The 144,179-nt window shown below is 38.9% G+C and overlaps 1 long non-coding RNA gene across 1 annotated transcript; it reads left to right on the top strand.

Moving 5' to 3' along the window:
* Positions 1–39,719: 39,719 nt before the first annotated feature.
* Positions 39,720–70,109, top strand: LOC137468808 (uncharacterized). Its single transcript, XR_010996188.1, has 2 exons — positions 39,720–40,069; positions 69,152–70,109. It is a non-coding gene; the product is annotated as an uncharacterized lncRNA (long non-coding RNA).
* Positions 70,110–144,179: the final 74,070 nt, after the last annotated feature.

Genomic DNA, 144,179 nt, shown 5'->3' with positions numbered 1-144,179 from the left:
AGAATTTGTGTGGCTGTTTGGCCTTTCTTCCAGAATAATCTATTGATCAGATTTCACAAAGAAGTTGGGGGTATTTACTTCCTGCAGCTTGCCAGGCAATGAGTAGATGGAAAGTCTCAGACGGAGCTCAACCCTAATTAGACTCCAGGGAGTGAACAGACCAGGGGAAGAAGCAGAAATAAAGATTAGAAGTGTCACAAATGTGGGAAAAGCTTCAACTGGAGTTCCTGTGATTTTGGGTCTGCAGGAGCCCTGGCTTTGTTAATTCAGCAGCTCAGCTGTTTGTGTGCTTACTATTCAAATGAGCATCAGTTTCCGAGCTTTTTCTTATAAAAGTTTGGTCCAGAATGATGCTTTTTTGTTTTTATTTTTAAATATTTTTTTTACTCAGAGATTAGCTAGTCTTTCTTAATCATGGAAAGCCTAAAGAAAATAAAGAAGAGAGTCACAACACAAATATGCAAAGTGATATCTCTGACAAAGATAAGGAAAGGACAAATTTTTCTGCAGGCTGCCTCAGTGGGACCCTCTCAAATTTGCTCTTCCCACATCAAGTAGAATATCAATAATTAAACATCTTCCCTAGGAGGCCAGGAATAATTTCAAATGAGTAAAAAGTTTGCAATCTACCTCTCTGCCAACAGAGGCAATTTTCTAACATGTGTTTGTTTGGGGGCTCAAATTAAGTCAAGCAAGACTGCTGTGGACAGCTGCTGCTTCTGGCTCCTTGAGGTAGATGCAGCCCTTAGTGCTCACCTTGTCTACACACCTGGACAATTATTATTGTTGATATTATTGTTCATACATTTCACAGATTCCAGACATTGGAAGATAACTCGTCAGATTTCACAGCAGTAGGAGGTCCATGATTCAATGGACTTAACAGCAAAGCTATGGACAAGCATTGGACATGGTTCATGTCTGATTGATTGTAATGGAAAATATGTGAGAACACTTCTGATTGAGATTATGAGAAGCTGAGAGAAAAACTAGGGACATTGAGTCAAATTGTTGCCAGAAAAAAAAGTGCAGTAAGAACTGGAAGGGACAATCATAAAAACTTGCAACTAACCATCTTAAACTTCTAAGACAGGTAGGGAAATGCATCAGAAGGTGCTGAAGTTTTTTTATTGCTTTTATCAGGAGTAAAAAGAGGGAACATTTTTACTCTGTCATACTCATAGCTGGCTCAACTCACAGCACCTAAGGCAATTCTTTTTTACTTTTCAGTTGTGTTGTACAGATCACATGCTCATGAAAAGTGAACTGTCAAAGTAGGTATTGAACAAAAGCACAGCTCCTTGGGTAAACTGGCCTTGAACCTTTGTCATAGACAAAATAGGTACAGCTGAAGTATTTGGGATATGAAGCCCCTGTTGGGACACAGGTAGACTACAGCAGAATGACAAAAATCTGAGGAACTTAAATGGTTTCTGAAGAAGTCTGTGGCTGAGCTACCTGCACTACAGGTAAATGGCAATGCATCTGTGAGATACATTTATTTAATTGAGACAGATCTTGAATTCTTAATCCTAAATTATTTGCACAGAGCTCTTACCTCCCTCTCTCAGAGAGAGATAGGTTAAACCAACTTGAAAAAGAAGATACATGCTGTTTCTGATGTGAGAATTAATTAAATTATTTTGAACACAATATGAGGAAATTTTGGTGTTTGTTTTCTCTGATTAAATGTAGTGCCTTAGGAATCCTAGATGAACATGCAGTCAGAATGCCAGGGGAGTAAATAGTGAGTGCGTGTTTTTAAGCTTATATCCAAATGCACTGCTGTGACTTGATTTACAGTAGGCATTTTGTCCATTGTGCAGCACTGCACTGCAAGCCATGGAGTTTACAGGTGTTAACTTAGTCGTGGTAGGATACGTCCTTATTTCTCAGTTTTGAAAGAAGCACGTTGAACGTGATGGGGAGAAATTTTGTTGCAAAACTGTGTAAAAGGAGGCCACAGAGTTCAAAGAAATTGTCTTCCCCTTTTCCTGTTGGATTTTGCAGGCATGCTGGGTCACTAGCAGATCTCAGTTCATCTGCTGCTTGCTTTTGCTGCTCAAAGAACAAAAACTCGCCCGTGTGTCAGCTCACAGCTGCTCCTGCAAACAGACCTCAGGCTGGATGGTAATTCTATGTGTGTGTATGCACAGAATCGTGTAAACTGAGTTTAGACAGTAATGGTGGGTCTTGTCAGGAGGGCCTCAGTCCAGTGCTACTCTTTTACAGAATGTGACCATTTCTTATCTTTATACATAACTGTCTGTGAGGCACCTTCCCACACTTGCAATAGTAAGTATCTGCTGAGGGTTGTGATTTGGTAAGTGTTTAATGCCCATTTTTCTCCTTATTTCTGCAAAATCCAAGGGATCCTCTGGCTATTTTTACTATTCCAAAAAGTATGTCTTGCTAGGTCAGCTGGATTAAGCTGGCATGCATCTGGACCAGACTGAATTAAAGCAATTATTCCTCCTCTCATTACCTGAACTCATTCATTCACAGCTTGGTACTGAGAGTGCTGTTCTGAATACACATGGGTCATCTTCCCCACAGCCCTCTGAGGTACAGAGTGAAAAGCTTTAAATTTATAATTCAACATTAGATTTATCATTCCGCAAAGTCAGAAATAAAATTCAGGGGAGAATAAATGGCTAACTTAAGTGCCACACATAAAGACAAAGAAAACAAATAAATCCCTTAATTTGGGGAAACAATTTTACCTATTCCCCCTCTACAGCTCCATGCATCCTGCCTCTTTCCTTTTCACTGTCCATGAAGAAAATATTTTTTGTCTCCACAGCCCAATAGGAAGGGTTCCTCAAATTTATTTACACTGAAAAGGGCAATTGTTGCACTGGTTACCTTTATAGGAACAGCCAGTTCTGCAAGGACCAAAATTATGCAAACTGCATGTGACATCCACAGCTTCATTGCTAATGAGCTAGCAACATATCCAAGTTAAATCCACAGTATGTCTATTTTACAAAGGCACAAAATTCAGAGCATTTAATAATAAATAAGGGCCTCACACATGTTGGGGGGTGGCTTTTAAACTATAGTAAATATTGATAACCAATTCAATCAATGAAACACACATGCCCTAAGGTAAAATGTATTAGCAAATTAATTCATTGTAATGAAGTAAAATTCCTTATGAAAAGACAAATAAAAATGAGAATGATCTTATTCTTTTTGCATGTGGATGCTCCCTGTATTTATATTTGGTGTTTTAGAATGCATGCAGATTATGGAAAAAAGGTTACGTGGCAGCAGTGTACAAAGTGGCTGTTGACCCTGCAGCTCTGAGAGGCTCATCTTCCCAGACAAAAAGGTCTCGTAGGCTTCTTAATGTGCCTTGGCACCTGCTCAACATCTGGAAGTGATAAAAGAGAAAACTCAAAAGCGAGCTCTTTTGAACCCCACAGGAAAGTTCCAGGCTCTCAAGTCTGTTGACTGTCCCTGGCACAAAGGAGAGCTCACGTGAAAATATTTGAGAGCTTTGTAGCACTGTGTCTACATCCTGAGCTGGCTCCTGAGAAAAATAGAGAGATAATGAAGATTTTGGAGGGCTAATGAAGTACGCTCTCCACAGCTCCTGCCTCCTGGGAGGGAAGTGCTTGCTGCACCTGCTGGAGCTGTCTGAAATTGCTGCTGCACATGAGCTCTACTACAGCACCACTGCTGATGGCATTGTGTGAATAACCACCTGCAGCATGCACTCCTCTGCTACACACAACAGCAGTGGTGCCACTGGCTGTACATCCTTGCGCTGTACTGAAGGAATGAGGTGGCACAACTAGGCAAGGATACTGGTGGAGGCCCTTCTAGTCAGCTTAGTAGACAGCTGAAATATAATAAAAAGATTGTCTTGGTATGTTGTTTGTTTTCTGCAATTTCCTTTTGCTCCTTTTGTAGAAGTCTTAGAGAAACTTTAGCTGTTTCTGCACAGTGAAGAAGATCATGCTTTAGCTAAAAGGTCTTTGCAGTTAGTGGTTGTTTTTTTAGGAAGAAAAAAGCATCCCCTGCTGGGAATTAATAACACTGGCTACTGCAGGAACATATGGTCACTTCTAACGGCTGTATTTGTTATTAATGAAGTGACAAAGAGCTGACTTCACTGATTTGCTTTAGAAGAATCATTAAGTCCAACAAGATTTAAGATTGACTGGTTAGCTCTGTTAGAGACTAATATGTAGTCAATTTTAGGAGAAAATGTGTTTTAATCATACGGGAGCAGAAATCACTTATATTATAAAGCTACTGGAGATTAATTTTCTGGTCTGTAGATACAGAGTTCCTTGAAGCAAGGCATTATATTGATGCACTGCAGGTCAAGAATTAAATTTTTTAGATCGGGATATGAAATTTAGCAGGGTACTGTCTCATGAAATATTGTTTCAGTCCATGTTTTTGCACAGGTATCCAGGTGTGTGGAAATACAGATACAGTAGAATAGATAGAACATTTTTGAAAGCCTTGATTTAAATGTGAAATATTCGTGTCTTTTAGTTTGTCCTTGAATTGTCTTCTGTGCAAAATTTTTTTGTCATTGAGTCATTCAAAGGCAACAAGCAAGGACTGTTTACAGTCTGACTTGAGTTCCCATTTTCAACCTCACTGGAGAGTGGGTTAAGCAGAATTACGGTCCTGAGTTGCTACAATGCTCTAAATCAGAAGGTAGTACCACTTGATAGCTGGAGAAAGAGACAACATCTTTTGACATTTGCAATGGGCTTGGCTAGTAAGTGTTTTGATACTGGTTGATATCTTTGGAGGTCTGGTGTACTTGCTTGTGTGTGGTGGCCACATGCCTGCAGAAGTGCTTAATGTGTTAAGCAAGACTTGGAACAGTCCATAGCAGCTGGCTGAGATCTGCTTGTTAATGCTACTGTACTAAAAGCTGGTGAAGAGGAGCTGTTGGTGGAGTTGGAGGAGTTTCTGCAGTAAGTCACTGAGTTGGGGGAGAAAAAGTGTCTGAACTTCATGCATGGTACAGTTGGATTAAAGGAAAACAACAGATTGACCACAGCTTTACCCAGTGCAGACCGAGGCAGTGCTGGCACTCAGGAATGAAACCCCTGTGCTGTGAGGCAGGTGGAGGTTTTTCTGCTATGGTCAAAGTGAATGCTGAGGCACTAATGTAGGGTGGGGGTTGCTGCCACCCTGGGAGAGACACAGCCCTGGAAGAGGAAGGTACAGCTCTGGGAGAGTACAGGCAATGGGTGTAGCCAGCAGCAGGCACTGCAGGTGAGGCTGGAGCTGCACCTCTTGGCTCAGCTCTTCGGGACTCTCCGATGGCCAGCAGGGAAACCGAGGCACCAATCCAGCCATCTCTGCTGCAGGCTTCCTTAGCTCTGGTGCTCATGTGCCTCCTGGTGGTGGGGATGAAGGTATGGGCCATCAGCTGGCGCTTTGAGTCTCCTGGATTTCACTTCTCCCTGTCAAATGATCCATTTTCTAAATGCAGGCAGACTTGGGCCAACCCACTCTCTCTTCTTGGGCAATTTATTCCCCAGGAGAGGAGATAAGTTCCAGCTTTTCAGATATCTCAGCTTTGGCTTACCTGGAAAGGGAGAGGTGATGGCACCTTTCCCAGCAGAGTACCACTTGGTTGCTGGCCCTTTAGGATCTCCACTTGACATGGAGATAAGTGTCTCCACGACAAGACATGTGCTATCTTGTTAGCAACCTGCTTCTTTCTGCTTTGTGGCCAGAGCAAAAGAGGAGAAGATAGCAATTCAATGCTGATTGTGGTCATGGCTCTTGCTGTGTCCTTGATGCCAAGCATAAGAAGGTAGAGACCTGGTTGTCATTGGTAGCTTGAGATACAGGTAGTTTCTGGCCCTTTTGTAGCCAGCATGTTGTGGCATGGTGTGGATCAAGATTTTCTGTTAATTTGATGGTGGGCCTCCTGTCCTATCTGACACATTTGCTAGAAGTACGGAGATGGACAGAATATTGTCTTTCCCTGAGCTATGTCTCACCACAGGTTTCACCCCCCTTTCCTACAGGGAGTTTTGTAGGAAGAGCAAGGGAGTGCAGCTTGGGGGCCCACAAAGGCTTTTGCACTGAGCAGGAGCAGAATCTTACAGCAAAGTGCTCCTTGACACGATGACACTCTGTACCTGGAAATATTCACCAGAAGACTGGTGCAGTATAAAACATATTAATCCCAACAGGTCACTGTGATCTCTCTGATTTAAACAGCTCTCTTCCCTAGCACTCTGGGAAATTTAAGGCAACCTGTAAAAAGCAGAGGGCAATCAAAGTACCCATTCTTTACTGTAACGTGGACAAAAATATCCTCTCTATTGCTGCATCTGCTCTAAGGAATTTGTCAGTAACTTTTGTGCTCTGTACAATGTTTTTCTATTTCCATCATGTTATCAGCTCTCACCCCGGCCATTGCACTTTACTGTGTAGCAAAAAGCAACATGGCTACAATTTTTTTTGGCATCAGTAACACTCTTGCTGTAAACTGAAGCAGTGAACTAACAGGGTTTCATTGACTATGCTGGATTTTCACAGCAGACGCCCTGGGGCATACCAGCTTTGCTCCTGATGGCAACCTTTTGTGCCATTGATTTTAAGTATAAGAGGGTGGGACAGCATACAGAATATTGGAACAGCATTGTCAGAGTTAATTTACTCTCTGGTTGGTCTTGATCTCCTGCAAGCAAAGGGTAATATTATGAGGCTATGGATGCATATATGTGGGCCTATGCTTGTGAGCAATGATATTTGAGCCAGCAGTATCCCACGAGTCTTTTAAATAAACAGGTGGGCCTCAGGTTGCAATTAGAAAGAACTAGGCTTATAAAAACACTTGATATGTTATATTTCATTAGGAAAGGTAAAACTTTCCTCTCTCTGCTTGTACAAATCTAAAATATCTCCTGTGCCTGGGAAGGATATACCCTTGCATTACAGCTCAGACTGAAAACTGATGTGAGCATTTGTACCTTAGAGAAAGCATAAAAGAGGGGGACAAAACTGCTGTTTTGGAGTACTGGGTGAAAAGTGGCAGCATCAGTGCCTGTAGATAGTACCAGGTGAATTTTTTATAACTTTGTTATGGGATACTGTTTTGTCTGTGCCAGGTTTTATGTGCTATATGAGCAGCCTGTAGCTTCTTTTGGCTGTGCTGTAACTGGCCCTGCTCTAGCAGTGCCTTGAGGGTTTTTTGTGCACCTCTGTTTGCTCCAGAAGTCTCTACTGTGATGTCCATCCCATGGTCTCTCATCTGCCCCATGTCAGGGTGCAGCTGAGAAGCCCTGTGAGTTTCCTGCCAGTTAATGTGTGCTGCTTCACACAGATGCACAGAGCCTTGACCCGAGAGGTGGCTTCTCCCCAGGTTTTGAGTAGGTTGTATCTGCATTCCCTGGCAGCAGTACAGAGGGAGCAGACTGAACCACCTGCAGCACAGACCTCCCAATGCATTCTGAGAGAAAGGCAAGCAAGCAGTGAAGCAGGGAAAAGAGGATAAATGAAGAAAATAGGCACCTCAAGACAAATATGATATGATGGGCAAGATTAACTTACCTAAAGGGACTAAGGTAAAAGATCAGGAGAAAAACAAGAGGTTTTTAATGTGGTGCACAACCCTATTAATCAGCCTAAACTGTTGTTTTTGTAGCATTCTGTGCCCTACACAGTATGCAAGGTCTATAAATCTGTCCTGTATATATGGAAAATTTGTGGGTCAGGACAAGCAGAGAATACATCATCAAATAGAAGAAAGCAGCTGCCAGCAAAGTCAGTGATAAAGAAGTATTCAAACAAACACAGGCGACTGGAAATGACAGCTTTAAAATGCTTGAACAGTGGGCCTCTTCTTGAGGCACCCAGTTATTAAATATGTTTCCTTATGAAAGACTTGGAGATGAGCAATTCGATAGTATGGATTGCAAGTTATTGTCTGCTTCTTGAGCTTGCTTCTTATTGTTAGTTACAGAAGACCTTGAGTTACAGGATAATTAAATGAAAGAACCATTTCAAGGAATTATCAGGATAATTAGTTATGATAAATATGATTTTGCTTTAGAGCACTGAAATAATAGAAACCACTGAGTTGAGACAAGAAATCATATGGGATGCCTTTCATGTGAACATATTTATTATCTGTTTTAATTAGCAAACCAAGTCCTAAATGCCTAATGTAAAGTATTTGTCTGGAGTTTCTGTTCATTAAATGACTTTCTAAAAGTCCACTATGCTGCAATTTATAGGCATATCTTTCAAGGGCTACATTAGTGGCAGGGTTTTACAAAAGGACAACAAAGTTAATTATGGAGAGATATGAACATTTTGAACTAAGTTGGAATTTTTTGTCTGTTGAGTCCTTAATTTGAAAGTTTTTGTGTATATAACTTATTTCTAGTGGCTGAAACCCTTAGACTATTAAAGTCTAAAAAAGCTACTACAAACAATGTTAATTCTATGATTGAAACTCACCAAAGCAAGAAAAGTCTGACTGAGATTGAAATGCTTTGTTTAACTTTCTCTCTTATGCCCGTCCCTGGATGCACATCCAGGCGAGAACTCAAGCTCTTCTCTGGCACCAAAATGTTTCTCATAATAGGAATTTCTGAAGACTCCATGATCAAGAATACCCAAGGAAGCTGATCAATGCTGGCCTTTCGTACTAGAATTTAACAAGTTTTGCACTTTCTCCAGGTCTCAGTTTATAGTTTTTAGAGATCAAATGGTACACAGAACAAATTCTTGGAGTAAAATATCCAAACCCACAGAGTTCCATTTGCACCTGGAAATCAGTCCTATGAAACTTGCTGTCCCTGTCTGCATTCTGGATATATAAAACATGCATTATTTATTACTGATGGAGAGGATTTTTGGAGGCATTGTACTCTTGTAATCAAGATTACATGGGAAATCAGGATCTCAGGGACGTTGGCTAATGGAAAAACCCTCTCTAAGAGTTGTAAGGCAGTTCCTTAATGTAACATCCACCTTGCTTGCTTTTAATGTTATCCTGATTGTTGGAAAACCTGACCTGGAAACAGAAAACCAAAGATCCTTGTTATCCCTTCCATGGCACTGAGAGCTGGGCCTGTCACGGTGCTAATGGAGCTCCAGTTGGTGCAATGAAGGCACCTCCCTTCTGACTGGTAGGGGCAGAGTAACTGATTGCACCTGGTTTCCCCTGTTAGAGACATGCTCCAGATTCCTGCCTCAGTCCTGTAAATAAAAGGTTTCAAATTTCTTTTCCTTGTGTGCTTGCTGTTAACACACCGGAGAATGATAGTCTGATAGCTTAATTTGCTTTTCTCTTTTTTTATGATCGCATTTAAAGGAAACAACATGCTGTTGACAAGTGCTATAATGTTAAAGCTCCCTTAAATCCAGAGTCCTACCACTGGCCTGTCAAGATTGGTTTTTTTTTCCCTATGTGAGTGGCAATAAAAAACTACATTAAAAATATTAGGGCTATCATCTGCTGTGGATATAATGTTAATTATAAGCCATAAATTCAAACGAGGCTTCCTGATACTTTGGGATATTGCAGTAGTCCAGAAAGAGGTCTCAAATACACCTGAGATAATTTCAGCAGAAAGCTGCTTTCTGTCTGCTGACTCCTTTCTGAACCCCAAGCAGGACTTGGCTGGATGTCATGGAGAGCTCACCCCAGTCTGGTGGGACCCCACAGCAGCACATGGGGTGCACTGTGCAAACCTTTACAGGAAGAGTCTCCTCCCCATGGCAGGCAGGCAGGGGAAAGATCCCTTCCCACTTAAGTCCTACTTAGGTTGCATTTTGATAAATTAAGCGATTCAATGACCTTGCATCACCCTTCTGACCTGCAGTAAATTTTACCTCTTAATGCAAGACTTGTCTAGGATTCTTGTAATTCATGAACCCCTGCAGAAATCTGTTATGCAGTCATGATTTTCATTGCAAATCTGGGGGCTTACTTAAGTTCTGTCTCAAAGTTAAATTTAATTCCTCAGCATTTAGCATTATCATAACCAGGCCCGTCAGTCTTTGGAAAATGAAGCTTGTTCACAGCAACAGGACCTTTCAAGAGCTACATAGTTTTGCAAAGTATATCGTATATAGCACTTTTTTTCTTAGAAAAAATATTTTACTGTTTTCCATATATTTGCATGAATACTTTCTGAAATAAATTATTTGGTATAAAGAGATGGGATTTGAAGTTTAGATACTTGAGGTCTGGTACTTTATTAATGCATTGTCTTCCCTTTAATCAAATTATTTTCCTTTCCCTATGTTCCCTTTTGTAATGTAGTACAGGATTCAAAGTTATTCTCCTTGGAAAAGTGCTGGGTATAAAATGTGTGTCAGTCATTTCTAAATTCTCACAAAAACATATTTTGTTGTCAAAAAAAAAAAAACAACTATTAACTCTTAGGAAATTTATTACTTCATTAGAAGGGTTTCTCAAACATTTTATTGCGAATTTAATGGAATATTTAATAAAAATTTATGAAAACTATTTAAATAAAAATAGTTGATAAAGAGTTTTTAAAAATAATTGAAAATTCTTACAATATTTAATAGATATTTAGCCAGAAACTTTCATAATATTTAATTTCATTTTAAGCAAAGTCTTCCATGAAGTAGTTTTGATGCCTTGAGAGGCAACCTAGAACAGAGGCTAGACAGTGCTAAAGGAATAAAGTAGGTATTTATTAAAAGGCCTTCAAAGGATACACCTTGGGCAGTACAAGAGCCTGGCTGAGGCTACACCCAAGATGGACGACATGTTTTCACACTTTTATAAGTTTTGGCCCATTTACATATTGGGGTTAATTGGCCAGTTACAGCTTCAGGTTATGTAGTCCAATCCTCCCAGTTTGCTCTCCTCAATTCACTGTTGTTTATACTTTTTGGGCCTGAAGCTGCAATGGTGTCCTTGGTTCTCGGGCTGGAAAAGGATTGTTTTGTCTAACTAAACTGAGGAGAACTTGCGAACACTTTATATGAAGTTTAGAGTTATATACTAATGCAGTAGAGAATCTGGAAAATATGAAAGCTAAAATTTAAGGCATCAATTTGAGAAATGAAAAGGGGGAAAACCCACAACTTAAAAGTAATACAGAATTGTAGAATCATTTCCGAATGGGTTTGATTTTTAGATTTGTTCAGTTCTAATTTCTGTAAAGTATGTTTATGTATGCTGTGACTTTCTCTGGAATGCGAGAGAGAATTTTGAAGCTTTTCTTGGTAGTAGCCACGGAATAGGAATGGCAGGGTCCTATTACATGTTGTCCTGCAGGACCCATCACAATGGTGGTTTGTGCCCTGCACTGTGCATGACAGAAGATATGCTTCTGTGATGAGAACGGCTGATTTATACCAACACATTCAGCCTCAGGAAGGACGTCTCTATTTTTATGGCATACAGGATTGAAAGGATTTCTTTGTCTCACTGAATTAAATCCTCCTGTAGTCCCAGGCAGTCACCTTACCATGGTGCCTCCCTAAACCAATAAAGTTCCACTTTAAAATACCAGAATTTGGTGCTCCTTAATGCTTCTCCAGAATTCCCTTCCTCTGATGGTTAGAAAACATGCTCCCAGCCTAACCTTATTTATGTCCGGCTTCTACCTTTTTGTTCTTGTGCCAATAGTGGCCTTCAGCTTAAACAGCTCTTCTCCTTCCCTGGCATTTACCTCTTTGATATGGTTATAGAGATCAATTATATTCCCTCTAAGCCTTCATTTGTTAAACAGTTTCTTTTTTTAGCAAAAGTTTCTATTTCCCTGATCATTCTAGAAACTGTTCTTTTCACCTGCTCCAGTTTAAATAGCTTAATTTTATCATTTTTGAGAATGTGGATCACCGCAGTGCCCACAGGGCTCCACAGGACATTTCAGTAGTTCTCCGTGCAGTGTCTTGTGCAATTACCTTTGCTCAGTATCACTTGGGATAAAATAGCTCACTCCTGTCTTCCTTCTCGTCAAATTGATGCCCTTCTACCTGAATTTCCCATCCATCCCTTACTACTGCTGTCCTCCTCTGCAGTATTTCATCCCTTTTCTTCAAAATGCTTTTAATTATTATGTTCTATTGTATGGTGATGTTCACAAGCTTTGTCTTATCAGCATATTACTTAACTGCCTTCAAATTCTTTTTGCTGAGTTCTCTAAAATAAATATTGCTGAATAAGACTGGCTATGAAATGAGTCTTTGAGAAAACCCTTATTTACCTCCTTTCAGTACATTGCTAAGTAGCTGCTCCTATGAAGTCCTATTGTCTAGGTCATTTTCCATACAGATTTATATATAACAGATGTTTTTCTCAGGTCCAAATACACTGTAAAAAGAAAGTTAGATTAGGCCAACCTGTATCAGATTAAACTATTTTGAGTTTTATTTTACCATGTCCCCTTATTTCTGTAACTTTGATTATTGCTTCTTTGCAAATTGATTTGGATATGTCACTGAAATTTATGACTGGTATTTTTGATGTGCAGGTAGTATTTTTCCTATTACTATCACAGTATATTTCCATATGATAGTTTTCCTAGAGATTTTTTGATATTTATCATTTGGACACATCAATTGCATGAGTACTTTTTGTTCCACCTCATTTTAGCCCCTGTTTTATAGTGATCCTAATTTTTTTATAGTGATCCTAATTTTCTGCCTTTATTCTACATATCTGAGTATTCTGTACTGTCACCTTTAGTGAAACGATGCTAAAGTGAGTGAACCTATGCTAAAATGCTTGTTTAGCTTATGGGTTTATGAAGATTATGTTCATTGATCCGATCTTCAATGTATCATGACGTTGCTCTTTTCTTCACTATTTATGTATCAAGGTAAGAAAAGGCTTACTATGCATTTACTTTTCCTTTGAACACTTTCCACTTGTGCTATGACAGTTCCTGATTTATCCTTTATATAACCCTCCAATAACTGTCATCTGTCCATCTCTTTTTCTTTTTGTTGTTGTTCCTTCACTCTTTCTGAGTATATCAGATATTTTAAGTCTCTCCCAATCCAGCTGTTGTTTCTCCTTAGATTCTGGTCTAAAGTAATCAAAGTAAACACAGTACTAAAGCAAAGATCTTACACAATGCTGAGTGAATAATTGATAGTTCATATATTTCACAGGCTATCTTTCTACTTTTATATTGTGGTTTTGTTTCTTTATGTCATTTGTATTAGCCCCATATTGCTGAACTGCACTTATTTTGTAATCCCCTATAATCCGCATACCCTTTTATGCTGAATTGCTACTTAACCAGTTGTTCCCTATTTGTGCAAACTGATTATTCCTGCCTAAGAGTTGTGTCCCATGTTTGTCCTCCCGCTTGTATTGAATCTCATTTTTGCAAGCTATTTATCCAATTTGCCAGTGCAATTTGAATTTCAGTCCCGTTCTCCTTTGTTCTCACAGCTTTAGCCATTGTAAATTTCATAAGCATATGCAGCATCCCATCATCCCCCCACCATTAATGATCATTTTGAATGGTCTTGGACTGGGGACAAAGTTGCAGGACAGCAGTAAGTACGTTCTTTCTTTTTTATAGCAGTGTATTGAGTACTGTTGTCTAAGGATAAAGTTAAGTCGTTTTAATTACTTGTCAGTCTTCACCTCTTTCTCGTGGGCATCTTCACTATAATTTTTAATGTGGATTTCCATCCAACATGCTCTAGAAAGTTTTTCCTTTCTCCAAACTTAGAATGCATATACCAGATTAGATTTTATCCATTTGACTTAGAGGGTTTTTTATGCCTTCTCATTTAGTTCTCTGCAATCTTTGGTTCAACTGACTTCAAAAAGCAGGTCTTAAAGCTCACTTGCTCAAAATAAAAAGACTATAATTCTAAGCCAGGATTGTCCCATCTTTAATCCAAGCTGATTTGAATTATAAACTCCTTTTCTACTATTTGTTGTTTTATAATGTACTTATCATTAACTGTCTACATTGTCTTCTGTTGGCTCAATGATTGATCAATGAAGATTTTTTCTTCTACCAGCCTAGAGGGTCTATACCCTTTTGTTGACAATAGGCCTTGCTTTTTGGCCTGTTCTCAGGATTTTCTTTGTTTGTTTTGCATAAGACTCTGCTGCCATAACACATGTTTAGCTAATTGCTGTTTTGTAACACCGTCTCTGACATTCCCCAGTAGAAACAGCAATGTCGTTGGCTTGGTAGTTGGGTTACTTTTTGCTTTGCCTGGATGTAAGGGAGTCCTGAGGATGTGTAGGTCTGGCTTCAGAATCTGAGTTGGGTGTGCTGAGGCACTCCAGGGACTGGAGAATAAAGCAGGGATTGAGACCCTGTTTACAGTCACGTGCTTGCCCTTGAAGCCCAAACAGATCTAAAAGCAATGACGTTATTTTGGCATTTAGCAGTCACTTTGGAGTCACCTGTAAATGCTGGAGGTTGTTGCCCTGCCCGGGCCTAGAAAGAGATGCAAATCTCAAGCAAGACAGTAAACTATCAGGTCTTTACTCATCAAATTGGGCTATAGTTTATATTAGAAATATTGCATCTTTTCCAAGTTAGAACATTTCTCTCTCCTCCCCCATTAAGTATCGTCACTGTATAAACAAGTAATGATGATCAGCATTCTTGATAACACAGCCAACTTTTTGTACAGCTTTGCAGATGTCACAAGGAGACACTAAAACTGTGAAATAGGACTTTGTTACAAGAGATATACTTATCCATTGAGTTAATTTCTCTTCTTTTTTTTTTTTTTTAATCAGATATAAGGATACCCAGCTATCTGAAGTCACCTTTTACTGAGGAATTGATGTTTACCACTTTGATTTTTGCTTGGACTCCTACTGAATGAAAACTTGCTGGGTTGTGTTAACATTAATTGGATAACTTTGGAAAATGAAAGCTCAGCTTTTGTCTTTTGTGTGCATATGATCTGATTCTTTGCTTTCTTTTTTCAGCTCTTTGAGCACTGAAGATTTACATGTACCCGCTATGTATCTGAAAACTAGCCAGAGATCCTGCTAGATTTTCATGTAGGCTTTGTGCTGCTTGCAAGAATTTTTTGGAAGCAATCAGAGATATTGCATTTCTTCATTACATTTTGATATATATTCTTTCAGTATCCCCAGAAATATTTCTCTGCTTTTGGAGATATGAGGCCATTCTCATTCCATTACAAATTTCTAAATATGAATGGTTCCAAAGGTTTTAGAACAAAGCATTCACAGCTGTAACACTTGGACCAGTGAGCCACAGTATTGAAATGTTGTACGAAAAGTTATATATTTTAAGTTTATTTTCTTTTACGTGTCACTAGAAAATTTGATAACATTTTTTGTACTAAAATATTTCTTCTTTAGTAGGTCAAATTATGGACTACGAATGTTTAGGAGGAGGGGGAGGCTTATATAAAGCAAAACCAAGATGAAATAGACCTTGATCCAGGGTGTTTTCTGGAATGCTGTTTGGTGCTTGTGAATTATGACTCTCCTTCTGGCTGTAATGTGATGCTCCTTTGTAGTGTGACAGCTTTAGCTTTCTGCCTGAATGATCTCATCACAAACACACACTAAGTCAAAAATGAAAAAATGAAAACTCTCATATTGCTTATTTGCCCATCTTCTTGGTGAGGAGAAATTCATAATGTCTGTGCAGAACTTCAGACATAAAAATGCTCTATAAATGCTTAGTGTCATTTCGATGAAGAGAGAGAAGGCTGAGAATGGTATATGATTGCTATCTATAAATGCATTATGGAGGTAAACTCTTGTAAGAGCCCGTCTGAAGCCCCTTGTTCTCCATTCTGCCTTCCGATTGCCACGAGAAAGAATCCCTTCCCCCACTGCAGTTCTGGCTTAGAACAGGACACAGTGCAGGTGGAACCACTGAACCATCATGCTAGCTGTTCCGAACAAGGCCTGGCAAGAACTTGGCAAGGAGTTGGCAAGGACTTGGCAAAGACCTGACATGGACCCAGCACGGGACTGCCTGATGTGCGGCCTGCTTCTAATCTCTGTTCTTAAGCCGAATGAACTTTTGGGGTGACTCCCATGGTCCTTCATTGAAGACCCCTCATCTAGCATGTTACCACTGTGACAAACAAAGAATGAGAACCCTCCTCCCAAGGACTGAGACTGAGACCCCTACTATAGGGAGGAGGGGAAATTGGTGGTCAGACCACTAATGACATGACCTGTTTTCCTTCAGTAATTTCAATGGACTTATTCTTTATTTTATTCGCCTTGCTTTGGTGGTTTCTGTGGACTCACCTGTTCCCTCGTGGCGATTACAATGGACTTTCATTGTTACACTTGTTCCCCCCTCTTTCCTCTGTGGACTATAACTGGACCCCCGAGTCGACCAGAACTTCGAAGACTTCCCCGACACGACAAGATGGATCCCCATCGTCCGGACCACTGAGGATCTCGCCTGTGTTGGTAGCTATTCCCATCCCCCTCTTCACTCTCTCTCTCTCTATCCTTTGATCTCCTTTCTGATCCCCACTATCACATTTACTGTTTTGGCCCCTAATAAAGGTGCATTTGTTGTGATTAACTGATAGTCCCTTGTTGTTTGCCTTTTTGCACTTTTGGGATCGGTGAAAAGAACCATCACGACACCCCGCAATAAGTGGATCATGACAACTCTATGAAGGAAAAGAGAGATTTAAAGTAGAGGACAGTGCTGGCACAAGAAGAAACAGATGTAAGAGGCCCATGAATAAATACAGGCTGGAAATAGGAAGGTTTCTATTAGAGGGATGCAGTAGTTTTCAAAACACAGTCACAAGTCAAAATCTTTCCTGCTTTTAAGGTGGAGTTTCAAGTCTTAGAGTCATATGCTGTGGTTGCTTGTGCAGAGGGAAACTGAAATTTTGGGAAATCCTTTCCATTGCTCACTGGGCTGACCAGTGAAATCTTTGGTTACAACCATATGTCCTTCAGAAGGTCTCACCCCTCACAGCATGGTCACAGCCTGAACTTTTTATTCCTCTGAAGGAAAGCAGAGACATGGTGTGAACTGGTTTTGTTTCCCCAAAGTAAACATCTTCATCCTTTCTTTAACTGACTTGTACCTTATATCGAAGGTACTCTTTGCATCATTTATCCATAAATATCCTTCAAGAGCAAAGTATATCTTCCAGGAAGTAGGGTACAGAAGCTTTAGAGAAGTTTAATTTACACAGCAGTACAGTTTTTTTTTTGCTAGAGCATTCATTCCTGTGATCCTAAAATTTTCTTCTGCTGTCAGGGAAATAGAAGAGCAGGGCTATGCAAAGAGTGGACAAATGTAGGTGCAGTTAAGCTCAATATATAAGTGCAAGTAGTCATCTGCCTCCAAGTGCAAAAAGTGAGGATGTTATTTCCTATTGAATCAGCTCAGATAACTTGGATTTTTGCATGGGAACTTCAGCTTCTCAAGACCTTCAGGAACAATATAATACAGTGAACAAAAGGAGTCACATAGCAGTCAACAGGATATTCCAGTTGGTTGAGTTATCTAGTGCAAGTAGCTGAGTGGAGGGGCTTTTCTTTCATGAATGCTACTCCAGAGGCAGTTCACAGCAAGGACACAATTCAAACTTTCATTGCTATAAAAATAGCGCTGTAGGACTACCTAGCCAGGCTGGGAATATAATAGGGAACAGACAAAAAGCCTAAAAATTTACCATTTGGAAATGTACTACTTGATGGAATCCAAGTGAAAATAGCTTCAGTGTGTGGAATTCTTTGTTGTTTAGCCTTAGGAAGGGTCATGAACTTTAACATTTGGAGTCATCTGCTACAACCTTCACAGGTAAGAACAATTCTGGACTGTTGGATTAGGGTTATGTGATGTGTAATATGTCTGCACAAAGGAACCAGAATTGCTATTTGTGGAAACATAAGCTTACTGATAATTGTACTCATTCCATGCCATTAATTAGAGGCTAAACAATGATATCGCTGTTGCCATTTGCAACTGAGTCTATAACCTTGGGTTTTTTGGATATTAGCATTAGGAAACAAAAATCTGTTCCCCATTTGCCACGGCATAGAAAAGGAAGAAAGGCTCAGACTTGCAGCTTAAAAAAAAAGTGATTTGAAAAGAGCCTGTTTGCCTCTAAATTCAAGTTGGTCTCCAAATTTATATTAATTAACAAAGAAGGCCCTGGTGGATAATTTGTCTCCAAGTGGCAGACAGACTGTCTTCTTGAGAGAGAAGAGAAGCTATATGAGAGAGAGACACCAATATTACACTGTAGTGATCCATAGTGACTGTAGGATAGTGCTCAGAGCTTGGTTTTGAGGTGAGAATAATTCCAGGATTCCAGTTCCAGGTTGATGAATTTCAGCTGTTCTTGTGAGACTTGTGCCATAACCCAAAGGAAATATTTCTGACTGTGATCCTAATTTTTTGCCCATGAAAACTGCAGGCTATATTTGTTTCTTGGGTGATAAACCCTGTGTGATAAACCCTGTGTTGGCTTTGTGTTGCTAATGTGATGCAAAACAGCTGGAATGCTCTGTGGATTGGGGCTAACTCTTCTTGATGGGAATGGGGCTACCTGGGGGAAACCTGGGCTCTCACACATTGTTTAAAAACCAGACAGCAGATGTCTCATCTACAGCTTGCTTTCCTGTGTTCTGACTTTTCCCTACAGAAAGCATCTGCTAAAGTTATTTTGAAGTAAAATGCATGGGTCAGGGAAAAGTAGATTTTTTTGGCAATAAAGGAGAAACTTCATGGTGTGAGGTCAGAAAGTCACTGAATGTTGTCATCCTGTATGAGTTTGATCTCTGTCAAACCACAAACTATCCCCCACAAAATTGTTTAATGCTGAAAATATTGGTGCTCTATCAGCTCTTATATTCCAAGCTGATACTGGAAGCTTAATCATTTTCATTTATGGCCCTTCTATTTTACATTTTTACATTTTACTATTAAATCACAGATGATTTAGTGCTGCCTGCATCAATAACAGTGATGACATCTGTGGAACAATACTTTCCAAATCTGTTAAATCTCCCTGAAGTACATTTCCTGAAATGCTTTTCTCTGTTTATATAACTTGTTGGGTCATTAAAGAATTGAGAGAGGATTAAAAAAGAGTAGGGGGAAAAAAACCTCACTCTTTCTGTATCTACAATTACAGTGATGCTTTGATTGGAAAGCATTTGAGGGCTGCCTCAACTGGGAAATCTCCTATCAGTGTATTATAAACAGAATTTGGGTAATATAGTGCTCCTACTGGTTTTATATATCTGAATAATGCAGACCATCAGTGGGCTGAGAAAGACCCCAATAAACTGGACAAAAGTAATGAAATGTGCCTATATTAGGATATAGAACCCCACAGAGGCTAGATCTCACCTCCCCACCTGTTTTCATACAGTATCAAATACACATTAAACCACAATGTATTTCTAGATGTGGAATCCTCTGGGTAGTAAAGATTATTAGCTTTGCAGGATATGTCTACATTAAAAATGACAGCGTGGGAAGCACACTTTGCTGGTGTTGATTAAACTGGAGCACACATACCCCAGTCTCTGGCAGGATTGCAGCAGTCCCACTGAAGCCTGTGCTGTACAGCATCTCACTTCCTGTGAATTACACTGGATTAAATCTACCATGGGACACGTTCCTAGTCGGCACTTCAAGCCTGCTTTTGTCAGCTGCATAGAGATGCTGTGAAAGTAAAACAGGAAGAAACCTCTTACCAGAGTCAAATACATGTCGACCCACACTGGTGCACTCAGAGACTCTTTCCTTCCTTGCGGGTTCAAGGGTTTCTGTGCCAAGGTGGGTGACAGCAACAGGTCACAGACATCTACTGCCCATCCTTTGCACTGGTCGTGCAGAGGGTGACCACTGCAAAGAGAAAGCCAAGATTGGCAGGTTAAATTTTTTTTGGCTAAAAAATCCACAAACTTCCAGAGAAGAAGCCTCTGCTCTGCAGGAATTTGTCCTCTAGCTGCTCTGTTTAAGTGGCAAAGTTGGATTACTGCTTCTGTTAAAGGTAACATACAGGACTGGGAAGGAGACTTCAGAGTTAACTGAGTGCCATTCCTGACTAGTGCAAGCACTGTATTACATCTCCTTTACTGTAAGACTGTATATTAAAACAGGGTTTTTTGTCCCTCTTCTGTCCTTCCAAAATCTAATCTAATTCCTGAGTCTATATTTTTCAAGTTCAAGAAATCCAATTTAAAGCTTGTACTCATTTTTCCTTGCATGAACTCTGATTTTAGCCTAAATAATTTAGTGCATAACAATCATGTTCCTTTCAGTCTCTCTGTCTCAACTTTCTTATTGACTTTTCACCAAAATTAAGTTCTTCAGTCCTATGATTATACCTATAATTCTTCCTTCTACCTCTCCCATTTAAAATTTTATTTCTTCTAATAGCAAGTATCCTTCCTCACCTCTACAGAAACAGCTCACGGTTTTGTGTGCTTGGATTTGCTTTTTTAATGTTTGCTTTCCCTCATATTAGTGGCCTACAGCCCTCCTACAAATCAACATGCAGAAATGAATCCTTCTTTTTCTTATCCATTTCCAATGGTGGAGCATTCAGCCTACAGGAGAATTTCTCGCTGTTAGTCCCAAAGATTGTTATCTTTCAGTTTGCACTTTAAGATTTCTTTCAATTTTACTATCCTAGTCTTCAGTGGTATCCATTTCTTTGGGTACTGTAGCCCAGTTCTTCTTTTCAGTGAAAAAATATTCACTTTCTGAGGTATTTTTCTTTATTGGTGTTTCTGGATGTTTCTTCCCTGATTGCCAGGGACATTTATGAAGTTATATAAACTGAGGTCAAAGCTGGTTCTTGAGGAACCTCATTTCCTAATTTCCTTTCAGCCATAAGCCTTCCCTTTCAAAAAGTACACTCTATGTCTGACTTCAGACAGCTTCTCATACTCACAATTTCTCTGCTAATCCCCATCTCTTCCTGTTTTATTATTAATACAGTTTGTTATCATAGGCTTTGCTAAAGTTAAGACAGATGGGATCCATCACATCCTTTGTCTTGAGTGTAGGTTATCTTTTCAAATAAATGTATAAGGTTAATCTGGTACAATCTACTTTTGTTAAGCCCATGCTGTATTTTATGCCATTTTCATTTGACCTCTGTGTCTTTAATTATCTTTTTCCTTAAAAGCTGTCCTGAAGCTTTACACCACTGAAGTCAAAATTCAAGGACTATGGTTATCCACATGCCTTCTCTCCAGCTAAGTACAGGCACTACATTTTCTTGTAATTTGTCTTACAGTATCCTACTTGGTAGATTTATTACAAAGTATTAGTAGATGAACAAGTATTTTCACATTACAGTAGTGTACTTCTGGTTCAAACTCTTTATACATTCATCTTAGCAGGTGCTAATGTTTATTGGGAGTTCTTGGCCAAACAAAAACAACCCATGGAATTAAGGGTGGCATACACAAAAGTGTAGTGAACAGAAGACCCTAAGTATAACAATTTTCATGGCAGTTCAACTATGAAAGATGGGGAGAAAAGTGGAATTTGTCCCTGGAAAGTGACTTAGGCTGATGTACCTCAACTAGGTCAGGTCTCACTTTGTTGTTACCTGTCATGAGGGGAATTACCTGACTGCCCCAGTGAAGGGAGAAACTAAACCAGTGTAAGCTTCAATCTGTGACACTTGAGAGAAGGCTCTTCAACAGTGGGTTGCTGGGCTGCTGTCTCTGGTAATTAAAGTCACAGAAGAATATTTAAACCAGAATCTGGGAAAGATCCCACAGGTATGGGAGTAATACAACCCCCAGTGCATCTCCAAAAAGGATAGGAAAGGCAAATCCATCTGGTCAGACCTCAGCTGGCTGACATGAGCATGAGCAGTGATATCTCCAAACCTGCAGATGATATTAAGAATGTTTACTGGTATGTCAAGTATTGTGCTGATAGTGAGTAACTTCAGAAAGTGTTGTCCACAAAACTCAGCAGATGAAAAAAGTGTAGAATTATAGAGAAATAACCTAAATTGTTCTAGTATTACACTGAGCATTTAGATGGTAGTTGCAGTTCAGGAAAGAGACCTTGAAATTGTCCTTGACAGTCCTCCAAAATCGTTGCTTGGATATCACACCAGCCAAAAAGTCAGCACAATGTGAAATATCAATATCAATGTACTGAGAGCAAACCAGAAAACACTATTTTGCTCTTATCTAAAACTTTGATGCACTTTTTGAGTACTTTGTGTGATTCAGAACTTCACATTTTAGAAAGGACATCATGGATATAGAAAAGATAGTGGAAAGGGCAACCTCCTAAGAGGGCGAAGAATTTTCCTTATGAAGAAAAACTAATAAGGCTGTGATTTCTCTGGATGGAGTGGAGGCTAAGGGGAGTAAGATGGTAGTTCATGACATCATCAATTTGCAAGTAAGGTAGCATAAATCCACACGTAAGATGTCTAGTCTGAGGTCTAGGACTCTTAATTTGCTAACATTGAGCAGTCTTTTTCTAGTGCAAGACTAGAACAAGAAATATGCATTAAAACTAGCAGAAATTGGTTTGAAATAGACACAAAGAACAACTTTTTTACATCACAGAGAATTGATACCTGAATCTTTTGAAACACGGAGGCTGTGAAGGCAGATTGTATCAGTGGGGTTAGAAGGGAAATGCACAAATTAATGGACATTTATTTAGATCCATAAAACTCAGGTAATGGAATAATCAGGGATGTACACCAAAAAAGGCTTCAACCCAGGAGCTGTGGAACCTGCAGGAGTATTAGGAAGATGAACAGTTAAGTTACTGCTTTGCTGATGTAGAATACTGGACTAGAAGGTCTGATCCAGCAAGGCTTCCCTATGCTTTTTGTTTTGCAGGTTCCCCTGACAGCATGGGATTTGTTGCTGTAAGTGGATTCCTGAATGGGAAAAGGCTGTCTCTCAAAAGGGTCCACAGCTGTTTTCCACAAGACTAATTCCTATTCCAGTGGGAACTGCTGTGTATTGCCCAGTCCTTTACCAACAGGTCTGTCCTGACCTCAGCTAAGACTGTGTATTTGATTCTGGCTGGTGAGCTGAGATGTACCTTATCCAGCTTTTCAGCCTGCATGGGCTATCTCTCTGATTAAGAAGAAAAATTAAAATAAATGTGCACATATGTGCACACATAAGGAAGGGTAGAAGTATGGTTGTTCAAATTCAATATTTTTGTTTAACTTTGGCTGGGGGTTTGTAGAGAGGCAGTTATTTACTTTACTGAAATCCTTATTAGCTTATAAACTCTCCCTCTTAGTCAGTTCCTCACCTTATACATTCCATTAGCTTTGTGTGTTTTGGGTAGTGTAGCATGTTTGCCGAGAAAGAGAAATCATAGATTGTTTTCTGTTTCTTTCAGTTTGTTTTTACCTGAGTGAGGAATCTACCATTATGTGGCCGAGTAAGAAAAGATGTAGCTGTACCATTCAAGCCTTTTTCAAGATAAGAAGGTATTTTGTTTTTCTGACTTTTCTCTGACCTCACAACTGGCCTTTTCTTGTTTGTCCTTTAAAAACACCTGTGCATATGAAGGCTGAGGGATGATACAATGCCTATCAAAATAGGGTCCTCCAGAGATTGCAACCTTGCACACAGAAGCATTGTTCCTGAACAAGGTTCTGCTGGGGGGAACAGAGAGATTGGGCATGCTGATGCAATTGGATGGCAAGACTGTAGGATGAGGGACCACAATTGCCCTCCTGAACTTATCAAGAAAAAAAGAAGTTCAGAAGTATGTGGTCTTGGGAGAAAGTGGATGCTTTATGGAAAAACAAAACCCAGCTTAAATGAACAAGGAGGGAGAAAAATACCTCTCAATTAGTGAGGAAACAGAACAGGAATGCTAACAGACCTAGATAAATAAGGTTTGGATCCAATTTAAATAATACAAACCATTAAATACGAGCTAAGACATTCATAGGGGTAAGAAGCAGAAGGATGCAAATGTACTAAATTGAGGACGACAGTGAGGGACATTATCCCACTCCCACATGGTACAAGTCTACATCTGCTTTTCCAGGAGGACGGTTGCTTGCAGTGGAAGGTCCTGCTGAGCTGTGTGCTCCTGCCCAAATGGGAGCTTGCAGCAGCCACTGAGCCCCCTGCAGGCTTCATTGGCAGCCTAACGTGCTGAGAGAGTGGAGGTGAGAGACAGCATACTCCTCTCTGGAAGACAATAATTGTGAATATTTAAAAACTGTTTAAAATAACTGTTTAAAATCAAATCATGAGCCTCAGAGTATGGAAAACTGGCAAAGAGAATTGAGAAGGAGTGACTTCGGCTCAGCTGATGACTGAATCTTGCCTTTGCTATCAAAAAATGCGCAACGAAATGGCCCTGCTCTGTCCTGCAAGTGATGGCATAGAACTGATTGCCTCTCTGGCCTTTATTCAGTGACCTGGCTAACAGAGCCTGGAAAGTACCAAGTACTTAAGATTCAGGCAATCATACTCATAAGCATTTTTGAGTTGCATGCAGTATCTCTTTTTAAATTAAATACTTAGGAAGAAGACACTTTTTTCACCCCTTTGTAATGTAAAAGTATCCCTGACATCTCTAATACAAAGTAAGCAGTACACCTTGTAATTTAAGATCAAAACTTTTATAGAAATGAGATTATTATTTTACAATAACAACTCCAAACTACCCAGATTCAATATACTGTAAACTTCAGTACTTGGCAGCATTACTTCAGTGATGTGTTAAAACAAGGAAAGGCTTAGAAAATCAGACCATGGTGATTGATACAGAATTCAGTTTATCTGCCTTAGGAAGATGTGATGAACTAAGGATTTGTGTGTGTACAACTTATGACTTATCTTTGAAACTGGAGGCATGTGACCCTCCAATTCTGTGTATGAGTTATGTGACAGACTGGATTGAAAGCTGCATTCTAAATTGCACTGTTGCTCCAATTGACTTCTTTGTCTGTGTTGAATTAGACTGCAAAAAATTGTGTGTGTATGTGTGTGTATGTGTGTGTATGTGTGTGTAAGTCTGCCAGTGAAAGAGATTTACTCCATTTTCAACTGGGAAATAGACTTCTCAGTTTCCTTTATACCCTCTGAGAAATTAGTTAGTAGATTCCTAAGAATATTGCTGAATAATATAGACTCACAGTAGGGATCTGTGTTCCCATGGTTTCCAGTTAGTATGTCTTTGAGAAAGGGGACTGTGGAAGATCTTTAAAAAGGTTATGTTGTCCTAAGAATTTTTTCTCTTTATTTTGGGGCAAGAAGATTTTGTAGTTGGTAGTGAGGCAGACAGGAATATGAATACAGTTCTGTGCACTCCAAAAAGAGAAGCAATAAGTGTTTTCAAGTCTCCCAGAGGTCTAAAGCCTTGCACAAAGTACAGCTGGAGTGGTGGTTTTATTACAGCCCTTTTGCAACCTTTTCAAATTCTCTCTGTGTTCCACTTTTGACGTGCCTTTGGAATATTAGGTTCTAATTCATAATATCCATACAATGACAGATCTGGAAAAGAGGTAATTTGCAGGTTAGCACTGGTTCAAGGGAAGAGAAGGGGGATGGACACAGTGGATAGCTCTTTCCTGCTGAAGTTGCAGGGAATGCCTCCTATGGCATTCTCTCTATCAGGGACAGGTCAGTCAGATCTGAGATACAAAGCCTCGCTTGAACCCTCAGGACTTGAAGGTAGTTTTCCAGGATTTTATGACCTTCCATTTACAGTTAAATGCATAGAATCAATTGATCAAATTTACATCTATATTCAATGCATGGATAAAGGGACACATGAAGCTCTGCCTGCTTCAAAGGGAAGCACAGGGCAACAGGATGTGTAGAGTCAAGCAGCTGCTGCTGGATGCCCAGGGTCTGCGCTGCCTGCCTGTTAGTGTCTTTAACATCAGATTAGGTCTGGGTGCCACACAGGTAGATCATGCCAGGTGCACCCTGGGGGGCATCTTTTGGCTTGGCCTCATCTGAAGGGCATCCACTTTGCAGTATGGAGACTTCCCCAATATGAACTCAAATGCAGGAAAGAGAAATATTATGTAACTTCCAAGCTGCTTTTCTGAGCTGAACTAAAATCTATCACTGGGTTCACTTTGAGTAGAAAGCCCAGTAGCCTGAGCACCATTTTTCTCTAGAGAGTGTGCATAGTCTTTGCACTGTGCAGTACAGCCAGAAAATTTCAGGAGAAGTGGGGTGTGGACCAGAGGCAAAGAACTGGTAATTAAATGATTTTCATAAATAAAACATAAGAAGAAGCTACTATATTTGAATCTAGACTATTATTTTTCTGCTTGTTAGGAATCTGGAATGAACTTTGCCAAAATATTAGGATTTCTGACTGACTTGTCACTCCCTCTCAGCCATCTTTCAAATGGGTCAAAATGTAAATGCAGTATCTTGTACATAAAGTGAAGTCTTCCAGCAGCTGATTCACTGACAGAAGAAGTCTATTGCCTAGATACAGCTCAAAGAATATTATTCTGAACTTCCAAGGTGGAAATATATGCTTTTTGGTGCTGAAGATCCTGAGTTTGACTCTCAGTGTTTATGACATTGCAAGAATGGAAGCTGCAAAGTCAAATTTTCTGCAGCATAACGTGGTGTCACTGTACCAGCTGACACCAGTTTGTGTTATAGGCTGCCATCCTGTTTTGGCAGAAGTAGGGGTGTAGGAACAGCCTCTGAGGCAGTGGTGAGGAGCAGCTGTTCTCATAGTTCATCTAGCAGTGCTGCCACTTTGTCTTGCTTCTCTCTGAGGAAGATACCTGCAGTGATTATGAATTTGGGTCAGTCACTTAGGAAAGCCCTCAGCTACTTGTGACTCTTGCTCTTCTGGCATTTCAGAGGAAACTATTCTGGCCACAAGGCTGTGGCTGGGGGGTAGAAGAAACAGGAAGCTGGCTTTGGAGAGCTCAGTATGTTCAGTCATATGCCTCAGCACAGTCCGAGTGCTGGATTTACTCCCAAACTGGTTTTGCTCCTGAGCAGTTGAAGAATTTTAGGGTTTTAGAAAAAAGCTTGCAATTGAAAGGCTTTTGAAATTTTATCTTTGAAGACATGTCTTTGGTGAGTATCAGCTAATGCAGCACTACTGAATTAAACAGAAATATCTCTAAGTATCATCAAGGGGGTCATTCTTTATATCAGCTGAAGCAAATGCCTCAAATGTAGCTGGAAATGTACGGCTTCATGCTAAATAATTTTTTAGGTATTTATACTTTGTTTTGTACAGTAGTGTTTTACCCAAGCTTCTAAAAATCTGAATAAACTTAAGCATCTTCTAGAAACTGAGACTTCTGATTTTTAGCTATAGGGAACCAAGATGGCTTCTCTAACATGCAAAAGACAGATTCTCCTTCCTCCCTCTTTTCTGTTTTGGGTCTTAGCACATTAGGAAGAATTTCTGTCCCATGCAGTCCCTCCAGCACAGCTGGCGACTTTCCTCCAAAGAGTCCAAGCTCTTTTCAGCAGGTTTAAGATTATGAGGCCACACCTCTGATTTAATAAGGATTATAGAGTGCAATATAATTGGGGGGACTTGGGGCTAGTATCTATCCTACTTCGCCTTCAAAATCAATTGAAAAAGCACATCACTGGTAGCTCAGTTACTACCTGAGAACACACAGACCAAATTAAAAGAACCTGATTTCCATTTTGGATAGCATCTATCCATAGCTTCCATAAAATTTATGGACATTAGTCTCAAAGACAGTTTTCCTGAACCTGTACCTCAACACAATTTAAGCACATCTCTCTTTCTCTCTTTGTGTCATTCTCTCAGAATATGTTCACACTCTGATGTTAGCTGACACACTGATGACAATTTTTCTGTATAAACAAGGGCCAATAATAGCTTTTGAGAAAGTATTATTGAAAAATATGTTAAAAATTGCACAGAAGGCAGTCACCTTATTTAAGTCTAGGTGAAACGTGAACAGCCAGTTCATGTTCTGAAGATGATAAATAGTCTGTTTGGATCATTTAAAAATATTTGCTAAGCAATGGCTTCTTTTCATAAATGCTAAAACCCAAAATGTCATCTGAATAAAATATTGTATATGGCTACCCTATTAGGTTAGCTATGGTCTTTAAGGAAGCCACATACCTAATGGATCTAATTGCTCAAAGAGCACTATAAAATTCCAATTTTTTTGCAAAATATATTAGATCATGTCCATGCAAAAATAGTTTAGTGATCAATATTCTTTCTCATTCTAGAGTGGAATCTGAAGTAAGCATTGAAATGATCTGCTGAAATCGTAAATAGCATGCATGTGGGGAAAAGATAGCAAGTTTGTACTAAATGGTACTTATAAAATATTACAAAAATAATGTTCTGAGCATAATTGTATTGCATTAGAATGGATAGGTGCCTGGAAACAAAGCTGAACAAATGTATACATACCAAAGAAAATAATATCTTGATGGAAAAGATTCTTGTTAAGCTTAAGCTGTATATACGCAGATTTTACTGATGCACACAATAGGAGATATTGAAAATGAAAAAAAAATTAAACTATTTTACAAGAACTGCATTTACAGGACATGGGAACAAGACTCTTGCCTTTTTGGAAGGTCCTGGAAGATTTATTTCTCAGTTTAGGCAACCCTCCCTTCAGCAAGAACAGCTGAACATATGTACATAAGAGAGCATTATATGAAACCCACAAAATTAAAAAAATTATAATTTGATATTTTGATGCCCACTAGAAAATATTAAAACATTCTCAATATTGAGTTTGGGAAGTGTAGGGTATTGATTAATTTTTGAGGAGTTTTAGGTATTAATTTCCTCTTCCTCCAAAGCATGGACTGAATCTGATGGCGCTCAATGTACATAAAAAAGCAGGGCACATGACGTTTCATTTTGGGATCTGAAAAAGTGGAAGCAGTCTTAAAATAGTTATTATGATATAAAATGTCACCTACTGTGGCATGGTCCTGGCTATTTTAATACACATCACTTAAAAACAGGTGAGGATAAAGCTGTGATCCGTGTTTGAGCAGGCCAAGTGGCAGCTCAACACGAGTAGGTTCCTGGATGTGTGCTTGGTGATGCCAAGGTCAAGGTTTATGCTCTAGGAGGAACCATTGCTCTGTGCAGTAAGTTACAGCTATCAGCTGCCAGTCAGTGTCTGGTCAACCTGTTGGGAGCTTTAATACTGACAGGGAACAAAGCTGTGATGAAATGCTCCTTTTGAAATGTAAGCACTTCACACTGCAGCCCCAAACAAAGGTCACGTGTCCTCAGGCATGAAAAGAGGTAAGTTGTTAAATATCATAGAATTATAGAATGGTTTGGATTGGAAGGAACATTAAAGCTCATCTAATTCTAATCCCCCTGCCACGGGCAGGACCTTCCACTCAACCAGGTTGCTTAGGCTCCATCCAGCCTGGCCTTGAACATCTCCAAGGAGGGGTGTCCAGAGCTTCTCTGGGCAACCTTTTCCAGTGCCTCAGTACTCTCACAGTCAAACATTTCTTCTTAATATCTAGACTAAATCTCACCTCTTTCAATTCAAAGCCATTCACCCTGTCTGTTACTCCATGCCCTTGTAAAATGTCCATCTCTTGCTCTCTTGTAGACTCCCTTCAGGCCCTGGGAGGCTGCTATAAGGTGTGCATAAACACATCCCCATTGTGTGAGACATACAGTGTGAAGCACTCAGGATGGCTGGGGGTAACACTCAGAGATTACATTTCCTACAAAAAGGTATTTGCCATGGGGATCATCATTGTGGGTCCCAGCTTTGCAGTACAGCTGGAGAAGCAGTGGTGGGATGGCAATAGATTCCCCTGGGGACAGTTCTGTTGTCCTTTTACTTTAGGGAAATGACTAACAATGTTAATTTCATGCCATGTATGTACTTAATATTGTGCTTCAGTAGGAGCTTAAAACCACAGCTCTCTGCCTGCTGCTTTTTTTGTGCACATGGAGCATCTTTCTTAGCTATTTAACTTGTGGTAGCTGTGGCACACCAGCCTGAACAACTTGGTGATACTTTTGGGGCTATTGGAGGGATGTGCCTGGGCTTAGATGCACACTTCCCTGCAGCACACAAATATATAGTCATGTGGAGAAGCCTATAGCTGTTTTCCAGGCATCACTTCTTCAATACTAAGACTCTGAATTTTTGTAAATACCTTAAGATTTGGATGTGAGGGAGCAGAATGCTTGAAAACATTGGTTACATTTCCTTTGAGAGGGGTATTTGTGTCTGCACTGAGTAAAGGTACGGTGTCGTCAATAAAAAGTGTGGAATTTCCTCTCATGATTATACAGCATATTTCTTCCTCAGGGGCTTTTCTGCTTATGCTTGAAAAATCATTTTACCTACCATTGCCACATGTTACCTTGGGATCAAAAGGAAATGCACAACTGAAGCACAGCTTGCTGCTGAACATCAGCCTCTTTTCATGTAATTACGATTTTGTTGTCACTGGATGGTAGAAGCCAGAGAGGAGTAATTCAATCAAGTCACCTTTTTCTGAGGTTGACCAGAGGAAAAAGGAAAAAAATTCCAAATCCCAGTCTTCTGGCAGCAGGAAGCCAACAGAATTTAGGTTGAACTGAGTTGCAAATGCTGTTGATAAGCAAATTTTTGTAACCAACACAGAAACTTAACATATTGTACAATGATTCAAAGATATCAGCTCTGGCTTGGTAACCTCCTGAAATATTCCTTTTCTGTTTTTCATGAGATGTTCACAGCTGCCCATTGCCACCTTCACAGATGTACACTGGTTTGTTTTTTTTTTTTTTTTTATATATTTTTGGCGAGGAGCTGCAGACAAACAGGGAAGTGTGGGACTGAACATTCCATACGGCACTGCTGTGACTGTGCCAGATGCAGAGCCCTGTGTTTCAGGAGTACAAACAGGGTCAGGGAGGTAATGGCCTTGATACTTCTGCTTAAAAATGATGGCAAGAGGAACAATTCAAGAAGGAAAAAATAAGATAGTGAGGTCAAGTGTGGGGTATTTTATGCAGAGTTCCAAACTGCTTGCACATTTTTGTTTATCCCTCAAATATTTATGACCCTCCACCCAGGTTTTGTTTTATAGGAATGGCTGAGGAATTGCTCTGCTTCCAAGCAAAATGACTGCTGGATTAATTCAGTGTTTCTAATATCTATTCTGGGACAGGTCCCTCACCAAGAAGACCAAATGTCACATATTCAAAGCAAAGAGGTAGCAAATGTTTCAAACACTGGAATAAGTTTATGTGGAAATGTCTGCAAATAAGATACAGAGTCACAGTGTTTGGATTGGTTTACAAATGATTTACAAAGAAGGAGAAAAAAAAAGGGATGAATATCATCACATATTTTATTTGCAAAATAAATAAATAAATGAATGAAATAAATAATTTGACCGGCTCTGTTTTTTAACATAAGAGCTCAATTGAAATGAAAGAGGACTCTGTAGTTCTTATTACTGAATTACATTTTTTTGAGACTGACTGCAAAAGGAAGAAGTGAAGATATTCACTTAGATATTATTCACTTAGATATTGTTTGACCAGAAGCTGATGAATGCACTCTTTAGAATGTAGATATGCTTTTTCCAACAACCAGAAATATGTAAAATGTGAATAGACTTTATTTGCAAACTGATTAGACTCCTTTTTGGTCTCATAGGGTGTGAGGAAATGCAATTAAACTCATATAGTAATTGGGTTTCCCCCCCTGCATATCCCTTATAGCTCACATAAGGCCTATTTCATAGTTATACCTTTTGAAACTACAAAGTCGAGAGAGAAATCATATTTGCTCATAAAGTAGTTGATGATGATCTGAAAGACCACACAGGCAGCAATAAAAAGTCCCCTAGGTCTACAAGAAATATGCAGTCAGTCAAGATTTTCAGCTCCCCAGGAAAGTAGACATTTTAAAAATAATTTCCTTTATATATTAAAAAACCCATTTTTATAACAAATATAATCTGAAATAAAGGTCAACTATAGACAAAATATCATGGAAAGATATGACCATTTGATAACTCTCTAGCATGCCTTGTCTAGCACTCATTGATTGTGAGCATTAGCCAGAGGTATATAAACACTTATAAATATTGTATGTGTAAGCCAAGCTGCACTTAGATTGATGATTAATAGGTCTGTTGTTGGTAATCTGTGGCATCTCTTTTGCATGGAGAAAGCAATTAGAAACACATAGACAGACCTTAGATGATACACAGCATAAAACTGAAATCCTGAAATACAGCAGTCTGAATTAAATGTACAGATTCGACCCTAGTATTCCCTGTTGTAGTTAATAGGAAAGTGTCAAAGCTCTTAGGCTGAAAACACAATTTACTTTGCTCTTATCTTTTTGCATGATCCTTTGTATTATGTGGGTTTTGTTCCTATTTTTATTTAATTTTTTATATATTAACCAGTGATTAAAAAGTAGAATAAAATCTATGGCACCTGACCAGCATTTTTAAGTAACAATGCATTTATAAACTAGATATTGTGTGGAATTGATAAGAACAGCATTGGTTTGGAAATGAACAAGGGCTAAAGCACCATTCTTTGCAGGGGTGCCACCCATCACTTAGTGATTTTTCCCTGTGTCCTCACTGTTGTGGTCTGTGGCAGCAGGCAGCTTTCCCCAGGCTCACCCTGAGGGGTATTTCTTCATCTGGGGGATGAAGTTTATCACCCACATGAGTGTGGGGTAGCAGCAGGGCTGGGCAGGATATCAGCGCCCCAGATGTGAAGGTGCCTTGGGAGGGAAGCAACATGAAGCTGATTAAGTCTGGATCTGTTGTTAGGTGATGATTTCCTCTTTTAGAAGCCTTCTTAAATATCTGCAGGTTACTTACAGATCAGCAGATTACTGTCTGTGAGCACATCAGTCAGCCATCCTCCCATTCTCAAGATGTCACCTGCAGCTTAGTTTCAGTCGAATTTATCAGATAGGTAAAGGATAGCAAAGAACCACAAGTTGCACAATCTGGGGGTTGTGTGGAGTCTGTGGGACACTCAGGTTGCCCGGCCAAAAAGTGATCCCTGAAGCTCCCACGAGATGTGTGCACTCATCCCTCCACACTCTCCCTTGGGAGGTGCATGGGGAAGGGTGTGGAAGGGAGAGCTGGGAGCAGCATGGAAGGGGCTCAGGCTGTGTTGATGGACTGAGATCCAGATGCTTATGGTGAAGGCAATCAAAGGGTAAGGAAAATGTGTGAATACGCATCTGAAGGGAAAAAGCCTTCCACAAGCAAAGCTTCCTGACTGTGTGAGAAATTTCTTTGCTATCCTGTGTTACTCTGCATTTATTTTTATTTTGGGAAATAGGTGTTCAGGGTTTTTTATTGGATTTAAATTTCTGTTTGCATATCTGTAATTTTGTAGAAGAAATGATGAATGCTCTGCAGCAGCTTATTCAGAGATAGCATTTGCTATTACAGCTTCACCTGAGGGAGAGTAAATGTTAATGTGGGTGGAATTTTTTTAATTAATGAATTAACCCCTTCCTAACTCCCCCAAGGAAGTTTCAGGAAGGAAAACATACTAATTATTAGTTTCTCCATTTAGTTCATTAGAGAATAATGGAGTGCTTGATTAAACCATAATTTTACATTAATCCCCAGTTTTGGATTTCTTTTTAAAGTATGAAGAAAAAATCTATTCCTGAAATTTCTCCTGCTGATTCTCGGGCAAGGAGAAACTTTTTCAGCCTTCATACAGTTTGGTTGTAAAGACTTCATATTTTTGCATTAACCACCACAGCAGGCTGTCGATAAGGGGGTCTTTCTTTGCTTTGTCTTGATACCTTTAAAACACAGGAACATTTGAACTCAAAACACTCTCCAAGCTTCGCTAAAGATCTAAATTCAACCTTAAAGCACCAAGTAATTCAATGTCCAGTTTAAAGTCCTGTCCGTAAGCTATTGTACCTACAAATTGAAAGGGTCACCAAACCACCAGGAGATGGTTCATAGCTACAGTAGGTGCCACAAGCCTTCAATGCAAACAGTAGGTTAAAGTCTGATGTTAGACACAGAGAGAGGTTCAAACTTTCCTCTGAATTTCCTTACTTTTTGTGCATCCAAGGTCAGAACCTTAATGTTATCTGAATGCATCGTGTTTTGTGATTTAATAAAGCAATGTTAGAGGCTAAAGGTCTAACTTCTGAGTGAGTTATTTTTAAAATGTCCTTCAACATTGTGGGACTCTTGAGGGTAAAATAACTTTTTTTCATATTAGTTAAGTCATCAGGGATAGTACTGGTCAGGGAATGATAAAACTTATGATAGCAGCTGCTCACCAAATTTAATTTTGCTGGTGTTTACAACTGGGTAGCTTCCTACATAGCTGTATGTAAATTAAACTTTTGAACTACTTTAAACTACTATGTTTGTGTGACTTGGCAGCTGGATCTTTCTAGAGCCTTCAAAAGGCAATGCTCCCTTCTTTCCCTTTTCCCTTTCCAGAGCTACCATTAAAAATCACATCAATTAATGATTTCCCTTAATTTAACACAGGATTTAGACCACACCTCATTATTAATGTCATCCAGGTATACTCTCTAAGTCCCAGGGCTGTAATAGGGGCATAGGAATCTTCCAGGAAAGGAAATGTCTCCTGAGTCAGTGCATCACTGTTTGTGAGACTGTAAGCCCATTTATTCTAGTTCTGTCCTATCTTGGGAACTGAATTTCCAGTTTCAGGTGTCCCCTCCTGTAAGAAGACTGACCACATTCTCTTTGTATCCATTTTATATTGCACTACTGTACTTTATTGCACAATGTATTGCAAGCCTCCCTTATTCCTTTTGATCTAGCTGGAGTAGCAAGCTCTAACATCTGCTGCTGTGGCATGCCTAGTTATGACCCCACTCATCTCTTGGTTCCATGGCTTGTCCTTCTGGAGGGGTCCCATGCACAACTCCCTGTGGAACAGAAGCTGAGACAAGCTGGTACGTGGTGATCTGTGTCCTCTGGTACCATCCTGCAACTCATTAGTGCTAAACAGAGGTCAGAATCTCAATCTGCAGCTCCTATTTAACACATTGCTTCAGCATTTTAATGTGATTTTCCAGGTATCTAATGATAAGAGGAGAGGTAAAGGGGAAAGGGACAAGTGTTATCTTTCAACTTATGCGGCACTGAAAACTGCTCAAACCCCTGCCCATTAAACTGCAGCACATGATCAGTGATTACTTTCCCAGGCACAACAAGTGGGAGTTTTCCCTATCTAATTTGAGACACATAAAAATGAAGCACCTCATCAAAGGTAAATGTTTAAACTCTCTCTGTAGTCAATAGACATAAAATGAAGATCAATGGCTCCAGAGAGCAATTAGTGCTACTACCTTAGATAACTATCCTAGAATGACATAAAAATGATGAATCCTCTCAAAGTACTTCCCTTACTGGAGAGTGAACCTAAGTAACTAGCTAAGGCCAGGTGCTCATTTTACGATGCTAAAAATTAAATTACATGAACTCCACTACTGGGTTAAATGAAAATAGAAGCTGGCAAGTGACTCTTTATTTGTAGAATGTTGTAGAGGAGCTGAATTGGAAATGAGAAGTATTGTATAGGACAATAATTTTTGTCTTTTTCAAGCAGTGTCTGCTTTGCTCCAGAACATCAGTTATAACCCTGCTGCCATGAAGGATTCAATTGGTTGACCTTGCAAAACACCCTGTTCCATGTCTCTCTTTTTGGAAGGTTAGCATCTCTGTTACTCGAATTTGATTTTTTGATCAGAATATGATTCTAATATTGGTAATATTTTTTCTGTAAGTACCTCTGGCTTTGGGACAGGATTTGGGAGCTAATACTCCTTTTAAAATTGAACTGAAAGAAAAGAAATGGTCACTGACTTGTACTGCAGGTTTAAACCTAGCTCTATAGATTTTTATCAAAGGTGAAGTATTTGAGCCTCTATTAATTTTTTTAAAGTTAGCATGACTTTTATAACTCATACATTACAACTGGAAAAAATCATGTTCCTATTTTAGGGAAGTAGGCTGTTTGCCAAGCCCATTTTGATAAAGATGTTAAATTGTTTATGGTTGTTTCAGCTCATCTGAGCTTTATGTAATAATAAAATTTTACACACGTGGACAAAGTTCCACTCACTGTCTCTACTTAAATATAGGACGTCAGTGGTCTCAGGATTTGACCTCATCATTTTAGGAGAACTGTGACACGTCCTTGCTTGAACACATTTGCAGGAAACTTATCTATATGTTTCCAGGCTTATGGGACTTGAGATTTACTATTTTGTGAGAATATTCTGTGGAGCTCTTTGTGCCAAGTTTCTGAATTTGTACTTTGAGTCATTCACATCTTTCTGTTTCTGTCATTTTTAATTCTCTGTAGTGGCTTTAGAGTCCAATATTCCCCAGCATCAGCCTGAAGTAAAAAATGCCTAGTTCAAGATATTAACATTTTTCTTTATTTCTTTCTGGTTGTTTTTATTGTTTTAAATTACATGTTAATCCCAAGGTTCTAGTAATCTCTTTCTCTGGGTGTTTTCTCCCAGTTGTAATCACCATCTGGTCTCAATTACCATATTTGTTAACTGCAATTGCAAGATTAGCTCTTTAACCTTAAATCAGTACCAAATTCATCTGGATTTTCACCTTCTGTTTGTTTAAAACTTCTCTCTGAACTATTTAACTTTTATGAATAGTAACATCCTTTCCAAATTAGCCTCATTTGCCTGAGTTAACTGATAATTATTACCACCATTTTTCTTCTAGCTGTTGTTTTTTTCACTGAGTTACTCCAGCTGCATGTAGAGAGGGAGTAGTGAATTCATAAATTCCTATAACTCATAAAGATATTAAATTGTTTTTTACCAAGTGCAAGCCAACATTTTCCATGTATTGCTTAGAGAAGCCTTATGACACACAGGGAGGACTGAGAGCTGTTTTGAAGCAGTCTCTCCACAGTCTTGTAGCCTTTTCCCTGACAACTGAACGAGATTGATTTTTCACACTGCAAGAAGAGGCAGCTCCTAGATGATCAGTTTCACTGTTGCATGCATGATAAGCATAGAACTTTTACTTCCTTAGATAATGGGGAGGTGGTGTGTTGCCCAAAGGCAAAAACCCACAAAACAACCCAAACCTGCTACCCAAAATCCAAATATGAAACCAATCATCTGGCTTTGATATCAGGTACACTGCATGCATACACATTTCCTCTCTTTTATGTGCTAAGAGGCTCGTTTCTGTCTGTCCTTTCTTTTTTTAATTGGCCTTGGTGTCTTAACCTTGCTTCTTGGGCACACAGCAACTAATCAGTGCAATTAGACTCTGCCTCACAACACTAATTGCTAATACTGGCCAGCTAATTTCCTCAGAAATACCTGAGGAACCTGCACAAGAAAAAAATAAAATAAAAATCAAAACCCACAGTGACATTGGGCTAGAAAAAATGGGACCGCTGAAAGGGTGAGATATTTGTCACTACCTGATTTTCCACGTATATGTGTACAACATGTAATTCCTTTCTACAAACAATGGAGCAATCTGGCACAGAGCAAGCAGGGAACTGAAAGCTTTAGCTGTGTTAGGGTGGGCTCAAAATCCTGGTGAAGGATATATTATTACTTTATCAACTTTAAGTGATATAATAGCACAGAGGTTTCTCTGAGGTTTTTCATTATTTTCAATAGCATAGGTTTCATTAGCATATCTACTTTCTATGAAATAAAAAATATGAGATGTATGGTGAAACATTACATGCCTCTGAGAGATAAAATATAAGAATATGTTACTTCAGCTTAGTCCTCAACCAAACTGAACTCTTACACTTTGAGGACCTTAGGCATGCAAGCTGTAAGCAGAGAGTAGATTTACCGTTACATTGATGGCTATACAATTGCTTTCCTTGAAAGTAATAATTACCGTGAATATAGCCAGCCAAACCCTTTCAATACCAATTAGACTGAGTCTAGGTGAAAAAAACCCTAAAGGGATTAATTCAACTACAGAATGACTACCCACCAAAAAAAAAAAAAAACCCAAAAAACAAAACATACAAATTTTCTAAGGAAAGCATAATTGTCAAGCATTTATTTGCTTAATTCATATGCATCCTATTCCAGAAATTCTTCAGTAGTATTTATATTTGAAACATTTGTATTGCTTCTTACTTGTTTCCTCTACATCTGTTTTGCCCATGGAAGTGACAATATTTTCTTTGTCAAGCTTGAAGTAAAATATCTTTGCATCTGCTTGGAGAAAAGTTACCTCAAGGTACAGCAATTCTTTCAAGAGTAAACACAAGTTTTCTATTTTCTGTAGTTGATTTATTATCCTTGTTGCTTATAAAATTTTAATATAGACTGAAAAAATTCTGCAATAATTCAGAACAAATATCAAACAGGTTGCCAAGTTTCTACATCACAATCCCTCCTTGAGCTTTGACATCTGGTTGTTACCTTCTATATCTCTTCCTTCCTTCCTACCTCTCAAAGGTAGTAAAGTAGTGTGTCTCAGGGAGGCATCCAAGGGCTAGAGCTCCTGGAGAAGGGTCAAGCAGCAGAGCTACATGGTTTAAGGGCCTGGCACAAAGCATTGAATAAGGTAATTTAGTGCTTGGTACGTTCAATGGAAGAAGTAGGAACACAAGAGGATGCACAGCTGGCTCTGTTGGTATTTTGTGAGAGCAGGGCAAATTTCCTGTCTTGGATTTCTACTCAGATCTGATAGGAAAGTCAAGACCTAAACTCCTTAAAGGATGAAATGAATAGAAAATAAATACTGCAGTGTCTGATGCAAGCAAACCATTCAGTATGGTGTGTGCATTGCTAGGGGCAGTATTTGTGTAATTATTTTGCTAAAGTCTCCCAGAAGGGGAACAAAATCATTAAGTCTCCAAAAGGATGCATTGGAATAAAAAGAAAACAAGTGGCTGCTTTTTCTCATCTCTCATGCACAGGTTGTGAGTGGTACAGGTCTTTCTGGGACTGAGGATAGCTGAGGAAGAACACAACCATCTCAGAGAGTGAACAGGAATCCATGGCAACATTTCAATCACACACTCTCTGTTATTGCACCCTGGCAGTAGGTACATGTTGTCAAGGTCCTGAGGGCACTTATAAGCCTTAGTGACCCTAAAGAGACTCACCTGAGGCCTTCATCCACACCTTATATTTAAACCAGCTCTGGGCTCTTGGTCCCTGGTTGAGCTTTGTGGAAGGAATGTTCCTCTTCAGTGTTGTATGTGCTGGTGTAGTTTCCTGATCTTGATCTCAGTCTCTGGACTGACCTCCTGGCTTTACTTTGTCTACCATTAAGGCCCAGCTTTGTAATTACTAGACCTGATCCTAATGCTGGCCTGTGGACTGGTTTCCTACCTGGCATCAGACATGCTTTATTGCCCGGAGATTTCCTTATGATCTAGACTTTTGTCTGAACTTGGCTGCTGCTGGACCTTCTCCTCTTGAATATCCTTGAAGCTAGGCCTTGACCAGTGAGGACTCTTCTCTTCTTGCCATGGGATACCTTTGGTGGCCAAGCCTGATTTTGCTACAACATGATGCATGGAGATTCCTGCAAGGCTTCCCAGCGGCCTTACTGTGGGTGAGCCTATGCTGTGATGCCAGAGGAGCAACAAGAGGCTGAGTAAGGATATGTTGTTCTTCCTCACAGATTGCCCCATCTAGTGAGAACACCTGGGCTCTCCTATAGGTTTTTCATGTATTTACTTTCAGCAAAAAAATCTTTCTGCTCATCTCATGAACCAAGCCCTACACCGCTTTGAGGCACAGAAGAGCTGGAACAGCTGGGGATAAGCATGTTCTGTTCCAGGAGCTGCTGCCCTGGAGTACTGCTACAAAAGCCCCACCACCAGGTGAGGCATGTGGGGTTGCTGTGTCCTACTCTCTGCCATACGTGTGACTGGATTTGAAAGTGCTGCTTGAGCTCAAAAGTTTCAGATCCAGCTTGTCAGGGGAGCTGTGCTAAGTTTAAGATTACTCTCCACCTAATTATGAGTTAATCGGTACTTAAGAGATCAACTCCCAGCCAATTGGAGGCACAAGATGTACTTGGAAATGAGATGAGAGGCTTCTAAAACAGGCAGTGGAGAAAGTGCACTGCATTCAAATCCATTAGCAGGAGCTTCAGCCAACCTCAAGCAGTCATTTCTAATGCAGCTAAAGGAAGGTAAAAGTGCTGAGCTTAATGGTTTTACTGATAGGTCTTTACTTTTGGAAGTAATATGCTGCATTTACTTAAATGCTTCCATGCATATTTGCAAATATAACATCTATTGATGCTTCTCAAATGTATTTGAAATAATTTGCGTGTCTGTGTGCCCTAGTGTTATTCAGTGAGTGTTGCTTCAACTGCCAGATACTAAAAGCCCTCCAGAATAAGACTTAAGAACAACTAAAAGGATACTAAAGGCAAGTATTCATAAATTAAGTAAACTTTCTACATGGCTCAATAATAGATCTAATATTACAGTGGGTGCACTGTAATACGTGGTGTGCACACCCACATATGACTGCAAATACTTGGTGGGCTTGGCTTGGAAAGATGTCTTTGTTTGGATGGTGTCTGTCACCTCAGCTGATCTGTGGACCTGTCAGAGCTGATTGAACCTGTGGTGCAGGTATTGCTCCATCTCCTTCAGCCCACTGAGGTTTCTGTTCCTGTGCTTCAGGGAACAGAGCAGTAAGCAAAGCTTTTTGTCTGAGAGTTGGCAGACAGGAATCCCATAAGGAAAGTAAAGGTGAAAAGTGAACACAACTTGTACACTGCATCACATTCTCAACTTCCAGAACAAAGAGCCCTAGGATTAGCCTTAGAATTGAGAAGGAGGGGGAGGAAAACCATACTAAACTGCTGGCTATTTCTACATCTTGTTCTAACTGCATATAATTAGAAATTAAGAAGTTGATTAAGGAATATTTTATTTTTTTCTCATAAAATGGTCAGAAGCAGAGTGCAACAACAATTTTCCTGATTTCTTCTTTTTTCCCCAAGACTTTCACATAGCACAGCATCTTTTTTTTTTTTTTTTTTTTTTTTTTAATATTCTGTGGAGTGGAGCTGCACAGTTTCCTTGACATTCAGCTTTTGAACTGCTTTTTTTTCCTTATCAGGAGAAAGCTTTTATATCACCTGCAGACTATAAAACAAAAAAACAAGTGCAGGGATTTTTTTTTTTATTATTTAATTTTTTTAAAATATACTTTTCTGCTGCACATGTTGCTTGCAAAGTTTGTGATTTCATATTTTTAAGACACACGCTTACCTGTGTCCCTAAGAGGAGAAGTTCCATTAGGGTGGAAATATGATAAATTCTAATGGGCTTCAAAATGACTGCTCTAAATCCTTGGTTACTTTTAATATTGAGCACATGGCATCTACTAGAGTTAGTAATATTATTTCCTTGATTTTACTTTTGTAGGTCTTTCATGAAGATAGAGAGCAGAGGCAGTTTTTGTGAGATGTTGTGTTGTTGTATTTCATAGCCATGTCCATGACTACATAGTGGCTGCCTAGTCTCTCCCAGAGGGCAAAGAAATGAAACATAGCACATTTTAGAAAGTGTTTGTGTAGGGTGGATGGATTTTGATGGCTGCTGCAGGAGTAGAGTATTTGTTGTTGCGGTGGAAATGTGTTGCTGGAGTTTAGTGTGGCATACTTCCATCAGGTAAAAGTAGTTTGTATGCTTGGAATAAGAGTTTAGCAAAGCTGGAGAGGCAGAAGTGCAAATTTGGAGGAAAAAGGCAGAACCGAATGGGTGATGACATCTATTAAATAATATTATTTATTTTTCCTAGGTCTGGATAGTGTGATGAACAGGGCTTCTATGCATGATTTTTCTAATGAAGAAACATGCAACACGTTTCACAAAGGCCATATGGCTTTGAATCTTAAAATCTTGAATATCTAAATATCTTAAGTATCTAACTTATCAAAAAGAACACATTGTGGGAGGATTTTTTTTTTGTTTCTTTTTTTGGTGGGGTGTTTTTTTGTTTTTGTTTTTTTTTTTGGTCCATTTTGGTGGATGACTAATAAAGCTATTACTACTCTTCACCAGTCTTATGTCTCAACACCATTATGGCCACAGCACTACTATAAAACTCATTCCTTTTCTGTCATGCCAGCTTCACACTGGAGGGGTTGCTGTGCCAGAGCCTGTATTAAATCTACAACCAGTGCACAAAGCATTGTCTGAACTACTCCAACTAGTCACAAAAACTGGAATTATGAGCATCCATGATGCTTAATCAAATCTGCTTCAAGGAAACTGATAGAAATCTGATGGCAGTTGCAACTTAGCCTTTTTTCAAGGCCGAAAATGTGTTATTAAGAAATGCTTCTGCCCCATATCCTGTGATGGTTAAGGCTAAGTAGTGAGTGGGATGGTGAAGCTATCAGGTTCCCAGATCTACTGACACAGAAGACCCTAATTTATTATGCTGGCATGTGTCCTAATGTCTTTACCCTGGCTTTTTTGTCTTGTCTGCTTGAATGCCCTTTAAGAGCATTTCTGCCATGGTCACTAACAGCTTATTTAAGAAGAAAACTGTGCTAGGATAGGTTTTGAGATGTACAGATAGTTTTAACTTTTGCTAACTGTCAAATGAAGTAAAACCAAAAAAAAAAACCAAAACCCCCAATAAATCTATGTGGGTTATCCTTCCCACAAAGAGTGTAATTTGATTATTGCCTAGTTAATGCAAGTACCAGTGTGTCAAGGCTGTAGTGAGAAATGTGGAGCACTGAGGTTCTTTCTGTAAGGCAGGCAGCGGCCTTTAACATAAAACTTGCTATTTGGGTATGAATATTGGAAGTGGCAATCTTAAAATTTACTTTCAGATGACATTTATGAGCTAAACTCAAGCATTTATATTTGTGGAAACCTGACATTGAAAGAACTTGTCTTTAAACCACAGTGGATACTTGGGAAACTTTTAAACATTAGAATACCTCTATTTATAGGATAGATTTAGATGGGGAGCCTGGCAAGCTGCCCCAACAATAAAAATCACTGGAACTTTTTGGTCTTGTGCCTGTCGTATTGCTTTAACATCACATCCACAAGGTATTGACGGCAATGGGAGCCCTGGTTATTCAAAAACATTTAGCTAAATTGGAGGGGAAAGGTTTATTTTTTTATTGAATAAAAACATAGAAAGCTACAGTCTGATTTATGTGTATTTATGCATGCAGCCAGATCTTGGTATGAACTAGGGAAAAATCTTTTGTTTGAACTTTCTGGAGCTTCTATTCAAACTTTTAATTAACTTTTTCTCTGTAATTCTCAATATGTTTTGACAGTGATCAGGGAAAAAAAAGTGAGGCTTGCTGTGGCTAATTTAACACCTGTAAATTCCTGCAGATGAGCAAGTAAGGAATGTAGAGCCTTTTGGGAGGGAGATGGAAAAATGTAAGCCTTGGGTTATAAAAGCAGTAGTTCAAATGCTATTTAAATTGATTCATCAGTTAGTTGTATTTTTCATCTGTGTAGTAATAAACATATTAGTCCTAATGCTTTTATGCAGATAAATATAAAATACAAAACTATTCAAAGTGTATTAAATCAATCTTTTAAAAGTGAGAATGATCTGTGGCCAAAAGGTCAGGCCAGGATTATTTCTGCACCTTTTCCATATTCTTCACTTCATGCCTTGTTTGGGGGATGGGTGGGTTCTTTAAAGTCTTTTTTTTTTTTGTGTCTCTGAAATATTTATGGCCTTAAAAGAATCAGATATAGGAGACCAGTTCAGTAAGGAACTGTAGCTGATGGATAATCTTAAATTTATGTACAGTGTCAGTGTCTTATTGAATACTCACTGTCTGCACAATGTGGTGTATGAATATCAGGTTAGTCGACAAAAATTAAATCACATACACTCTTGTGCAGAAGCCAGCCTTTGTACTATGTAGGCTGAAATTTTTTGTTCTAATGGATTGTGCCTTGGAACTGATTTAAGAATACTTTGACCAAAACTTGGATAATTTCATTTTAAATCTATAAAATCTCTAGAGGGAAAAAAAAAAAGTGGAATTTAACTACTATTATGTGCAGGATGCTTTTGCTATGAAGTATAGACTCTAGAAGGTTTCAAAAGGCTTCATAAGAATTTACTTTTGGCTCAGAAGCAGTTAAGTAATGCTGCAAAACCCCAAAAGGTTAAATGACCCAGATTTCTGCACTGAAAGAATTTCTTGAGACTTTATTTTCTGCATGTGTAGGGTGAAGAAGCTAAGAATCAAGAGATGAAAGAGTAAAATGAAGCAGCTGGGAAAAGAGTGCAGGACTTATCATTTGTTTGTTTGTTGCTTTTGTTTGTTTGTTTTAAAACTAAGTGTCGCTTTTCCTTGTGAAAGATGGTGAGTAAGTAATTCATGCTCCTGCTGTCTCAGATCAAAAAGGCAGTGGCTGATGTTGAGCTGAGGTGAGAGCTATAGCAGTTACCAGTGGTGAATTCCAGTGGGATCATATTTTTATAATCCTGATTTTGGGAAAAGAGAAACACGGAACCAGAACCATAACAACTGAGGTGCTAGAACAGAGAGCATTCTTGAATGGCCTAAGTGTTTCTGATGTGCAACTGCCTCCCAAGTGTAAATCTTTTGGTTCTGGTGTTGGAAATGCAGCTGTGCTGCCTTGAGATGACACCTGCTCCCAGTGACTCTTAAACAGCAAGGAAGGTTGATGCCTTTAATGTAGAGTGGTTTTTAAAAGAAATTTAAATGAGTCGTTACATTTATTTGGATGACACTGGTGCTTTCTGAAGGCTGACATTTACTACCTTTTCTGCTTTGTCTTTTCTTTTGTCTTTGTTATATTCACACGTATACTTTGAAAAGAGAAGGTAATTCAATTGATTTCTGAAATCAGATTATATTGCCTTAAAACATGTTTAAAGTATCCTCTTGGTATTCCCTCTTAAAAGTACTTTCATCTAATAATACTATTAAGTTCCTGGCTTTAGCTCTGTGTCTTCAGCTGATTTGCTTTGACTGTCCTGAGAATGCCATGGGTAGATAAGCTCCTAATGTATGTTAGGCTGGGGTTTTGCTGCAGGCAAATGTATGGGGATCTAGATGGCAGAACCACACTCCCCTGCACACAACTGTGGTATCAGCTGTGAGCCTTCTTCAGCTGGCACGTGTATCAATCTGCATGGCACTGGCATGGTGGCATGTGTAAATCACCATGGCACTGGCATGGTGCTCAGGGTCAATCAGCCTGATCCTAGGGCTGCTTAAATGCAGTTATTACATAGAGCTTCCACACCAGTCAGGGTGAGGACAGGAGTTCAGCTCCTCTCGTGCTCCTCTGGGCCACTGATAATGCTGAGGCAAAGCAAATAAACTAAATTGTGAGCAGTGTTTTCAAAATAGATGTTCTTTCTCATTTAAGTGTTAAAAAAGTCATGTGGTTGGAGGTGTTTTTGTAGAGTGCCAAAAAGCACGTGGATTTTTTTATAAAAAGCTTCTCCTAGTCTTTGTGCATGCTGAATGACATTTTAAAAAGTCAAGCACAAAATGGCATTCATCAAAATGCTTTTTGGTTAACAAAAACAAAATTTTATTCCTTATTATTTTCATCACTCCTATAGCTATTTTTTTTAACAGTCAAGCTGTTTTTAGAATTCCTTCCCTGAAAAAGAACATGGTTTATCTGAAGGCAGTGAAAAATTTTCTATTTGTGGGGTGGAAAATTTTCTATTGACACAGGCATTATTCTTCAAGATTATTCTGACACTTTTACTGCTTGTTAAATATGGGAAGGGTAGGAGAGAAAAGAGAGCTTGGGGTGTGCACTTGTGTGTGTATGCATGCAACAAAGGTATGTGTGACTAAAGTTAGCTTTTTAAGAGTCTCCAGAAATTTCAGCTCTTAATTTGAACAAAGGTTTGGGAAGGTTCATAATTCTTTTGAATTGCTCATCTAAATCATTCTCCTAACCTTTTTTAATTAACAAGAAGTGTCTAAATCAGAAGACTGAGTCTTGTTTCTGCCAATCATTTTGCATGTGATCTGAGAATGCTGTGTATTTTAATTTTTATCATGCTATAATACCACCTTGATTCCCTGGAAGTATGCTGACTGTTCTTAGTAAGGGAAAAATATTTTATGTCGGTGAGGGCAGGAACAATTGCTACAAGAATGCTCTAGCAGAAACGCCAAAATAATTCTGATTAAGATGAGATAAGCTCCTTTTATTATACTTTTCCACATTAAAAGGAAAAAAATCATAGATAAATACAATTCTTATGCAAATGATATTTGCTGTAGAACTTGTTTTTTCTGTGCTTTAACTTCTGTACACTGTGATATTTTATTTTTTTTCAAAGTCAGATTGAACTGTTTTTCAAAAGACAAACCTATGCTGTTCTAGTCTACACAATCTGTATGTTTATACATCCTCTGTGGCTCATTACCCTGTAGGTTTAACTGGTCTGGAACTGATTATAATTGTTTAGAAAAAAACTGCCTTTTCCCTGTCCCTTGACCTGCAGCAGAAGGAGCTGGTGCTCCAAAATGGTGAAGGCTCTTTTTGGGAAGGACATGCGCAGGAGGTAGCTCTGGAGCTATTGGTGCCAGTCAAAGAGATTGCCACCCAGCCAGAAACCACTGTCCCTTTACACTTGTTAACTGTGCTGTGTGTGAGACCAGTGCCTTTCTCGTTCCAATTGAAATGCAAAAGTTTGGCATAATTGTGTCTTAAAAATAAAATTAAAAATTGCTAATTCAGCTTCTGAGCTCTTGATTGGGCAGACTGGAGGGAAATGCTTTCCATCTTAACACTGAGCTCAATGTGTTTTAAAGCCAAAGTTGTCACCACCCCCACTAGACTCCTTGGAGACAGATGTGCCAGAGATGCTTGCCTGTCCTGCTTGGCCAAGGTGGGGGTGTCTGGCCATGAGTGGCTGCCACTACAGCACAAGTGGTAGCAGCTCCTGGCCTTAGGGCTGGCCCTGGTGCCTGTGGGGAATTGCCAGGTCCCCTAGCTGCCCAGGGGAATAATTAGTGCTGTCTGGGGGGTAATTAATGCTGTGATCTTGGGTTGGCAAGGCTATGGATCCCTGGATATTGGGTCTTCCCCCCCAGTGGCTGGGAAATCACACAGGTCAAATCCCATTCTTCATGGTGGGTGTGAAGCTGTTCATGTGCCTCGCTGAGTTTTACATGTGATGAAACACTGATTCCTGCAAACAAGCACAATTAATTCTAATTATTCATTGTTTTTGTTGTGTGATGTTTTGAAGGGCAGAATGCAGTCCATGCTGCTTCTAATTCTTTGATCCCACTTATGCCCTAGGTCACTGTAGTAAATATTCTCTTCTGAACCACAGGAATTCCTCATTTGCAGCTATTTTATTTCAGAGGGTCCTAAGCCCCATTTTCAGTATTTAGGCATCTGCTACTTTCTGCTTTTGCATCTAAAATATATAGCCTTAGTGCTAATTATTCAGCAGTCCCAATGTGCTCATACTCATTAATTAGTGCCATAAAAAACTTGAGATTTATTTAGTAAGTCTGGATATGAAGAATATTTTACTTTAATTTATAACGGCATTGTGTCAAGGCCTTTCTGAAATTAAATCTGTCTACAACTTAGTATCTATGGGCTTTAGACCTGTGTTTAAAATAACTTTGTCAAGGCATATTGGAGTTTTTATTGCTGCATTAAACCACTTTTTATTGTGTTGTTAAATGCAAAGGCAGTATTTACACTTCCAAATATTTTAAAGATGTAGCCAGGCTTTAAGAAAAAAAGGCATAGTGGCATCACTCACTTCAGTGAGGTCTTGCTTCATGTGGATGCTGCTGTTTCACCTTTTCATTACTGTATGGATGTGTTTGCTGGGATATGCATTACATTTTGGTTAATGTGTTTTCTGTGGGTAGAGACCCTATCAGACAGGCAGCCCTTAATGGAAGGCTTGCCAGATGTTGCTGCAGCAGAGACACTGCTGGCCTTCTTTCTGGGCTGGGGAATTGCAAACTGGGAGAGCAGGAGTCTACTCACAGGGCTGCCACTGTGCCATTTTTGCCTGATCCTGAATATTCTTGAGCAAATCACTTAACTCCTATAAGTTACTGTGCAAATTTTTGTGAAAACAGGTACTGAGTTGCTTGAAATATCTACTCTTTGAAAAAAACATTTGGATACCTGCAGCTGGAAGCTTCTGGCTATTATTATGTATACTGCTTTTCACTGTGATTCAAATGTCATTTGCATCAAAGATGATATTTTTGACCATTGCTTTTTCCACTAGGTGTTGCTCATTGAGAATAATCCTCAGCATGCTCCCTAGCAGTGCGTAGAAATCCTTCACATGCTAAGAGTAATGTGACTGTTTTGCTTGAGTGCCTCTGAATTGCTTTGGCAGAAGTACAACTTCATATTTTAAAAATATTTTCCCCACATTGTCCTATTCATGTACTTTAGCACAGTTCTTCAGGGACTAGTTCTGAAGAATGAGTACTACACTGATGAGTAGTAGTCAAAATTCTGTGCTAGTGCAATCTCTTGCATGAGCCAAGGCTGCTGACAAGCATAATATTTCTACAACAGGCATTTGACCTTTAAAATTTGGTCTTGGATGGCTTAGCTGTTCACATTCATCCCAAAATTGCTATGATGCTTTAATGGGGATGATCCTGATGTTCAGGCTTCGTGGTGAAGCCTGTTTGAAACCAGGAGGCACAATGTTGTTGTCTACAAGTAAATATTGGACTCCTGGCTTCTCTCTGTTTGTCTATCATTTTCCTGTGCCTTTTTCTTGGATCTTTGTGGGTAGGAGGATGGCAAAAAAATACCAATGTAGTGATGCTTTTAGCAGGCTTGTCATCTAGATTTATTGTTGGATGCAAGATTGGTCAGGAATTTTTACCTATTTGGGTTTATTTTGTTGGAAAGCCAACTCGGGTTTTAAAATATATAAAAAACCATCTTCCAAACTGTTCTAAGATCATAAAAGCATTTATGTTTGAGCTGAAACAAAGCAATGATTTTTTTTTTTACTTTTATACCCTGCTAATTTTTTTTTCGTACCTCAAATTGTGGAAAAATGCAGTGAAATTTACAATACTTCTTTTACATAAAAGTAAACCCAAAGTATTTTAATGCTGTCAGATTTCCAATTTATCCATATAAAATACATTCCTTTGAAATGTTTTGGCTTTTAACAAAATGATGTTTTTATGATAGAACTGTTTCCTCAGGTTTCTGCTTATTCTAGGGGTAGCCTTGTGGGATTTCTGTTGCAAGAGTGACTGATTTGAACACAAGTTATCCTAAACACTGTATTTCAGCTCAGTAGTTCTCTTTGTGCTATAAGAGTCTAAAAAAGTCTGTCATAAGGGGGAGTATTTCCTAAACAAGGAAAAAAAATTCCCAAAGCCAACTGCCAAATGTCTACCTTGTCTCTCAAGTTTCTAAAACTTGGGTTTCTAAAATCAAGGGCTCTTCAAAACTTGGATCCTGAAGGAGAGCCAATTTCAAAGGCTTCCTTTGGAGATTACTAGATTACTGACAGCAGACTGAAGACAGCACATCTGGAGGTAAACCTTGAAGAAATTCAAGACCAAATGTTTGACAAATGCTTTTAGTGTAAATGTGCAAAGTAAGTATCTGACTAAAATAGGTGGAAATTTAAAAATTCAAACCATGAGAAAAAGACACACTTGTGCAAAGAGCATACTAATATCTGTTGCATGACTGTGTTGGAAACAGTCATGTGGAGCATCCTCTGGGCTCTGTCCAACACTCTGTGCAGCTTTGATGTTAGTCCTTGATCTGTCTGTGTTTTTCATGCAAGGACAGGAGTATTACAGAGGACCTGTATTGAAGATCTGGGATAAATGTGGCACAGAAGTTCAATAAATGCTTCCAGTTTTGTAACTATTGCACGTGTTTGATAATATCTGGGTTCTCTACAGGACACTGCTCCTGGTGGCTCTTGAAGACAGCAGCTCTGATGCAGATGGCACTTGAGGAGTGAGAGGCAATCACCTGATGCAGACCTATTGCCCAGGTCTTGGTGTTTAGAGCTCTGTCCACGTGGCTGCACAGCTTGTACCAGTGCTGTGAATGCTTGCTGCTTGCAAGGAAATGTTCTACCAGGCTCACAGGAAACAAAAAATTGAATCAGGGTTCAGATTAAAACAGGTAGTTTCAGGAGTTCCCAGTAAGTGCTCATGCTCAGGGAGAAGAAGAGAGAGGTGCTATGTGAGCTGCATGCTAATCAAAACAGCTGGAATTTTTAACAGCTAATAAGAGCAGCTATCTATTCAGGCAGAAGGTATAAGCAAATAGGAATTCATGGAGATGATTTCATAGATAATTTCTGAATAACAAACTTTATCTGAAAATCATGAGCTGTTCCTGCTCCATTCTGGCAGGAGGTGGGGAGGCATTCAATGACTTACATTATTTATGACTTATTCATACAGCTCAGAATGCACTTCTAATATGTATGCTCGGCATCTTTTATAAATGAAGGCCTTCCTTCTGTAGGGCTGTGTATTGAGAATCTTTCAAGGCTGCTAAATTTAATTTAGGAAATGGGTGTATATCTGTGACTTCCTTTGTCTTTTCAGTCTCTGTTAGAGGGTGCTTCCTTCCTTTTTTTAATTGCATTGATTTAACTTTTTCACATAATTGGACAAAATCCAAAATCTTCTAGAAAAATAAATTTTGAAGAAAATCAGGCCTTGATAAACAGCTGATTAGAGTTGTTCTCCGATACTGTACTGACAGCAGTGGGCCCTGCTTAGACCTTTGATTTTTGTTTGAGGAATAAATTCATGATAACTGTTACTGTGCATACTAGTGTGCAGCACTGCAGGTGCTGTGAAAAAGATGGGATGAGGCACAAAAGTGAAAAAGTGGTAGCTGTAGTGTTGGCAATAACCTTTTCCATCCTGCAGTCACCCAAGTAGTCTCTGGTAATCAGGTGCAAGTTTATGTACTGGACCAGAAAAGTGGTTGGATACAAAAGTTGAGGGGATAGGTAGTGAGATAGTTTTGTGTATGCATGCAGCCCTGTTTTTTAATTATACTTGTCCATCCAGGCAATATTTTGGTTTAGGTTTGCCAGATGCTTCTTTTATGTCTACTGCTGGTAATCGTAATGCTGGTTTTGCAGATCATTCAATTGCCTGATTTGCTTTTGTGCACCTCAGTCTTTAAGCATGTTGCAGTGTGATTTCATGGTGTAGTTTTTCTTAAAAAGTCTGCTCAGCTGATTAAGTCTTAGCTTAATGAGCCCAGCTGGACCTGGAATATTAAAATTAGAATCTTTGGATCTTTGTTCATGTAGGAGCACTGTATTTTTTGGGGGTATCTCTATCTAGCAGCAAAGGTGTTCAGTTTCCTCCTCTTGGCCTCTGTGTTCCCTGTCCCAGTGTTTGCCACGTTAAATGTTGCTGACAGGAGCTATCAACAGCTCTCTTGTTTGTACACTGATATGGCATTCACCCTCTTAGTTCATCCTAAGCATGTGTGCCTCACACCTTTGCAGGTTAGTCCCAACTCTGCTTGGAGAATCTGTAGATTGGCATACACATCATCAACCTGTTGATTTAAAAGCAGAAATGCCTCCACCAACAGATATCTTCCCTTCAGCTGTGTGCTTGTGATAGTCACTACTTAATGGGTTTTCTTTCATGCAGACATATGGCTTTACATTTTTGTGAAATCTTGCCATTTTCTCTTTAAAACTTCTCCATCTGCTTATCATCATTCAGAATGATGGCATGTCATGGTAATTTGTGCATTTAATATGAGGAAAGCTTTTGGAGCCACATTTAACTTTATTTAAGAATTTTTTTTAATTTCAACTTTCATGCATTTTCAGTCCCCTAGATGAGGGGATTGCTTGTGACTGTCCTTCTGATGAGCGGTTTTCCTAAGAGATGATTTGGTAATTGAGGGCACAGAATATTGTGGCTGGGATCTACTGAAATTTCAGGAGGACGATGCTTTACGGGTGTTGAGACCTGGGTGTTTAATTTCCCCAGTACTGTATGTGCAGATTGTAGTGAGAATACTCAAACAGTGTCCCCTCATCTCCCCTGACCAAAACAGCTGTCCTGTTCTGTGCCAAGTGATTGCAGAGCACCAATCTATGTACTCATCCAGAAAAAAAAGGAAGAGCTGAGGAAAAACAAACATTTCAGTGTTAACAAAGCTAGGTATCCATCTCTGGTAGGGATGGGCTCCTTAAGCAGCTTTCTAGCTGCCACAGTTCTAATAAGGAATCCAACAATAAGGTGACATATAAACAAGTGGCTCTTGGTGGAGCCTGCAGGAGCTGCACACCCAGTATTATTTCAGCTCACCAGTGGACGGTTGGAAAAAAAACACAGTTTTTAGTTAGGGTAAACTTCTTAGCCAGACCTCTCAAATCTTAAATATTGATCCATTTACTGCTGCATGGGGGGCTATCATGGTTTGAAAAAAATTTACAGAAGAAGAAATCCCAATAAGAGATGCGAATGTGAGGACTTAGGAAAATGTAAGAGAAACAGAACAGAATTAGAATGAAGGAAGAAAGCTGGTAACAGTTTTTACCAAGGACATGGCTAATAGAGAAGGACAGGATTATCAGTTATGTCAGACAAAATCTGGGTTTTTGTTCTGTAACCAGAGCCTTTTCAGTCTTGGCCCTGGTCCTTTGTCCTGGAACAACTAAGGATGTTCCTTAGGTCATGATTCCCACTTTCCATATCACCCTGAACAAGAGGTGCTGGTTTGTAGCTACAGCACAGGGAAAACAATCAATGAGAAAAAACAGAGCCTGTCATGAACTACCAGGACAAATCTACCCAGGGAGAGGTGAGCATCTTCTATTGCTGGCATAGCAGTTTTAGCAGTTTTAAGTGACAAAAGTGGAAAGGCAAATGTGCAGCTGTTGTGTTGTGAGCCTCATCTAACCAAATTAATCTTTTTTCTGTGGGTAAAATAAATTTGCCTGGATTTCTCTCTTTACAATGAAATATTTAAACTAGCTGCTCTTTCCTGCATTTGTGTATGTTATGGCTTTTCAGAAATTTTGCTCTCAGCCTGCCTGTCAGCTTATGGTAAACTCATACCCAGCAGTGTATTTCGATCAATAAGGTTAAAACAGTAACAAAATTCTAAATGTTTTGATGCTTGCTTGTGAAATAGCACATTTTTCTTGGTATTAAGCAGATTTTTCACAGCAAAAAACTATATCCCTTCTACATATGATGACACAAAAGGAATATTTTTCTGCTCAAATCTCTTAGCAGCATGTGCATACGTGGACTGAATAAAGGCAGGAATTTGCATGTGAAGTTACTGCTGTGCAGCTGTTGCCCTTTTCATGATGCACATGATAATTTTAAAAACACGAGTTCTGCAAGCACATCAAAGTTCTCTTCCAGAAAATGGTCACTCTTCTCCCTCTGCAATTAAATCAAGCCCACAGGCACCTCTACCTTCATTTATTTTTTATAAAAATTATCCTCATCTATTATGCTCATATAGATTGCTTCCTTCAAGATGCTTTCTTTTCCACTTTGAATCATACATTTGATGGAATTGTAACTAAAATAGAGTAGATTGAAATACCTGTGATCAATCAGTCACTTGATTCCTTGAGAGAAATCGCTTGGCAATTCTCACTTCACTGATCTTGTGGTTTTATCCGTATTTCCTGTTATTAGTTGATTTCAATTTCAACTGTTTGGTTTTTTTTTGGTTTTTTTTTTTTTTTTTTTTTTTTTTTTTTTTGCTTCTTTATTTTCTCTGCCTCTTCCTGTATATTGCTGATTGCTGTGAATGTCAGAACATGTCTCTTTTTGTGCTCCAATTTTTAACTGGAATGTTGCTGTGATAACATTAGCTTTTAAAAGCTGCCAGTCCTACTTTTTAAAAATAATGTTCCTGTAAAAGTCGTTAGGTGTCAATCATTGAGTTATAATTTTTAAGAATTTTTGTTTTCATAAACTTGAGAAAGTGGGTGTGTTGGTTGTTCTTGCTTTCTGATGGCTTTTAAAGCAAAATCTTTTCTAAAAGAAAAGGCAAACAGAGAAACAGTGAGATGTATTCCAGCAGACACAAGTTTGACTTCAAGTGGTTTTGGCAACATATTTCTCCGAACAAGGTGTTTCCACTGTGTGTTTAGATGGTAATTATGTAGTTGACCTTACTACTTCAAAATTTTTCTGATATTTATCTCAAATGCTGTTTTGAGCTTTGTAGCTGTCTGACCCCTGGTGATATCTGAGTAGCTTCCAGTATTTGTTCATTCTCATGTTCTTAGAGATGGAATGAGGCACAGTGAATTACTTAAGTAAGATCATGCAGGAAACTGATGGTGGATCCACTGCAGCATAGCCTTATCCTCTTACTGCATTATCTTTCATTTTTAGTAAGTTTGACTCAATTTTTTGTGTAAACGTCTGTCACCAGAGGTGGTTAGTTCAGCCCCAAATTCTCTCCCTGTGGGAAAAAACTGTTGAGATGAGTTTTTGGATGTGCGAACAAGCTTTGAGTAAATATGAGCTCTGAGGATACCAAAATCTGTATGACCACATCGACTTTAGCATGTTAGATTGGATAAAGGTGTCACTTTTTCCAGTGTCTCCCAGTTGTCCCTCTTAAAGTCAAACCCTACAGGAGGTCTGCTCTAGAGGTGTGCTTTTGTGATTTATTAGTATTTCTGTAAGGTTTTTTCAGTGAGACTGGATTGCATGTGCGTGTTTCTAATCTTTGTAAGCACTAAGGTAAACACCAGGTTTGATTGGTTTGCTTAAGGTCTTGAAGTGTTTGTTTCTCATTGTGGCTGGAATATGTTGATAGTCACTTTTTGGTGCCTTTTATTTGGATAAATTTAACTAGAAGTCCTTACCACATGAAGTAAGGCTTAACACATGCTAGCTCTTCATTTGCTTGGGTTATCCAAGCTGTGCACTAGGGTTTAAATATTGCTCTCCCTCTTTGTCTTTCCATTCCCAGTTGGGGAACAAAAATATTTTGAATAGATTTCTATTAAAACTTGTAAGATTTGAGGTTTTCAGCAACTACCCAGGATGCCTGGCATGAACATAAATGTGAATAGTAAATCACTGAGTTGCAGTGCATGAATTATTGTTAATAAACAGTCTTGGTTTGTTTTTTTTTTTTTTTCCTTGTAATAAAACTCAGCTTACGGATAAAATTTTGCTAAAATTTAGGCAATAGGGGGGTAAACACTTGCAGAATAAATTTTAGTGTTGTCCCTGCAGGATCCTGCTAGTTACCAGGTAGTCTTAAAACGACCTCTCTTCCTCAAATCACTTAAATATTTTAAAATAAAAAACACTGCCCAAATAGCATGACTGCAGCATGAAGAAATAGTCTGTTATTTGGAGGAAAGTGGGGTTAATTTTATCTTATCCCTGTCTGATACTACATTTCATTAATTTCTGCAGGAAGAAAAAAGCAGCAGATGTCCAGCTCACACTCATCTTTTAGCTTCAAAATAATTTGCTCTCTCTTTAATTTCAATTCAGTAATCTATTTTGTCTTCCTGCTCATTATCTTACTTTACTGCCATCAGTGGAGTGAGCAGGGCACCCAGAGAAGGGCAAAAAGGATGTGGTGCATCAGTTTGCATGTTTGCTACTAAGGAAGGGCTCAGAGGAGGGGTCACTCCATCCTCTTGAGGGGTCAACAAGAAGCAGCCTATTTTTGGCAACAGAAATGGTGTCTACTCATCCCAACTGCCTGGCTGAGACTGAAATCCAGACAGGACACAGCCTCCCTGGGCGGATGCCTACACCAAAACAGGCCTTCTGAAGGCTGAGAGCGCCAACTAAACCATCTTGACATCTTCTGGGAAAGCAATACTGCTAGCTGCAAGCAGTCCATGGGACCCCTGCAATGTGTAGAGGACAGTGTCTTGGTCCAGGTATGGGATGAAACAACCAGAAATGAGTACTTGCTGGATCTGGGGCTTACTAATGGGGATGAGATCATTAAAAGAGTTAAGATTGATGACAGACTGGGCTGCAACAACCTTGCCCTAATTGAATTTGTGATCTCTTGGAGCACTGTCAAGACCCTGAACATTGAAAGGGTGAAATTCCAGCTATTTATTTATTGAGAGGGTAGGTAAATAAGATCTCTTGGGTAGCTGTCCCTGAGATCAGAGGGGCTGATCAGAGCTAATGTCTCTTTCAGGCCACTTTTCTGAGAGTCAAGGGTTCCCTACCCCAGCGTGTAGGAAATCAAGCAAAGCAGGCTGGAAAGTGAGATAAGTGAGCAAGGATCTTACTCTCAGACTGAACAGGAAGGAGGAAATGCATAGCCAGCAGAAGAAGGCACAGATGACCTGGGGAGAGTACAGGAATTAGTTTGAATTGTAGGGATAGTCAGGAAAGCAAAGACAAAACTGGAACAGGACTTGGCAAGGGATGTGGAGATTAACAAGAAAGGATTCTGTAAATACATAGGTCAGAAAAAAAGGCCAAGGAGAGTGTACCCCCCTGCTTTCCCCTCCTCCTTCCTCCCCAGTAAGCAAGAAGAGTGATCTGGTGTGACTGATATGTAGAAGGCTGCAGTACTCAATAACGTCTTTTCCTCAGTCTTCACTGTAAGTCAGACTTTCCTCAAGTCTGTTATCCTCTGAGTGGGTGTGAGGGGAATGAAGTCACTCCCACTATAAATGAAGAGCAGGTTTGGGACCATTCAATGCAGCTGATTAGCCACTAGTCTATGGAACCTAATGACATACATCGCTTCAGGGTAGGCTGAAGGCTGATGTTGTTGCCAAGCTATCCAGTTCTGGGGTTCCCAGCACAGGAAAGAAGAGGACCTGTCAGAAAGGGTCCAGAGAAGGGTCACAAAGATGATCTGAGAGATGGAGCACCTCTCTTATAAAGACAGGCTGAAAACTAACCTGGGTAAAGATCAGGGGAAAACTTGTTTTATTTATTAATTATTTATGAAACCTCTAAAAATCCATGTCAAGATGTGTTGAGTGTTAATCTACCTGTGCAAGAATATAAAGTTTTAGAGGGAGAGTAAGGATGGCAGAAATAAAAAGAAAATAAAAAAAAACTCCAACCTGGATTAAGGTCCTGGAGGCTTTTTCTTTGCTTGGAATGATTGGTATAATTAAATTTTGTGTTATTCATTGCTGTATACTTGTGCTGACCTGCTTCGCTGGATCAGGGTATAGTTAAGAGATTTTAGCTTATATCCAGCTCTAAGCACAGGCCCAGTCATAAAGTTGAGGATTATTAAAAAAAGCAGACTACTTGCAGTTCTATATCTTCAAAATGTTAATAAAACAGACTTCCAAATTTGAAAAGGAGTGATTTTTTTTTTTTTTACTTAAAAAAAAAAGTGTTACAAACAAGATTTTTCAAAGTACTTTGTCACCATATTCAGCAGCTGAGGCTGGGGCTGGAAGTAAATTTGCCAGTGTACAGGGATCATTAATGCTGGCTGGAGAGCAGTGCATCACTTGTTTCTTGGCAAGAAATCATGTAAATAATCAGCAGGGTCCCAGAAGGTCATCCTCCATCAAGTGTTGCCTAAAAGGCTTTTGCTCTTTTTCTTTCCTCTGTTTGAATTGATCCCGTCCAACAGGGTCTGGCTTTGTACATAAATCCTTGCTTAAGCTTTCAGTCAGCACTCTGGCTACGCTAAGTTGACTCATACTTCTTGGTGTATCAAACTCAAAACATATTCCTAGTTGGACAATGATGATATTTACTAGAGCTGTGCCCTGAAAAGCTCTGCTCGCTTGCTGCACTGCCCATTGTGTCTGTAACAGCTGCTTCAGGCTCCTGCCTCGCTCTGTGCTGTATTACTCCACAGTGGGAGCTGGCGTGGCTTGGCAGTACAGACACTGCTCAAACTTGTGGCTCTGAATTAGTTGGTCATGGCTCGTAAATTCCGTTCTGTTCTCAGTGCCAAGCAAAATGAAGGGCTAGCCCTGGAAAAAAGGCACTGCTATGAGCTTGTACTAGATAAACCTTTTGTTCTATGTACTGAAGAATTTTTAAGAAACTCTTTCCTATGTCCAGAAACTGAAGTGTGCTCCTAAAATTAATCTGTTTGTCGTGATCCTGGATCTTGATATCATGCTGTTAGGGAAAACAACATCTAGGTAAATGGTTCCATTTGTTTTCAATTTATCAGATCAATATAATTTGGTGTAGAAGTTTTTCTGTAAAAAACAAAGCCCTGAAGTCCTTTCTCCTTCCCTTTCTCTGCCCTGTTAAGAAATCTTGTATTTGGACTTGCCAGTGTCTTACAGCCCTGATCCTGCCTTTACCAAGATCAGGACTAAGGTGTCTCCTGAAGAGTTTTCTAGTGTGTTGAAGAAATAAACAATGCTTGGATCTCTATTCCTTTGACAATTTTACTGAAACAGAGATAACTGTTTTGAATTTGATCAAAAGTGAATGAATAGAAAATATGGTTATAGATATGTTTGTCAGATAAGAAAAAAATCTGTATACTGAGAACCTTTTCAATATTTGATTTTACATTAATGTGCTAAACTTCCGCTTTTAGTTGACTGAAGAACTTTACAGTATGGGGAAGAGGTGGAACTGTCCATATTTTTTATTTGACTCGTTTTTGAAGAAAAGTGAAAATTCGCTGACATCACGTATACCTTTTGAATTCATGGATCTGGAAAGTTTTGATGGATGACAAGTAAGTATGAAGTTCAATAGTCACATCATTCTACAACTTGTGTTCCCAGGCTTGGGATGATGAACTGAAATGTATATGTTTAGGTTAGTGCAGAATACTTTTTTGCACTTCAAGAGGAAATATTTCAGATAAAATCCTGTAACTTAAAGTATTGCAGCCTCTCTGGACATACTGGTTTTTAACTTTGAATCCAGCCAGAGACACATAGATGCAGCAATGTGTGAGAAAAATTGCTTTTGACTTTGGTCAGAGTAGGCTTTCACAGGACAAACAAGTGTTTGACCTAATAACACTGAGCCATGCCTCCTTTATTTGGGACGCAACATGGCAACTTTCATATCCACTCAGACAGGCACTCTTATTCCAAGGTCACATCACAAAGGTGTATACAGAATAAACTATCTGTTGTTCAATTTATCTATGTGAGGAGGACAGAAAGGGGAGCTGAACCTGCTGGGTCTTGATCCAGTTGTGCTTTCACGGCCAGGTACTGCTGTTGGGGTAATGACACCCCTGTGCTCCTGGGATAATGGGTGTCAGCGTGATTCTTCTCTAACTGGTCTCAAATGCTTTTTTTCAAGACGTGTAATGGTTTGATAGCCCATCATGATGTGTACTGTAAAGTGAGTGCTTTACCTTGCATGAATCCCTGATTTTTCTGAATACTTCAGCTGCTTCTTCCTCTGCTGTAATGGAAATAGATGTTAATGTATATGGTGGTTGCAAAAACTCATTGCTGTTACATGTGAAGATGAAAAGAGCCACGTGAGCATTGAGCAGTGACAATGCTGTGGATTGTGACAGAAGCTGAGAAAACCTACACTGAGTATCCTAGGTTTAAAAAAAAACTAACCAACAAAAAACTTGTAGATAAATTGTATATACTGCTACATCTTTCATGGCATTAAGAAAATCAACACAAAAAAAGTATAGAAATATTATGTGATTTCTCTTTAAACACTTTGAAATTACACTGTACACTGCTTCCAGTATTCAGAAACTTGGTTCCATAAGCACTAACTGTAATTGTAGGTTGTACATGGAACTCACTTCAAAATTAGCAAGAAACCCATCAAAATAGTTAAATTTCAACTCTGACATGAACCATGTGTGACATTTTATTAATATAGAGACACTTTGTTTCCCAGCATTTCTTATAGAGAAATAGCTGTCTTCAGGAAGCAGGGGCATAGGAAGTTGGGAGTACTTCTGGTATTTGGACTGTTCTTTAAGTTCACTGGGTTTTTTTATGTGCATCTTTTTTATCTATATGAATGAAAGCTGCAGTTCTCGTTCAGCTCCAGATTGGTGTACTTCTGTTATGTTAACAAATGGCAGCCTGATGTAGTAATAAATAATTTATGAACTTGGGATATTGATTTTTCTTCAGTGTTTATAGGAAATTATACGCTTGTGGCTTCAAGAAATAATTGGTCCAATTTAATCGCATAAAAATTATAGTCCTTTTTAATTCTTTTCAAATGGAAATTTAATGACTGCTGGGTGTGTTACAGAACAGAAGAGAAGATGTCTGCTTGGACTGAAGGAATAGGAGAGCCAGAAACAGCAGGTTTTACAGGTCTAATAAAAAATTATCACTATGGCAGTGGTTTTGAATGAAGGCTAATGGACACTTGTCTGATCACAAATTGGACTTTTCACAAGGAAATACTGTGAATTATAATAAAGACACTTAGTATCACAATGCAGACTAAAGGTACATAGACCTGGCATATTAGGAAAAAAGTACTTCATTTGTAAAGCCTCATTGAATATGAGGCAGATTTTGCTTTAACGCAAAATACATTTTCTGGTGTACTGCTCTCCTGTGTAAGCTCTGTAGCTGGGAGCAGGGGTAAAAACCAAAGAGGGAGAAGGAAGTGAGTTCAGCAACTTGACAGAATGTAAGTCTGAATTTATCTTCTTTTGCTGGGGAGGGGGCACCTGTTACTTGGTCAGGATGTTCCTGACTGTTTCTAATTAAAATATAAGCATCTTGTAAAACATACCTCTCTGAATATTCAAGTTTGAAAGAACTTCATTGACCAGCTTCGTCAGCATATAAAAAGAAATTCTGCGGCAGTCCTGCAGTCCTTGCTTAAAAAGTCAAGCATACTCACCTGCAAGCAGGTTTTAGTGAAATCACATGGTACTTTGTTTGTTCTTGCCACAGTACTTGGTCTTTTGATAATTCTAAGGTGGTTTTTTTTGTTTTGGTTTTTTTGTTTTTTGTTTTTTAATGAAAGCCACCAGGAAATGGACCTTTTATAAAACAGATATACTAGAACCAGGTTTTGAACTGCTCTGCAGCAATAATTAACTTTATGATGTTCACATTGTAAATGTAAAAGAATAATATGGTTTCATGAGGCTCAAAGTTATAATTTTTTTCTGAGCAAAAAAGGGAAAATCAGACTCCTATTTCTGTCTGCGGGAGAGTATCACTTGAGCTGGATGTAAAGCTTATGTAGTCTAATCCATTCTGCCCATCAATAGCAGGAACAAAGCAAACAGGCACTAGTGAAAAATGGAGAAGCTGCCAATAATTTCAGCACTAATAATGAGATGGTATTAATAATAACTCATCCTGGTGACCCCTGTAATTCTTATTGTAGGCTTAATGTGGCATGTCAAATGGTAAACTGATGCCTGGCATTAGCTGGAGGCTGACAGTTGCAGAGCATCTCAAAACATTTTCCAGGGGAATAAACCAGATTCAGGAACCATGACACAGGTGAACAAGCCAAATATCTTTACAGCCATGTCTTCTGCCAGCAGCCTGGGCACTGATACCATACTGTTGGGGTTTCAATCCAGTGTGGTGCTTGCTGGGAGGGGACAGTTGTATGTGCATAGCTACACTATTTTAGTGGTGTAGTCTTGTCTTGGTTTGAAAAGATAGGAGTCTGTGAAGGAAGGCAAGATTCTCCCGTGAAATGGAAAAGGTAAAACCCTCCCTCCGAATTACCACAATTTCAAAATAAAAAGGCTCTCAGGCAAAGATATTGGAATGGGAATAACAGTTCTTTACTAGGAAAAAAACTAAAAAAAAAAAAAAAGTAATTAGTACAAACAAAACTACTGATAGAGTCAGAAACTTGACACCCTGAGGAGTCAGGGTGCTGAAATAGTCCAGTTAAGTGGTGGCTGCTCCTCCTGGAGTGGCAGATAAAATGCTGCTGAAGCGGTGGTCCTGTAGAAGGGTGTAGCTTTCACTGAAGGTCTGGTGATAGAGTAGATGGGTCTGGTCTTCCTTTGGAAATCTAGCAAAGAGGCTGTTTTGATGTCCCAAAAAATGCTGATTTTATGAAGGTAGGGATGCTTGGCTCCTCCTCTGGGTGGAGCATCTCACAATGGGATGATGTAACTTTATCAGTCATGCAGTGAGTCATTCAATGGCCCATTAACAGAAGAAATCTCCCTGGCAGGAGACGTTGTTAGAAGAGATAAGAAAACTGCCCAACTTAACAGAAGATACCTGCCCCACCTCCAACAGATGGCAAATAGAATATATGCTTATCTTACAAGCCAAGACAAGTCTGCTAAGGGGATGTACTGGATGTGGGTGTTTCCTATATGCCATGTCTTCTGAGAAATGTGGGACTTCTGGTGTCCTTTAGATAGCTTACTCCTACGTCAGATTACAGGAGAAACTCTCTACCATGAGGGTGGTGAGGCACATTGGAACAGGCTATACAGGGAAGCTGTGGATGCCCATCCTTGGGAGTGTTCATGGCCAAATTAGATGGGGCTCTGGTGTAGTGGAAGGTGTCCCTGCCTATGGCAGAGGGAGTTGGAACTAGATGATATTTAAGTTCCTTTCAAACCCAAACTATTCTATGCTTTGTAGCAAATATGGCATTAAATAAGCATAGTGATGGTGTGCAGACATTGCAAGACCAATACTCAGAGCTCACTTTAGGTGGCTGAAGTGAAGGTTTTTCTTCTTCCTGGAACTCTGGAGTTTTCTTCACTCATTGCTGGCCAACACAGAGAAGCTAAAACTAAGTCTGGATTTCCTGTTCCAAGTATGACATTGTTGCTATTGCTGTAGCAGGAATGTACTGTGGTGGTTTTACTGGAAATAATGCCCTGTTTCTAAATGTGATTTTTGAATCTGCAGGTTTCTAGTTCTAAACACTGATAATGGCTGGATAAGAACAGTCCTCTTGACTATTTTATTAAAAACTCACAGTAGCTATTACTAAAAATTCTATAAACATAGTATTTTATAAATATAGTATTCAAAACTTCAACAAACACTTTATGACCACCAAATGCTTACTTTATGATTGGGGTTATAATAATGTTATTAAATATAACATGATGGGTCTTTATTCTGTTTTGATGCACAGACATATACAAATAACTTACATTAGCATTCATATGAGTGAAATTTCAATGGCAAGTTTATTAATAAATCCTTGCATAGTGTTCAGACTGATAAGATTAGCTCTTTCTACCCTTTTATTTGGTCAGCTAATGATTTTTTTCTCTCTAGTTGTCAATTCTGAATTGATGACAGATTAGAACAAAGAGGAGGTGGCTGCAGAATGCCTAAAGCTACACTTTGTTGATAAATTGCTGGTTCAGATCCATTTTGGCTTGGGAAGTGAGCAGTGACCAAAGATCACATTGAAAGATGCCTTACAGGTCTGTATGAAATAAGATCCTAATGTGCCCTGCAGCACAGGCACTTGGGGAGGGACAGAAGCAGAGAGAAACTCATAAGCATGCTGTGTTTTACTTTCTCTCTAAGTATCTTCTGGAAGATGGCCTTGCTTTCATACAGAGGCAGGGTTCAGGATGGCAGGGCCTGTGGCAGCATGTGATGTGTAATACAGGCTGCAGCGCAGGGGGAGTGCGAAGCTTATATTATTTGGCAATGTGTTGCCTGTAAGAAGGAAAATAAGTAATTTGCTTAGGCACAGAGGCAGAAGCATCTCTGTAATCTTGAACTGCACTGAGTGAGGAAAGCATCCTTTTCCTCTGCAGACAACAGACTGGGACCCAGCTGTTGGGATTCCAGCAAAAAGTACAGGTGGTGCAGGCTGTACTGTACTGGGAGACAGCTGGGAGCACAGAGTTGGGACTGCTCTCTCTGCAGGGCACTGCTGGCTGCCAATACCAGCTGGGTGCCAGGGACGGAAAGGAGCAGGAGAGCTCAGGGACAGTGGTGCTGGGTGACTTGTGGTAGAGAGGAAACTGGCAACTAAAGAGAGCTGAGACAGAGCTCAAGCACCTTCATTCTTCAGTGTCCTGCTGTCTGTGTGTGCCCTCTTTAAATATAGATGCTTTTGAAAATGCTCTCTATGACAGTTAAGATTATGAGGGGAACATTATCACAGATCTTCTAAATGTGCTGTAAAAATCTGAAGATGCTGAGCTGTCCAGCTGAGGCCCTGCATTAGCAAAACCCTTACAGCTCAGATTCTGTTTGATAAAGCATTTGCGAGCACAATTCTCTAATACTGACAGTGCTGGCAAATACTTGCAAACACTTTGTTTGTACAACCTCTAAATTCCAAAACAGCACAGATACTCAGTATATAGCCTGATAACTGTTTCTCATTCTAAGCTGGTTTGTTTCTTTGCTTGAGAGTATGGATCCCACACCCTGGAGAGAAAGCAGAGTTTACTCTTCAATTAGAAAATTTTATTTTCCTGGAGGCAGCATTGATTTCCTGGACTGTTATCTGTCACTGTCTAATCACAGAAAATCTGTTGCTTGTACACCAGGCCCTGACTGAGTCTCTCCTAAAAACGTAGGATGTTATTTCTGTGTGTAGAAGAGGGTTTGGAACAACAGGGGTTTGTATTTGGCATCTTGCTGATTAAACTTTGTCGAAAAAGACAAGTCTGGTTAGCCTAACTAGGAGGTAGAGGAAAGAAACAGCCAAAGGACACTGAGTTTTTTCATTGCATAATTGGACCTGATTTGATTCAAAAACAATGTTGCACAGCTATGAATTAGGCAGTATGTTACTGCCTTGAGCTACTTCTACTGATACTCTGGTCAGAAAGTCAAGAAAGACAATTAATCCTCACCTCTGGTATCTTGCTGTCTGTGGAGCAACTAACCAAAGAATAATTATTTTAAAATAATGAAATTATTACAATTAAATAATTATTTAAATAATTATAATTATTATAATTAAGTAATTTAATTATTTTAAAATCATTATTAACAGTTTCTTACCTAAACCAAAGTGAGCATCCATTTCAGAATTCATTTGACAGATGCACAGAAAAAGGTCTGCTGTTCCTGTACCTGCCAATTATTGTTCTATCAGTCTGGAGAGTACCCAGACTCCCTAGACAAGACCCATGCTGTGGTTTGTTTGGGAGAATGTCCAAAAGGAGATGGACTTCAGTGATATTTGTGGGTCTCTTCCAGCTCAGGAAATTCTGTGATTGTGTTTTCTTTTTGCCCTTTCATTTGGCCTAAAGTTCCAGATGTGACCTTGCTTTTAAATATTTGAGTTTAGCCTCACATAGGATGACATTTCCCAGAAAATAAAGCTGGTTATCAAGATCCCAGAGCATATGTGCTTCCTGGCTGTTGGCTGGTTGCTACTTCATGGACATTAAATAGAAAAGGGGAAGGAGAAATGACAGTTTCGAGTTTGCAATTGATCAGTTTGCTCCAAGGGATGAAGGATTTTGTGAAGAAACTGGGCAAAATGAGGTTTGGGGAATTTGATGAGTGTTTGAAGAAAGTGCTGCCAAGCAGATGGGCTAACAGCACTAAAAGAAATACTGATAAAAGAAATACTACTGCTGATAAAAGAAATACTACATAGAGGAAGTCCACTTTTCTGTAGCTCGTCCATGTTTTTTCCCGAAGCACTTTAAGTGCTTCTCTTAATTAGCATTAGGCCAAAAGAAAGCGTGCAGGAATTCAGAACGTCTCCCCTTCCAGTAATAATCCCAGGGAACTAAAATGTCAGGTCTTTAGCTCATTGTATTAGTGTGACTCCTTGATAGCTCTCTATCAGTGTCTGAAAGATGCTAAAGAGACTGGGATTTTACTGTTTTTCTTCCTTTGAAGTAGGAAGACAAGCAGATCTCCCTTGGCAGCCTGATTTTTCATAGAATGTTCTGAACTCCATATAGAAAGTATCCAAACTTGACATGCACACTGTAATGTGAGTGTTAATTTTTATGGATGTGCTATTTATTCAAGAAAAAAAATCCAGGCAAACAGAGGTTCTGTAATGGAGCACTACATCTGCAAGATGTGGCCAAGATGAACCTCTGCCAGCTCAACCTGCCTCTGTAAGTTTTCTCTCTAAAAAACTTCTCTTAGAAGCTCAGGACAGTTATTATATTTGTCCTATCTGCCTCTGAACTGAAATTGACACTTTCTGGTGTAAATGTTTTCATTGTAGAAACCACTGCTTTTGTTACTAGAGCCTCATACATGCAGGTCACAGCTTCTTTGGGAAAATAGTTTGAGGTAACAGCATTCTATTGACTTCTTTTACAAATCTGCTATATGTCTCTTTACTATTCAGGCCCATTGTTTGCATCTTCTTCCAACTGCAGGGGCTGATTCAAAATAAGAGATAATGATGATGATAATAATAATAATAATAAAGTCGGTGATACTTCATGTCAGAGTTCTGACATTGCTCATTCCCCAGAATGTCACAGAGGTACCACAAGGACACATTAGAAGTGTCACTCCAAAGTCACAGTGTAACTTGTAAATCACAAAGATGAATATTCATGTTATCTAGCATCCGAACTGCTGTTATGGCTCCATCAGATGTCACGGGAGAGTAATATGGTTCTGGTCTGATTACCTTCTGTCTTGCCACTCCACTCAATGATCTTCCTCAATTCCTTTGGGTGTAGTTATAGTGGCCAAGACTTGACTATGTATAATGACATCCATTTTAAATGAACTGAAAGGAGAAAAACCACGGTGTTCTGCTTTGGGGAAAAAACAAACAAACAAACAAAACCCCCCCCAAAAAACCCCGGGAATACTTTTGCTTGTTTTATGATTCCCACATTAGGAATCAGGATTTTATTATAGCTATGTTGATGTATTGCAAAGTCCTCGCTATAAAACCAAGGTAATGCAATGGCTCCTTGGCCACCTTTTCAGTTTGGTTTGAATTGCTTATTTTCTGTGTGGTTCTTTGCCAGCCAGGACTGTATGGGCATATTTTCCCTAAATTTACTTTCAGCAGATGGTTGACAGATTGTGAGGGTCAGCCACTGTCCCTAGGGGAGTCATTCCAGAGCCTGTTGTTCAACCTCAAAGCTAGTTGGAGAATAAAAAGAGGTTAAACAAACAAATCCATACAGTGGAATAATGCTCTTGTGAGGATGGCCTGGGAATTTCCATTCTGATGCTCTGCAATGGCAGATGGAGAGGCATATTCTGGGGTTACTGTTCAGTGTTTTGTTTAACCTGTAATTGGATTGCAAATCAAGGACAAAATGGGTCTCTGTTGCTGTGTGCTTAAACTGTGGGTTAAAGCACAGTTCCTCTGTCCACAGAAGGCATTGATGGGGAAGGATGAACCTCTTGTTGCCTATGACAATGTTAAATGCTGAGATCTGAGGAGGAACCTTCTGATCTGTCCAGTCAAACCTCTTCAGTCACTGTTTCTGATTATAAGCTATTGTGGTCTAGAGTTACACAGACCAACTCAGATAATTAGTTTGATGTTCTTCACTGTGGTGTCTACATTTGTCTTTGCATGAAATACTACTAAGAGGGCTCTTAACTCCAAACATTTGAAGGTAGCCAGAAAGTGGGTTCAGCAGCATTCTATTCAGTAGATGAGTATTCATTCACTCTGTGATGTTCTTAAACATTTTCTTTCCCAGCCACATCACAGGCTAGTTTTATAATTTTTTACATTGTGTTTATTGCTAGAATACCTAAGACTTTTGCCATTGGGATGCTTTATTCATTCAGCTTTCTTTTGAGGGTCTTAATTATAGCGAGAATCTGAGTGGCAAAGATTGATTGGGTATATCAATACAGCAATGCACAGATGCAATCCAGAAACATCATTTTTGAAATCAAAGGCAGGATGTGGTGGAAGGAGCTGCTCTTTAGATTGATTTGTGCGCAACGAAGCTGTAAGTATTAATGCTGTTATAGGTGAAGCTTAACATTTGCTTAAAGCTGGGGTATGTAGTGTTTACTTTCCACATGTTAGGAAAAAAAGGCAGCTCTATCAAAAAGCCTGATCCTGTCCCGAGCCCAAACAAAGGTTCTCATTTAGTGTTGTTATGAGCAGAGATGCAGGTGGGAGGGGGACGAGGAAGTGCCATAGAAACAGGCATGGGAAGGAGCCAGCAGTCAAGAATGTAGCTCAATGGACATGGGCAGCCCAGCGCTGTGAGCCCAAGATCTGACTAAAAGCAACCAGAAGCTGTAAGGAAAAGCCCAACAACCAGCCTCCTGTTTGGGCCCTCGAGTGTCTCAGAAACAAGGGTTATTCAATAAAGGGGACAGCATGACATAGATACTGGCTTCCAGTTTCTTTGCTGCTCAAATAATAAGGAACCTGATTTTTTATCTTGCAGTTCACATCAGAACAGAGTAACTGTATTTACTGCTGAAGCTGGAGAAATATCTTCAAATTGGTATTTCTTAGAAAGTAATTGCTAAAATGAAATGTAAGCAAATCTGAGTAACTTGCTAAAACGAGAAAGTGTGATGGACCAGACTTGAACAAGAATCAAATCTTCGCTCTTGTCTTTAAAATTATTAAGTAATTTTGTAAACAAAATATGTAGCAATTTCTGCCACAGTTTTGAACTAATGCCTGCCTGTAGAGTTACTAAGTTTAAGTAGCTGAACAGTCCTTTTTTCACTGTGTAAGGATTCACCATCAATGCCCATAGTACAATAGGGCCATGTGGAGGGCACCAAATTCTCACTTTAACCTGTGCCATATAGAAACAGGTGAAAGATAACAGTGAAAATATCTGGTTTCAGGTGTGTGTTTGTACTTGTTTTAAAAATAATAAATAACTTCTCTTACTAGATTAGCAGGAGTAGTTATAGCTGTACACCAGTGCTATGTGGTGAGGGGAAAGTGTTCAGTTTAATCAGTATCTAGTCACTGTTTCATAGGGGAAGTAAGCTAAAGATGACATAACCTTTGGCAATATTCTCTCAGAGTTTGAAATAAAGCATGTTGAAGTCTGGATATGAATTTTCCTACTTTTGCAGATTAAGAGGAATAGAGTTTTTAAAGACAAATAACATGGATGTATTTTGCTATGTCATTTTTGTCATTAACGATGTGAGGAACAATAAAGAGCAATGGGGGAAGTCTGCAGTTTGATATGCTCAGGCTTCTGTAGAAGAACTGTGCTGCTTCGAGGGGGACAGAAAATGATGGGCCCCTAATATTTGGTAGGCTCATGATGCTGAACAGGCAGTATAGTTGTTAAACTTTCTATCTGAGGCTAACTGAATCACAGCTGGCAAATATCCATCACAACATTTAGAAGTAAATCATGTGATTTTCTATTGAACGGTTGAAATGCTACATGGGATGCAGAATAAAGCACCTTCTCACGTGTCTTCCTCATGCTTTCAAGAGCAGAAATTCCGACTTTTTCTGGGCTTAAACCTAAACCAGAGAGGGCAAGACAAAGTTGAAGATAAAATCCCAGGTTCCTGATATCAACTGTGCCTGGTGGTAACCAGCAGCTCATACTCCTTCCTTGTACGCATTTTTTCTAGAGCAATCTTGAAAGCAGAGAGCAAGAGGGCAAAGCAGGACAGCACATCTCTGGTACTTCACTCCATATACCTGACAAAGCCTTGTGGCACATTTCACGGAAAGCAGCTCTGGCACCGAGCTAGATGGTTGCAATTTATGCTGCTGTGGTGTGGACAACTGTCAAGGTGGGTTAGTTTCAAGAAACGAGCATCTGATGTTGTGGGCTTGAAACAAGGCTTACTAAAAAAGCCTTTGTCTACAGTTTCTGTCACTTGGACTGTATTGTTGAGAACTTGTTTAGTCTGCAAAGAACAGCAGGGGATTCCCTGAGGGTCCAAAATTTGACATTAAAAAGGGCATTTGAGTTTCTGTGGCTTTTCTCTTCAGCCACAGAATATTCAAATATCTGGTCAGTCCAAAATAAAATAAGTCAGGTGTCCATATCATCTTCTCAGTTGTGCTTGACATCTGATTTCTTTTTAGCTGGAGCTGGCTTTGAATTTCATGTGTTTGCTTAGTGAAGACTTCACATGAAGCCTGGATGGGAGAGCTGAAGAAATATGGTTCAAGAAGCAATTTATTTGAGGCATAGTGGAAAGGCATGGGTAATTGTCACACACACATAAACATCAATTGAAGTTTCTCTAGCTTCTTCATATGTGATATTATGATTTTCAGTAAGAACAGCTTTTTGGTGGTGAACTCTTTGCTCTCAAATTATTAAAACTGTTTTTAAGAAAAAAAAATCTTCCTGCTTTCCACTTAAGAATTACTTTTCTGGTTTTACCCTTATATATGAAAATTGAAAAACTGAATAAAATGAAACAAATACAATTGTGTACTTTGCAAAAAAATATTTAATTTCAGCAAAATCAAGGTGGTGAGGACCAGCATCTTACTGAGAATTAATTAAAAGACAGATGAATATACACGTTCTTAAGTCTACTTTTGACTTCATGCCTAGGCCTTCAATCCTTTTTTCAGTCTTTACCCATCTGTACAGAAAGAAAAATGTCTATCCTAAATAGAAAACACTCTTGAAAATCAACAGAGAAGTGCTTCAAAAATCCAGGAAAAGGAAAGGTCATCACATTACTGTATTCTAGCTGTAAAACAGCAACCTACTGGGCTCATCTACTTAACTTCTACTGGTAGAACACCAGTAAAGAAAGTAACTCATCTGGTGATGAGTTAAAAAAATATTAGTAATTAGAATCTGTTCAAAGTATGAATTTATGTCTGCTAGACCAAAATCATGGTGAGATTTCTTAGGGTTATAGGACTTTTAAAAGTGGCAATTTCTGCCTAATATTAGTTTTAATGAGGAAAATGGATTTTCTTGTTTCATGTGTGTATACTTCTTCTCCAGCTTTGCTCTCTAACAGATAGGTTTGCAACAACTCTGCCAGAAATGTAAAGAGTAAGTTTTCTTTTAAGCAGCTGAGGCTCTAAGCAATTGATGTTGAGGCAGCAGATACAGAATATGTTTTTGTTGTATTTTGGTGGATATACTGACCTGGGTCTTCTTTCAAGAGCACTTTGGAAAGCAATTTCTTTTTAGGGAATGAATCTGAGATACAGTAACTCTGGCATTTTGTGTGTAAAAGAGACAAGAAAGAGATTCCACTGCCTGTATTTACCTTATCTTTCGTCTGCTTTTAGATAGCTGTTGTGGGAACAAGCAGCTGAAGGCAGGCTGACTGGTTCGAAGTTAAATTTTTTTAATGAGGAAAAAGTGGCTCTGCAGAGATGAATAACCAGAGTACCCCAACAATTGTTCCTTTCAGATTTTGGATTATGTTCCTAGCTCACATGATGCAGATTTTTTCCCTACACCCACCCTGCTAACATCATCTGATCCTAAAAAGCTAAGTTATACTGTTGTGTAAATCACAGATGCAAATTATTCTCCAGTTATTTTTTGTCATAACTTGTAAATGCTAGATGCTGGACAGAAACTGTTTTACTCTGACAAATATTATGGGTCTGCAAGGGAAAAAATGGGATCTGAGTTTTGTCAGATGTCTGGTGAGGCTTATAGACAATCTAGGGAAGGGCTCTGTAGAATGAGACTTTACCTCTCTTCTGGGCCAGTTCTGTGTTCTGGCTACAGTTGACCATTTTTTTCCTCCTTCACAATCAAAGGCAAAACTGATTGTAGATTTGGGTCATTGATTGCCAGCTAGTAAAAAATTTGAGGAAAATATCATGATTATAGTGATCAGTAAGGAAGGGAAGGTCAATGGGGGTGGTGGGAGCCCAGAATAGAATCAGCCATTCTTACAGTTCTTTCACTCACTGCAGATAAAACTCTGGTTGTACCTTTGGTTATCTAAGTGGGAGCCAGATAAAAAATAGGTCTCCCCAGTTACTGATTTAGGGTGGAGGCAGTGGTGTCTTAAATGGACAGAGAGATCAGCCAGAAGCCTCATGGCCTTTTCCTTCTCCTTTCCAGTGTTGTATAATGGTCTCCTGCACTTGAGTTGTACCAAAAGAGTCACAAAAGATTAGAAATGTATAAATCCAGGAAAGCTCAGAAGAGGGAAGGTGTAAAATTCTGTTAAGACACAACTCCTCAGACTCCCAAAAAATTATCATGTCATTAAGTTTCTACAGATGATATCCCAGCTTCTTGTACCTACCTAGTGGAGTTTGCTTCTCAGTTTTCTGGAGAGAAAGTGCTGTCCAAGGCTTCATGCTTTAAATTCTCTTGGAAGCCAAAATGCCAACAAGGAGGACCTTGACAGATGAACAAATAAGAATACCTATATATCAGTCAGTGGAAATGCACGTCATCTTTGCAATAGAGAATTGTTCTGATTGCTATGTTAACTATGAATGTTTGGGGTTTTTCCTCTCCTGAGTTGGAGCAAATTGTTTATTTTAAAAATAATTACACATAAATCCCAGATTTGGGTCAGGCCAATCTGTTTTGACTTGAACTCTCTTAAAAGATAAATGCAAATATCTAGTGCAAAATCACCCTGTCCAAATTTCTAAACTGCTGTGATACTTGTGTGGTTAAACCATGACAATTTCCTGAATGTGAGATGGAAATTTTATTTACACTAGAAACATTTCAATGAGAGAGCATTTTCAAAACTTTATTTTTTTAATTGAGATATTTCTGGTTGGTTAAATTCTCAGCATTGTGTAATTTTTGAATGAAAGGATATCTTTGTCCTTTTTAGATTAATGGTTTCAATTAGATTAATGGTTTTAGGTTAATGGTCCTTTTTAGATTAATTTACAAAATTGTGAGAGATCTAAATACTGTAACACTTCTGGGCCACATCCAGGTGTTGATAGAAACAGCTCTACTGTGCAGCAAGAAATGTTTTTCATCACCTCTAAAATGTCTTTGTCTCAGAAGTATTGACTTCCAGTCTAATCACTTTAGAGTGGCCTTCAACTGCACTTGAATTATCTGCACATTTTGCAATTGCTTAATCTCTTCCTATTTTCTCACAGAGATTTGATTGTTTTTATGATTTTGAAACACTTGATCTTCTGTAGCTTGCACTAATGTTCACTTTCAGTCTGAATCGCAGGAATCTTGAACCTCCAAATGGTGCTTGTCCTCTCTGTTTCCAGTTGCTTTAGTATGTGTATAGTTCCCCTTCCAGTGTGGGCACTGTCACAGGTACCCTTCCTGACAGCTCTAGGTATGTACATTTGACACTGAAACTGTGCTCTGATCAACACTGATCTCTCCAACCTATTAGGCAAGTCTACTAGATTCTAATTTTAATTTGTAAATCCTTTCCTGACACCGAGATCTAGGTCAGTAATGTCAAAATTCATTTGGTGATTTAGGCAGGCACCAGTGGCCATGAGCTACAGTACTGCTGAGAATTGAACTTAGCACCCCCACTAAAGTGTTTAGTGGATCTGTCATACTGTGAGACAATTGCTGCTGTTTTCTTTTGTAATTACTGTATGTAATTATTTTTGATGTCAAAGCTCTCTTGATCTCTAGCTATTCAGTTTTAATCACAAGGACTCAATAATGGTACATCTCTTCTAGGCTCCTAGTGTAAGTAAAAATAACCTCCTGGAAGTTCAAAGGACAAAATCCCAGGTTCCCCAACAAGTGAGGGTCTACACTGTGGTGCTGAACAGGAACTCCTTGCTGTACAGTACCTTTACCATAACTTTCATTAAAACTACATATGAATTAGAGATGCCTCTAATTCCAATTAGAGGTTCGAATATGTGAGGGAGTGAGCAGTAGTGGTTTATGTTCCTCTTGTTTCTTCCCTTTATTCTTGGGTCTGGAATCTCTGTGCTACAATGTGCCAATTTTTCTACTGTCTCCTAAACACATGAATGAGTATTCAGTCCAAAGTAGTCTGCTACATGTCTGGTGCTTCTTCTAAAACATATCTTTTGGTGTTTTTTATGCTTCTGAACTTAAATCATATCTCCTTATGAATTCTTAACTTGAGCACTTTGCACTCCTATTGCCTGGGCCTCTCAATGTATGCCTTAAACCTAGGCTTTCTTCCTGTGTACACCTATAATCCTTTACCGTAAAACATACTTTGGGTTGTAAAGATGAATTCTTATTTGAATGCCAAAATATTAACTTTGAATTCTTTGTATTAAACATTTAAAGTCTGATGTTGACTCTGTCCAGCTATGCAGGCTTTGTAGCTGCTACTTCTGTGCAGATCAACTGTTTTCTATCTTCTTTTCTTCCATGTCGAAATGTGTTGCAACTGTTCTGTTTCATTGAAGTGTCACATACTGAGGGCAGGTTCAAACCTGAGGGACTGTGAAGTGTAAAGTCTTGTATTATCAGGCTCCTAAGGCAGTTGGTAGCTGCTGTGTGTTTTGTCTGGAGCTGGTTTGCAGTTCTTTCCATCTGACACCAGTTCTCAAAGGAACGCTAGGAATAGCAGAAGAGAGAATTATTTTCTATTTATAACATCTGAAGAAGGGGAAAAACATTTACATCTGTGAGGGTTTTAGAAATTTCTCATACGTTGTAGGTGTAGTTCAAATGATAATGCTGCCTATATATTCTAACACAAAATTTAAAGAAGAATGAGATTACTTTCATCCAGACTGGACTTTCACTCCTCTGTAATAGCTAGTCTCTCACTTTGAGGAGAAAATTTTGTAACATTCATCTTCCTTACATAAGTAATTTTTCAAAGAATAGACTATTAATGGGACATCAGAAGATCCCTGTTTAGGTGAGGAGGAAGAAGGGAAGAAAATTCTGAGAAATTTCAGTTTTCTGCTCCAAATGTCAATGCAACTCTGCATTACAATTCAGCACACACCATTCACACCTAAAAGCCTCTGTTCTGAGGTTCTACAGTTTTCATCAAATGCCCAGACAGCATCATAACCCTCTGCAAGCTTGCACTGAATAGGCTGGCAATGGTCCAAATGCTGGCAGAAGCACTTGCACAAACACAAAATGTTAGCTTTTTCTTCTCTTTTATTTTCTGCCAGACACAGCTCAGCATCATTCCAGATGACATGCCTTCTGTTAAGTAAGGGGAAGGGAGTGATGGATGCCTTCAGAAGGGAAACTGTGATGCTGTGGCACCGGTTGAGCATAGTCTTCCTCTCTGGTTGGTTCCAGCCCCAGCTGGTTCTACTTTGTTGCCTAATGTGAATGATCAATGGTGATTAAGCCCATCCTGTTTGCTCACAGCCTCAAGGACTTTTAAGATGAACCCAAAATGACTCCAGTGATGTCAGGAGGTAAAGGAGGGGAAACCAATTTAGTGCTGGGAAAAGGGCTGAGTAAAGGGAGAAAACCACTGTTACCACAGCTAAATATGTACCATCTCTTCATGCTCCATCAAATTACACTGTAAGATATTTTCTGTTTAAACTTCTTTAGTAGTATGGGATTTTATTTGCCTTTATCATCTAGGTCCTCTCTAGGTCCTCTCTGTAACTTGAAAATGAGCTGTGATGCTGACAGAGGTGTGGGGACTTTTTTGGCTTTCTGTGTAGTCAAAATTATCAGTGGAAGGAGGAAAGAAAACCAGCTCCTATTCAATTTTCTTTCAGAATTAGCAGAGGAAAAACTGATTTTTCTCCAGTAAAGTTGTTGATGGATGTCCCAAGTATTTAAGTCCTATTTTTAAAAGCATAGAAAGAAAAGATTTGTTTCTGAATAACACCTGTTATTGTTTCTGAATAACCCTGTTAGAGGGTTTTTATGCCATTTCCTCTTCTGTTCTTTGTCCAGCAGGAGTGAGAGGGGCTGAAGAGCACTAGTGTCCTAGGAACTGTTGACTCTCCTCTGAAAATGACAATAGACACCACTTAGAGTGATCTTGCATTTCATCAAGGGATGTGTAAAATTTCACTACAGGCAAACAGGAAACGCTACAGAAAAATACTTCAGTCTGTCTATTTTTCTCATTCTGTGTAGACAGGTAATGTAGAGCCCTGAAGAAAACGGGGTGGTAATATCAATGTAGAAAGACTAAGAGCAAATTGTTAATCACACCATAATCAAAATAATTTATTTAAAAAAATAGCATTTAAACCCAATCTTACTGCATTTTCCTGTGGGAAAGGTCACTGCAGATTACACATAAGGTCTATCTGAATTTAAAGGCCTTGGTCTTAGACCATGCATGAATTTTGTGTGTGTGTGTTACTTCACAGCTCGGAGCCTTCCATGGACAGCGTCCTTCCTGCTGCTGCCAGCAGAGCCTTTGCCCCTGATGCTAGGCATTGTTCCTGGAAAACACAGGCTTGGGCCATTGCTGCTGTAGAAATAAAAGGTGGAAATTAGGTGTTACATGCAAAACAAACTCTGAGGTGACTGGGGAAGCTATAAGAGTCACAGAAATGGTGAATGAGGAGTGATTGCTCAGTGTCTCTCAACAGGGCAACAAATGTAACTCACTTGTGGCAGATCAAACCAAATATGAGGCACATCCACACTCAGCACACACAGCATGCTCCAGGAGGTGCCACAATTTTCATGATCACAGAAGTGATTGGATCAGTTTCAGAAGGAAAGTCTGTTCAGGGATTTTAAATGCAAAGATCCTGGACAGCGCATAAGGTCTCTGCTGAACAGAAAGGAAGAGTGGTACTGCAGAAGCATCTGTACTTGGCAGTTCAGTTCCAAAGGCTCTGATGTTTCTACAGGTGGGCAGAAGACACTGGGTTGGGCAGACCTTGAGTCCACATGTTCTTCTGACAAAACCCTGTACAAGACAGATGGAAGATACAGATATTGGGGTATTTGGGGTGTGTTTTTCTTTGAAGGAGAGGAAACAGCAGAGACAACTGCCTTCTCTGGTCAAAGTCTGTGCTGTTAATTGCTAATTGATTTCTTTTTTAATGACTTAAGCAATAGATCTGTGCTAGCCCTATTATTTTTATTTTGTATAATAGATTTTCTTTTACTCTCTCTAGGTGGTGATAATCAGGTTTAAGGAAAAGCTATTTTTTTGTTGTTTTGTTTTTGGAAAGTGTTTGACTGTTCTATGTATGTTTACATACATATATATACATGTATATTTGCATGAACTTGAAAGAATCTGTTGGTTTTAACTACCCTGCCATAGTGGTAGCAGCATCAGGTACATCTGATCTGTTTGTGAGAATTCTTTTGTGATTCTTCTTCATGATATGTTCATTATTTTTTTCCTTAAAGTATGAGGGGTGGCAAGTTAAAACTTTGACAACTTGAGCCTTATTTTATCTTCAGATAAGTTATTCTGAAAATTCAGGGAATAACAATATTCATCATTCAGGCTTTGTATGAGCTATTTGTGCTTGCAAAAACAAGGCAAGTATCCTAAGTGTAGCTACCCTATGAAAGCAGATTAATAATGTTTGCGAAGGAAGCAGGGATGAAGAATGCTGCAGCTGATGTAAGAACCATCCTGATAGATGGTTTAGGATAAGCTTTCTGGATTTCTCTGGTTCCACAGTGAATCTGGTCATTTACATGCTAAGTTCAGGGCATAGAAATATATGTGGAAAAGACATGGATAATTAAGTCCATTCTTATACTGCAGGCAACAGCAATTAGATCATGAAAGTATTAAAACCACATTTCCTCTAGCTTCACACTATCCAGCAAAACTGATTTAAAACTCCAGCTCTGAGTAACCAAGTTGCATTTGTTGCCTGCCATTTGCATGCACTTGACAATTTTTAGCAAGTGATCAAGGTCTTCATCATTATTCAATAATAAAATTCCAACTCACTAGGAAAAAAAACTAAAGCACAACAGACAAGGAGAAGAGGTAAGGTGTATTGATGAGGTGAAAGCAGATATTGAGGGCAACACTTCAGACATTTCCTCTGAATAAGAGCAGAAGCTGCTTTCAAAGGACACTTGAGTAAAGAAGAGGGACTTCATTGTGGATACTGCAACTCATATTTGAATGATAATTGTGGACTTAAGTGCCTAGCTTTGAATATTCACATTTGAAGACTCTACTAACTTTGTTCCCAAGCTCATTTATTGTACTAAGTGTTAACAATAGGATCTTACTTTTTTTTTTTTTTTTTTTTTTTTTTTTAATGAAACCTTGAATAGAAAAGCTTAAAAGAGTGGGGTGGGAGAGAAAATGCATTTTGTAGTTGTGTGATTTACAATGGTGGCCTGTTTCATCTGTATCATCACTATGTGAAGAAAGAGAAAAATGTGAGAAGCAGCAAGAATAGATCATCATAACAACAGCAACAGTGTTCTTCATAATTTTGGACTTGTCACGCTTTGAATGATTAGATACTTGGCCAATATATAATTGGTGGTATGTTTCAAAAATGGGTGAAGACATTCAATGCTTTTACATGCAAACAAACATTGTTAAAGATATTCCACAGGGGTTTTTTTGAGTTTTGAGGAATTATTTAAACAGTATTGATTTTTTTTTCTTCATTCCACATGTCTTTTGATGTCAGGATTTTTTTTTTTTACCTTTAATATATCTCTCTGACACTCCTGTAGTTGGTTTATGCTTCTTTTGCCATTTACTAGCTAGTTTGGAGATATGAAGAGGTTAACAGGTAAGATATTCCTCCCTATTTTTCCTTTCTACTTCCTTTCTTCATCCCTGTTTCATACTGCTGAGAAGAGTGCTAATATTAAAAATAGATGAGATGTTGTTTTACAATTGGTATTTGGCTCTCCTTGTTACTAGCTGAATATTAATCTCTTTGATAATGCTGCTTGTTCTTTTTGTAACAAATCTTCACCAGCACTGGATACTCTGTCAGACAGAGATGGGGGCTTTGACTCTGTGCCTGCTTCACTGTACCATATCTCCATCCTTTAGATATCCAGACCTGTGCCCTAGAATAGCCTGGGTTCTCCTGAGAATGGTCTTGTCAGGTCCAAGCCCATTTAAGTTAATAATGTCCTCTCTGATGTGGGTCAGTAAGGTCTAACAGGAGGTATGGCAGAAGGCCTGGCATTTAGTAGTATTTTCCTAGAATTCTCTCCCAGGCAGAGGAATTAGGGACATGGGGGCATCCTGAACCAAGAAGAGGTGATTTGTATTACTAGCCCTCAGCAGCATTTTCTTTTCTAATTGTGTCCAGGCTTTTTCTGACCAGTGGAAATGTATCCACAATGTTCTGTGGCAGGGAACATGTTATTTCAAGAAACACCTTGGGCTTGAGACTCCTACCTCTGAGTTTCTCTTCATGCTGTGCCCATACCTGCTCCATGGTTCTTTATTTGGGGGCTGATAATAATTTGGTTTTATACTTGGTATCCACAGCTGTATGTGCCTTTAAGTGTACCTACCCTTAGTTACCTCTTTCCTAACTCTGCCTTCACTTCCATCTGTTGTGAAATGAGATCATCAGTCTTAATGGTTTACTTCTGACCCTTTTCCCAAAGGAGAGGAAAAAAAACTCATCCTGTTAGTTGCAAATACTGCAAGACTTGCAGAAAGTAAAACAGGTTTTACCTCTGCTCTAAATGCTTGTGTGGTGTCACTCTTTCAAGTTGCCACAGCAGAGTATGCAGCCACTATTCCTCAGACACCAGGGCTGGTGCTTAAAGGACTAGCTAGAATTTTCACTTGTTTTGGACCTTATCTGTTTTTTCTCCTCAGAAGAAATTAGTGGTCAAAATTTTCTTGGGAGGAAAGAAAGGGCTCAACAGCTCTGAAAATCAGGCTGTTAATGCTGGGCATCTGGGACCTCTGAATATTGCCTTTTGGCAGGGTTTTCCTACAGGTTCTGTTTTTGTGAAACATATCTCCTAGAGTAATTTTTTTCATGTATTGATAGGAGTGTTTTCTAGAACTACAGGGAATCAAGATACTTTGGTTTTGCCTGTGCAATAGTTGCTGCTACTTCATAACAGCTGAACTGAACCACCAGAGACATTAGGTATAGAAACAGGACATTAAGAAACAGGGCATGCTGTTCCAAAAAAGATGACTGTCTTCTTTTGGACTGATCAGTACTGATAACTGTGGAAATATGTTCCCATGGAACAGAGATAGGTTGAGGTTCTCCTTCTTTATTAACCTGATTTGTTGCAAAAAGGACTCCAAAGGATAAAATCCTTCTCCAGATTGTCCTTATTGATATTCTGTTAAGATAATAAGAGGTGCAGAGCTGTTTATTTAATCACTTTCTACTTTCATGTCTCCCAGCAAGCATGGATATAGAGACCTGCACTTGAAAAGGGAAGATGATTGGCTGGTCTTCTTCAGGAGAAGGTATAGAAGAATTCCCTTTCATGGTCTGTGTTTGTACTGTGTGCAACCAACCGCAACTTCAGTTCTGCCCTCGAAATGCAGATTAAGCAATGCTGCCAACTTGTATTCTCCTGTCAAACATTTCACTGGCTTGGGAGGCTGTACACAGCTTACAATGTACATCCTCTGCCAGGATTACTGCATCTGGGTGCTTGGTTTTGGAGTTTGATTTCCTCTTGAGCAGGCAATGAAGTTCAGGTACCTGTTTATCTACTCCTAAGATAATATGATTTCTTGTATTTGCTCTTTTGGGTATTCCAAATTTCTGTCATTAGTGGGGAATTTGCTGACTGTGAAATAAAGATACTCTTGCATGGGAAGTATAGGGGATGATATCATCCCACAAAGCATTATTCTCTTCCTTTCCTGCACTGCTCTGCCTTTTAAGCAGTCAGCTTGCTCTTTCGGGCTTATTTCCAAATAATTTGCTCTTTTTTTCCCAAAGAGCGTTTTGACAATAATGTGTCAGCATGTCTGTTTACATGGCAATGCCTGCTTATCTCAGGCAATGCACTTGTCCTTGAGAGAAGTTTCCTGGTTTAATACAAATATGCTTGCCTCTTCCCTTAGAGTTAAGGATTTACTTCTCCAGGGCCAGCTGGAGAAGTGGCTGCTATGGAGACATGACAGCATTTAAAACTATGATTTGAGATATGTAATTTGAGACATTCCCAAGGAATAGGAAGGCTTTTGGGTATCTCAGCCCAGTTCACCACCACCCAGGGAAGGTGCTCTGAATCTTCTGTACTTTGTCCTTTTTTTTTTATTATTTCCCTGTAGTGTATTTGACGTGGGCCAGTTGATCCTTCACAAACTTCAAAGCTGTAGAATTCACTTTTTCCTGTCTCTCTGGCCTGACTTTTGATTCTGAAGTGGAATTATATATTGAAGTGTTTGCCTTCTGGGGGTAGAAGGGCTACCATATTGATCTCACATTGCATGGGGTGTATTTTTGCTGATCCTGTGGATTAAAATGTTGGTGTTGGGTGGCAAAAGTGATGTGTGAGGTCTGAGGTGTGTGGTGAAGGTTACAGTGTTATCCATCATTATAGAATTCACTTGGTACATCCACTATTTTCGAGAATTGTATTAGTATAGATATGCTGGGAAGAAAGACCATATTGATCTCTTGGTGATGTATCCTATGCAGTGGTTCCAGCAGAACAGAGAATGCCATTTAGCAAGACCTGGGAACAACTGCTGGGTTGTGGTTGTATGTGAAATTCATTTGTAGCTTTCATGGATGTTTTTTTTCTTTTAGCTGGCAGTAAAATGTTTGTTGATGTGATTTTTTGAAAAGGCACTTTGGAGCTCCTTTTTTTTTTAACCTTCTTTCAGACATTGGTTTTAAGGAGACATAGTTCTTATATAGCCAGTTCTGTAGAGTTTAAGGACAGACTTTTTTGGAGAGGAGATAGAGCACGTTCTGAAAACTCGGTTTGTTTTTTTAACTACACTCTTTTAGAAGAAAAAGAACATGTTATAAGTCAACTAAAAATAAGACTCAACTTGAAAAAAGGATAAATCAGTGACTGATTGAAGACTTGAATTCTATGGTAGCTTAGAATGTTTCTGATCTGAGACAGTAGAGAGAAGATCTGCTAGGGTTGGTACCTATCTGTACAAGGTGTACCAAAACATTTCCTTTAATGTCAGAAGGAAATTGGGATGTCTTTTTTTTTTTGTTCTTTCCCTTTGCTCCTAATGAAGTACCCTTCCTTTACATGCCATAACTGTGCACTAGGCTCCTTGTCAAGCTTTAAGAGAAAACCTTGGGCAAGATCTGATGTATCTGTTTAGCCAGAAAAAAGCACCCCTTTAAGAAACAGAAAGAAAAACCAAAATTAAATAAAAGGAAAGTAATTTGTGATGAAGGTGTGTGTTCCTCCCACTGCTTTTTTTCTTCCCCTTCCATTTGGTTAATCTGTCTCTTTTGAGAAAAGAAAAAAAAAAAATCTTGCTGAATGGCTTGCACTACAGATGTGAGCTCTCCCTGTTAATTGGGATGCTGAACTTCATTCTCTCTACCTACCTGTATCCCAACAATACTGCATGCAAGTTTTACCCTCAAACTGAGTGCCTGGAGAAATTGAGGTTGGAGAAGACCCCCAAGATTGCTGAGTCTAACTGCTAACCTGACACAGATGTGTTCACCACTAAGCCAAATCTCCAAGTCCAACATCCAAGTGCCTTTTGAACATTTCTAGGGATGGCAGTTCTATCACTTCTCTGGGCAGCTCACTCTGATATCTGTCGACCCTTCCAGAGAAGAAAATTTTCCTCATATCAGATCTAAACCTCTCCTTGAGGTACAGCTTGAGGCCATTTTCTCACATCCTGTCACCCGGAGGGTGAGACCAACAGCCACCTCACTACAACCTCCCTTCAGGTAGTTGTAGAGAATGATTAGCTCCCCACTGAGGAAAGGTTCTCCAGGGTGTAGGGAGAGAGTTGATGGTGTAATTTTGCATGACCTTCTTCAAAAGAAGTTATGTCTTTTAGGACCAAATTGTCAAGAGATGTGGGAGAAATGAGAGTCCTTGACACCACTGATACCTAGTGAAGTCTGGTCAAGAGTGTTTGGTCTCTTGATGACTGTTTCTCTCTGACTTAGTCTCCTGTGGCAGGACTCTTGTGGCAGTGACTTCTCCTTCCATGCCCTTAGTCTTTTGAATCCTGAGATCTGCAGGGTTACACAGCTACTTGCCTCAGTAATAAGCTCTGGGATGGCTGGGGTGCAGACCAGAGTGGGAAACCAGGGGCTGGAAACTGATAGGGCTGGAAACTGATAGGATTGCTCAGCAGTGTAGAGATTTAAAAAAAATATTTTTATTCATAATTGAAACATTTGGTCAATCTTTTTCTTGCAATGCTTAAGTGTTTTGTAGCTTTTCAGCTCTTAGACTTAACTGCAGACAAACTAAGTGAAAATTATCTTCCTTGATTTGGATTTATTGCAGGATTGACTGAGGAAGTTATATCGATTCCAAGCCACTTACTGATTTTTTTTTTTCAAAGCATTTCCATTGGGAAAAAATTCTACTTTCTTTGTGTAACAGCCTAACAAACAAGGCCTTTGCTTCCTTTTTAGCAAATACTTACATATATATGTATGTATGTATATATATATGCCTAATTTATGTATATGTACATGTAAGTATATATATTTTCCTAATTTGCCTCATTATAGAAGAAATAAAAACAGCCTGGAAGGTACTAATAACTGGCAGCTGGAGATGATAGATTGCTCTAAAGAGACTGAAAAAGAACCCTTTGATGACTCCAGAGAAGTAAAAAAGCTGTTTTACCAGTTGTGAAAAGAGCCGTGAATAAAGACAACCTAAGGTGGTAGGTACCTATAGCAGTTTTATTCAAGACATAAGTACTGAGGAGTATCCTTGGCTGCAATAGCAAGGCATGGATTTATGATTTCAGGCTGTGCATGTAGACAGAGCAAGTGTGATTTTTGCCTTGCTGAAGTATTTCTTTCAAACAGAGTTTGTGAGAGACTCCTGAGGTTTCTGAGGTAGGAAGCTGCCATGCCTTTGCTTTTGCTGTACTTGAAAGATGGGTGGATGTTTTGGGCATGTTTACAGCTAATAAACTGATTTGCAGATGTTAATTTGTTTTCAGTGATTGAACTGTGTTCTAATGGATGTAGAGGTTTGAATATTAGCCAACTGCTTGGGCCAAGAGCCACAGACATCAGACATCTTGGATTATCTGGGTGCTGACATGGGAAAATCCATGTTTTGAATCAGTTGACAGGGGAGTGTTTCTGGTGGGTGTGGTGAGCCCGAAGCAGGCTGTGCCTCCTCAGGCATGTGGTGAGCAGTGTGCCGGGGTCCTGTGCTCCATCAGAGACCTGTGGTGTGCTGCGATGGCCCTTGGGGGGATCTTTTTTGCTGTGGCAAGTTCCTCTCCTCTCTATGGCAACAAGTAAGACCTAGAGTACAGCTGCAGACAGCTGATAAGTGAGCAGGTGGTGTCCTGGAGCGTGAGGCTTAGTGAGTTCAATAAGTGCTTTTTCACAGGCAAACAAAGTAAGCTCCTGTTTAAAATTTTGCTGGTCATAAACTTTCTAGTGCTAAACAGGCCATGGCGCCTAACACGTGACGTAGCATTAAGTTGTTACAACTTCATTAATGTTGGTCTTTAATGTTTTACCTTTTGATAACATCTTTGAGTAATTTCTTTTAAATTATTTTAGAAGTGCGGAAATGAAGCTTGAAGCGACAGTGAAGCAAAGTTGGACCTTTCTAACTTTAATGGAATAAGCTGCAGTGAGATACTAAGGCATGGCAGGTCAGGGAAACCAAAGCGAGAAATAGCAAGGGTTTCTGTCAAGGATTGGGAAGTAAAGTCACACTCAGTAATTTAGGAAGAGAGCTGTTGAATAGCTTAAAAGTATGAGGAGAGCCTCCCCTTGCCTTGGGTCAGAAAAGGGAGTGTGAGTTTTGGCTCCCGAGACCCCAATTCTCAGTTGTTCTCTTTGAACCAGAATGTAAGGTAGCAAGAAAGAAGGATAGCTGCAATCCACCTTTGTATGCTGGGATAACTGACAGCTCTTAGGTATAAAATTAGAGCAACATTAGAGTATCCTGAAATTGCACTGTGCTTTACATTCTGTGCCAGACATAGAGGGACCATAGAGCAGGGTCCTTATAGATTGTGTGCTCTCCTGTGCTACCCTGCCTTTGGCCTGCTCCCAATTCATATCATTCTCGGGATGGTATTCCTAACTCCTTTGCATCTTCTTTGACTCCAGCCAGATGGAGAAAATGGATACAACAAGCTCAAGAGCTCTTCAGTTCAGAAGCTCAAGAGAAGTCCATCTCCAAGAGTATGAAATCAATCAGGAGGTGGCAGGAGGTCTGCTTGGGTAAGCAAGGAGCGCCTGGCAAAACTTGGGCACAGAAAAAAGGATGCAAGAAACAGGAGCAGGGTTAGGTGGCAAAGACAGTAGGTAGGTAGAGCAACAGTTTAATCTACCAAGGATGGAATTAGGAAAACCAAAGTCCACCTAGAGGTGAGTCTGATGAGGGGTTGCAAAAATCTTCTACTAGTATGTCAGCAGCAAAAAGAAGCTGAGGAAAAACTCTGCCATTAACAGGGTAGAGGCTCTGGTAACAAAGGACACTTAAAGGGCTGAAGGTAATCTATATCTTCTTCATCTTGGTCTTTAATGATAAGATTTTCCTTTCAGGAATCCCAGGTTCTTGAGACTAGAAGAAAATTCTATAGCTAGGAAGACAGCCTAAGATCAGGTGGATCAGGTTAGGGAACGCTTAAACTGGTCACGTACATGTCCCTAGAACAGGATGCCCCCATACATGCTGAGAGGGCTGAGTGATGTGACAGCATTAAAAAAGTCACAGCAATCAGTGAGGGGTGGAAGATAGCAAATATCACATCCTACTAGAAGGGCAAGAAGGAAGATCCAGAGAACTATGGACTGACCAGCTTTACCTCCATCCTTGGGGAACAATGGAATAACTATTCCTGGAGACTGTTTCTAGGTCTATGAATGACAAAAGAGTGAACAGAAATAATCTGCATGGATTTATGAAGGGGAAGTGACAGCCTTTTGTGAAGAAATGAGAGGCCCAGTGGAGGAGAAGTAGATGTTATTTAACCTGTCTTTGGAAAGGTATTTGGAAGCATCCTCATGGAAATGGATGATCACAGAATCATAAGATGTCAAGAGTTGGAAGGACCCTTAAAGATCATCTAGTCCCAACCCCTCTGCCATGGGCAGGAACATCTCCCGCTAAACCAGGTTGCTCAAGGCCTTATTCAACCTGGCCTTGAAATGATATTACAGGATTTATAACTGGACAGAGAGGAGGGTTGAACTTACCTGCTGGGCTCATATTGCTGTGGTCAGAGGCACAAAATGTAGCTAGTAGCCAATTGCTAGTGAAGTACCCCAAGTGTTGATGCTAGGTCCAAAGACGTTTATCTTCCTTATTAGTGATCTGGATGATGGGAGAGAGGACTTGGACGTCTCCTCATTTGCAAATGATACAAACCTGAAAAGAGTGGCTGATATGCTGGAGGCTTGAGTTGACACTTGGTGAAACCTGGACAGGCTAGAGGATTGAGCAGAGAGATAAGATATGAAACAAAGCGAAATGCAAATTCCTGTATTCAAGGAACCTCATGCTTGAGTGCAGGAGCTCTTCTTCCACCATGCACATAAGCTCACCTAAATCTGTGCCTAAAGCTTCTCTTCAGCTGGATACTGCGGCAACTTGATTCCTGTTAATGAGGTCTACTAGGCTGTAAGCGAGATTGATATGGAGATACACTTACAGCTATGGAATTTTCTTAAATTGAACTTCCTTTAAAAGGTTTAGTGATCCATAATTGCATTCTTCAGTAATTGTGTTACAGCATATTCTTTACATTGATCATTTTAGTTGTGCTTCAATTGTTTTTGAATTGATCACAAAGAAACTGACTGCTTTTTGGTTGCTTAAGAGTTGAACATGAAATGATCAAACTTGGTTGGTGAAAATATCAGAATAATTTATAATATTCTGGCAAAAAATATCTGTAAAGTGAACACTTCCACACTTAAACTTCTTCAAAATTGGAAATCATGGTCAGTTGCAAAAAACATGTGGGTCTTTAGGGGACTGCAAAATTGGAAATATCTCAGGAAAGAAAAATGTGATCTCTTTAAGTATCAAGAGAGTATTGTGCAGGAGAGAAGATATTGATCCTTGGTTAAGTGAATTTAGCTTATACCCTTGTTCTATCCTTGTTCTACCTATTGTAACCTATAGAAAATCCTTGGGCTCATCAGTTTTGGTAAGTAGTAATAGTATTTTTTTCACTTAAAAATTAAAAACTAAATTAAAAAATAGCCACTTCCTCTCTCTTTGACATAATAAATAAATTGAATCATGTGACTAGTGACAGGACCCAAGGGAATGGCTTGAAGCTGTGTCAGGGAAAATTTAGTTTGGATATTAAAAACCATTCTTCACCCAGAGGGTGGCTGGACACTGGAACAGGCTCCCCAGGAAGTGGTCACAGCACCAGCCTGGCAGAGTTCAAGAAGCTTTTGGACAATATTCTCAGGCACATGGTGGGATCCTTGGGGTGTTCTGTGCAGGTCCAGGAGTTGGACTTCAAAGATCATTGTGGGGTCCTTCCAACTCAGGATATTCTGGGATATATTGATGTGAAAAATTGAAGAGAAAAAAAATTAAAATTCTCATCTTTCTAATTAGTCCTTCCTTTTCCGTTTCTCCCCCTGTCCTCACATGCATCAATAATAAAAGAGGAAAAACTGTGGTTCCTTACCCTCCTCTCTTCAAAATTTTTGGAAAGCCTTAGCTGGATACAGAAAGAACAGAACCATGACAATGAAATGTTGAGCTTGTCAGAATGGAAAGTGAGCTGCTAGCTGGTAACTCACCAAGCTACTTTGTTCCCCTTCCCTTTTTCTTGTCTCCTAACATACCTCTTTTGCTCTGATAACATGAAATTTATTGTTATACTTGGAAAAGGAAGGTAAAATGGGGTGCTGGTTTATATGTATGCTATAGATGTAGTGCCACCACTGAAGGCATCAAGACTGCAGGAATTTTTAAATTAGGCAATTTTGCAGAAATCCTAGGAAAATGCCTCTTATAATCTTTAGTTTAGTCTGATCTCTCATGTAAAACAGGCGTATCATAATTTCACAAGATCACTTTTGCTTCACAGCCATGATTTCAAATTGGGTTAGTGTAGCCCATATCAACCTTAGGCATCAGTATTACCACCAGGGAAAATTCACAAGATCTGAAGGAAAGAGCAGGTCCTTCAAATGGCCTAATATCTGATGTGTGTGGTGGTATCTGATGAGGCAGAAGGTACAGGTTCTGCTGGACACTTGGCTGGTTAGTAAACTTTAAGGATGGGGTGCTACCTCTTGCAATCCTGTGCAGCAGCAGTGCCTGGTCAGCAAATAAACCCACCAGTTAAACTGGTAAGTGAAGTCACGAGCTGCTGGGATAGTTCAGGTCAGGTCATAAGAGGAGAATGGCAACTTGCCATCTTCTACCTTGCTCTTGGTATGCAGCTCTTAACTTGTGTATATATTTTCTAGGGTCCTAATAAGACATTTACCATTCCTTAAAGAAAAGAAAATGTGTGATGGCTAATCTAATGGAGTTGTGGAAGCTCTGGAAGAAGGTCCAAGGCAGAGTGGAATTTCAGCTGTCTGTACTGGACACTCTCCATGATGAGTTTGCTTTACTTTTTGGAGCTTTTCCTGTGTCTGTGATCAGTTGTGTTCAATTTACATGGTGTTTCAAGTATGTACAAGCAGGTTGCTGCAAGCATATTATTTTTCACTCGATGTCTGTGCTCTAAGTGGTAATGAATGGCTTGCTTACTTGTTGCTTGGGTTTGCAGTGTCAGAGTTGACTTCTCACTAAAGGATGAAACAAATAAAAGGTGGGAGATGTGTGTTTGGGTGTCTACTCTCATCCCTTGCTGATGCAGCAAGAAGTCTTCAGGTTTTGCTTGCTATATGAAACTTGTTCCCCTGTCACTTCTAATATTGTTCTTCACACATAGCTGAGGGCCTAATGTTGCTGACGCAAGTCTACTTGTTTAATTTCATCTGACTGACTGTGCCACTTAGTGCGCTTAGTCATCTGCTAAAAATCCTTTTGTTAAGATTGAGAACCAAACACAATACCGAGTATTTGATCCTACCTACTTATGCATGGCTAACATACTTTGCTTTTATGTTTAGCTTGCTGCTACGAAAATAATGAAATATTTATTCAGCTGTTAAGGATCAGAATTTGTATTCTCTCATGATTAAATGATCTGCAAAGGATGTTCCTTAGAAGAAGGAGATGGGCTCTGGCATTCTTCAGCATCACTGTCAGGAGCAGGTAGTATGCCGATGTATTGTTATTTTGGCAGGCTAGGCTTTTTTGTTCAAAGGCACTGTGGTAAAGCCTTTGCATTTTGACATGCCTTTTGGTGTCACAGGTGACCTACTGTGGTCAGCCTGACTCCTGATCATTTGTCAAATGCTGTTGTCTCATGCAGTGGCCTGCCCTGCAGCCTTTTTGTGTTAGGTTTTATAGGATGTAAATCAACTTGGCTGATATTACAATGATCTACAGCAAGTGCAGTGCCATATCGCTATAAAAATCAATTACAATTATGATCAGATTTCTAGGACTAACAAGGAATTTTTTTTTTCCTTTCACCCTTTCTGGGGTATGTTGTACCTTTCATCTGGGGATTCTAACCCTGATAACTTAATGGTGGGTATTCTGAGCATCTCACCTGAAAGGTATATTCCTGTACAAATGAAGCCAGATAAGAAAAATCTTAAATTTATTTAGCTTACCGTATGTTTTTAGAAAGCTCTTCTCCTGGAATGAACATTCTTAAAAACAAGCCTGCTAACAGGATAGCATCTGTTCATTTAGTTGTCAAGACCTAGAGTGCTCTTAGACAAGAGACAGTAAATGCTAGAGAAGAGGGGAGAAGAAAATATAATTAAATGACCTCTGCTTTCCTCCTCAACAGTCATACACCCACATTCCCTAAAAAAGCACCATTTTCTTGATGCTGCATGATTTTCTTATTTCCATTAGATTAAACATTTACTGCATGGGTAAGTGAGCCTCAGGCTGAACTTCAGGTTGAAGTCTAGTTTCTGTATCACTGAAAATCTCAAACAAATGAATCTGTTTCTGACAATGACACCAGTTGCAAAAAAAAACCCCAACTAATGGACATTTTATCAGCTTCATTTTCTGGAAGTGGCTCTAATATGTCTAGACCTTGAAACCTGAAAGAAGATGAATTTTTCTGTTAGAGTTCAGTCTTTACCAATTCTGTGAAATGATACTAAATGTGCAGCTAAACAAGAAACTTGTGGAAAAAGATCAGCTCTTTCATGCCATGGGAATTTTTGTTTACATTTTTGGATGACTATTTTAAATATTATGCTTGATAATTTATTTTTTTGTTTTGTTTAATCACTGTTCTTCCTTACTTCCCTGTGGGGTGGCTCTTCAGGAACAGGCAATGCTGGTCTGCAATGCAATCGCCAAGAACACAGTGGTATCACCACTTTATTTTTTAATGTGAATTTGTGTGCAAGAGGAGCATTTTTATCTGAAGGTAGGTTGGTGTCTTTGTCTAGGAGGAATCAGTACATCCCATCGTGCAAAGGAATAGGCAGTGAGCATCATTTTTTGTAAGGACTGGCAGGTAACAATAGAGATATGTATAGAGCAAAGCCTTGTGGTTTTCCTAGCAACAGCTTCAATTGAAACTTTTTAAAAATTATTGGATTATGTGAAAGAAGGAAAGCCGGGAAGAAGTTTCAGAGTTTTAGAAACATTTTGACTGTTACCATCAGATTGTATTTAGAAATCCATGCTGTCTGGCATGGATTTCTAAATACATGTTAGCATTTGATGTGCATCAGCAGGGCTTTGGTGGGGAGCTCACTGATCTTTGTTTTAAAGTTGGGGCTAGGTCTTGTATTCTGTCTAGCAGCAGCAAAATAAGGCACCTGTACAAGTAGAAGAGTGCAGGTGCTCTTTGAGAGAGGGAACCAGGCCTCAAGCTTCTCCTAAGAGAAAGTTCAGTTGTTATGCTGCTGTGCATTCAGGTCACTGAGCCCAACTTCTCTTACTTCAGAAGAGAGAAGCCTCTTATTGAGGGTTAGCATTTGAGAAAAAAAGAAAAATGGGAAGGAGAAGAGAGCTTGGTATATTGCTATAAGTCATCCTTGGGTTTAAGTGCAGACCCTGATCATTTGCCTTTCTCAAAATACTGATAAGTCCATATGAGTTTGCTGAAGGAAGCAGCTGAGATATCACAGCTTCTTTTCTGAAAGTCTTCTGGAACATAACAGATACACCTGCTAGTGCATAATGAATATGTTATCTTTAGATGCTGGAGAATGAAGGCTTCAAATGCAGGATATAGTGGGTGCCTGCCATAGAAATTGAATGGAATACATAGCATGATATTCTTGCATTTTTCAAGCTGTGTTGATTAGGAGGGAAAAAAACAGGGATGTGAGAAGAAGTTGAATTGGGGAAACACAAAGGAGCTTTCCCTAGAGGTGCTACAGTTAAGGTGGAACATGTTCAGCCCAAGAGGTAAGCTTAGGGGAGAGTGGATTTCTTTTAGGTAGTGTGGGAGTTTGGCACTGTGCAACTTTATTATCTTATTTAGAGAATGAGAATGCTAAAAATGGACCCTACTGTGCTTCAGGTACTTTTGACATGCATTAGAAATACATGATAAAAATACCCTTAGTGCAGAAGTAAAAATGAATATTTCAAGGAAAATGACAGTAAAATGAATTAAGGATTGAGAGTTGACATTAATAATGCAGACTGATCTACAGCACCTCCATTTTTAATCTCTAAAATGGAGATAATGGTGCTGACCCAGTTTATAAATGAGCCCTGAATTCATCTGATGGAAAGCATCACCAACAGAAGTGGTAATGGTAGAAATTGGTGTTAGAGATGTGGGATAATTGTCTTAAACTAGAATTTTATAAGTACCGGGACATCCAGAACAGAAGTTAAAGAAATGCAAATATATTTAAGTGTGCAAACACTCTTGCATCATACAGGAATGCTTCTGCTGAGCAGTGATGCCTTATGGTAACCATGCAGTTGCAAGCAATATGGGTTTTTATGGTCATGGAACAAACCAATCCTTTTAAAGAAACATTCATTTTTTTGACTTGGCTCCTTCTGCTGTCTGTCACTGTCAATCATCGATTCCCTGTCACAGGCTGTTTCTTGCCACCTTCCTCTTTTGCTGCTTCCTAATCCTGAGGCCCTTTAGCCAGCTGCATACCACAGCTGAGCACTTTGTCCTTTCTGCAGTGGTTTGAGCTTATACACCTAGACTGTCTCTTTCAGCCTTTGCCTTCTGACTCCTTGTCTTAATCCTCCTCTGTCAACTTCACCCAACCTTTTCTTTCACTCGGGTTCTGGTATGCTGAGAAAGTCCCTTTGTCCCATTTTCTTTGCTTGCATACAGTTCAGAGTTCTGCTACTTGTCAAAAGCCTTTGTATCTGGGTTCCTCACCCATCCTTCACCTCCACACACAGCCCTCTCTGCTGACGTTCCAACCACCCTCCTGACATGCTAAGTCTTTTTTTTTTACCTCTTCATTACATCCTGAACTTAGCTTCAGTCTCCACTCTTGTTTCCAGCACTCTGACCTGGGACCTGCAACAGCCTTTCATTTCACTCTGTTAGTGCTGCCAGAGCTGGATTGCTCTTTGCCCCTTCAGTTTTGCAAAACAAGAATAAAGAGAAAAACCTGTGGAAATATTGTCTGAATAAATAACTAGGAAATTATAAAAAATAGATCACTTCAAAAAATGAAAATTATAAATGTTGGACTCTATAGGAATGGTCAAATATCTAGAGCAGGACACTGTATTTCATTTTAGTAATGTTTTATTGACCTGGCTTATGATTTTAAAAAGCAAACCTTTAGCTTCTGATCCTGTTCATACATATTTAATTCTGAGTATGCAGTATATGCCTTTGGATTCTAAGATAAGCAGGTGAATAAGTCTTTCCCAGATCAGAGAACTGGAAGGCAAAAAGCACAGTGTGAAGCTGTGGCAGAAATCTGTGATGAAATAAATGCCAATGGGTCTGTATTAACATGTTTATTTTTAAGTATTCTCCAAGGTCTCTTGCTTGTATTTTCTGATGTGTAGAATGATTGTAAAGAAAGTAAAGAAAACACCCTTTTCTCCATATTTTTTGGCTTTTAGTTTTTCAGATTGCTAAGACTTCAAATGCTAGAGGCTACACCAGCACTGATGGCTTTTATTGTCTCTTTGTATTCGTGTGCCTGAGACCAGAACAAGAGTGATCTTACACTTAATAGAAAGAGGGAGTTGGTAGAAAATTCAGCTAATAATGGAAATCTGCCTTTCATTGTAGCCATGCAGCAGGCGTTCTGTAATAACAAATCCATCAAGCTTTCTCCCTACATGTTGTTACCAATATTTGCAGGCTTTTTAGCAGAGGGGATGTTTCTACAAAGAAAAGGAAGAAAGGTTATATGATTTCTTTTGTCTAATATGCAACTTTGGTAAAATATTATGTGTAGCTTTTGTAACTTTGAATCTATGGGATTTGAGGAGTGTTACTCTGGTTTTTGATGAAGCTATTTGACAGATTAAGAAATAAAGTGCTAAAGTAATATTGAGTCTGAAAACAAAGATGGAAATAGAGTAGACGTCATTTTGCAAATGGGGACTAAAAAGGTTTTTGTGTTTGCCAGCATGCACAGTTCAGAATAATTTCAGTGCATCAGGAAATGAGCTTTAAATTATTCTAAAGCGGTTGGTAAGTGGGAGCAACATAGTTAAATTTATCAAAGCTTTTTTTGGTAAATAATTGATATAATGTTGCAATAAGAGTATGCAATATATTACAAAATGATATATTATGTAAATAGATAGACCATAATTTTCCTTCTGCCTGATGCTAGATCCCACTTTCTGGGTAATGATTGTGAAGGAGATCAATCCATTTTTCTTTGAGAAGCACGGGTACTATAAGTGTGGAAAATTGGCAGGTGTGCTATTTAAATTATTTTCTCCACCTCCATACAAATTTTAGACTAATTTAGATATAAAATGATAATAATAATAACTGAAAAAATCAGCCCTAGAGGAGAAGATAGGCCAGCCTGCTTATTACAAGTGACTGGAGTCAAAGATGGGAACTTGATATTTTCCCCCAATGTCACCTTAATGATGTTCAGAGACACATTGTTCTGGGCAATTTGCGGCTGTGGAACTTGTGCACTCTTCTATGTCTAATCCAAATGCTGGTTTTAATACGGTCCTGATTATCTCTGACTCTGAGCAATAGTATATTTGTGGCTTTATCAAGGCAACATTGCTAATAATGGTAAACTAGGCTGTTAACTAGGCTGTTAATTTCAAATTTGGCAGCAACTATTGACAATTCTTATCTTTTTAATTTAGTACCCTCATTTGACAGGGCACATCTCCAACCTCAGCAAGACCTCTAATTATTGCAATGTGAGGATTTCTTCCCTTTTTACTGTTACTGGATTGCAAAATCATCTTCACATTTACTGTCAGGAAAGGGACTTGTAGTGAGTCCATTGTTTGTGTGGGCACCTTGTATATTAAAGTTTTCCTAGATGATTAGAAAAGATTACTGAATATTTAACAAAGGTATGAAGCATAAGTACAAAACAGCTGTTTTGTGTTCTGCTAGTGAGTCATGGTGAGTTGACCCTGGCTGGAGGCCAGGGGCCTACAAAAGCCACCCTGTCACTCCCTTCCTACATTGGAGAAGGAAAAGAGAAAATGAAATGAAAGACTCATGGGTTGAGATAAGGAACAGGGACAGATCATTAACCCATTACTGTCCCAGGCCAAACAGATGAATAAATTAGTCTAATTTATTACCAGTCAAATCAGAGTAGGATAATGAGAAATAAGAACTAAATCTTAAAATATCTCCCCCCCACCCCACCCCTCATTTCTTACCTAGGTAACATAATCTCTTGTAACCCTCAGGTATTGGCAAGACATTGTCAGAAGCCCTGGAAGGTACATAAAGGGATTAATTTAATATGGTGTTGCAACAGTGTTGTGGTTAGCACTATAATAACTATACTTACAGAGCAGTACTGCATATATAACTATCAAAAATCAAGTATTTTTGAAATGTCACATTTTCCAAAGAAATGAGGAGTCAGAGGTGCCTCTTTAGCAGGAGGCAGAAATACAGCAATGTTTACTATTGTTGCAAAGGGTGGATAGATAAGCATTCTCCTTCCCATTCTGTCTTGCTTTGTGATACAGGTTTGTCTTCTGCCTATAGTGGTATCAACCCATAGAAACATCAATTGAAGTAAATGGATTTTCTGCTGGTATGTCTCACAGAGGCAAGTTTTTTCCTTGTCTCTAGAGTCTTTATCCAAGTCTGGTGGCATTAGTAAAAAAAGACAAATAGTTGCGCAACAATAGTATGGAAACATTGCAGCAATTTCAGCAAATACATTGAGATATTAATGTTCATTCATCCAACTAAAAAACACCCAAAAACATTCAAGAAAGGACTGCAGAGGTTAAATATGAAACAGAAGTTTCTTTGTTATCTTCACCTCTTCTGTCATTTGCTCACTTGTTTAATTTTTCCTCTATTCTTTCTAGGTACAACACTAGACTGTGACAGCAATTACAGTGCAACCACAGTAGTTGTCTGCTCAGGTTAGATTGATCTGGAGAACTAAAGTAAATTGTGTTCATTGTATTTGTATCACAGGTTAATTCTTCTCAGCGCTGTACCTTTGCACAGCTGTGATATCCCCAGTTACCCCTTCTTGTCCAAGTCCTCCTACAGCATCTGAACTTTCTAAGCTTGTCACATGGTAATATTTTGCACCAATCTTTTTCTCCTGTCTTGCTCTGACTAGCTCACTACAGTGCCTTTAAACTGGGTGACTGATCCTTTCAGACTCTCTGAGTAGCAGGCAGTTAAAGTGATAAAAGGCAGGGAAGTGGGGTGGAGGTGAACCCACACTGAGGAAAGGACCCAAAATCTCTCAGCACACACCTGCAATCACTGCTAAGGGGTGGGGCCTGTGGCATATAGCGTAGTGGGAGGGTGACTGTGAACCACTAGACTGGAGAGCAGGGGGAAAGTGGGAGAGGATGTACCAAGCCCATCACTGTGTGGAGGATGAATGTCTTGTACTTAAAGTGATGGAGGTAAAAATGAGCAAAAAATGTAGGGGTGATAGGAAACACTTCTTCTGGAGTGCTCATTAAACTTGTTCCTCAGTAGCAGGAAATAAATATGTCATTTTTGCAGTACTTGAATCAGGTAGAGTGATCATTTTTCCTGAGTTTTGTCTGGGGTTTCCGAATCCAACTACTACTGCTTTTAGTCAAAGTGTTTTCTGAGCTCTGTTAGTACTCTCTTTACTTTTTTGCTTTCCCTTCCTGCTTTCTCTCTGTCATATTTCTCCCTGAAATTTTGGTTTCAGTTGCAGTTTCAGTCCTTCTGCTGTCCCTGCAGACTTTGAATTGGGAGGCAGAGTGGAAGGAATAAGAGGACCCTGCAGTGGGGAGTGTGGCAGCAAGGGGATGGGCATTGGTGGTGGGGTAGTGACCCCTGAGGCTCAGCTCTCTAAGAGGCCTTGTGCAGACAAAGGGGAAAGAGAATTAATGAGGAAGGCTGTCAAATTTTCTTGCTTGTTTTCACGGCCTGTGCTCCTCTAGTTCAAATTGAGTATTTGAGCATCCAGGCAGAGCAAGAATGGCACATTTGAATGTACAGGGGGCATTGAAACAATTAAGATTGTATTTCTGGTTTGGGCAGATGGAAATTTTCCCCCATCATCTGTTCTGTCCCCAGTGCTGTTCTTATGTCTCTTCTTGCCAGGTACTGGCACTTGTGACTGCTTTCTGGCATTACCACAGTCAGCTTATTTGGATGGTCTTTTGTGAGGGTTGCCATGGGATGTTGGTTTGCTCAGGAATGGTTCTTCTCTGTTGGTCAATTGCAGTACACATCAGCTTTTATCCCATCTTAATTCACTTACAGAAAGTCTGATTTCTTGGCAAAAGAGCCCTTCTCAGTATGCTCAATGGTAGGATATCACTTGTAGGAAACGAGTGGATTAGTGTGCTGAAACTGTGCAGAAATAGAAGATTTTTTTTTTTAATAATTGGGTATGACAGTGTTGTAAAAGGAAGGTTGGAAGGTAAAGCATTTTGAAGTAAGCCTGATGTTCTGCTATGCTCCTCAGCCTTGAGGCCCAAGCAGCAGTCATGGGACACTTCTGCTTTATCCCCTGCTCTTTCCAACTTGTTTTGGAACTGTGAAGTTTTTTGAATAAAACCCCATAGAAGCTGTAAGAAATGCACGTTTGTTGTCGGATAGCTTTTCCAGAGCTAAAATTATGCTTGGAGAGAGTTGCTTAAGTTATTCAGAGGTGGAAGCCTGGTCATACTGGGAGGCAGGCTAAATGGACATAGATCCTCTGCCTCCATCTCTGACAGTTGATTTCAGGGTAGGGGTTAAAGCAATAACTACACACCACAACACTTCTAACTTATTCTCTACGAGTTTTTTTTTTTTTCTTTGTTGGTCTGTTTGAATTTTGAGGGGTTTTTTCCACTTCTTTTCCCTACTGTATTATCCAGAATTGAGCTGAACTGCACTTCCACAAGTTATTCTTGTGTGTAGACTGAATGCATCAGGGGCAATCAACAGGAAACAAGGTGTAGATGGACTGAGATATGGGGGCAGGTCAGGCTTAGTGATGGGATGCCAAGTGCCCTGCTACCTGAAGCTTGGTGGTTTGTTTAAGCCACTCTCTTCCCTGCTGGTGAGCTGAGCCTGTTTGTACTGCTGTTTATCTGTGAAAGCCCCATCTGATCTAACTTTGCCCTAGGTGGCAGCGACAGCCTGACAGGCAGATGCAAGAGAGAACAGAGGAAACACTTTGAGTATAGACAGCAAGTGAGAGCATAATTCCTTCACTGCATCATTCAGAGTCTCTGTTTATAACACTTCACCTTTAGCAGGTTGTGTGTTATGGCAAATCTTTGCCTAGAAGCTTAAGCTCACAACTTCAGAAATTACAGCAGAGGTGTAATATTATCCTCCCCAGAAGAACTACTGGAGGAGCAAAAGAAAAAATCCTTATTGGGATCAATGGCTGTTGCTTTTACTGAAAGGTGAATGTTAACTAATACTTAGAGGGCAAAATTATCATTATTGGTAAATTCCACTTTTCTACTATGGGATGCAAACCTCAGGGTTTTATAGATGGTTCTTAATTATTCCCCCAATGGAGAGGCTGATTTTTATCACTTTTAAAAAGGCCTGTCTTCTCCAAGCCATTGAACTTATTAAAGACTGCTTAAATAAGCTGTTTGTAATCATTGCTGATCGTTTCCCTTTGTTTATTTAAAAGACTAAATCTATTTATAAATTCAGTTTCTCTTCCCCTGTGACTGTCATTAATGTAGCTGCTTATTTTACATTATCATTGTCATGTAACTGAATAGACTAGTATAGTCTGTTGCCTCGTGATTTCTCAGTTCACATTCATTTTTACTCCCATATATTTGATCAGACACTTCCAAAACGACATAACCAAATCTTGTGCCTTGTATTTTCATTTTTTGCTAGTTCGCTAGATCTCTGTAGAGATTTTTCAACACGCAAAAGCTTTCCCCCTGCTTAAAATCCTTGTATTTTATACCACTTTCCTAATCTTTTTCCATAGTGTTTGTATATACCTTTACAGTAAAATGTGGAGGGAAAAAGAAGACTTTTGCCTACAATATTCCATATAATTCCATCAGGAGGATGGAATCTACTGTTCAGCTTCATAGGCTGCAAGTATTGCTATCACTTTTAGGTGCTGGCTATCCTTATGCAAGGATTGATTGCACCAGGGAGAAGAGATGCAGAATTTCAGGGATCTTTTAATTATTTGTGTGCTAATACATCAAACTAATCTGGACAAATAGAAAAACAAGGAGTGATGGATATTTATGTACATTATGCTAACTATAGCTGACCAGCTCTGGTAACACCCATTTGGATGATGTGTGTTGCACTATTAGTCTCAACAATTAAAAAAAAAAAATCCAGCAGTGACATGGTTTTTAAAATCTCTGGAGTCTAATGAAGAATGAAGGCAGCATGTGAAGGGGTGCCCATGCAGCTATGGACAGATTCAACAGGAATCAGCTGCAAGCTGCTGGTCTCTAGTTCTGAACAGAGAGAGGGTTTTGCTTTTGAGTCAGGGAATGTGGGGTTCCCTGAAGCCTCTTCAGGGAAAATACTGGGTTTTTTGCTTCTCTTTGGGACACCATTGTCCTGAGGAACAGCCCTGGCCTGGGAGGTTCCAGTTATCCAATGAAATGCTAATTGCTTGCTGTAAAAATGGTATGAAATCCAAACAAATCTCAAACATCTTCCTCTCTATCAACTGCATTTCATGTTACCAGCTTTGTTCCTGAACTGCAGGTTTTTCAGTGGGTGTAAATATAGTCCTTAAAAATATTAAAAATGTTATTTTCTGCTTTAAACATAGGCTCTATTTTTTTTCAAGTTAGGGTTTCTACATGCCTGCTGAGATGAGCTGAAAATCCCTCCTGTTGAAGAGAATTGACACTCAGATTTCAGAATAGCTGCAAGTAATATTAGACATAAACCTGTACTAGGATTGTGGGGGAAAAAAAAAGGTTATTACAGTAAGACTAAAAACTTTGGAAAGGATGTCTTCCAAAAATACTGGAAAAGCTTTTGATGTGGAAAATTATCTCTATCCATATTTGTGGTGACCTACACAGATAACAGGTGTGCTTGCAGCAGAAAACCTTCCATGAAGTCAAGAGTCAAAAGGATATATTGGTTTATTAGCCAATGACTATAGCTCTCGTCTTGCCTGGGACTTATAAAGTTCCTCAACATCATGTTGTTTCTGTTTCTTCTGGTGCTGTAAAGTTGTACTGCAAAAGTGCTTCCTGAGCATTCTCTTAGATGTGTAATACAAGAATAAGAGGCATCCTCAGTTACAAAACAAGAGCTGAGTGGTGCAGGGCTCGCCCTCCAGCATGTATGGATTTGTCGATTAAGAAAATACCTTGAAACTGTCTACTGCTTGGCCCTTTTGATCTTTTCTGCCCTCTCACTTCCTCTTGACTGTTTCTTTATTTCCCTGGTGTTTTTAGGAACTCTGAGTTTTCATATTCAAACAGATGAGGGATGTACCATCTGTCTAGCAGGCACATAAGGGCCCTGAAGATGGTCTAGTTCAGCAAGTGCATAATATAATACAAGCCTTTTGTGATGAGAGCCAGGGTTCTGTATAGAATTGAGAAATGGACATCTTTTACAGTGAAAAGAAAAAGCCCAATTATGAGTAGTGTCTGAAGAAATTAATGCTGGGCTAGACCTCTGGGCCACCTCACACAGTGCTTCAGGTCTATTTTTAGAGGTATTTGTCTGTATAGTGCTCAGAACCTTCAACATAATCAATTTTTTTCTTTTCATGGTCCTCTCTCCTCTTAACGAAACTGGTCCCACTGATTGATGTGTTTTTAGTGATTGCTCTCTCCATACTATGGTGATTTACAGTCTTTAAGATTTTTTTTATTTGACTGCTCCTTCCTACTTATTTTTTTGTCTCTTTGTGGCAGATACTGCAGTGATTCTGTAGTGCTGACAAAATGGGAATTATAAAGAACCACTTACCAACCAATCCTGGCCAGTCTAATGAAGCTGGGTGGGGAGAGGTGAAGAATGACAATGTGAATGTTTAAAACCACTTTATGTTTAGCTCATCCACCTGAGCAATCTGTGTTTGTATTGAATAACCTTGTTCATAATTCAAGAAAAAAACCACAACCAACAAACCTAAACCATAAAACCAGTTTTTTGAAAGATATAGGCCTGGTCATTTAGCGAGAGAATGGCACTTGTTGTACAGCATCTTGCAAAGTATTTCATGTGGCAGAGACCCATTTTATTTCTATAAATGTATTTTTCTTTCCCAGTGGGTTGATATTCTCTATTGTTAAAATGGTGGCTAAGATATTCAGAGAGTAGAAATGGAGCTCTGGGGATTTTTGCAATTGCATGTTAATCTGTGAAAACTAAAACATCAAACAGAAAGAAAAGTTTCCTGGAATTTAAACATACTTAGCCCATTACCAAAACAATAAATCATATGGTTTTTACTCTTACCTATGAAGTTATAATTTCCCATTTTTGTTATTCCACCTTTATTTTACTTAATAGAGAGAAACCCTCTGAGAATTCCCTTTCATGGAGTAGGGATGCTTTCCAATTGAACAACCCCTGTAAAAATACCCAAGTCATTTAAGTGAGCAGGATTTGTATCTCCCTTCACCTTAACTGTTTCCTATTTCCCACAAGACACCCTGTCATTGAGCTACTTAAGCCATATGAACAGCACAGCAGCAACACAAGCAAATCAAGGCTTGGTTTATAGCATTTTACTGTGTCTTTATAGTCTCACAGTATTGTTGCGTGCTATTGTTTCTGAGCTGGAGGAAATCTATTTGAAGCAAGCAACTCAATGAATATGGTCCTTTTATTCAGATAATGAATTATCTGTGTAGAAACTCATATGAACAGAAGCCTTTGTTGCTAAAAAAATTATCATGAGAATAGTTTAGACAGAACGTGTTTTGGCTGACTGTCTGTCTGGGTGCATGCAGCTATCTAATAACTATGATGTTAGTTATTTCTTACACCCTACTTGCTATCTGCTCCCTTGGATTGATGTCCTATGTCAGGTGGTATTTTTTTTCCACTCCCAAACCCACAGAGGAGTTATTAAATTCTTGAGAAACTCATATTCCTTCCAGACATTTGGCTGTTCAGACAATGAAACATATACCTGTATTATAGTATATATGTAAAATGGGTCAACAAAAAAGGGAGGCAATCAAGAAAAATTTACATTTAGATGATGGTTTACAAAAAGCTATTTCATATTATTTGCCCAGCTCACGTTTGAAAAAAACTGATTTAAGTACTTTCCTTGTTCACAGATGGCACATAAATAGTAACTAAAAAGTACTGTGCTCTCTACATAGCTGGATGTTTCTTTTAAAAGTCTCTCTGCATTTTTACAGCAGTTTAGCTATCTTAGCTACCTCTACCTCCCATATTATTATAGCTTCTGAATATCTCATAATCCTTAATGTATTTATCCTCATAACATCTCAAAAAATTGGAGGTGCTGTTATCTTCTTTTCATGGGTCTCTTATTTATGGCTTTATTCCTTTGAGTTTTTTTCTTATTCCAAGATTGGCGATAAACTGGCTTGAAGAAGTAAAAGCTTGTGGTACACAGTGCCTTGATCTCCCCTCCCAAGTCACCATTAATAGTTACTGTTGCCACCCCACAGCCAGGCTGGCTGTGAGGAATTCCCTGATGCATTCTGGGCAAAATGAACAGAGGAACCAAATGCTTTCTATTTCATTCTCTACAATAATCTGACTCTTCTAGACTGACATCATGGCTTTTGCTGCCATGTGAACAGCTGAGATGAAAGATGTGAGGTGACAGTGGCTGGAGAAAGAGGATCCTGGAGAGGATGAAAATCTCAGAAGGAGGAGATGGATGGTGCCACCCCTGGAGGGTGCACTGTGGTAGTGCCACTCTGCCTGTGAAATGGAGGATTCAGTTCATGTGCCTTAGCTGTGTATTGTCACCATTTCCCTTGTGCCAGCACTGCCTGATGACTCGTGTGCCTAAGGCCCCTAAACCAGGAGGCGATTACTTCTGCAACAAAGCTTTGGGCAATTTTCAGCAGGGATGTTTCCTTGCCCACCTTACAGTGCTCAGGTAAGCCTTTGTGCTGGAGCAAGAAATTGAAAAAAATGTGCACAAGTTGTAGTTGCTGAGGAAAGTCAGAATGTCCCCTATTTCAGCAGAGAATGTGTTGGGAAACTTCACCCTTGACAGATTGTCTCAGCTGCACTGCAAGGCTGTATGTGAAGTGACTGGCCAGAGTTATGCAAAGTCTGTAGGACAACAGAGATTTCTGCTCATGTTTTCCAGGTCCTTGGCTGCAGGCTGTCTTTGTCCATCTGTGAGCTATTTCCCTTTTTTTGGTCTCATGTACTTGTTTCTGGTTTTCTGTTGTATAATCCTAAACATGATGGTTGATTTTAAAAATAGTATTTCACATGGGACCTGATGAACTTAAGGGATTTATATGTTCAAATAGTCTTATGCTTGTTATTCAGGGTTATGTTAAAATCTTGTTCATTAAGTAGGACTTCCATATTTTTTTGCAGTGGGATGCATTGCTAATTTTAATGCTGGGCCTCAGATTTTGTTGATGTGTCTTTCTAGTAGGCAAAAACGGTCTGTGTCTCTGCTTTCACATTTTCTCAGTTACTTTTTGCTAACAATTACCTATTATAGCATCTCCAATTTCAGAAATTACTTTTGTAAAAAATGTAAATGGTTTTTATAAATTGCTTTATTTTTCTCTATTCTGGAAGAAGTGTAAGTAACTGAAATGAGGATATGTGAGATGTTTATATTGAGTGTGTGAAAATGAATGCAAAACAACATATTGAAGTGAAATATTTTAGTGTATCAAGACATAGTTTTGCCATTGTTATCCAACACCCACCCATTGTATTCCTTCATATTCATAAGGAATTTTACAAAAAAAAAAAAAAAAAATTAAAAGTATAAGACGTTATAAACTTTGTAAAGTGATGGAAAATCTAGCTTTGATAAATTTTCCATGTTGATGGCCTGAAAACTGTGGAAGAAAAATCAATCTGTTTCTTTACAGATTTGACAATAGTTCAGTTATAAATTATGGAAGCAATTTAGAAAAAAGCTATACTTCTCTGTCCCTTAACAAATGGAAAACACTTCTAATAAGTGTTTTAAAACAAATTGTTCATAAAATAAAAAGAACAAAGCAATAAACAGGAGAGAGTAAGTGTAATATAGCTGTAAGGAATAAGATGAGAAGGAGGAGTTTTAAACATAGAATCAGAAAGAGTAGAAGAGCATATCAAAAGCTAGATTTGACTACTGTTGTGTTAATATGTCTTTCTGTTTTGAGTTGCAATAGGCAGATTTTATTGCAGAGCAGATAAAGAGGGTTATCTGGAGTTCCTAGTCTGCATTCTTCTTTGGCTTGGAAAACATTGCAGATAGAGTTAGACAGAGCAGAATGTCCCTAGCAAGTCATCTAGAATTTCTTTCAGTGCTTTAGTTTTCTAAACTCCTTGGTATTTTTTATGAGAATGGGCTGTTTTGGGGTTTTTTGTAATGTCAATTATTGCCACATTAAAATATACACTATAGAAAATCTTCCTTGAATCATTTCTAAGCCTTTCTTTTAGACTTTTGCTGAAGATTCTAGTTCCAAACAGAATTCAGGGTCTCCAAGACATATCTTCCTCTTTGGACTCTAAGAAACTGTTTCCCTATGGTGTCAGCAATGTAGCAAATCTCAGAGACATCATAGAAGGGGAAGAGGATTTAATTTTAAAACAAAACTGATTTCAGTTGTTTGTACTTCTACACTTAACTACTTGAAATGAAATGTGTAGGACAGTGTGAGACTGAGTAGCCTGTTCAGCTGCCTGGCCCCAGGAGCAGGATGCATGTGTCCAAGTTCTCTGTGCAGGATACAAGGGAAGCCAGTTACTGGACCAGCACCTTCAGGCTGCTGGTCTTGTGATGGCTTTTTCCTACCACTTAAGAGATTGTAGTTGATAAGCCTGTGGGAGACAGGAAGTCTCTCCTTCCCATGCCTCCTTTCATTTGGCTCTTTTGGGTTTATTGCCAGTCCTGTTTCTTGCAATCTGTGTGTCTGGAGAAGCTGCACAGAGATGTGCACCTAATCTAAAACTAACTAGCTAATCTGAGAGCTATACCAGCACTTGTCCTTCATAGAGCCCTGCTCTCGCCCCTCTTCATTTTCAGTCATTCTCCATGCCTATCAATCCTAAAACATCTCTGCAGAAATTCCTGGGCAAATCGTGGCAATAGCTGTGGGTAAGTAAGTATGGCTGTGTATTATTCTCCAGGCTCTCAAGTCTCCCTTCCTTTCTTGATCTCCCTATTTGTAGGGAGAGGCATGAAATGAAAAAATATTGACAGAACATTTTTGAACACTGGACAAATAAAGTAAAATCACATTTTGAGCAAACTGGTGGATGGCATCTTGCTGCATCCAAATTTGTTTATAACTTAGCTGATAAAAATCTGCTTGCTGTTTTTAGGAGAATTCTTTTGGGTATTATGTATTACATTACTGAGAGAGCTGTTCAAATCAAGTTTTATGCTAAGGCAATTTTGTTTGGCGATTGTTTGGTACAATAGTGAAAGAAAAAATTATTATTTTAGTGGTACCCTCTGTGAAGCCATGTCTCCTTCTGTGCTATTGGTTTCAAAGATTTCAAATCAGAAGGGATCCTTATTGTCATTAAGGCTGACAACTGCATATATAAAAAGTGCAGTTTATCCAGTAGGTCTTGTATCAGTTCTTTAATTTCTGCAGAGCTAAAGCGTAAAAAGGTACTGCAGAGAAGTCAAGATCTCCAGCCAGAAACTCTCCTGTCTACTTTGTTGTTCAGTTTGCAGCTTAAATTAGACATTACTTGAAAGTCCTTCTCTACAGAGTATTTCTTCGCTCAATGTGAAATGCATTAATGGTCCAGATCAGGTTTTAAATACATCATTAACAAGGTAAAAAACTGTCAGGAGCAGCCTCTGATTCATCTGCCTACTGATAGGGTGCTCACCAGTGTATGCAGAGCTGAAGGAAGTGCACTCCCTTCTCGAAAGCCATTGTATGAAGTTTCTCTGTGGGTGAGCTCATAAGAAATACTGTTATATCTGATGTCAAGTAAGGGGTGTTCAGGCCCTTATTAGCTGTTAATGTATAACATTAGTAACTAGAAAAGAAATAGAAATTTTCAATTAAATGTGACATAAGCTTGGATATAAACATGATATAAATTTAGGTATATTTCATTGATATGTATTATATGAGCTCTCTAATATACAGCTAGTAGTTTTTTATTTTTAAACTGTTTTACCATCTGGAACTATGTTGGCATTATATGAAGCAATGTGTTGCAAAAATTAGCAAGAATAAAATTAATGTCAAAATCAGTGTTAAAATTCACCACAGGGTAAAATATACATACATATGTGCATGTATATATACACACAAAAAACTCCAATAGCCACTAGTTTTCTTAACAATCTACATCTAATTTCCTCTCTAAATTGCTTCAACATATGAACAAAATTATTGTTCAATTACAATATTCAATTTTATACCATTAACAATTATGTGAAATACTGAAAATATAAATCAAAACATGTAGTATTTAGGGGGATTTGGTTTATAAAGAGTCTTCCTGCTTTATTTGCAGCCATGAGATCTGGAATTATAATCCAGATTATATTAATGAAATATATCTTTATGAAACCAGCAACATGAAATACTGAAAGAACAAGAGTTTTTAGAGGCTGCGTATCAAATATTCCAAGGCTAAATAATGGTAGGAAAATGGCAATATCTTAACATAATAGAGTGTTTTAACAGGTGGGGAAATGTGTGGATTGTGCTTTGGGATTTCTTTCTATCTATTCTTTGCCTTTGATGCCCTGGCAGTCTTTATTTAAAAAGCAAAAGCCAGATTCTACAAGTCCTTGTGTAGTCGACTTGGGTCATGCACTTTGTGCCACTTAAAGTGTTCCTGTGCATGCTGCTTTTGATTGGGGTAGAATTAATTTTCCTTACAGTAACTAATATGGGTCTGTGTCTGGGATTTGTGCTGAAAACAGTGTTGATAACACAGGGCTGGTTTAGCTGCTGCTGAGAAGTGCTTACACAGAGCCAAGGGCTTTTCTGCCTCTCACCCCACCTCACCAGTGAGTGGGTTGGGGTGCACAAGGAGCTGGCAGGGGACACAGCCAGGACAGCTGACCCCAAGTGACCACAGGGATATCCCACACTATGTGGAGTCATGCTCTGCATATAAAGCTGGGGAAGAAGGTGATGTTCAGAGTGATAGTACTTGTGTTCCAAAGTCATGGCTGATGGAGCCTTGCTTTCCTGGGAATAGCTGAACTCCAGCCTATCCACAGGAAGCAGTGAATTAATTCCTTGTTTTGCTTTGCTTGAGTGCTTTTTGCTTTACTCTAATAAATTGTCTTTACCCACAAGCTTTCTTACCTTTACTCTTCCAATTTTTTGCCCATACCAGCTGGAGAGTAAATAAAAGGCTACGTGGTGCTAGGTTGCTGGCTGAAGCTAAGTCACGGCAATGTATGAGAAGTTTTGCTAGATTGGCATCTCTAATTTTTTTTCACTTTGCCAAAATGTTATTAATGGCAGAGAAAAAAAAAAGATATGTTTTTTCTTGTGAACTAAATCTTGCAGAAGATTTCAACAAAAGTGATTATCCAGGTTATCAACTTTCCTTCCTAATCCATTTTCTTGGTGTGGGGGGAAAAACCCCACGAACAAAGCCCTGATGAGGTGTCTATTAAAATATTGGTCTGATTTTGTGTAAAATTTATCTTGGAGGGTGCTATGGATCTGCAACCTAACCAAGACAGGTACAGAACTGCTTGGTGCTGCCCAAAGGCATATGAAGGGTGTTCAGTACATCAGCTCCTATAAAGTGGATCAGATGCCTTTGTCCCAAGCTCTGCAGAGTGAAGCAAAGGAGAAGATGGGTTTGTAACTTGTTCTGGTTTGAAAGCAAAACCAGTGAAAGACTCCAAGTCAGAAATACAATTTATTGGGAAAAGGGTAAAGAAACAAAACACATGCAATAATACAAAAGGAAGACCACTGACAAAGTCAGAATACAACCTGACACCCCTTTGGCCAGTGTGTTGGTAGCAGTCCAAATTGGAGTGGCTGCAGTCCTCTTGGAGTGGCAGATGTGGTTTCTGTTGGAGCAGTGGTCCTGTAGAAAAGGTGTAGTTATCCAGTGGAACTCCCAGCTGTGTCCTCTTGGAAACCTGTGGGAAGGCTGCTTGCCTGTCCAAAAATCCCAGAATATATCTAGGTGGGAATGCTTAGCTCCTCCCCCCTGGGCAGAGCATCTCACAATGGCCTGATGTCATTCTGAGTCATGCGGTGGGTCCTTGATCACCTGTTAAACAGAAACAGCTTTTGGAGGGAGTTATCTTTGAGTCATTGATGGGCCCATTAACGGGAGATAAGGAAAACTGCCCAGAAGACAACTGCTACACAGATCGCAATAGAAAATATCCTGCTTCTCAATCGCGGACATAACTTTACCAGGAAGTCACTGGTAAACCTCTTGTGAAACCAGTGGTTTCAACATTTGCCACTATGATGTTAATCTACCATAGTCATACGTGGGCTTTAATTTTTATTGCAAGTGAGTGGGATGAGGGGAGGAGAAGAGGGAGAATTTGGGTATGGAGAGGAGGGGCATACAGATTGCTTTTATATGCTATGGTTCATGAGGCATATTGACCAGCAACACTGAGATATCCTGGGATCTCCTCCTGAAGGATGAGGACGTTATGATTGTGTCTTTTTCCTCTTTTTATTTATTTTTTTTTTCCTCCTTCTCCTGGCTCAATTCTCACTGTTTTCCCGGACAACTGTTTGTAGTAAGGTCTTCAAGGAGGACACTCTTCTCTTGTAGTGCCTCAGGGGCTTCTGAATAAAGTTGGACTGTCTTGATAACATTAACTGATTTTCTGCCTCGAGATAGTTTTACCTTTAATCCTCAGAGCATAGCTCTCCCTTGATCTTTTACAACAGAATTATAGTAACACAGATAGAGAACATTTTAATTTGGAAAAAAAAAAGTGTGTGCACAGTATGACCAAGTTCAGATCCCTAAAGTCAGACTAACTCTATTTTTAACCGTGCAAAGTAGAACTATGTTAACATATGCAGGGAGTGGGTTTTTGTCTTTAATATCACAAGTAATAGACACAGATCTTCACAGAGTTCACTTTAACTCAGACTTTCTCCATCTGTCATGGAGCTGCAAAATTAGGATACATCCCATCCTTCGCTTAATGGGGAGCAGAAGGGAAGCAGAGGCCTGTGCTCTGCATGAAGGTTTGCTGCAGGTGGTTTGCAACAATGTCACCAAAACAATACTGAGGACAGGTTATGCAGGGTGCACATATTTCCTGGGATGTTTGCCTTAGACTGCTTTCAGCTTTGGCCCCTGCGCAGAATGGCCATTCAAAGATTCAGAGCATTAGGTGTGATGCTAGAGTGAATCTGCCACCCAAATTTCATTTGGAAGTGATCTTGCTATGGGGCTGCTTAATGATGCAGATCAAAGTGGAGATCAGAGCTGCTTTGAAAGAGCACTCTCTTCTGAACTTAAAAAATACCCCAAAACTGTAGGGGTATGGCAGGGGGGAAAAAGGAAGTCCGTACTTTCTTGGCTAGGAGGTCCTATGTGCTTAGCAACTTCTGTAAAATGAAACTGTTCAGTGCCTTAATGTGGATTAAGGACTTAATGTGGGTTTACTGCCCAAATTCTTCTGTGCAGCTTGATTTCAAGGGGAAGACATAGTACCAGATAAGAGAAGCATTAAGCCTATTTATTTTGTGATATTCAAGCATTATCAGTTTTCCCTTTTTTTGCTCCTTTGAAAAAGGGCATGCTGTCCCCAAAAACTGTAAATAGGCAGCTTTGGACTGAGCAGGGAGATGGAGCCAGTTGTCCCCAGGAATTTGGTTTATTTTCAGTGCTTCTAGTTCTTGTTTCTCTGTGGCTCTTCTCACAAGCTTTTGTTATGTGGCGTACTGCTGTTTCACCATGGATAAGGCCTTAATTTGTGTATATTTTTTATAGTTGTGCATTTTTCAGTTTGCCAAAATGTTTGGAATCTGTTTCATTCTTACACAAATTTCCTCTTGCACTGTTGGAAAGAGAGTGCAGATGGCTTCTGAATTAGAGAATTGCCATACACCCATTTTGCCCTTCAATCTAAAGCCACACTTACAAAAACACAGTACAGTGGCACATCCTTTGTCATATATACTCTAAAACAACATAAGGTGAGCTGGTATGGAGTGAATTTGAGGAAGCAGACATTCTCCCTATGTGGAGTCTGAAAATCAAATATTTAATCGATGGAAGCAAGTTTTCTACCCTGGAAGTATTGACATTCTCAATTACAGTGGAAACATCAAAGCTTTCTGCATGAAGTTTCAGCCAGCCCTTGAAACATATGGTGGAATATTTTTGTGCTGCTGGTGCTTTACTATGGTGTATTGGATTTGCACTGGCATAATTTTCTTCCATTAGTAAGGCTTACCCTACTTCACCTTTCCAATTTATTGGAACTTAACTGTTCATTGTCAGCTGACTCAGGAATGCAGAGCCACACTCTGTAGACAACATAAGGCATGAAGTTAATAAATTTAAATGCATGAAATAGAATAAATTAGAACTAGTATGTTAATGTTGATAAATTTTACTGCAAAACTCTTATTACATCTGTCTTGGAGATTTTAATTTTATTTTTAGATGTACTTCATGCACATCATATTGTATATATGTATGATATCACAACTCTTCTTTTTGCTTACAGAGGCCTAAGGGGAAAACATGAGGATTTGTAAAAATAAAAAGCTTTGCATTCACTGAAATGGAAATTATACAATTTCATCTTCTAGTCAAGACTTTCACTGAAATTCTCATAAAGTTTAAGAGGAGAAAAAATGGAAAAACATGTTGAGATGTGGCTGAGAGAAAACCACTTTATTCCCTTAGAATAGATAATTTTTTTTCTCTTTCCCTCCCTGCTTGTACTGGCAAAATATACAGCTAAGAGTAGTATGGGCAGGCAAACTGTCCATAAGCCAACATCTGTTGACCTTTATGGGAAAAAGGGCCTCAAAGCTGTGTGTGTTTGCACTACATCAATTCATTTTTTGGGGGGCAGAGGGGGAGTGGGAATGTGAGAAGCTCAGTTACCTACAGAGACATCATCTGAATTTATTGATCTCTCCTTGGCTTAGATTGTGATCAATGAGAGTTCCCAGTGCTGCTGTTGACCTTAAGGGAAACAGGACAAGCACCTTAGTGGATTCTTTTCCACTCTGCTCACCCCTCAAGATCTGTGGTGATTAGGTATCGAAATTTCATTTTGTTTTGAAAGGACTGGAGAAGGAGACTGCTGTGGCACACCTTCAATGGAAGGAGTAATAAGATTTTTGGGAAAGGTTGTCTAAAACCAGCTGAAAGATTACATTGGCATTTTCTTTTGCCCTTGTAAGACTCTAAAATGATAGGATAAGAGTAGGCACCCTTGAGGTCTTGGTAGGTATTTTCCCCAGGTGATCTGTGGGTCTCTGTTGGAAATCTTATTCAGCCCAGAGAGTAGACTTTGGGGTAGATAATCAATAAAGACACTGAACAGGACTGGGCCAAATAATGAGCTTGGGGATCACCGCTTGTGTGCAAGCAGATCAGCCCTGGGAGAGATATATGTGTCCAGGGCTTTTGGGCCACATTGTGGCTTTCTGAAGCCACTCTCTTGTGGTGCAGGTGGGCCTCTTGTGAGCCTTCCTTTAATCCTCTACCTTGGCACATCTACGCTGGCATGATTTTAGTATCAAGAAATTCAACCTCTTTTGTTTTGTAAATAGCTGTTGAGCACTTATGGGAGGAGGGGAAAAACTTGGCCCTTGATGGATCTCCTGGCATATTTGTTCAGTCCCATTCCACCCCCATTTCTTTCCAATACCACACCAGCTCCTCTGTCTTCTCTCCCAAATTCTGGAAACTGAGGAGGGAAGATGAGATGGGAAATGATAGCCGAAGTTGCATTGAATGGTCCTGCAAGAGAAGTCCATGTATTTTGCCAGCACCTCACTTGAATTGCACCTCTGATTAAATGGCTGGATGTCATGAGGTCATTGCACATGGCACTGCTCCATGATTATGAGGGCTGTTCAGTAGTTTGAGTTCCCATATAAAAAGAACTGGCCAGAACACAGTTATTGTGGGGGAAAAAAAATTGTCTAATCATACTTCACATTGGAAAACAAAAGAACTGATGTTGATTGAGTATGGATATATGCAGATGGCAGAAAAAAAGCCTCTATGAATGGCATAGAGGGAAGTAGCCAGAAGTGGTACACCAGCCATCCTTTCTGTTAACTTTTCATGTTAGCCAGGGGAACAGTTAGGATTGTAAGGGCATACTGTTCTCTGTCTGTTGGAGAGAAATGAAGTAATGGAGAGGGTAAACGTTTTCTCTGAAGTAACTCAGCCTTGTGCATGTTCTTACATCCCTGCTTCTCTCTCTGCATTGTGCTTTAGTCTCAAACATTTACCTTTTCTTCCTGTTGCAGTTTTTCTGTTATATTATATATAAAAAAACAGGAAAATGTTATAATATAGATCAGATTATATGAACTACTACTGTTCTTTATATTTGTAGTTACATGATGTGGGGTTTTTTCCTTAATTTTTTTTAGGTCAGATGGTTGTGTTGATAAATCTAAATCAAAACCAAATGGGTAAATAAACACCCACTTTTTTCAGACTGACTCCTCTCACTCTCCAATTCTTTTCCAAAAGAGCAAACACTATTTTACTGATACTTTGTAGAAAAGCAAAGGAAATTGATAGATGTCATCCCCAGAGAAAGAAAAGAGGAATTTCTTGCATCTCTTCTTACTCTTTCTGTCAGTAATTAAGATGCTTATAAGGTAATAGGACATTTGAATGAATTTTCCTTTGGCATGAGTGGCAATAAGAACAAACTCATGGAAAAATGTATGTGCCTTATGTACAAAATAGGTTATATAGATGTTATAATCTTCTATACATACAGAATTTAACATAGCATTTTTTCTGGATTTTTAAAATTTATTTCCTCTCAGATGGCTGGCTCATGCAGGAATCTTATATGAAGGTACTGAAAACTTTGTGCCTGAGCCTGGGACTGAACTCGACTCTCTTTGTTCTTATATAAGCAATCAAACTCAAGACTGTCCATCTTTATGCCACTATTTGTCTACCCCTCCCCAGCTGGAGGCAAGTACCTGTTGGCTGCCCATTTTCTGTTCCCCATTCCTTTAATAGGTTTGGTTACTACTCTCAAGTAGGAAAGAAACCAGATGCCTGAAAAAGTTAGTATGTTATTAAACGACATGTTGTTAAAAGATTGCTGGAGAACTATTTGTTCAGATATCTCTGGCTTAAAGTCTAGGTTCTTTAAGACTGATTCCTTGGAGAGTGTCATTGGCCCCTCTGGGGCTTGAAAGTATTTACATGTTTGTATATTTTCATCTGCAATGAAAGTTTTTGCAATACACTTGCACTTACATAAGAGGCACTTACATAAACAAGCAGGTAATAACTAGATGCTTCTTAGTATGGTCTTGAGCTAGTCTAAAATGCATTTGTTGTAAAAAATAGATAATTTGCCTCCTGTGCATATGGGAAAGGTTTTGAGCATTTTTCTTGCCTGTGATTTCTAGTTCTAACATTGTCACCCTTCTATGATGTCTGTTGTGCCAACAAAAATTGATCTAATTTATGAAATGCAAAATCATTGCTCTGCTGATACTACTTCAAATGTAAAAAACCCTGTGCCAAAAGAACATAAGTAGAAGCAGAGAGAATTTCTTGCTGGTGTTCGAATACATAGTCCTGATTCATACAGAAACCTGTTGAGTTTTAATGTTATGCTTTAAGTCTTATTGCTTAGTGTGTTTATTTTCCTATGTTTAAACTGTGCTTTTGCTCTATAAATTCTTCAGCTGCTCTCTACTGAGAGATGCAAACATATGGCCCTTAAATGTTCTAGGAGAAGGCTTAGATGTCTACAAGCATCAATGCAACCCTGGATAAGAGTAGTATACAGGAATTTTTGACAGAAGAGTGGCAGGAAAACAAGAAACTAGAAATCAGATGACATCAGTCTATTTTTGGTTTTGATAAATCAAAGGAAAACAATTTTGATTTGAAACAGACCATAGAACCATGAGCACTTCAGGCAAATTCTTCTTCCATGCCTTAAATGTGCTTTGAGGTTTTTACAAACTTGACTGCAATAAATGTATGCATATGAATTAAAGATAGTATGCAGACCTTTGTTTTACAGAGTGTTTGTAACTTTGAAGTCCCACAAATCTGAAGATTAAATCTTTTTTGCATTTGATACCATTCAGCCAGTCTCCTGAGAGTCCTTGGGCTTTGTTTAATGGGATTTTGTAAATGTGAGGCAAAAAGAGGTACAGAAGAAAACTGCTTTTCCTCATGAGAGAAGTCCATTTCTATTTTATGTTGCAGACTCTGCAATCTCTCATACATGGTATACCTTAGAGATTGTCTTTACCTCTGTAAAGACAATGGTGATATGCTCTCAGCTCTCTGCAATGTTTTGGGTTAAGGGGGTCTCTACATTGCATAGGAAGGATTTATTTTACCAGTGATATAAAATGATAGATTTCCTAAGAGTTTTTCCTCATTTTTTTCAGTCTCTGGTGTAATAAATCAAGGCATTTGTGGTCATTTACTTTTACTTTTGCTTCTTATTTCTTGGTTGCATGCATTAAAAAAATATTTTTCAACTGCTTCTTGTAAGATTGGGGCAGGGCATATCTTGTCAGAAACCAGTCAAGTAAACCTCAGAGAAATATTAGATGTATGAAGAAGCAGTGCTCCTTCTCTTCAACCCCAAATATTCTTCTTTTCCTTTGTGTTTTTAGTTTTGTAGTACAATTAAGAAATATTTCTATTTTACAAGTTGATATCTGCTCAGTTTTTTGTTCCTTGCATTAATACCTAATGAGATTTGCAAGAGAGCTGGAGAGGGATTTCTTCCAAGGGTGATAGGACAGGAAGAAAGGGTGTTAAATTGAAGGGGGGTAATTTAGATTAGATACCAAGTAGAAGTTCTTGACTGTGAGGGTGGTGAGGCACTGGAACAGGTTGCCCAGAGAACCTGTGGATGCTCCATGCCTGGAAGTGTTCAAGACCAGGTTGGATGGGACTCCGAGCAACTTGATCTTGTGAAAGGTGTCCCTGCCCATGATAAGTGGTTTGGAACAAGATGGTGTTTGAGGTCCCTTCTAGTCCAAACATTCTATGATTCTTCTGAAGCTACTGTGGCCCCTGGATACTCTTCTGCTGATATTTCAAGCAACAGTATTGGATTCTCTGTGAGAGACAGACATTTAGCTGGCATTGGTATTTTAATATAAATTCCATCTAGTGCTTTAGTTCCCATTATTAATTATGTGGGGTATCCCTGAATGCTGAGAGGCAAAACCTGCTCTGCTTTCTCTGCCAGCAGAGTCCAGCACCACTGAAGAGGTGACCAGGCCATTACAGTGGTGACCAGATTTTAGTGAGGTCCCTTGCCTGGCAGGAGCTGACCTGGCTCAATGATGCCTGTGCATCATTCATTACTGCACCAGCTGTGCAGTTCTCAGGGTGGCAGGGGCTAGAATTATGCCGAATTAGTGAAAGATGCTTAGAGATAATTATAAACCAAGTTTAAATGTAGGCTGGTAAGGGTTCTGGTCAGGTGGGACACACCTCTGAATTTTTTTCCTGGCAGTTGTGGGCATCAGGAAAGCAAATCCCTTTTCCCAGATTGTTCATCAGACACTCCCTCAGCAGTAACTGTTCTAGAGAGAAAGAGAAATCCTAAAGCCTCAGCACTACACACACTGACAGGGAGCTGCCCTAAGACATGCCTCAGCCCAAAACTGCCCCTTCCCAGGATGCTCACCATGATGTGACCAGCTGCTGTCCCTTACCTTACTTTAAATTGGCTCCCCCTGCCCTATGTTCTTTTCTCCTCTGTGCCCCTTTCTTCCTTTGTAAAAAAGTGAATGCCTAGTTCTGAGTTAGGTCAACCTAAAAGATCCCTGATATTACCAAATACCTTTTCTAGGCGGTAGGATGAAGTATGGGAGGGAGTTGTAAGATTTTTTTAATGACAGAGACAGTTTTTGTTCTTTTAAAAGTGTTTTTCTGCTGATCTCTTTTCCCCAGTATCTCCCTCCTTTGTCCAAGTCCCAGGTACTTAGGGATAGACCTAAACTGCAGTTTCTCTCTCAATGTTTCCATTGTTCTGTTTCTACTGACAGCAAAATAGCTCAGAATAACTCTATTATTTGCCATGGAATTAATTAATGCCACTATGTGCAGTGTAACTTAAGCAATGGAGAAAAATGGATACTAAAAATGGGGCCTAGAGCTTCTTTATGACAGGAGAGCAAACACTTTAAGCTGGCTATTCTGGTCTGAGATGAAGAGCTATGATTTGTTTTTCCTTTGGAAAGAGTCTAATAAAAAGATCTGTGAGGAAATATTGTGTGACACTTGAAATACTTGTATACCAGAAGACTTGAAAGTATTCTTATTACCAGAGATTCCAAGTACCTTTCTCTTCCTAGTTTCAGCTTTTTGCCTTTGAAGATATCTAAAAGAATGGAAAAACATTAGTAAAGTTCCTTTTCATCTCCTCTCCTTTACAGTCATAATAATATGCTACTTTTAAAGTTATCGTGACTCATTAGAGAAACATAAATGCTTCTTTCTAGAGGTATAAAGAACATGTTAGTAAATGGATACAGAGAAGCTTGCTGCCCAAAACCTTTTTTTCCTCTTTTTAAAATTAGTTTTGTTCAACATCTTTTCATCTAGAATTTTCCAGGTGGCTTCTTTGCCTACAGCCAGCTGACAAAACTATAACTAATCTGAAAATAGTTCATAGAGCAAAAGATGGCAAAGGAACAGCTCTATGGGTGCCCCCATTCTATACACCTTGACTGGTTGAGCCTGGTGCCCCCATTCCATACACCTTGATTGATTGAGCCTGGTTGGGGTTTTGCTGCACTGGTTTGGCTGGCCAAAGCAGGCAGAAACTGTAGTTTGCTTGACGTATACTTTAGTGAGGCTACAACATAGCCTAATAATTAACTGCATCCTCCATTACTTACAGGAGGAAGAGCTGTTTCTCTAAACCTAAATCTGCTGAAATTTGACTGTAGGCCCCTGATTATTGTGCTGATGAAAAGCACACAGTTTTTTTGTGACTCAAGGAAGGTGCACCTACCTCTCTTGTGAATGGCAAGTCCAAAAGGAAGCTATGAGGTGCTATGCAAGGTTACAGCTTCCTGGAAAATATGGCACAAAAGAAAAAAGTTTACATTTAAAAACCAAGCAAATAAATAATGAAGCTATTTTGACTTTATCTAATTGGAATTTTAATACACAAACATTTAGAACAAAGACAGACTGGAAGGAAACAGTGATGGAAAAAAGCCAAAGGGAAGCGTGTTTCAGGATATTTACTATACAGTATAAAATGATTTATCTATTATCTATATCTAGGATTTCACAAGCTCATCATGGTATATGGAAAAGTAATAGCTGTGAGTCACAGCCAGGAAAATAGCAAAATAGTGCCTGTATGGATAGTTGTGGCATTGGAGTCCCTGGGCTAGAAAGTATAGGTTGGATTCAATCTACACAGGGACTCTCAGCCAATATCATTCAGTTCTAAATGGAGATGTATCATTTCCCAGAGAGCTGGATGGGGCTAAGACCTCAACCAATCACTTGTGTAATTGGAGCTCCTATAAAAGGAACAGGAGGAATAAACTCCAGGTTGTTTGTTGCATGAACCTTTGGTGTGTGCGTGTTGCCCCTGTCTCCCACCACTGACCCCACAGAACGTGGATATTAACATTACACATAGTAATCCATGGCTTTCTGTCTAGCAGGACCACAAGGCCTTTGTTGCAAATAGAGTCTGGTGACTGTGCTTGTCCATTAAATCAAAAATAATTTGAGATGTGGTGAGCAAAAGGAAGGCACATCAACTCTCAACTAGGATGTGAGAATAGTGAGAGAGAGTGAGTGAAGTTGTGGGAGTTGATTCTTGTGGCAGCAGCTCTCTGGCCATAGAGAGCAGGCACAGACTTTCCCAGGCATTGTCCTGGGGAAGGCTGTGAGAAGATCAGAGAAAAGAATGAGAAACAATTCTTATCTTCTCTTGCTGCACCTGTTGTTGTAAACATGTGGAATGTGTTATGGAGATTTGTTTACCAAAGGGTGGTTTCTTAATTAGCCAATGGTGATGGTGTTTGGATTGAAGGACCAATTGAGTCCACCTGTATTGTAACTGTCTGTAAGGGTGATGGGTTTTCTTAATAAGTATAATATAATAAAGTGATAGATCAGCCTTTTGAGAATCATGGAGTTAAGGCTAATTATTACCTGGCTTGGGGCATGTGAAGACAGATTCTTGCCTTTTTTCCTAACCATAAGTAGAAGGACTACTAAAATATTCTCTACTCTGACTTCAGCAGGTACTCCCTTTATAAACATCTTGATGATAAAATATTTGTAAATCTTTTTAAAGTGGTGAGAAAATGTCTGCCTGAAATCTATCTCTGCATTAAAGCCTCAGTACCTAAGCAATTAGAAAAACATAAATCAAAACTGAATTTTGAACTGTTACGGAGTTTCAGCTTGGGTTTGTTGGCTCAGTGTTTCTTCTTTAGCTGTTCAAGTGTTTTCAGCTTTTTGCAAGTACACAGATATCTCACAATAAGGAGTGGATAGAGTTGGGCTCTTTGTACCCACTTGGCAAAAAGGAAACAGAAGAAGGAGAGGTAAAAAAACCCCTCAATTTTGAAAAGAACAAAGTACATATAATCATCAGTCAGTTTGTGATTTTAAAACATCTGTTGAATAAATAATTGATTTCAGCAGTGTATTTATTCTCTCTGCCTTGCAGGGCTCACTTGAGAGAGGGGGTAGGTTACCTGTATCATTAATATCTGCTAGGCTCTTAATTGCTGCTCTTCTAGCAGATGCCTTGATTTCTTTTGCAATTCTTTGGTGCATATCTCCAAAAAAAGAGTGTTTTATAAGTCTTGGTTACATTGTTGAAGAGCTATTGAATTTTACATTTCTCTGAAGGGGAAGGTGGACTAGAGTATTGAGGTATGTATGACTGAAGACTGTCCTTTAGCTTTCATCAACTTGAGTGCAAGGAGAATGAAAAGAGAAAGCCACAGAAAAGTATTTGCTGTATTTGTGGACATGTGTGGTTTTTCTTCTCTCAGAGATGTGCTTCTTTGCTCTTGAAGCACTTTGAACTACTTTTATTTCTGAAAAAAGTAGGCTTTGTGTTATGTTCTAGTGTACTGTGCACATTACTAAGGAGTTACTTGCTAGCTCTGTTCTGGAGAGTGCCTGCTTTACATGGAGATGAAGCTGGGAAAGCTATGTGGTAAATAAAGAAATATGCTGGTCTTGTGATAAGCTTTGGTTTCATTCAGTTCCTCAGGCATAGGAACCTCATGAAATGTCTCCAGTGTGAACCTGCCTCCAAAGAGAGGGGAGAAGAACAAGGGTTTTATCCTTGGCCTACAGGGAATTGAGAAAGAAGGGGTTTTATTCTGATTGAGAACTGTCTCCGGCATCTCTAGAGCAGATTCTATAATCCTGTACTGTCTTTGGGAAAGGCAGCTGTGTTTTTTTCTTACCCTTGTTGTTCCTTGGGTTTTGAAGCAGGGCTCCTGTAGCTCTAGAAGGTGTGGACAGCCCTAGCCCAGGTGGGGGACAGGTGCCCTGTCCTTCCTTGCTCCTGTCAGCTGTCATGTGCTGAGGTTTGCAAGGACCAAGGACCCTTGGTCTGCTGATGCTTCTTCTGGCTGGGGAGCTGCTTTTATTTTTCCCTGTAAAGCTATTTTAATTGGTACAAGTAATTTCTTCAAAGGCCCAAGAATAGGCCTAGCATTGGCAAAGTTTGTGGCTATGAAGAGACTTCAGAACAGTACCACTTTCTGTTTTCCAGGGCAAGATCTTCTGGTCTAAAGTTCTCTGTTCTGGCATGTGTAGTGCTGTGTGGGGCTGTTTCTGGTCTCCTTCAGCTGGTATTGCTCCAGCAGTAACACCTGAAGCTGGCTTCTTTTACCACTTCAATTAGACCTTTCACGTATGGGCATTTGTAAGCTAATACTGAATTGAATTTCTGATGGTCTGCTTGTTCAAGGGAAAAAAAAAAACAGGTCTTTCATAACTATAGCTGTTGGTTTGGCTGTTTCAGCCTTTATTTGGAAAAACTTCTAATTTTTTTCTCAAACTTTCATACAAGAGACTTGTGGTTGTGATTTTCTTCCAGTATGAAAGAAAAGAAAGTGAGTAAGAGGCACTTCTAAGAAATATTATCATTAAATATAAGTCACAAAAGAAAAATAGAAGGAAGTAACCCCATGAATGAACCCAGATTATCTTTTACCTGCTGAGATACACATTTTTTTTCCTCCTACTTCTCTGATACTGTCTTTTATGTGACAAGGTTAAAATACTTGCACTCTCTAGTAAAAGCACTTTATACCTTCCAGAATCACTACCATTAAAGTAATTTACATTGAGTTGCTAAATCAAAGAAGTTATGTCATCAAAAGTGCAGTAACATTGCTGTAACTGCATCTAAATGAGAGTTGTTGACAATATAGGAATATTGCAAAAAAATATTCTATCTCTAATCAACACTTACATAAACAGGAATTTCCTAAAGTCAACCTGAACTGGAACTACCTACCCTGTGTGCATGTGACTTTATATCTATTGGTTTTTCTACCTCCATTCATATAGAAAGGTATACATTATTTTCTGTCAAAAATCAGACTACCAAGGTTCTGCTTTCAATAACACAACATAATTTACTTAAAAACCAAAACAAACAACAAAACAAACAAACAAAACCAACACCCCACCCCCCCCAAAAAGAAAACCCCAAAAAACAAAAAAAAAAAAAACCCAAACAAACCAAAAAATAAAAGCAGGTCAAAAAGACACTGTTTGCCATCAGTGGCCTAATCTTACCCAGCAGTTAAACAGTGGGCTGTACTAATCAGGATAAAAGCAAGAATCATTTGCAGGAGTAAGTCAAGTATAATTTTTCTTAGGAAGGCTAGATATGCATTTCAAAGTGTCTCTTAGCTTATAGAAGGATCCCAAATAACCTTTTAATGGTGAATATCAGGTGTGATATATCTCCTTCCACCTAACTTTTTCGTGGACTCAATGAATATAAAGAGTGAGACTTTGAGCTAATGCCAAACTCATTGAACTGAAGGGAATCCCACCAGCTTCTAGTACTCTGCCGTTGTGGTGATGTGGATTTTTCCAAAGTGTGGAACAAGCCTGCCCCCTGTTCTTCAGAATTCAGTGCCTGTTCAAACACCCAGTGCTAATATTTGCTGCTTTTTCCCCCTTCTGTAGGAAGGAGCCCACCTCTGTAAGCCTCCGGTTCTTCCTTCAAAGGAATCGAGCAGTCCGTAGCTTCACTGGCACTGGGATCAGCTTTCTTCTGAAATTACTGGAAATCTACTTATTTCTGATTTACTCTAGCACTGGTAGTAGATCCAGCAGCCAGTTGAAAGATATCTGTGAGCTTCGGGTCACAGCGTGTCTCTATTGACCAGCAAAAAACATTTTGAGTGTTTGGTCTCTGTTTCATTTGCTGGTTTGAAGTCTGTGCTGCTTTGTATTTTCTCACAAGGTGTGACAGTCACTCATGAATGACTTTTATATCTTCCTGTGCCAGAAGCCATATAGCACCTTGTTTTGTGAGCTTAAAAGACTTTGCAGGAAGAGTCTTTACAATTCTTTGTGCTGTGGCTGTGAACATTGTGAATTTAGGAACATTTTGTTCAAAGGCCAGGGCATATGCCAACCCTGCAGAGGCTGGGTTTAAAAGCACAGTGTTTGTTAGCCCAGGCACTGAAAGGAATTGTGTGGCACTATGTTCTCTTGGGATTTTGTGTTTGTTCATTTTTATCAAATTTTTTGTCTTTTTTACATATAAATGGAGGTCGATTTTACAAATACCTGCTAACATTTCCAACTGTGTAAGCCTTAGATTTAGAAAATGATTTTGCTTTGGTTTGCTTGTTTCTTGGTAGAAATCATGTAGCTCAGAGAACAAAAGGAATGGCACAACGGGTGAACACAAAATTTATGAACAGAAATTCAGCCCAAGTTGTTTTACTCAACTGATGATGAAATTATCTATGAATGTTTATTTTCCCTATATGACCAGTTTTATATATGGCTCAGTAATATTCACCATAGAAAAGCTGTTCTGTTCCCCCTTGTCAGCTGCTAAACAAATTACTAGGTGCTGTGGTTTGACATGGAAGTGAATTTTTTCAGGAAGTTGGGTCAGACCAATCAGTGGATAGGTTTGGATATTGGCACTTGGAGTGGTCACTGAAGGTATGGACACGCCTCTGAGAACACAGGGGGTTAAAAGCAAGAACTCCCAGGGGAGCTGCCTCTTTGGTTCCAGTCAGAGTGCAGTGCGGACTTCCCCTGCCCAGCCATGGGGCTGGCTGGGGGAGGGGAAGCAATGTGGCCTGGTCGAGGTGAGCCGAGGGGCCTGAAAGATTAGAACTGAGCCAGCTCCTGTGGACGGAAGGATGGAGAGAAGCGGAGATCCCTTTATCCCCCCCGCCCTCAGTGGGAAGGAGACAGAGAGTCTGACAGAACCTGTAAATTTACTGGCACAGGGGAAGGAGAAGGGGTGGGGGGAGATGCCCAGTGGGGGAGTTGGAATTCTCGGCAGAGATTTCAGCCTTCCGGGGAGTCTGAACTTTTAACCCTTTCTTAGTGAATGAAGGCTTTGTAAAATAATACTCCTCCTCGATTTGAAGTAGAAAAGAGACAGTCGGAGATCTGAGATGTTAGAAGAAGAAATTTTTGGGTAGAAAGAGATGATAAAGTAGCTTGTGGCTGGACTTTCCTTATTAGCCATAGACTAAACCAAATTCTTCTACAATAGAGACTGCATTTTAAAGAGATGCTGAAGTGAACCAAAGAGACCTGCTTCAGCAACTGCCAGCACAGGAATGGAGAGAACAGAGAAAAGTTGAGGAGGGAATGGTGATGCCCTCTGTCTTCAGGAGGAAGATGATCTCTGTTCTTAGACCCTCGGCCCCAGGGGGAAAATGGGGGGGTAGGGGGGGGGGGACTGTTGTCCCAAGAGGAGATGCTGAACTGTTGTCTCTTCTAGTCGGTGGCAAAGCATCCTTAAAAGAGCCCTATGAGCAGTCTGTCCATGCATGGTGGTGAGAGCACTGTGACATAAGAGAGTGTCACCATGGCAGATTTTCTCTGGGCGGTTGCCATGTGTAATATAAAAACACAAGGGTGACAATTGTATTTCCTAGGGGAGTCTGGTGCAAAAGAGACTCCTCTCTCCTTTAAGAGACTGAGTATTAATTATATGAAGAGTAGCAACTTGATTAAGAATCCGGGTGGTGTCTCACTGTGGTTTTGTTTGGAAATTGGGTGGGAGTTGTCAGGGTCCGCAAATGCATGCAGGGTCCCTGATAGGTTCTTTTTGGAGATCTCAAAGCACAAAAGACACAGCAGGGGACACAACACTTTGCTTAAACAAAAATGCACTTTTATTTAGTGCCAACAACTGCGATAGTGGGAGAGAAATAAAGAGATAGAGTGAAAGAGAAAGAGGGGAAGGGGATTATAGCTACCAGTCTGAAGAGACGAGGCCCTCGGAGCTTGACGAGATGCTCATAGGCTGTCTCCTCCAGGTGGGGTCCGGACAAAGTCCTCAAAACTCCTTGAGTCTTTTATAAGGTTCCTCAAAGCAGGTGGCATCTGGCCAAAGCAGCAGCTCTCCTGGCTACATGGTGGGTGTGGACTCATTGTTTTGGGAACCAGTTGTAGCCGTCACGTCAGTGTAGGACCAAGAGTACAGGACCGAAGGTACAGGACGAACTGATTAGGGCTCAGTCCACCATGACCAGTCCATTGTTCTCGCACTGAGTTCCCATGGCATCGCATACCAGTCCTTAAGGCTTGTCGGACTTTCCACCTCAGCCAGGCTAGAGCTACTTTCAGGGTCTAGGGTCCCAGTCCTTGGAGACAGTCGTGAGGCAAACATGAGGGATTTTCGGACAGACCCTGACAGGAGGAGGAGGAGTGTTTTAGAGGGTCTTCATCCTGGATTTAGTGTCTGTGTTTTTTATAGTAGTAGTAGTTGAATAAAGTTTTTTCCTTTGTTTTTAAGCTTGGGCCTGCTCTGCTCTGTTCCTGATCACATCTTACAGCAATTATTTAAGAAAGTACATTTTCATAAGAGCACTAGCATTATACCAGTGTCAAACCATAACACTAGGGAATATTTTTTTGTTATTCAGACAGATCTATTTTGCACAGGGGTGTCTGTGTACTACTGTCACCAAATAATGAATTTTGTTTCTTTGCATCATCCAGTGTAGGTATGTGCTTCTGAAGTTGGAAAGAATTTGATCCCATGTCTTTGTGAAATCTACATTTTGATGTTATGAAGGAGAAAAATATGTCTCTTTAGAAAATTCTGCTTCCAAACAATGTAGAAACTTAAGCTAAATGTTAACAACAGACACTTTCAATGTATCTTAAATACATTGAAATCAACATTTGATTTCTAAATGTCTAATGTAGCAATATAGTGAGAGTTGACTAAAATACTTTCAAAAACATGTTGCTTGACAAGCACATTACACAGGCAACAGTGTTTTTGAAAACTTCATTTCAATGCTTTGATAAAATTGCTTTGAAGTATGACACATTATTCTCCTGTCAGTGGTCAGAAATCTGAATAAACTGCGATGGATTGCAATGTTCAAGGGAATTTATACATAAGACAAGTTCTTAGCTTGCAACTTTGGCTATTTGATATTCAACCATAACTGTTTTATAACTAAAAGTGCAAAATCAGGAGTGAAAAACTCTGGACCTGCAGATAAATATAGATATGTATATGTGTAACTAGATAATTTGGATTACCCAAAAAAAAGAAAAATCTATATAGTCTGTTACTTTGCATCTTCTATGAAACATTATATAGATGCTTTGTTCTCTGTCTTTCTGAAATAAGTTATAGTCCATAGCAAATAGCTATGGGCAGTTAAAAAAATCCAATTTATCCTACAGTTTGTTAGTAATACTGACATAAAATTATTTGGGATGTATTAGGGAAAGGATTTTTAGGATAAATATGTTTGGCTGGCTGCATGATGTATGAAGGATACTCTGCATTCAGTCACAAGGTGACAGGTTGCCATTCTATATTCAAGGGAAAAAGAATGGCAATATTTTTGCTTGCTAATTATTGTCATTAGCAAATTTACCTAAGGGGTTATGCATTGGTCAAAAAGCCCCAGTAAAGTAAGACTCAAGTGGTTTGTTCATGTCACCAGAATTCCAAGATAAATGTGGTTAAAAAGGATCAGCCATCATGTATTATATATCTACAGACAGTGCACATTTTTCTCCCACTGTACTTTGGGAGTGAGACTTCTCTAGATGGCAGTTATGGAAAGTCTGAAGTGTCTGGAATGTGCAAAAATAGAAAGTTCTGAATGCACTTAATAAAAGTTTAATTTGTGAGTTATATGAGCATAGAACTACTGGTGTGTGAAACCCAAAGGTTCATAAGTTCAGTCAAAGTTTTATATATGAACTTTTTACAGATTTCATTCTTTCTTGTGGTATCGGTTTTAGATCTCTTTTATTTCTCTTTCCTTTCAGAGTTCTTTCATTTTTTAAAAAGTATAAATTATTCTGCTTGTTTACAGCAGACCTTAAACCACTCTCTTATTGGTGTTTCAAACAGTTTATTTTTTATACCAGTATGCTCTGGTGGTGCGGGGGTGTAATGTGTTTTGTTAGTATTTTTCTTTTAATTGGTTTTTTTTTTCCTCTTGTTATGGACTTTGGGGAGGGTGTCTGTACAGATCTTACATCTTTCTCTAATTTGATTGCTTTGTTTCTGAGTTAATTCTTTCCCAGATTTTCCTTTTGCTGTGCAGGATTTTATCACAGGGTCTTTGCAGGCCTGCCAGAATTCAGCATGAACTTCCTGTGAGTTTTGGCTTGTCTTGCTCTCAACGTAGGGAAATCTTATCAATCACTGTTCAGCCCATGTCTTGATGATTAGTGTTGGGATCTTATAGATTTATAAAGCTTAAAGAAAAGATGTTGATGTAAGTAATACTCTGTGGTTTGTGTGGTTCCCTGATTTCTCTCAAAGGCTCCCATGTCAGTGAGTATTATATTTATAGACAGGCAGGACCAAATCTTGGTGAGTAACAGTGAGCAAGTACTGTAGAGTAAAGTAAGGGATTATTACTATAGCAGTATTCTGAAGATAAGTTGGAAGCAGATGGACTTGGGTAAGAACACAGAATTTTGTTATGTATCTGTTATACAGGCATCATTAAAATTGGCATTTTTCCTTTTTTTTTTTTTTTTTTTTTCTGGATACTGAAGTCCTTTTGCATAGCTTGCCCATTATTCGCATTTAGAGGTATTCTGCAAGGGAGGGATTTGGAATAGCTTGCTGACAAGTATCAGCTAAAAGTAACTTTCATTTTAAAACTCCACAGGAAACATATCCTTGTACCTTCAAGCTGTGATTGAAGCGTTCCAGACAGAGCAGCTGTTTGCTAAAAGTGCATTGCATTTGCTCTGGTAAGAGCAGCAAATCACCTTTTAAGAGAGGCAATTTCTCTTCCCATTGGACCTGATTTTGATATTTCCCCTGGTGTAAGTTGGGCGTAACACAAAGATGCTCTTCCTTTGCACTGAATATGAAAGTAGAAAAAGTGAAGAAATAACTGTGTTTGCTGCATCTGAGAAAGTAATTCTCTGACCTCTGGTACTACTTATTTCTTGTCAGATTTCATTATAATTCCTCAAGACAGTGCAGTTCTACTATTCCTTTGCACTGAATATGAAAGTAGAAAAAGTAAAGAAATAACTGTGTTTGCTGCATCTGAGAAAGTAATTCTCTGACCTCTGGTACTACTTATTGCTTGTCAGATTTCATTATAATTCCTCAAGACAGTGCAGTTCTACTATTCAAAGTCATACCTTTCTCACATCATGACTGACTCAATCTATATACATGAGCAAGCACCAGTGTCCCCTGACTTCAGTTTCTCTGTACCTTAAGGAAAGTTATATCAGCTCTTTAACACTTTTAAAAACTGTAGGACTTGCTCCAGGTTCAGAGCCTAATTCCTCTCCAGTGCAAGTGTGGCCTGACCTAACTCCCAAGGTGTAAAAGGCAGTGTGCTCATGTGGCAGGCTGTACTACTTTGATAAAGTTAAAAGAGAAGGCAGAAAGTAAGAACTCAGATTTTGTGTAGGAATTGAAAAGATATGGGAAGTTTTGGTAATGTGTGGAAAGATGAGAAATCATATCTAAGATATATGCGGTCTTGGGGGACACAGTGTCTCAGATCAAGATAATGTGACGAGGAGATGAATAAGAAAGAAGGAGTGTTTACTAGCCCAGGGTGGCGGATCCTTCTTTTTCTTTCCATAGAACAAGTGCCAGCAGTAGGTGCCCTGAAATGTGGTGATTGGTAACTCAGCATTCAAGGATTGCTTTCCTCATGCAACTAGAAAATTCTAATGCCTTTCATGGTCTGTTATTTTATACACATGGAATTAAAAATCTTTTATCTATACTTCTGAAAATGTCCTTTATGGCTGCAGTTTTTCCTGTGTATTACAGGAAACAACATCTAAAGGTGCAGTTTGGAAGAGGCTCCATCTGTCCTTTGTTTCCTATGATTATTGTGCTCTTTCAAGTCTCACTTGCCTCACTTGAACTTTACATGTCAGCTGGACTGGCAAAGAAGGCATTTGAAACTGAAAAAAAGAGCAAATGCACTGTTAATAGGAGGAGAAAGAAGTTGGAAAATCCATTAATGTTCATGAGAAAATATAAGTCAAGGAAATTTATGGAATAAGAAAAACTAGGATAAAGTCTTCCTATATTGTGTGAAGGCAAAAATAATTAAATTCACTTTCACACTGTTTCAAGAGGTGGAGTCAGGGATGGATGAATGGCACAAAATAACAAAAGACATTATGTAAAAAATTAATCTTTATTTAAAAACTAATAACACTGGGAAATTGGCAAGGTAGAGGGGCAGCTTTGAGGCATACTTGAATTTTGTAACACTTTTGGAGTATTACTTGATTATTTTCCCTTATCTTTGATTGATAGGAAAAAGCTGTGAAGCATAAGAATTATTTGGTAGAATGGCTTCTAAAGGTCTCATAAAAACAGCAACTCTGTAACTAGCTCTGATTGTTCAGACTGTCTAATTTTGATGTGATGAAAATTTGTTCCTTGGGAATTACCTTTTTCTGCTCTGACTTTACTTTGTTTCCTTGCTATCCTAGTTTATGGATTTGCTGACAGTGATGGCTGAAGATTTTTCACCATTCTGTGGCCAGTTTTTACCTTTTTACTGGCATGAAGAAAGGCTTTTGAGGGATAATATTAACTCAAAGCAAGTTGTTCTAACTCTACTTCTTTCCTTTTATTTTCCTTTTGTTTCCCTTCTTCTTTAACCTAGGACTTTTGATGGTCTCCACTCTAGGTTGTATTTATTCCATCTACATTTATGATTTTGGTTTTGATGTCTGAAGGGAACGACATAATTAAATACAGTCCAAGTAATTATTCTGACTACACTGCAAGATATTTTTTTTCTACAGCATTGTGGAGCTAGGATTGACACTCCCCCTGAGCACTTTAATGTAAAATCCTCTCTATTTCAAGGACAGTTATGTTGAATATAAGCTGCTGAATATGGGCTTCTTCTGTTAAAATGGAAGTTTTGTCTGTATGCTGACAGACTGGACTTATGTTTGTTTGAAAGTTGTTGTTTTTCCCATTCTTTAAGGTGCAACTAGACACGTTACATTTTGCGATCTTTGCTGCTTTGATCATTCACAAGGGAAGCCCTTGGGCAAGAAAGAAAATGATGAAACTGGATGTTTATGGTGTATGGAAGCCTGGACTTGTGAGCAGTTTTTCTTTACAGATGGAGCCCTTAGAAAACCTTAGAGAGGTTTTCACGTGTGCAGGTTCATGTACCTGTGAGTGCATTTGAGAACTACCAGCTCACATAAAAAGTAACAAAGTACATTGTGAAATATCACAAACTGTTTTAAAATGCTATGAAGTTTTTTTTTTTTTCAGGTATTGCTGGCAGTACAGGAAAAATCAGGACATGTGAATAGGTGTTGATATAAATGTTTACAGATTTATGTATACCTTAAGTATAATATAATTATTATCTACATCTCTTGCCTAAATAACAAACCATACTTAATAAACTACAGAATACAATATTAAGATAAATATTTCCTTTTTTCATATTCACAGCAAAGTGGAATAAGCTGTTCGTCATGATCATTGCCCTGTAGAAATTCAAAATATTTCACAGAATACACAGCATGGACACTAAGAGACTTGGCAAATCACCTATTGAAATCAGTGATAATAATAAGTATTTTAAGAGGGAAAACTGTTAAGAACTTGATGAAGAACTAAACTTTTCTCAAAAGCTGTCATAACTTTTGAAATATTACTGAGTTTTATGTCCAGGAGGTTTTTAAAAAGTGCAGTGGAAATGGGGGTTGACTGCCTGTTTGAAGCATCCATTAGGACTGGATGTTCTGAAGTTCCCCTCAAGTCAACTGTGCTCTGCAGAGGGAAGATAACAAGTTGTGATAATTTCACTCACAGGTAAAGAGCAATATATGCTTGGATATTCTACTGGCAAGGATGTGTTGTTTTGTTGTTTTGTTTTTGGTTTTTTTAATTGTTAGTTTTCATTTCAAGTATATACTTTGTCCTCCTGATTCAGTGCAGGGTAGTTTTGGTCAACCAGAGATGAATGCTAAAAATGAAAAAAGAAATAGTAGTACTTTAATTGACACATCCTATTGACTCTCACACATTCCTTGTCTTTGAGGTGTCTGAAGATGTATATGACCACAGAATTACTGGTTATATACATTAGATATATATATATTATATGTGTTACTGGGGTGGGGAGGAACCACAACATCACCAATCCTACAACTCCTGCTGAAGCAGATTCACTTAGAGCAGGTCGTACAGGATCACATCCAGGTGGGTTTTGGATATCTCCAGATAGAGGCAGGATGGGAGTCGGAGATGAATTGAAATGCTTGTCCTCAAACTGATGGTTCTAAAACACAATGCAAGCCTTCACAACAAAATGCTTCCTATGAATAAGGGAGAGGTCTGGCTTTATGAAAAATGCCTAGATTCAAAAAAAACAATTAAAAAATGACAGACAAACCTTAATTCACTGTAGTCTGCTAGCTAAGAAAGAAAAAGACAGGAGCATAATATGAAGTTCTATTTCCTGACAACCAAATCAAAAAATATCATCCTACTGGGCACACAAATACACAGTTTGGAGGAAAATATACAGGTGAGGACTGTACATTGCATCCTGTTCCTTCCCACCAGGGGAGCTAAATGTATTTAAGGACATCATCTCTGTGAGTTACTAATGTGGGCAGGAATGGTGAAATGATGCAAAGCATTGTTTATGACCTCTGTCTCCATTTCTAATGGTGGTTAGTTTCTGTGGCCATATTGGCTTATTTAGACAGCATTTCTGTATCTGCTCTCTGCACAGCTGGGTGTAGTGATCCCTGGTGAGCAAACCATCATCGTTTTCCTTCAGTGAAATCCTGATGTTTGTGATAACTTCGGAGGGGTGGAAATATCCCAAACTCCTGGGAGACATTGCCAGATACTTGCAATAAACTGTGTGGGTTTCAGTTTTTTATTGAAGGCTCTCAGAGGAGGCCTTTTTATAAGCAATCTTTGGAGAATTAAGTATGAGAATAAGTTGTCTTTAGAGAACTAGCATACAAACTTCCAAATCTGAGATGTAGGTGTCTGGGCCAGACAGCCTGAGTTCACGGACCAGTGCAGAAGCCTGGTGCTGACAACAGATTACACATGTGATGGCCATAACTCCCCTGGACTTGTGAGCAGTGTTTCTTTACAGATGGTGCCGTTAGAAAACCTTAGATGTATATATATACATAGATAATATAGTATACATAGATAGTATAAATATGTATAGATGTATACATATATATGTATATATATGTATGTACACATACATGGAGCATTCATACCAAGCTGATTGTGATCTCAATTAGGTTTCTTTCAGATAAATCTCTGTAACTGTATCCCCTGCTTTCTGTGAACATTCAAACAATTTACACATATAAGCTGTGAAGTCAAAAGTATTGCATCAGTCACTTGATAAAAAAAAAAAAGTTTGCATGTGGAAAGGCTATGTATTGGTAACACTTGGAGATGATATTGAAGCTGAAAACTAATGTTATAATTCAGCCCTAGCAGTTGTTTCCATTTCCAGAGGGCAATGAAGGAAAATAAACCCCACATTCATATCAATGTTTATTATACTATAGTGAGAACAACACAATGGTCAAAGACAATAAGAAGTGCATATGATTTATTCTTTTCAGTATTTTTTTCATCCCCTCGAATTTATAATTTTCCCCATAGCTACATATTGGAACAGTGGAGAAGTGAGGTGACAACTCTATCTTCTGTGTAAAGTATCTTTTAAAATTTTTGACTACTTTTTTATTATTATTGTTATTTTATGGAGACCAAGGTTTTTTTATGGCGTTGCTGAGATGCCTGTTGCCTTTAGTTGGTGCTGAAGATGTGAAACACTTCAGAAACCAGTTTTAATTAAAAATTAAGCTATTGTCTCTGAAAGCATTAGCTCAGGAGAGAACTTAGTCAAAATAATGTGACGCTTTCTATTTCTCCACTCTTGCTAAAACTTAAATTGAGAATCTACTTTCTCAGTGACCTTTCACTTTTCAAAAGCTTACAGCCTCAGTTCCCTGCCTAGCTATCCCACATTACAAGTTATGGCTGGAATGGTTACTTTTGTAGTAAAATTTTCTTGAAATTTAAGTGTCTTGCTCTATGTTATGTCCAGGGAAGCATGAAAATTGTAATAAGAAAAAGATTTACTTTGTATTCTTTACATTTACAGTTTCAAATTCCAATTACAAAAAAAAAAAAAAAGGACATTAATATAAACAAATATCAAGTTATCTGCAGTGTCTTGTTTAATTTTAGTGACAAATGACTTTTTTGAAAAATATATTTTCTCAACCCTCAGAAGCTTTAGTCAGTGGGAAAGAAGAAATACTGAATAAGTTCTTGTGATGCAGACAATTAGAATTGCTTCTGAAAAAGCTTGTCTCTCTCTCCTTGCTCAACCACACATTTTAACAGAACTGGAGTAATAATCATGGGAAAGAGAAGAATGAGATTTGAGAATCTTGAAGAGTAGCAGTTTGGCACTGCAAGTTAGACAAAACCTGACGTTTCTTCTTTCTGTCTCTTCCTTGGTCAGTGTGATGTAGAATTTACTGGATAGTGTTGAGTATTTTTCTAAATTGTTAAATGTGGGTTGCTGTGGATTCCTGAGTTTGATACATACAAACTTTTTCCTTCTGTCCTTACCTATCCTGAGGTTACAAAGACCTCATTTCTGCAACAGGCTGTCCTTCTTAAAGAGCTTTTTGGCATACACAACAGAAACTCTTTGTAGCTTCCTGGTGTAGGCAGCATATTTTGTGCCTGCAGGATTCTCACTGTTTGCTTTTTTAAATACATGTAGAATCATAATGTGGGCAGACTTGTCTTCTTTTGATGTTCACAGATTGTTCTCAAGATGATAGCCCCTTTTCACCTGTTAGAAGAGTGTTTGCTTTTCCCAAGAAGCTTTCTTGTAGTTTCTTATCTGTAGGAGCTATCAGGACCTAATTATTCAGAGAAAGAACAGGGGGAACATGGAATTATTGTGAAACATCCTTTTCTTGCACTACTGCTAGCAATGCAAAATGAATTATAGACTTAGTGAATGCATTTGAGAACTAATGCCAAAAACTGGCAAGAGATAAGAGATGTGAAAAACTGGTAACAAAGACAGGCAACCATGGGCACAGTGTGTAATTCAGCAGGAGCACATCCAGACACACTTATAGCAGAAATTGCAATGCAGCCTGATGTCACAGGAAAACAAAACTCTTAGAGTGGTGCAAGTAATGGATTTCTTTAGCCTAGTGACCAAAATTAAGCATTGTGTTTGTGTGTGGGAGAAGGGCTCACAATGACACAATGTGCAAGGCTCTGAGATATTTTTGGTAATGCAATGTTCAGTCACAACTGCTGTGATTCCAGAAAACACTAGGCACAAAACTCAAATAATTATCTTTTGAAGGTATTTAAACCCTTAAAACTTAGATGAGTTTCAAAATGGGTGTGCTATTCCACTTTGAAATCAGCAAAATACTTCAATTTCCCAGTCTTTCTGCCTGAAAGTATCAAATTTGCAGATTCTCGTCTTGGGGTGCAGTAGAGGCCAGAAATATCCAAAAGGATTTCTGGTTTTTTGTAACTTCGCAGAATTAATAGTTTATCCTGTTTGTAATGATTTTTTTTCCCCACAAAAATTTCCATGATTCATGGCAAATAACTCATCAAACATTTCTATCAATACGTATTTGTTACAAAAAAAAAAAACCAAACAAACAAACAAACAAAAAACCAAAAAAAACCACCAAAAAACCCAAAACAAAAGGCCCAACAAAACACAACAAACTTGTGATGGTTATATTGAACATGTAATAATTTGGTTTTCCATTTGAAACATCACAAAGATTCCTCTCTCAGAAGATTATATTTTTCAATCAATATGAAACAGGTTAATAATGACTGCTTTCTCTTTCATTAAGCATGTGTCTTCATGGGCAAAATTACTGCATGTGGAATTGAATGCGCACACATAAACAAACAAGAAGTGTTCTATAATAGGACATTGCTAAAATTTGACTAACAGCATATGCATTCTTGCCTGTGCAGGTTTGTTTTATGTGTAGGGTAGTTATTTGGGACCTTGTAAGTAATAAAGCTCCCATGAAGATCCCAAAACTAGTTCCGTACTTAAAGGGCAGGGAGGCTTTTGCAGACAGCCTAAGCTTCCTGTTCTCTCCAAGCATTCCCAGCTTGTTAGAGATGCTCTGAGATTTCCAGTATTTTCTTAGAAGAGAATATGTGTTTCCACCCTGGCAGCAGGGTGAACTTGAGCTAATGATGTCTATTATTTTTGATGCACTGGGAAAGGCCAGTGAGGGAAGCAAAATGCCTAATAGTCTCAAAAGTCTTGAGTCATTCCTTTTTCTTGCGCTGCTGAAGAGAGCTCTGGGACGGCCTTGGGGCTGGGGAGGAAGGGCAGCACAACATGGGAACAGAAAAGAGTCTTAACACACCAAATACAGTTTTCTTTGCCATACAGCCGTGTACCTATCAGGCTCCTTGTCTCTGTGTGCTTGCCTCAGACTAGGAAACTGTAGGTGAGGAGAAAGTGTGATGCAGCAGCACTGCTGTGATGTTTTCATCTCCATTTGCTGTCACCCAGCTACAGACTGTGGTGACATCAGAACACTGCTGTGAAGGCAGGAGCTTTCATCTGGGACATTGATGCTCCACACTCTGTATCTCTACACTGGCAAAGCAACCTCTTGAAACTGTTCTCCCCTGTGGATGTCTTACTTACTATTAAACTATCTGTGCTATTGAGAACATTTGCACCTTTAGGCCTGGAAGAAAAATCTAGTGGTTTTGGGGTTTGGTTGCCTTTAGTGATGTTTTCAACCTCTAAGAAATATGTGGGGAGAAAAAAATGTCACATCTATGTTGTGTAGCTAGACTCAGGTTTTATATTCTAGGAAGCTTGGAAGAGGAGCATAATATGTTGATTTTGTATGTGCATGGAATTTGGAATGTCACAATGTTTTCTTGCAACATGAAATGTGGTTCATTAAAATATTTCTCAATGTTTTTATTTTTCCTCTAACAATGATGTGATGGAGCTCACTTCCTGGAGACAATAAAGAGGGATCAAAACAGTAAGTGCTATAAAAATAAATGCAAATAAATTAGAGGACAAAATAGCTTTTAGTAGCCTGGAATTTTATGTCAAATAGGTTTGACAGGGTGTTGAACAAACTAAATTGCTGGTGTGAGATGGAATGAGGTTTTGAGTCCCTTTTTTTTTTTTTTTTTTTGTTCTTTAGCTGTGGCTTTAGTGTCATTTGCTTTTTTATGCTGAAAAAAGGAGTTTGACTCCTTTTTTGTGTAAAAAATTACCATGCTACAACAGAGAATAAGAAAAAGGAAAGCATTTTGAGCAATCTTATATCACTGTAGTTGTAATGGTCAAGTATGTACTGGTTTGATGTTTAATAGTATTGCTGTCCTGTATAGGTGTCCTCACAATAACCTCAGATAACTACTACTTTTTTGGAGGGGGCAAGAGGGGAGGACTTCTTGATTTTGTTTTGTGTAATTTCAAAATGTCATATACATTGTTATAAGGTTGAACTTTAGGTTTATTTGCATTAGTACTACACAGGATTAAATTTCTTAATGGAAATAAAAGTCCAGCTTTAAAATTCACCTTGGTACACTTAACAAAAAAAAAAAAAGCTTGGCTTTAAAATTCAGCCTGGTTTCCACTTAAACCATGGGGTTTTTTTTTAAATAAATATTTTAATCTGGAGAGACATTCATTATCTCTAAAACATGCACCACCCTGTTGTGATCCAATAGGCATCACACATTTCTAAGATGACTCTCCACAGAGCAATGGTGCAAATATGCCAACATTTAAATGTTAAATACAAATGGATCCAGATGAAAGCCAGTCACAGAGGTCCCCATCTGTCAAATGTCTGTGTACTTAACTTTTTGCACATGAATATTAACAGGGAAGTTAACTGGATTATTTATGTAAAATTAAGCGCATATGCTAAAGCCCATTTGTGTAATTTCCTTCTCTCTAAGGATGTGAAAATAAATATTCATAAACTCTGCAGAGGAGTTTTGCAAAGATGTCTATATGTAGGCAGGTGCTTAATTTTTAAGGTCTTGTAGAGTCAAAGTATTTGTGTCTATGAAATGTAAACACGTGCAGAAGACTTGGCAGAATTAGTCCAGGTGTCTAAGCAGATGTATTTATAGAATCAAAACCACACTGGTTTATTCAGAATAAAGCCATTATTTGAGTGACTTTTCAAGCTGAAAAGGCTCTGGGAATTTGAAAAGGCAATGAAGTTTCAAGTATTGTTAAAAGAAAAATAGTCTTGTACCAACTTCCTATTAATTTTAATTGTATTACACCTCATTTTTAATTCAGATGAGCTCAACTCATCGCTGTATGTAAATCCATAGGGTGTTTATTTTCAATCATATTTTCTCCCATGAAATGTATTATTAGCACATCATATTTGATTCTTTGCTTATTGCAGATAAGTCTGTTTTCCATTCAGAGATAATTTAATATTCAAATAGTGTATACTTGAGCAATGTGATTTAATTCTGCAGCTTGTTTGTGTTTGAAAGGCTAATGTTTTCCAAACCACAATTTAAGGGTGCATGTACCAAGGCAAATTACAGTTTCCCAAGTGAGTCAAGCTGTGTAAATTGTCAGCATAAATTGACATGCAAAGGAAAGTTCTAAGCTGTCATAAGGTAGGTGTCTAGATAAGAGTAGGGAAACAAGCAAATCAAGAGAAATAGGAATTTCCCTAGCAGGAATTCCCTACAGAGCAGGTAAAATTGCAAGAACTGTGTAAATCACTGCAGAGGGAATGGAAAAAACAGTTTGTAGTTATTTATCCTCATAACTTTTCCCTCATTCAAAAAAAGAAATTCCATAAGCCTTCTATTTTAAGGGAAGATGTTGGCAGTTAGGTCCCTGCCATCCCTGTATCTCATCTAGAGCAATTCAGCTCCTCTCTGCCAATACAGACAACAGTGTGCATATATAATCTTGTTTTTATCTGGCAGAGGTGGTTCTAATATTTTACCAGGCATTTCTGTGGGAGTGGTATATGGGTATTTAATTAAAAGCACCTTTCTTTGATGGGCACAAAAAAGACCATTAGGACACTTCACTCCAAATACTTATTGGGTCATGGAAAATACTGGGGCCAATCCTACTTTTGTAAGGCATTGGTGTGTTTGCAGGAGACTTGGCATCAACCAAAACTAACATAAATAAGCCTGTAATGATTACAGCAAGTTGGCATAGTAGAAATTGGGTCAACTTTAGAACCTGTAAGTATGGTACAGAAACTATTCTGGGCTTGAGTGATGTATTGTTGATACTCAGTGGTAAAGAATTGTGATCCAATTTATAGGTTAACTAGTAGTTTCAGGGATTTCTAACCATGAACTGTCTCAGTTAGGACCTTTCACTTGTTTATCAGTTACTTTGTTGAGAGATTCTTAAAAACAGCTTGTGGGGGTGCATATGGGCGCAGCAATGCACTTTTATGAAGCTGGTGTAGATTTTCTGGCACGTTGTGCTATCACTTTGATTCTGCTGGTTCTTATCTGCTTAGACGAGGCTGGCAGAATGTAGGGTAATCAATTATTATCATGTTAATTCTCAGTCAAAACAATTTTACTACATGCTGTCAGTTCCTTTCAAAAGTGGAAATGATGATGGTCAGCAGCACTCAGAAGCTGATAGGTGTTTTACATTAGAACTAGCAGAGGAAGGCAGGACATTTTCCAGGAATATTTATTTGAATTTCCACTTTTTTTGTTTCAACTCCGTTAATTCTTCCTGTGAACATTTCAGCAGTTGACCCTGACCAACATGGAAACTGGATTGCTGGTGTACCTTCTAAGGTCATTGTTGTCAAAGGGAAATTCTGTTGGCATTTTTAAAAAGAATTGTTGAGGGCTAGAAATTACAATGATGAGGTGTACACCTTACTTGTTTGGCTACTTTAGGGGGAAAAAAAAACCCCAAAAAACCCCAAACCAGAAAAAAAAAAAACAACCAAAGAAAAAAACCAACCCAAAATCAACCTAAGACCAAATACAATGACAACAAAACAACCAAACAAAAAAAAAAAGCTAAAACACACACAAAAACGAAACCAAACCAAACAACCAAACCAAAAAAATACCCAAAACAAAGAAAGACACAACCCAACCCCCAAAAACTCCCCTTTCCCCTCTCCCCACCCCGCCCTCACAAACACATTAAATTTAAATGTTGGGCACCTCTCTGTATCCCTGAGTGTCAAAATACCTCTGACTATGGCTAGAAAGTGTTGCATTGTATTGGTAGTAACAATTCTAGGATATGAAAGGCTTGTGGACAGTAGAGATGTGCTGATGTGACTTCACTCACCTGTTCCCATGAACACTCAACCTCAGACACCATAGGTTTGCACTCTGATTTCAAAGAAACTTTCTGTAACCCTTTGTTTATTTAATACATACATGAAATTCTGATTGTAAGTAAATAATAAAATTTTAATCTAGACCTACTGAAGAAGTTGATTCTGCCTTTCTCTATTAGATCGTATGGATTGACCCTCAGGGGAATGTTTATTTCTTACAGACTTGCTGTAGCTTGAAATCATGGAGTTTTTGTGTCTCTTGTTTTCTCATTGCCTTCCACTCGGGTGAGATATGACATGGGTCTAAGCTGGAGAAATCCATACAGCAATTTTGTTTTCTGTAGTTTAAATATGAGACTGAATAGATCAATTCTGTTCCTTGATAATATATTTCTGCAGTGATGGGGCCAAGGAGAAGTGAAATTTCATCACTTACTCCTTGTTGTGTGCAAAATTACCTGGTCTGTGCCTGTCAGGTGATTTCTGGCTGTTGCCTGTGCCATGTCCTCCCATCCCTCCCAGCTTTTTGTATCACACTATCCAACTTTAATGTCAATTCTCTTTGTTTTCTTTCCAGGTCAAACTTAGTTGGATCTTTAAAAGGCAGAGACATCGATAAGTCTCTGAAATAGTTTGGGTTTGTGCTGATCATATTCTCTCTTGTGATGAGGCTACAGTTTGATCTTTACAGAAAGATGTTACCAAGTCTTTCCTGTTCAGGGTCTTCATTACGACCAACTTCCTACAGCTACTACAGAACCACAGTTTTCTGCAAGTTCAGTAAATGTAGCTGTAACTACAGTGAAGTCTTGCTATCACATTTCAATTTAATGTGACCTTCACTGTGAGTTTATCATAGTAAACTCTATCACTTTGGAAATGCTTCTTGATATGAGTCATTCATAACATGCATACCTGTACAAAAATTGCCACTCCCTGTATGCTTCATTATTTTGTAACATATTAGAATGTCCAAATTTGACATGTGGAGAAAAAAAAAAACCCAGAATGAAAAGAAAATATCCCCCTGAATTACAGGCTTCAAAGGAAATTCTACCTCCACTGGCATTAGTTGAATTTCTGCTTTTCCACATGTATCATAATTCTATTCTGAATTTTGCAAGTGCTCCAACTCAACAATTTGTTTTTCTCATTCCATCTTTTTTTTTTTTTTTTTTTAACATGTGGAGTCCTATATCTATTTTTACAGAGTTATGAGTTTATTTTCAGAGTATATTTAAAACATTTCTTTGGCTCTTTCTGCTGAGCCCTTTCTTGCTTCATTGTCTTATCAAACTTTCTGAAATCAAATGCATTAACCTTATGTTGCCTACAGTCCTGCTATCTGTAAGAGTAAACTTAAATCTTCTTCCTCAGGAGAGAAAGAGAATAGGGGGCTGTTTTAGTCAGCTTTGCATTATTTATATTGCATAAACACACAGATTTCTAACATTAAGAATAATCAGAGAACAGAACTGTATGCCAGAGTCCCCCAGCCAAAGAAGGGAACATATTATTCTTACATGAGAAACCTAAGGAGAGTCTAACCTGTGCAAATTCCTAAATATCACAAATAGTTATTGAAATATTTGTGTGCACTTACTCCTTAGGGAAGTTTCTTTATTACTGGAGTACACTGAAAATTAGACCTAAGAAAAGAAAATAAAGGATATGGTATGACTTAAAATGGGATCCAATTTTTTTCTAAGTAATTTCTACTGTGGTTTGTTACAAGCAAGTAACACTGATACTTGCTGAAGAGTGAAATGAAGGTTTAGAAACATTTGGGATGGTATTGAAAACCTTGTCAGTGAATAGATAGATATATATTTTTTAGATGGATTGGGCTATGGGCAGTCCAGGAGGATGGGCATTGTCAGGTTTTGAGGAATGCTGGAATTACAGGGGAGTTTGGCAGAGTGACTACACTCTAGGAAAGAACTCTTTGGTCCTTTGATAAGCAATCAGCCTCAGCTTTGCAGGGAGGGTGTTGTAGAGGAAGTTGGGGTGGATGTATCCACAGTGGTGTCCAGACCTCACCAGTGGGTGTGGATACATCCAGTGTATGTGAAGAGTGACCACAGTGTTGCTATGAGTATCCTGTAGCAATGTTCATCCCAACCAATTGGACAAAATTCCTGCTGGTAGCTGCTCCCTGCCTGAGTGAAAGCACAGCCCAAGCAGCTCTAAAGGCTGCTTCCCCTCCATTGTGTCTAGGATCGGTGCAAAATCTGGCTTGGTTTGCTTGGGTAAGTGATTTTCCTTTGAACTCACCCTCTCAAATATTTAACTTTGAGAACTCTTCTAATTTTGCTCTCCGTCTCCCACTTTCTGATTCATAATGTGCTTGCAATCACTTTATTGTGGTAAGCCTCAACTAAAGGAATGTATGGCTGTTACTCATTTGCCTTTGTACAAAAATATTTAGGATACACATCCTTAATTACTAACTTTTTTTTCATCTGGAATCTCTTGGTAATGATATTTTTGAGGTGGGAGATGTTAATCCCTTTGTTGAAATCAGCATATGCTCTTTTCCTCTGATTATAATTACTAACTTTTTATAAATCTCCACAATGCTATGAATGTGCATTGGGGAGGGAATTTACACTTTGGCTGGCAGGGAAAATGTTACAGGTGTGAGCTGTGATTAGTAGTAATCTTTATAATAGCTGTCTGATTTCTTTTTGACAGTTTTTCATCAAAACGATGCTCTTATTGAAGTTGAAATGTTAGCAGAAATGAATTATTCTGACAAACTTTGAAAGGAACAAAGTTGAAACATTAACTTTTGACAACTGATTTATTTTCTCTTGACTTGAACTTTTAGTATTAGTTATCGGTATTCTTAATATCATATGCACAAAAAATAGCATTTAAGCTTTTGTTCATCTTGTTGTAATCCCTTTCTCTGCTCTAAGGCAAGTTTAAGTAAAACTTTGTCATTCCTGGAAGATGTCCCCCAAACCATTCCTTAAAGTGTTCAAGTCTTTTACCTCTGCAAGTTTGATTCAGGATTTAGGTTCTGGCTTTCTCCAGTAAGGTACAAGGTTAACTGTGCATTTCAACATTTCCTGTGATTTTCTTGCTGTCTTTAATCCTCCTAATTACACTGTTGTCTTCTGCCTGAATCTGGTTAATACACTTCATTTCCCTATCGTTATTCTTTGTGCTGCTTTGCACAGCTTTCCTGAGATGATCCCTTTTTGAAATCAGTGAAATGAGTTTGATTTGGTTTTTTCATTCATGAAAAGTTCTAATTAGACAGTCACCATACAAACTTAGACTTGCACAATTGCAGCTCTAGGAATTCTGGTTCTTGCCAGATTCAGAGGTCTGAATCTTGCAGAATTCAGCCTTGCAGATTCAAAGGTCTCCTGCAATTCTGGGAGTGTGCTGGAGACTCCACCAAGGGAGTGGAGTGAATAAACATAAACCCTTGGCTTCATGAAATTTTTCACTGTAGTTTAAATTCACAGCCTCCAATGAGCCGATGTGAAAATCTAGGAGGAAAATAATGAAATAGAAACATTAAATCCGTGGGGCTATTTTCTACCTGGTGGAACAAGACTGCAGGAGTCCTCTTTCACACAGAATTTTTCCTGTGTGTGTAATGACAGATTCACTGTGAGGCAAGCATATGGACACAGATTACAAAGTGCCTGTTACATTCTAAATTAGTGAGGTAGCTGATTCCTTCATAATTTGCTACATATCAATTAGTCATAAGTGGCTTCTCAGGCTTCACCTCTCTGAGCTGATAATAAAAGTGTTTCTTTACTTTATATACCTAAGGTGAATCAGCACATCATCTTGAAGACTTTAAAAAACAACCTAATGGCTGATTTTCTGTAGTCTGGTAGGTAATTTTTCTAAGGCCTAATATTTAGCATTTTACAAGTGTTGTGTAACAACCTTTACCACTACATCTACTTGCATGTCTGGCAGGCTGCAGGATGATTATATCTAGATAGGATAGCCTGCTGCATATAGGATGTAAATACCTGTGCACTATTACTTTTAAATAAAGAAAATTTTGGTTACATGGAAGGATTCAGGGGAAAAATAACATAAATAAGTGATGTCAGTGATGTCAGAATGAAGTTCACCAAAACCAAAAGATTGTGGTTGTTTTAAATTTTAAGCCATAGAAAATAATTTAATATATGGAAATTTGTTTTTAATAACTGTGCTTCATTTTCCAAGGCAAAAATTAAGTCATATAGCTTTTTGGAGTATGCACATGTAGTAGCACACGTGATTTTGTAGTTTTTTATAGAAAATAGCTAGCATTTTTAAGGCTGTTGAAGAGCTCTAGGCTATATTTAAAATCAGAATTAATGCATATTCTAATCTGCAGCATGCCTTTGAAAATATCAAACAACATTTATTAAGTGGAGAAATATATAAACATGAAGTCACATTTCTCGTTCTGTAGGCATTAACAGATACAAATTGGGAAAACAATTTTTGACCATGAAACAGAGGAAACAGTTATAGTTCTGTTTTCACTCTACCTAAGATTAGGCTAACTTGTCCTGATGAAATACTTCTATTTAGGAAGAAAAAAATGATTGAATTAATCCAGATTTTTAGGGCATGCATCACTCTATCCCAGGTGCTGCTGAAGAATGATGCAGATAATTGCTTTGACTTGATCATTTGCCTTTTTAGTACAAATAATATTATGTTTACTACTAAATCAAGATGACCTGGCATTTATGTATTCAGATTGAACAGATGAAAGGGAGAAAAAGCAATGCAATGAGGTCAAGGCAAAACCTCATTTTGATTAGTCTGCAATGAAACCCTTTTCTGGAAGGGGAAAAAAATTGCAACAAAATTGAAATGTTATTTTTTTTTCAGCAAAATAAAACTAAATTTATTTGAACTTTTCTATTATAGGAGCTCTAACTGGATATGTTCTGCTTTTTACGGCTGAGTATTAACCCTGAATATTTCTGTTTTATTTGGTGCTATTAGGAGACAGCTATGCTGGTGATCAGTAAATGAAAAAATGCTGTCTGTTCATAAATTCATTATTTTGTGTGTTAAATTTTTACACAGAAATATTAATTGAAGCTTAATGTAATGAAGCAGAAATATAAAAATGGAAATAATAGATAGTAGAGCATATTTAGAAGTATTTTTGTTTTGGGCAATCACTAAATTTGTGCATCTGTTCTGATTTCAAACAAATCCAATTTTGAAATGTTGTAATACCTGCAAGTGTAGTTCCCAAACACTTCAGTTCATTTTCTTGTCACTGCAGGAGATATTTGTTATTGGCAGTCTCAGAGGAAAGCTATAGTCTTGAGAGGAAAATGAAAAAGGTAATTTTGATTAAAATACAACAACTAACTTGCATAAAAATTTGATACTACAACCAATTCAGCCATGTATATAAAGCAGATGTTTTCTTGTGATAAAACCAGGAAAAACATGACAGAGAATTAAAAGAACTGACTTTTTAATGCTTGCTTGAATGATTATGTAGATTGCAGGCCAGTGAAATAACAGATCTAGAGCATATTCTTACTAATTCTTCAACAGCTCCCTCTATATTGGGGTTTCTAAATGGGCTTAACAACCCATGACAGGCAGCTGGTCTCTCATATTATAAATGATGATCCATGTACAGTCAATGACAGAGAATGAAGCCCATCAGAAATGTGAACAGTGGCACAAGGTGTTCAAAACTCACTTTTAGCAGACATTTGGATGACATTTAAAAATCTAAAGACTTCTGATTTCAGGAGGTTGACCTTTTGATGAAAAAAAAAACAGTGAGGGCAGATGTTTTTCAAAATTTATTACATCGTTCTGAAAAAGACAGACATTTTGGAAATTTTCTCAAAAATCATGACTAGGTTTTCCATGAAAACCTATTAGGGAATACTTTCAAGCAGTATTGCTCAATATACAATTGTTTAAGAACTGTGTGTGAAGGATCATAGAGTTGTTTGGGTTAAAAAGAGTCTCTAAGATTATCGTGTCAAACCATTAACTTAGTGCTGCCACCACTAAACCATGCCTGTAAGCACCTCATGTTTTGGATACTTCCAGGGATGATGATTCAGCCTCTTCCCTGGGAGTCTGTTCCAGGAGCCTTGCCTGGGTGGGGACAGCCCCACTGCCAAAGGACTCCTGGAGGGTTTGGCTGAGTGCCAGGATGCGCATGCCACCAGGAAAGGCAGTAGGTTGTCCTTTTCAGAAAAAAAGGGCAGAAAGATAAGACATATATTATTCTTGAAATGAAATCCAGTGCTTTAACTCCATGGATTCACCAACTGGGATAAAAATTAAAAGCACTGATGGCAGTGGGAGAAAGAGAGTGTGTTACCCCACATGAAGCAAAAGGTGAACATGGAGATTGAAATAGATAATGCAGTTGTTCATGTTTCTTGAAGGGCAAACTCCAGTTACTTTAT

Source organism: Anomalospiza imberbis, chromosome 2 (assembly GCF_031753505.1).
Source record: "Anomalospiza imberbis isolate Cuckoo-Finch-1a 21T00152 chromosome 2, ASM3175350v1, whole genome shotgun sequence".
Classification (NCBI taxonomy): domain Eukaryota; kingdom Metazoa; phylum Chordata; class Aves; order Passeriformes; family Viduidae; genus Anomalospiza; species Anomalospiza imberbis.
The sequence above is the reverse complement of the archived record's forward strand: the minus strand, read 5'-3'. Positions and strand labels throughout refer to the sequence as shown.